Source organism: Trichosurus vulpecula, chromosome 6 (assembly GCF_011100635.1).
Source record: "Trichosurus vulpecula isolate mTriVul1 chromosome 6, mTriVul1.pri, whole genome shotgun sequence".
NCBI lineage: Eukaryota > Metazoa > Chordata > Mammalia > Diprotodontia > Phalangeridae > Trichosurus > Trichosurus vulpecula.
In genome coordinates, this window is record NC_050578.1 from 1,374,653 (window position 1) to 1,518,831 (window position 144,179).

Consider the following 144,179-nt stretch of genomic DNA (forward strand, 5'->3'; position numbering starts at 1 on the left):
ACTGGAGAGTGTGATTTTATCAAAGAAGAGAGACAGGAACTGGATAGGGCAAATTCAGGGAAGAGAGAACATTTCTATATGGGGCATTCATGGAAAGGTTCTTGACTTTGCAACTGAACTTTCACCAAAGGAAAGGGTGTGTGTGTGTGTGTGTGTCTGTGTCTGTGTGTCTGTGTGTCTGTGTGTGTGTTTGTGTGTGTGTGTGTGTGTGTATGTGTGTGTGTATGTGTGTGTATGTATGTGTAGGGGAATACTCCAGGCATGGTGGTAGAAGAAGGAAGGAAGAGAACAAGGAACACAGATGAGTCTAGCTTAAGTGGAAAGTGGTGTACCAGAGGAGAATAAAAGAAGCCCACACAGGTAGGATGGAGTCAAACTGTGGATGGCCTTTGATGAAAGAATCAAGAGTTTAATACTATGTTCCTTAGGCAGTGTGTAGACATGGCAGGTTTTTGAAGACACGCTCAGGAGGAAGTACAAGGAACATACACCTTGATGTGAACCCCAAACAAGATCCTATACAATTTTTTGAGAGCTTGGGGACAGGAGAGGCCAAAGGAGTGAAGCTAAAGGTAGAATTTAAAACATTTGGGCAGATAGGAACTGAGAATTTCTAATGCCCTTTCAATCACAGCCCAAGGGAGTCCCTTTCCTTGACTTAGGAGATCAGTCCTGACCAAGTCCTTTGACCATGAAGGGAAGCAGAAAGATCCCTGGTCTTGGAAATGGATTGGTTCTGCCAACATGGTGGGTGGATTGTTAGCTAGGGGACCTTGAGCAAGGCACAGAGCTTCACTGGTATCAGCTTCTTCACTGGCATAGCTGTGAATGAGGCAGATTTGTCAGGATGCTTGGAGCTCTCTGCTTCATGGTCCTAGGAGCTTGGGTGCTAGTGCTTTTGGGCTCCAAGATCTCCTGACACCCCACCCCAGCACCAGAGCTTGCCATGTTTCTTGTTTTTGTTTTTTTAAGTCAGTGTCTGCTTCAAAAAGTTATTTGTTGTGAAGGAAATGCTTGCTAAGTTGCAGGACGTGAGTAACCAACTCACCAGCAGGGTCCCCCCATCAGCCCAGGTGCCTCCTCCACCAGCCTTCAGTCTGTTGGTGACTCTGAAGACGAGTCCCAGGGAGTCATCTGTGTCTCAGAAAGTTTACATTGATTGCCCAGGGCCACCCAGCTAGCAAATGTCAAAGGTTGGATTTGAGACCAAGACTTCTTGTGGCCAAGGCCAGCACTTTAGCCCCTGGGCATGCTGCCTTTTGTAAACTTTAAATCTCTATAGAAAAGTGAGTTGGGAAGGAAAATCCTCCATAGATGCAATGTCCTGCTCAGGTGAGTCCCAATGATGTGGGGTGAGATAGGGGTCTTCCAAATGACGTCTGTGAGAGGAAAGCTCTGTCAGGCCCAACCTAATTGGAAGGTTTTTGTGTACAAAGGCTGGCCAGTAAAGGTGTGAATTGGAGGGAACAAAGAACGTCACAAAATACTGACATCTGTAAAGAGTTCTAGATTTCAATGTGTATGATATATATGATCTCATTTGACCCTCTCAGTAACCTTGGGAGGTAAATGCTACAAGTATTGTTATCACTATCTTACAGATCGAGAAACTGAGGCTGAGGGTAGGGGTGAAGTGACTTGTTTAAGGTCACACAGTCACTAATTAATGAATATTTGGTTTCCAGGGGTGGGGAACCTGCAGCCTCGAGACCACATGTGGCCCTCCAGGTCCTCAAGTGTGGCCCTTTGACTGAATCCAAACTTCATAGAACAAATCCCTTTAACAAAAAGGATTTGTTCTGTAAAACTTGGACTCAGTCAAAGGTCTGCACTTGAGGGCTTAGAGGGCCACATGTGGCCTGGAGGTTGCAGGTTCTTCACCCCTGGTTTAGGCTTTTCTGTCACATCCCTGTCTATTCAAGCTTGGAGGCAGTGCCTTTCTATCAGCAGCAGGAGACACCCCCCTGCCCCCAACAAACACACCAACCAAATCGTGATTCTCAAAAGACTGAAATGTTGCAACCAGTATGAGCAAAAACGTGGAAAGTGAGTCAGGGCCTTGACTTGGGCATGGCCCAGATTATGGGCAGATAATGGCTAAAGCATGCCAAAGGCCAGCACCACATATTCCCCCTTCACGCACGAAAAGGTCTTCGGATGCCCAGGCTCAATTCTGGATCGACACAGCCTGAGGGAGGAGAAGGACAAGGTTTGTTTGTCATCTTCCTGTCCCTTCTTTTTGGGGCCACAGGCACATCTCTGCCATGCTCTCTAGTTGATGTGGCCCACATTACACATTTCCAGTTCAGCCAGCAGGGGGCAGGCTCCATCTTCAATGACGAATCATCTCCAGCCTTTGTCAATTAGTCAGGCAATCAACAGGCATTATTAAGCACCTACAGTGTAAGCTAGGCACTGGGGATACAAAGATAAACACTGAGCAGTTCCTGTCCTCAAGGGTTTGACATCTTTGGGGAAGACAGATAAAGAGAAAAGAAATACGGGGTGATTTGGGGAGAAAGCACTCATTGGGGAAGGATGGTTAGTGTTTGGAGTGAGATGTGAAGGAAACAGGAGTCCTAAGGGGCCGAGGTGAGGGGGAGGGGCATTCCAAGAAGGAGGGTAGAGAGCCTGTGTAAAGACACAGAGCTGGGAGATGGGAGCACCCCAATGACAAGGAGACCCATTTGTAGAATGAGAGAGCACTCAATGGGGAGGAATGGATACTACTGCAGCAAAGCTAGGCTGGAGCCAGAGTACAAAGGTATCTAAGTCCCAAACTTAGGGACTGCATTTTATCCTGCTGGGAATAGAGAGATAACTGAGTTCTCTGAGCCAAGAAGTGCCATGGAATCCCTCCGGAACATGGCCTTAGAAGGCTATTGCAATGGTCTAAGTAAGACTCTAGAATCACAAGGACATAGAAATTCCAGAGGAAAGTGGGCTCATGCTTAGAAAGAACACGGGGCAAGGGGGTAACCCACAGCTTATTGTTGGACAGGGATAACCAAGGAATAACCTTTTATGGTGTCCTCATGGTCTTCCCCTTTCTGCTGGGCTCCTTGTAGGTGCTTATAGATGCCTTCCCTCAACGTATCTAGTTTGTATTCAGCTCCTGATGCACAAACTGTCATCACTTGTTCTAGAAACATCTCCAAGATGCTCATGGGAAGTCCAAACTCTTTGGATCTTTCAAAGCTGATGATGTCATTCAGTGCATGAGCTTGGAGGGGGAGAGAGGCTTCTTCTTCCCCCAGCAGATTCACTTCCAGGGAGGTGGCTCATCTGCTCTCTCCTCTCTGGCCAGCCCCTTGGATGCCTGAGATCTGACATGTCCCTATTTACTACAGGTCCAACACAGTAAGACTGTCTCTTCAGCCAATCCCAATCTAGTTACCCTATAGCATCACTTCATCTCTCTCTTTCCCAGTTGATTTAGGTCTTTTTGTGAATAGTTTGATGGATTTGATTGATTCATTCATTCAATAGATTTCTCACCTGATCAAGGTGTTGAAGAGTAAGGTCTCGTTGAGTTTCTTTATGGTGAGGTGTGTGTGGGGAGGGGGAGGGGTGATGGACCAATTCAGTTGAGTTTGACCCTTGCAGTGCAATTGTTCTGTTCTATTTAATGTTCTGTGGACCATTTTCCAAGGGGAAAAATGAGTGAAGAAAATGAGTGAAGGCAGGTAGGGGTTGTCACAGTGGGTAGAATGCTGGCCTGGAGTCAGAAAGAACTGAGTTCAAATCTATCCTCAGACTCTAGCATGGGACCCTGGGCAAGTCACTCAACCTCTGTTTGCCTCAGTCTCCCCATCTGTAAATTGAAGATAATAATAGCACCCACTTCCCAGGGTTGTTGTGAGGATCAGATAAGATGACATTTGGAAAGTGCTTAGTGTCGTGTCTGGCATATAGTAAGCCCTATGTACATGTACATATCATCATCATCATCATCACCATCATTTAATTATTCCTCTTTGCAATTGAGTAAAAGCATTTAGATACAAGTTCATCTCAATGAGAGCATCTTCGGGACGATCTAGGGGCAGACAGCCTCACACGGCTCTGATATGATTCTTCCTCTTCTGACAATTCTGATTTTTCACACTGGATCTCTTTTCGAAAAGCCTTTAGTTCCACGTATTTGCGGTGTTATAAGTATTTGTCATTCCAAGATCTAGTCAAAATGTTCCTACATTCTGATCAGTCGATGTTAAATCCAGGGGTTGGTGGGTGATGGTTTTCTCTGGGCCAGTTTACTTGTGGATTTCTCAAGGACATCTTGGGTTTTGTATTTGCAGTGTGGGGATGTGCCATCTGTCTACTTATGAATGCTATTGAGTTTCTGGTGTATTGTCCTGGCCACCAGCTCACATCTCTCTCATGTTTGGTAAGTGCTAAATTTTGCTGAATGTTTCTAGGGAAATATTGCACGGTTTCTAGAGTTTCCCTGCACAAACCAGTAAACTGGGTTCTTTAAGGATGACTTTTCCATAGTTTCTGGTGGCAATGACCTGGTGGCTTTCTCATTATCATCAAACACTTCATTTTCATAAAGAAAGCCTCACAATAGCCTGTAGCACAATGCTTGTTACATGATAGTTATTAATGGAGATTGGGGATTAACGGACAAAGGGATTAATGACTTGAGTGAGGACTTTGGCAGGAATGATGCAGCAAAGGCCAACTTTGAGTCACTCAGTCCTGATCTCTTTCTGAGTCAGAATGAGAGTGTGATAAAGAGGGAAAACGGAGAGGAACAGAGACACAGAAAGAAAACCAGAGGCATCAAAGCTGAAAGGACAAATGGAGCCTGAGGCAATATTGCTCCATTTTCAGAATGTTTCATCCCATCCCATCCCACCCCACACCACATCATCCCATTCCATCCCATCCTACTCCACCTCATCCCACCCCAATCCTGTTTCAGTAGACAGAACTGTGCTGGTGCTAAGGGAGGTATAAATTTAGGTAAGACAGAAGCCTCTCCCTCATGAAGTCTTGCAAATGACAGGACACATACACAAAAAATCATGATGCAAAATCAAATATGGGAAATGAATGAGAGGTGCGAGAAAAGTGGTTCAATTGAAATCATGCATGTGAAGAGCTTTTTGCTACTGTAGTTAATGGATTAGTCTGAGGTCCAAATATGTGCTCTTCAATAGGATTTATTTATTAATTAGCATAAGTTTTCTTGATGCCATTTGTCTTTGCCTCAGTTGTCTCCTGGTGGTAGGGGGTGAAAGACCCTTACTCTGCCTTACAAAATGAATCCGCCCGCCGTTATAAACAAGTAACTGTATCTGAGAGTGCATACACCACTCTGCCCCAGGAGGTGCCGTGTCTCTCCAGTGAGGAAGAAGCTGGGTATATTTCAATACATTTTCTTTGAGACCATCATCACTTTTTAATTTCCTCAGAATCCAACTTTCCTTCAGTAATCTTTTCTCTTACATTGCTGCAGCAAGCATACGTTTTTCTTTGGGGTAATAAAGATGGTAACAATAACCAACATTTCTACAGTGCCAACTGTGTGCCTGGTGCTATGCTAAGCCCTTTACAGACATTCTCTCACTTTGTCTTCACAACAACCCTGGGAGGGAGGTGCTGCTGTTACTATCCCTATTTTATTGGCAGACATAGGTGAAGTGACTTGTCCAGGGTCTCACAGCTAGTGAGTGTCTGTGGTAGGATTTGAACTCTGGTCTTCCTGACTCCAAGCCCAATGATCTCCCCACTGTGGTGCTGCCTAGCCTCCCCAGCAATTGTACAGCACTTCAAGGTTTGAAGAGAGCTTTACTTGTGTCTGTGCCTTTGATCTTCAATGCTTCTGCCTATTTTACTCTGCCTCGAGTCAGGCCACTGTAGAATCCCCCAAGGTTCTCTCTGACACCGATTATTTAACTCCCCCTCCCCCACATTATTGCTACAGCATTTCTATAACTGTTCAAAATGAACGTGACAATGCACAGGATATTTGCTTTTTCTTTATTCTAACTGGGAAATATTTGTTTGTTCCTTATTAAAAGTCATGCTAGTAGGCTTCTTCTCAGCTGCCTACAAACACGTGTATATCTCCATCATCTTTAAAAACAAAACCCCCTCATTTGATCTGACCATTGCTTCTAGATGTTCTCCTCCCTTCCGAGGCTAAACTCCATGAGTTGCACCCCCACACACACGAGTACTTCCTTGCTTCTTCTACTTCTCTCACTTTCTTCCAAACTCTCTGCTGTCTGGCTTCTGACCTAGCCATTCAACTCAATCTACTCTCTCCAAGGTCACCAATGGGCCCTTAATGGACAAATCAGCTGACTTTGGGTCAGTAGTAATCCTTTGTGACCTCTGGGCAGTCTTTGATATTAATGACCACCCTCTTCTCCTGGATACTCTTCCCTCTCTAGGTTTTCATGACACTACCTTCTCCTGGTTTTCCTCCTACTAGTCCCACTGGCTCCTTCTCTGTCTCCTTTGGTATACATTCACCAGGGTCATGCCCATTAACAGTGGCTATCTCCCTCTTCTCCATCTCCACTGTCTTGTTTGGTGATCTCCTCAGCTCCCATGGGTTCTCTTGTCATCTCTATGCTGATGGCTCTTCCTTCTATCTATCCAACCCTGACTCTTTTCCTGAACTCCAGCCTCACATTGCCAACTAACTATTGGACATCTTGATGCCCTAGCACCACTTCAAACTCAGTGTGAGCAGGACAGAATTTATTATTTGCTCCTTTCCCTAATCTTCCATTCTTCCCAACCTCCCAATTACTAATGAGGGCACCACCATTCTTAACTCCTCATTTATATTCGTGCCACACATCAAATCCATTTCAACTTAAACAATATCTCTCATCTTTGTCCCATTCCAAGCCCTCACACCATCTGTGCCCTGGTGTGCAGAGTATTCTCTCAGGCCTGGACTATAGAAATAGCTGCTAGTGGGTCTGCCTGCTTCAGATCTCTCTTCACTCCAGTCTATCCACCCCTCAGCCACCAAAGTGATTTTCCTAAAGGGCAGGCCAGGCCATAAAACTCCAGCTACCCACAGCCCATTCAGTCGACTCCAGTGGCTCCCTGTTGACTTTGGGATCAAATAGGACGTTCCTTTTGGTCTTTTGAGCCTTTCATGATCTACCTTTCTTGACTCTTTCCTACCTTTCCAGTCTTCTTACACCTTACTCCCCTCCCTATATTCTTTGATCCAGTGACACTGGGTTCTTTGCTGTTCCTCAAGTCAAACGCTTCATGTTTTAGCTCTGGGCATTTCCTGTGGCTGGCCCCCATGCCTGGAATGTGTTCCCTCTTCAGAATTCCCTGGCTTTCTTCAAGTCCTAGACTAAATCCCACCTGCACAAAGCCTTTCCTGGTCTCCTTCAATCTCAGTGCTTTCCCTCCAAGATTTTCTCCAATTTATCCTGCATATAGCTCATATGTCCCCAGCTGTGTGCATGTTGTCTCTCCTGTCTGACAGCAACCAACCCAAGAGGGCCAGGGATTGTCTTTGCCTTTCTTTGTATCTCCAGGGCTCAGCACAGGAGCCAACCCCATGGTAAGTACAAAATGACTGCACGGTAACTGGCTGGCTCTTCAGCTTCACTTTTTAACCAATTAAGGAGAAAAAAATTTTTGCATGTAACTGTGTGTATAACCTAAATATCTGGGGGAACTTTTTAATAGAGGCTTTCATGCATTTCCTGGTATTGTCATGTGATTTGTCTGGTTTAGATGATCTATTCTGCTACGAATTTTCCTAAGGTCAGGCATGCTTGCACATCAGCTACAGATCCAAATTGGCAAAAATGTTCTACTTCTTATTATATATTCTATTGGCCAGCATCTTAGTAAATATTCGTTGTTAATACTAGCCCAGCGTCATTTTTCCCTGTTGCTCTCTCCTCTCCCAGAGGGACAAAGACAGACAGCATTTGGCCATAGAAAGAGGGACAATCTGATAGCCTTCTCAATTTCTGAAAATAATTTTTATAATAGGAAAGAGGATTTTTAAAAATTATTTGATAGAATTTGCTTGTAAACCTAGTTGACCGTGATGACTTTTTTCTTGATGCATTATTTATGAAGCATTCAATTTCTCTTTCTCAAGTGAGTTCATCGATATTATCTCTTTCCTGTTTTGAGTATTTGTAGTTTTGTAGCTATTCACCTGATTGCATTTAGATTTTCAGCTTTTCTGGTCTACAGTTCTATGCAATAATAGTTCTTGATCATTTTCTGTTCCTTCTGAAGTCACTGTGATTTTCCCTTTTCTAGTTTTAAAACTGATTTATTATAAACTTAATATTAAACATTAATACAGTATAACCATTAAACATTTAATATTAAATAGCAATTTGATATGAATATTAATGGTGATATAATTTTAATATTAAACACTTAATTTTAAATATTAACATAGCCAATTAAATTGCTTTGCATCTACTTATAAACTTTTAATTTTCATGTGATAAAACCCATTAATCACCTCCCTCCTCCCCAAGTCTTCACTAGGATTCCTTGTGTTCCTTTTCATTCCTAAACATTTTTTCTTGGCAAGGAATAATTGCGAAAAGGTTTTGCAAAATTTTGTGTGTGTGTGTTTGTGTGTGTGTGTGTGTGTGTAGCTTCACGTGACCCTCACAAGTCTGGGAGGTAGGTACTATTATTATCTCTGTTTTATAGATGAAGAAAATGAAGCTGAGAAAGATTCAGTGACAGCCCAGGTCAGGTACCTTGTAAAATTCAGAGGCAGAATTTGAATTCATCTTTCTGCCCCCAAGACAAGCATCTTCCCCTACTTTAGCACCTGGTTTTCTAGAGGTTCTGGCAATCATTTGTGAATATTTTATATTTCTGCTTCTACTTTTTATGTCTGATTATTTCCTAAAGACCCTATCGTTTTTCTTTCTATTCATTTTATTTGTCAGTCTAAATTGCACTGCAGGATTCCATTAAATAAATGGACCACAATTTATTTAACTATTCCCTTATTGTTGCACATTTAGGGGACGACAGATTTTTTGTAATTACAAACAAATACTGCTCGGGAAAACACATTTTTTATTTTGTTAATTTGGATTTCTCATCTCCGATTTCAATTATCCAATGGTTCATCAACTTTATTGTCCTTTTCTTTGTTTATTGAAATGTTTTAATTTGACACAAGATACCACCCAACAAACACCCAAAAGAATGTTCCCCTAAATACATCCCCTGAAAAGCATGAAAACAAACAGCCTAATGGTGCGATTGTGGTAGTTGGCCATTCCTCATGACAAGGAAGGATGCAGAATATAACTGCCATTGCTGAGTACCAGCATCATCTCAGGTTTCATCAGACCTCAGTGTTGCTCTATTCCCACAGTGACTTTATTAACTTGGCTGTAGTCAGTTTGTGCTTGCCCTATTAACTCCACTTTCTTCACTTGGTATCACTTCATACATCTCTTCCCTTGTGTCTCTGAATTCCTTATGGTACAACAACATTCCATTATGTTTGCACATTACAATTTGTTTATCTCTTCCTCACTCATCAGGTATGTGTTTGGTTTCCACTTTTCTGTTATTGACACATTCTGTTATTATAAAATTACAAATAATAGTAATGTATTTTATATGATTCTTTTTTGCTTTAATTAACTTCCTTAGAGTATAATCCTATTAGTGGATCAAAGGGCATGAACAATTCAGCATTCTCTCCTTTGTAATTATAAATGTTTTCTAGAAACTTCAGACCAATTTATAACTACATGAAACAAATTAGCCTGTCTGACTTCCCACAGCCTTGCAGCCATTTCATTTTTCCATATTGTACTAACTATGCCAATCTGATTGATATGAGACAACATCGGAGTAGTTTTACTTTGCATCTCTCTGATTATTCAGGAACTTGGCCACATTTTGGTTATTGGGTTTGCATCACACCCTGTGTTCATGTTCTTGGACTACTTTCTATTTGGAAATGATTTTTAATCTTGCAGATTTTTTCCTTTTTCCTTATGCTTTTATGATATCAAACTTTTACAGGCAAAGTTTTCCTCAATTTATTTCTCTTATTCCAATTTCTAGATGTATTGATTTTACTTCTGTAAAAAAACAATCTATATAATTTAAGGTTGCTTTATCATTTTTAACGTCTTCGATTCTGTGCCTGGCTAGAAATACTTCCTAGAAGAAAGTCTAGTTAGAAAGTAACAGCTTTCCATTCTTTTCTGTTTCTTAATAATCAGTTTTATGCTTAGATTATTTTACCATTATTTTATTGCAATTTATTGGAATATCATTATTTATTTATGACACATGATACATGGCTGAGCACATTTTTTATTCCAGATTTCTCAGCATTTCTTTTTGGTTTTGCTTTTAAAAGAAAAAATTCCTTTTCATTTCATTCAGAATTATCTCCACATTCCCTTTGGTTCCTCATTCTAATTCTTACCTCTGGATCCAATGTGGCTTTTGTCCAGAAGACTACTGTAATATACAGACCAGACTCAGGTTTGTCCCCGGTTAATTTTAGGTTCAGTGTAGATGCCCACCAGTAATTCAGTAGGTACCAGAAGCAATTTTACTCAGTCATAGTATAGAAAAATGAGTCAGCTCCCTGGATCAATTGAGTTTCATGGACAGCTTTGTTTTCTTTTAAACAAAACAAAAGAAAAACTAGCCTAACCTACAGGGCAGAGGGAGAGGAAACCCTGGTGCCCTGGAAGATAGTGATGCTAATCTTTGTGACCAGGACACATCACATTATTAACAGGCAATTTATCAGGCAAATCCATTGTCATATACTTTGGCCACTTAGAATAGTAGTGATAATAATGATAGCACTTGTATACCACTTTAAGATTTGCGAATCACTGTGTGTGTGTGTGTGTGTGTGTGTGTGTGTGTGTGTGTGTGTGCGCGTGCATCCTTAACCTCTGGTCCACAGACCCCCAAAGGCTTTTAGTTAAATTTCAGAGGATCCACATTTATAAACTTTGATAGGAATATTTCCTTCAACCTAAAGGCTATAGCCCCATAATTACACCCAAAATCTAGGTAAAGAGAAGAATGGGCATGAAGTTAGAGTGCCATAGAAAGGAGGCACAGAGCTAGTGAATACACGTAACTGAGGTGAGACAACTCGGGATGTGCAGGTTCGCTGAGTCTTTTCTCTCTCTAAGCATCCTTTTCTTCTCTTGGGAGAGTCTTCATGGAATTCTTTTTTTTGCTTCTTAATGTAGTAAGAGAAGGTAAAAACTCCATTCTTTAGTTTTTTTTTTCTTTATCTCCCATGATATTCTTGACTTTTTATTCCTCCATATGATTTTTTTTTAAATTTTGTCCAATTGTAAAAAAAAATCTTCATTATATTGTAATTTAGATATTATCATAATTTTGTTTTACACTATTGGCACAGTCTAGCCATGAACATTGACTACTGCTCCAATTTTTAAGTTTTCCTTTGCTTCCATAAAATAAATTTTTGATATATTTATATGAGTCATATTTAGTTCAAATCCCTGATATTTAATGCATTTTGCTGTTATATCAAATGAAAACTTTTTTATGTCTTCTGCTGAAGGGCATGCACTGAGAAAATCAGATAGCCAGGACTTGAACTCAGGTCATCTGACTCCACATCCAGTACTTTGATTTTTGGGGAAAATTTTCCAAAATGCTGATGATTTTGTAGATTTATTTTGAATCCTGTTACTTTGCTAAGCTATTGTTTGTCTGTATTACTCTTTTATTGATTGTCTAGGATTCTTTAAATCATCCAATCATCTTCAAATGCAGGTAATTTCACCTTCTCTTTGCCTGTGCTCATTCTCCTAAGTTATTTTTCCTGCCTTTTTTACTATAGTTGGTCCTTAGAGTACTAAATAAAATAACAGTAGAGGCACTGGTTATGCTTTTATTACCCTTGATCTCTCTGGGACAGCTTCCAATATTTCTCCATTGCACATAATGCTAACTCTAGCTTTCTAAGAAGCCTTTGATTATATCCATCACATGCTGCCATGGAACATACATAGTAGAGCAATCCCTTCTTTACTCTTCCATCTCAACAGGGAAAATAGTGGAAGAGGAGCTGAACTGTCCCAGACTAATCTATTGGGATGCTTTGGGTTCGTTTGTGAGGGCACCTTTCTTTTGGTCACTGCTTCTTCCCTTCTTCCCTTCCTTTCCCTTCCCACTGTCCCTTCCTCTTCAGGCCAGAGGCTGGAGGTGCCTGCTCTGACAATCCACACACAGCTGACTAAAATGACAATCTTGTGTCTAGGCTAAGCACAAAATATATCTTGTTTGATGTGGATTACTTCCTCTGCTATTGCAGAGACAAAAAAAATAATAAAGCAATAGCACTTGAGAGGCCTCAGTTAGGAAAAGTTCCTAATGATTGGTCAGAGTTTCGGATAGGCTCCATTTAATTCAGTGTGTTTCCAGCCAGCCATTCTCTTCCTCCATTTCTGTTTTGCAGAGGATGGACTCATTATATGGATATGCAATGCACATCATTCATAATAGATTATGGATGTTGTGTAATGGGAAAGTTCTTTGAAATATGCTCAATCAAAAGTTGTAAAAGGCTTGAAGAATGGGGTGGGGGGGGGACCTTAGCATTAAAATTCCTACAACTTGCTTGTGGAGATAAAACATAGGGAAAGGGTAACTATAGGCATGTTACCAGTTCCAATAACCTCCTCTATAAGATTCCTTTTACAGGCAGAATGGCAAGCAGGGGAAATTCCAGCCACATCAATATCCATCATCCATTCCAATGCAAAGGCTTTAAAGTGTTGCTTTCTGCGTAGTCACCACTCTTTAAGTCTCTTGCAGGTACTGCCACCTCTCTTCTCTGACTTCTCTCCCACCTCCAGATAGGGCCCCACCCCTTCCCCTCAGTGTGACATGATTCAAAAAGCTCCCATTTCCTTGGGAACATCCCTTCTCCTTCTGCATCCTTACCTCACTCAAAGATGGTGATAGCCTCAGGCTGTCCTAAGGCTGTGAAGATCATAATTCTCGTGATTTATCTGGATGGTTCAATCCCTAATACCCACGAAGGCTGATCCAAGCCTACTTCTACATGATCATATTAAAGGAATATTGTTTTCATTATTAAGTTTTTTTTAAGTATCTGTAATATTTTAAAAAAACCCACTGTATTTTGTTCAAGGCTTTCCCCCTTAATCTAGAATACAATCAAGTGGGTTTTATTGTGTGGTTGTTGTTGGGTTTTTTTCTTATTTTTTGTTATTTATCTAAGTTATATTAAAATTGTCCTAATGTTGAAAAGACCTTGTGGACAGAGACACAGATTTAGATGTCAGAAGACCCTATATAAATTGCTTTTCTTTTTATTTTTTAAACAATAAATTTATTTTTTGTTGTTCACATTCTTTTAAATTTTAAGTTTCAAATTCTCTCCCTCCTTTCCCGCTCCTCTCTTCCCACTGAGAAGGCAAGCAAAAGTATATCATATACATGTTAAATCATGTGGAACATATTTCCGTGTTAGCCATATCACAAAAAAGCAATAAAAAAAATAAAGCAAGAAAGTTATACTTAAATTTGCATTTAGAATTCATCAGTTCTCTCTTTGGAGGTGGACAACCTTTGGAATTATCTTGGATCATTGTATTTATCGGAGTAGCCAAGTCTTTCACAGTTGATTGTTATTACAACATTATTACAATAACCACATAATTACAACACTAGGACACAGCTGATCATTATTACAGTATTGCGACCTTTGCTCAATGATGTCCTGATCCTTCTCACTTCACTTTGAATCAGTTCATATAAATCTTCCCATGTTTTTCTGAAACCACTTCCCTCATCATTTCTTATGGCACAATAGTACTCCATCACAATGTAATGCCATAACTTGTTCAGCCATTTCCCAACTGATAAGCATCCCCCTCAATTTCCAATTCTTTATCACCACAAAAAAGAGCTGCTATAAATATTTTTGAATATAGATCCTTTTTCTTTTTCTGTAATCTCTTTGGGTTACAGACCCAGTAGTGGTATGCACAGTGTTATAGCCCTTTGGGAATAGTTCCAAATTGTTCTCTAGAATTATTGGACTAGCTCATAACTCTATCAACAATTTATTAGTGTGCCTATTTTCCCTCAACTCCTCTGGGATCTGTCATTTTTGATAGTTGTGATGTGGTACCCTAGAGTTGATTTAATTTGTATTTCCCTAATCCATAGTAATTTAGAGCATTTTATATGACTAATTAGATAGCTTTGATTTCTTTTGAAAACTGCCTATTCATATCCTTTGACTACATATATATACATATATATATACATATATACATATATCAATTAGGGAATGGCTCTTATATTTATAAATTTAACTCAGCAGCCTATATATTTGAGAAATGAGGCCTTCATAAGAGAAACTTGTAAAAAAAAATACCTTTCAGCAGAACGTAGTTTTCCCGATTATCTCTTTTAATTAGGTCAATTTTTGCTTTTGCTTTGTATGAGATCATGATTAGTACACCTGCCTTTTTCCATTTCAGCTAAAACATAATGGATTCTGTTCTAGCCCTTTAACTCCATGTGTATCTTTCTGTTTCAAGTATGTCTCTTGTAAGCAGCATATTGTTAGATTCTGGTTTCTAATACATTCTGCTATACCCTTCCATTTTACGGGTGAGTTCATAACATTCACAGTTATGATTCTTTGTATTTCCCTCCATTGTATTTTCTTCTGTTTATCCTCTCTCTTTTTGTCCTGTCCCTCTTCAAAAGTTTGTTTTGCCTCTGACCACTGTCTCTTTTAATCTGTCCTCTCCTTTATTATCCCCTTCATATTTCTTAATCCCTTCCCCTCTTATTCCTCTATCAAATCAGATTTCTATGCCCAACTGAGTGTATATTCCTCTCTCTTAGAACCAATTCCAATGAGAGTGTGGTTCAAATATTGTCAACCTACCCCCATCTTCTTAAGCATTTCCTTGCATGCCTCTTTTACATAAGAAAAAATTTCCTCATTCTATCTCTCTATTCCCCCTCTTCCCAGAGTATACCTCTTTTTCACCCCTTAATTTTTTTAGATCATCCCAACATAATGAACTCACACCTTAAGATATTGGGGCAGTTTTCCTTGATAATTTCTTGATCATGACTGTCATGTGATTCAAAAATTTTAAATTATCTCTTCAATCTATTTTCTAGGTAAGTTATTTTTTATGAAATATTTCACATTTTCTCCTATTTTTCATTTTTATTTCATTTTATTTTATCATCCCTTAATGTTTCATGGAATCATTAGTTTTCACTTGCCTTTTTCTAATTTTTAAGGAATTATTTTTTTCAGCGAGTTTTTGTACCTCCTTTTCCATTTCACTTATTCTGCTTTTTAAGAAGTTCTCTTCTTCAGTGAATTTTTGTGGCTCTTTTGCCATTAGGTCAGTTTTGTGGGGGGTTTTTTAAGGTGTTATTTTCTTCTTCTTTTTGTGCCTCTTTTACCAAGCCATTAATTCTCTTTTCATAATTTTCTTACATCACTCTCATTTCTTTCCCCTATTCTATCCACTCCACTCTTATCTCTTTAATTTCTCCAGGAATTCTTGCTAGGCTTCAATCCAATTAGCATTTTTCTTTGAGACTTTGGTTGTAGTTGTTTTCAGTTTGTTGTCATCTTCTGAGTTTGTGTCTTGGTCTTCCTTGCTTCCTTAAGTGGCTCTTTATAGTCAAATTCTTTTTCCCCCTGTTTGTTCATTTCCCCAGTCTATTTCTTGACTTTGAATTATATGTTAAAATTGGGCTCTGATCATTGCAGTGTGCCAAACTTTAGACTTTTCCATGATCCTGTTTTCAGAACTACTTCTAAGGGTCTGCAAGTTTTTGGTGCTTCCAAGGTGGTGTGATGTGGGGAGAGGTGTGGTCACCATTATCCTGGTCTATGCTCTTGACTTTATCCAATAAGGGCTACTAGTCTCCTGTAGCCACAAGCACTAACATTCCTTTGGGCCTCGAACTGTGACTAGGTCTCCTACTCTCCTGCAGTTGCAGATACTAGTGATTCTCTCTGTGTTGGAACTGTGACCAGGGGTCCTACTCCCTTGTGACTGACCACAAGCAATCCTCTTTGCCCTGAAACTGTGAACCAGAACCGCTTATGGAAAATAGAATTTGCTGTCAGTGCTAGCTGTACCCAGGCAAAAAACAATCCCTCTCCTAAGGAATTTCTATTGGACTTACACATTTACTGAATGACTATCTGCAGGGTCCCATCTTTGGTATGAGGGATAGAAAGGCAAAACCAGATCAGACCCCACATTTAAGGAAATTTCATTTACTATTCAACTAGAAGAGTCAAATTGACATGCCCTTCAAAATCTAGGGGATTCTCTTTAAATAATTGGGTCATAGAGCAGTGCCAGAGATGTTAAGAGAACCAGTGGCAAATGACAAAACTGTCTACCAGGACTTTCCAGGGAAAATTTCTGTCAGTCTCTTATACCTCTATGGAGTGTGACATTGGCGAGAGGTGCTCATACCCAATTGGAAAAAAGGAGTGCCTTTGAAGGAGGTCCTTGTGCTTGATTTAGGAGGAAGAAGATGGTGTCACACCTTGCAGGTGACCCCAGCATCTTCATTGTGGTTGCAGTTGGTCACACCCCAGCCTTTGAACAAGCACTGATCTAGAGACAGTTCTTTTCCAAAGCAGAGAACTTCATTCATCCATATGATACCAGTACCTGCAATGGCCAAAAAACTGAATCAGCAAAACCTAAGTCAGCAGGTCATCCTGGAAAGAAACAAAAGCAGTCAGAGGTGTGTGTTTATGCCAGGTGCCACCAACTCATGCTGTGTGTGTGTGTGTGTGTGAGAGAGAGAGAGAGAGAGAGAGAGAGACAGACAGACAGACAGATAGACAGACAGACAAACAGAAATAGAAACTGAGAGACAGAGAAATCCTATGATCTTCCATCTCCACTTTGTTCTTTTCTTCCTAAAGACTTGATCATTTGAGGACATATTTACCTGAACTCAGGAGACCTAGGAAATACAATTCATTGAACATCAATTCCAAAATTTAAAATAAAATTCTGACAACATATAGATGTGTTGTTTGTTGTCAAAGGTCTTTTCTGTTTAAATTGATTTATTCATTCAATTTGGGGTATTGTTCTCCATTTTGATTAAGTGTGGTAGAAGAAGTGTGGTAGTTGTTTCCTTAACACTAAAATATCCTTGCATTTTTGGTAGATACTCAACTTAATTACAGTGAATAATTAGGTGTACTAATGTAGTTTGGGGGGAGGTGGTCAGGATTGTATTTTAAATTTTGGAATCTATATTTGTTAGCAATATTGAGTTATCTTCTCTTTGCCTTATCTTTCCCTGGTTAAGAAGGAAGAAAGGAAAGAAGTATTTATTAAGTACGTATTATGTGTCATCTACTGTGCTAATGTGCTGGAGATACAAATACAGGCAAAAACAAACAAACAAACAAAAAACAGTCCTAGTCTTCCATAAGGTTACAAAGTAATGAGGAACTCAACATACAAAGGGGAGCTGAAAGATGGAGTGGGGTTGTGGATAAATACATATGGCATGGGGCCATGGTTTTGAAGTCTAGAAGCCTGGAGAGAGAGAATGAAAGCATGCCAGACTGGACCCCCTTCACAACATGGAGGCCCCAGGAGAAATTCACAAAGGAGAGTCAGGGAAAGGGGGATAGGCAAGTCAAGAAGGTGATTGGGGTGTTCCTGGATGTGGAGGAGCCAGGTACAGAGGTATTAGAACTACAGTTATGCCTTCACATCTCAACTTTCTCCATCACACTTTTGATACATTTCTGGTTGGCATAAGAAATTAAATGGAAATTTTGGGGGACTTTTGTAGAAGGTGCAGACCAGAGACAAAGGCCAGCAGATGACACAGAAAAAGTGTAGAAAGTTAGAAATGCATAAAATATAGAGTACTCCTTCGCCAGTATGAAGGGAAGGCGAAATTATTTTCCAGATCGTGAGGGAGCTGGGCCCCAAACCCTCATGATGTAGAAGGAATAACTGTATATTTATCTCACAAAACAAATTTTGTAATTTTTTTTCCTAATTTTGAGCATAATTTGTGTAGTATAGCCACTAACTATTTTCTAAAAGTTTGATGTAATTACCATGTAAACCCTTCTAGACCAGGCTGTTTCCTGTCCCCATTATAATGCCTTTAATAGGATTTCTTTTTATGCAATTCAACAGTTCTAAAATTTCATATTTCATGTTCTGTTAGCTTGGGCATTTTCTATTTTATGCATATTCCTTTGTTTCTTTTCAAATCTCTTTTTTTAGTGAATATTAGGTTCTGATAATTATTTTTGTTTCATTTCTATTGTGATTTTCTTTGTCCATTAAATGTTTTTTGTGGTAATTTGATTTTTTTCCCTTTTAATTAGATTATTTAATAGCTTTATCAACTTTCTTAGTCTTTTCAAATAATAAGCTTTTAATTTTTATTAATTCTATGGTCTTTTGTTTTCATTTTATTCTCTAGTTTTCAACATATCCTTTTCTGTGATTATTTTAAGCTTATTCATTTGTCAATTTCAGAATTATAAAATTGTGTATATACTGCTTAATCCTATTTTTATTTTTTAAATTTTATTCATTTTATTCTGAAACAAGTATTTCCATGACATAGTAGAATAGAAAAATAAGGGAAAAAAGATGATTACACATGAAACCGCAAATCTATTATGTATAATTGCTGTTCCTTTTAAATATATAATAAAGTTTATCTTGTAACTTTGCTTTTTTCCTCTCCCCTCACCCTAGAGATAGTCACTATTACACACAAGTAGATACACACACATACAGACACACACACACACGTATACATATATCTGTATGTATGTAGGTAAAATTATTCTATACACACTTCTGGTTATCAGTTCTTTCTCTAGATGTAGATAGCATCTTTCTTCATACGTACTTCATAGTTAATTTGGGTATTTATAATAGTCAAAATAACATTCACTCAAAGTTCTTTTTTGGTTGTTGTTTTGTTTTTGGTTTTGGTTTTCTTTTTGTTTTTGTTTTTTTTCTTTTTTGGTGAGGCAATGGGGGCTAAGAGATCTGCCTAGGGTCATACAGCTAGTAAGCGTCAAGTGGCTGAGGCCAGATTTGAACTCAGGTCCTCCTGACTCCAGGTCAGGTGCTCTATCCACCTAGCTGCCCCATCAAAATCATTCTTAAAACAGTATTGTTGTTACTGTATACAGTCTTCTCTTGGTTCTGCTCATTTCACTCTTCATTACTTCATGCAGGTCTCTCCATGCTTTTCTACGATCATTGAGCTCATTACTTCTTACAGCACAGGAGTATCCATCACAATCATATGCCACAACTTGGCCAGCCCTTCTTTTACAACCTCACCTATCACATTGCTGCCCTGAAATAACTCCTGCTCAGGGTCTGGCTGTCCTAATCACCTCTCCATACCAATGTTTCAGGAAAGCCCCAACCATCACAGCTGCCTCCTCTTTGTCTATATTTTCCAGCTTTGCCAATCTCATTTCATGGATACCCTTCCAAACCCTTTGCTGTTCTAGGTTTTCATGATCTTGATCTCACTTGGTTCTCCTCCATCTCAGTCTCCTTTACCGGTATCTTTGTCATGTACCCTCGAAGACTGCATTCTGGGACCTCTCTCTATTCCATCTCCTTTGACAATCTCATCAGTTCCCATGAGCTCTGTTATCATTTCCTTGAAGGAGATTTCCAGATCTGTATGGCCAGCTCTAGTTTGCCTTTTGAGATCCAATCCTGTATCCCCAACTGCTCATTGGATATTTAAAATTAGATGTCTCCACAGGCATCTCAAACTCCATTTGTCCAAAACTCCATGCTTGATCTTTCCCCCCAAACTCTCTGCTCTCCAAACTTCTCTATGGCTGTTGAGGGCAACCCCATCCTCTCAGAACCCTAAACCAGGGCTTCTTAAACATTTTCCACTCACTTAAACATTTCCCTTCAGCATTTCTTAAACTGTGGTTTAAGAAGTACTGCCTAGACTGATGACCTCAATATTCTTTTGGACTCTTCACCCTCCTCCTCCATCTATCCTAAATCTCACCATTTCTACTTTCCTAACTTCTCTCCCAGATACAAACTTTTCTCCCCTTGCATGTTCAAATTATCATCTCCTCTACGGAGTAGCTGCACTAGTCTTATACTCCATCTCCCTGGACTCAAGCCTTGCCCCACCTACCCCTCCCTCCACTTCAATCCGTTCTTCACACAACTGCCAAAACACTTCGTGTAAAATGTGGGCTTAACCACATCACTCTTGCTGAATAACCTTCAATGGCTGCCCATTACTTCTAGGATCAAATACAAAGTCCACTGGTTGACATTTAAGATTATTCCCAACCTGGCCCCCTCCTACCTTTCTAGTCTTTTTATACTTCAAACTTTTTCACGCAATCTATGGAAGGAAGGAAACAAGCACTTATTGAACACCTACTGTGTGCCAGGAACATTACAAATACTATCTCATTTAATCCTTACAACAACTCTTGGAAGTAGGTGCTGTTATCATCCTCATTTTACAGATGAAGAAACTGAGTCAGACAGAGGTTAGGTGACTTGCCCAGGGTCACATAGTGAGTAAGTGTCTCAGGCCAAATTTGAACTCAGGTCATCCTGACTTCAAGCCCAGCTCTCTATCCACTGAGCTACCTAGCTATTCTCTGGTGTTACTAGCATATTTGCTGTTGCTCTCACTTAACAATCCATTTCCCCTCTCTCATGCATTGTGTTGGTGCCAGGGATACAAAGACAAAAATGCTCACAAGGAGTGTTGTAATGTCCTGGGGACTACAAGGTGTATACACATAAATATAACACAGTGATAAAGGGGCACTTCACCTGCAGAGATCAGGAATGGCTTTGAACAGGAGGTTCACTCAATCTGAGACTGGAAAGAAGCTAGTCATTCTAAGTCAGAAGTGGGGATATGGAGCAAGTCAGGCAAAAACATGGCAGCAGGAGCTGGATTTCCAAGTTTGGCAAAGAATAAGTAAGTCACATGGCATAGAGGGAGTAATGGGGAAAATTCCAGCAAAGCTCACCTGGAACCAAGTCACAAAAAGCTTATGCTGAACATAAAGGTTTATATTGGATCCTAGAGGCAACAGGGAATCACAGTAGCCTCTTAGCAGAGTTACATGAGCCCTGAGAAGACCTGTTTGGCAGCTACATGAAAGATCTTTGAAGAAGGAAGAGCCTGGAATCAAGATGACCAATTGAGAGGCTATTCTACTATTTCATGGGAAAGGTGACCATGACATAAATCAGAGTGGCAATGTGTGAATCAAGAGAAAGGGCCAAACCCAAGAGATGGAATGGAGGTACAATTAAGGATACTTGGCAGTTCATTGACATGGAGGTCATGGGAAAATTCCAAATGGAAAAAGCACAGAATGAGGTTGGAAAGCTCAGGTCAGGATCAAACTGATCCACCAACATATCCAGCTGATTCACTGCCCTCATCTCGGTCATCTTTACGTATGAGAATGTGCCAGAACCTCCTGCCAGAAGCTACAATTTGTTGGAGATGGCGTATATTCCATCCAGAAGGAGTCTTATGGTGTCATCTTTATCATTGCTCCTGTACGGCCAGTAAATTGGGGTCAGTTTTGGACTCGTTAGAATCTTCATCTTGTCCATAGGCCAGTGTCAATAGGGGGAGCAGGAGGAGTGTGTGGTCTGGTACCCAAACCTCCACATGCCATTTTGTTCTCTCTCCACTGTAACAGCTTTCCTGGCCTTACAAAAACCCCTTGAGGTTCAGAAAACCAAGAAGCAAAATTCTGTCTTTGCCTAAAGATGTATCTGAATCAATTCTTACCATTTGGAGAAACAAGAGGATGAGGATCTTGTATTTCCATGATCTTGGCTGCTGGGGAACCAGGCTGAGGTAGATGTAACCAGGCCGGTGTCTATTTAGAAACCAAAAGTAATCCTGGTGTTGAGGTTTAGGGTTGCTGGGACCACAAAATTGTGACACGTGGGTCCTGCCCAAATGAATTTGACCTGAGCCTTCTTTCAGGCAAAGAAAAACAAGGTTTATTAGAACACTGATAAAAAGGTGGACATGATTCTAAAAATGGGCCATATTGGCTAGACTCTTAAGTAAGCTCAGCATTGGTGACACTTGCATTAACCAATGAGCTAGGTTGAATCTGAACACTTTAATGGCAACAAGATAGATCTTATATTCAGAAAGACTGTGGGAGGGATCTAGGAGAGGCCAAGTAGACCAGGGTGACTGGAGAAGAGGTCTGGGGGGTTGGGGGGAAGTATCTTGATGGGAGTGGCCAGTAGGTTAGGGTGGGCCTGGACAAAGAGAATTGATAGGATCAAGGGTGGGAAGTGGGGGAGGGTGATAGGGAGATAACTGAGGATGAAGGACTGGTCTAGGTTAAGGGTAACAGAGAATTGAGCTTAGATAATAAAAGATCTGTTGAGTAGATTACTGGGATGCCTCAAACAAACCCAGAGACTATGAAAGGCCAGTTGAGAGGATTATAGCCTCAAGTGAAAGCCAGAGACTTCATCAAGGGGCAAAGGTCTTGGATTGGGCCCCTATCCTGTCACTGGGACCTCCCACTTCTTCCTTGAAGTCCCACCTAAAATCCACCTTCTATAGAAAGCCTTTCCCAGCTCCCCCTGAATGCAAATGCTTTCCCTTTACTGATGAGCTCCAGTTTACTCTGTGTAGGTCTCATCTGGTACGAGGTTATTGGCATGTTATTTCTAGGATTAGACTGTGAGGTCCTTAAGGTCAGGGACTGTCTTTGGTCTCTTTTTTTTTGTTCCTAGTAGCTAGCACAGTGCCTGACACAGAATAAATACTTGTTGATTGACTGACTGAGATTTTAGGGCAAAGTTTAATATTCCTAAGGAAAATGTCTATCCCAGAGTGAAATGTCATTCCTCCACCTTGAACACCATCTACTGCAACCCAGAAGCAATCAGGAGCAGGAGCCAGGGTGATAGATAATCCCTAAAGTAGATACACAGGCCTGGCAAATCCCTGAGTTGGCCTCTGGCTTATTTATTCAATTCAATCAACTAGTATTTATTCTGTGTCAGTATACAAATTTCATTGATGTGGGTATTTCTTCCAGTGTTGCAGACAGAGCTCAACCCAGGCATGAGCTTACCACAGAGAAGTCACCCAACATACTGAGGTCTTCCTTGATTTCCCATGACATAGTGGGGAGATGGTTACCAATAGTGTTATACACTGGTTACCCCTGGCAATCGCTATGTGATTAAGCCTTCTTCCTTTTCACTCTTATATTTCTTTGCTGGCATTCATTATACAACTTTTTCAAATGTTCTTGTTTGAAATGTGTTTTAGACTCTTCATGCCCACCATGTACTTCTCCATTGTCCTTGGGGTGAAAATCATTTTTAATTCTTTGGAGTCTGTGCTGTTCTCTGACTCAAAGCCGTACAATAACACTGGAAGGATCTTTGTATTAAAAAGATAAGATGTTTCAAGAAGTTCAGGGTCATAATAATAACAACCATGATAATAAAAATTGCTACCACTTGTATAAAGGGCAGCTAGGTGTCACAGTGGATAGAGCACAGGACCTGGAGTCAGAAAGACTCATCTTCCTGAGTTCAAATGTGGCCTCAGACACTAGCTTTGTGACACTGGGCAAATAAGTAATTTAATTGTGTTTGCCTCAGTTTCCTCATCTGTAAAATGAGCAGGAAAAGGAAATGACAAACCACTCCAGTATCTTTGCCAGGAAAACCCCAATGGGTCATGGAGAGTTGGACACAACGGAGATGACTGCACAGCAGCGTTTATATGATGCTTTAATATATTACTTATCTCATTTGGTCCTCTCAACAACTTGTGAAGTGGGTGTTTTACTTTTCCCATTTTACAGGTGAGGAAACAAAGAAGAATGATGTTTAAGTGACTATTTTATGAATTTTCACCCTTAAATTTCTTCGGGATGACTTTGCTTGGTGAAGCCTCTTTCCAAAGATTCCACAAACAAGTGCATATACCAAGACACATGGATGCCTTGGCTGCTACATCCCTTTGTTAGGGTTGTGCTTTGGCAAACAGTCCAGGGCTCTCCCAGCCTGCGCTATGCCATCCCCTCCAAGTTCCTTTTCTGGCCACCCACAGCTTCTTAGGGCTTACCTTACCCCACTCCTCATTCTGTCTCTTGCCTCCCTCTCCCTTAACCTCCATATTGAATCAATTGTCAATTCATGTGTTGCAACAATTCAACCAGCAGCTGCTGTAAGGGTGTGAAATCCAACAAGACCTGTCAACACAGGTTCTTTTGATCTGCTTTATTAAGGAAAGCAATGTTAAGGGGTTAACAATCTTAGTTTAATCCAATGTACAAATATAACTCACTCAGTTCAGGAGGAAAAGCCAGCAACTTGAACTTCAGAGCAAATACAAACAAATTACAAACATACACAATATAAACAGACCAAATCACAATTCATAATTAGCAGGAAAGCATCAACATCTGGGTTCACAAACTGGGGAGCTCTTAATAACGGCTGGCCCAGAGTCACGCGCCACTCCTTTGATGCAACAATTTGCTAGCGGCTGCTGAAGGGGTGTAAGACCCACCAACAACCAGTACACAGGAAGCTGCCAACACAGGTTCTTTTGATCTGCTTTACTAAGGAAAGTAACTTTAAGGGGTTAACAATCTTACTTTAATCCAGCATACAAATATTCACTTAGTTCAAGGGAAAAAGCCAGCACCCTGAACTTCAGAGCAAATACAAATAATTTACAAACATCAACAGACAGACCTTGTCTGATTCAAATCTCAATGCATAGTTACCAGAGTTTAACAAAGTCCCAACATCCAGGTTTACAAGCTGGAGGGCTCTTAACTATAGCTTCCCAGAGTCTCCACATCAGTACACCACCAAGAGTGAGAGCCCCCACAGATAGCTCTGTTCTCTCTTTTTATACACTCTTTAGTCATCATCAAACATCATCTGAGTGACCATAACTTAGGCTCCTACTATTGGCTCTGGTCTTAGCAACTCCCCTTAGGACCCTGAGGGCTTCACTCCCACATATGCTTAGCACCTACTAGGTAGGGGTTTGGGCCTGGGGTTTAGCACCTGGTAAGACTCAATCAAAGACACTTAATTAATCATTTTAAGACAGTAAGAAAGTCCCACCTTAATTAATATTACAGTGCCTGGAGGTGGCAGCCCAGGGCAGGGTGACCCAGGCCTCTAGGACAGTCGACATTGGCCAAAGCCAACATTCAGACCAGAGTTAAATGATGTGAGTGTCCCTTCCCAAATTCCTCCCCCCTCCCCTCAGTCTCTCCCCGTCCCTCCCCCCACCTCTAACATTACCCACTACAGAGACAAGGCCTCAGTTGTTCTGGAGGGGATGGGGTCAACAGGCTGTAGAACTTGAGGCTCCTGTCCATGCCCGTTAAAGCAATGAACTTGGCATGGTGCCCAAAGGCCACCCCTGTGGTTACACCACTGTGTTCTGTGAAGTGGAGGATTTCTGTCCACTGTTTACAGATGTAGATCTGAACATTGGTGCCTCCCAGGGCCAGGTACATGCTGCTCTGGTTGAAGATCAATGACTTCACCTCAAAGTTGTTATCCAGCTGCAATGTCTTGAAATTCTTGAGTTTGTGAAGATCCCAGAGTTTGACAGATGAATCATTGGCCGCAGTAGCCAAATAATAACCATTCTCTGAAAAGGTGATGCTGGTGATGGCGCCAGAGTGTCCAGGGAAATTGGCCACATTGGTGCATTCCTTCAGGTCCCAGATCTTGATTTGAGAGTCCATGGTCCCTGTCCCAAAAATAAAGCTCATCAGGATGGAACTGAGCACAAATGAAAGCACAGCCCCAAGTTTCATCAGCGACCTTGGTGAGCACTCGTCCAGTCTGGATGTCTGAGAAGGCCCAGCACTGATCATCAGAAGAGCCCAGAAGATAATCGCCCATGGCATGAAGACTGAGGCCTGTCACAGCACTCTCATGTGCCAGGACAACTTGCACACAAGAAGCTTGGGGGACTGACCAAATATGGATGGTGGCATCTGGGGAGGCAGAAAACACCAGATCTGGGGATGGGTGGAACACCATGCTGGTGACCTTCTTGATGTGGCCTTTGAGTGTGGCCAGGATGTGCTCTGAACTCTTGTCAAAGACAACAATGTTTTTATCCACCCTTCCGGTGAGGATCTTGTTGGTGTCCAAGGGACAGAGGTCCAAGGCAAGGATTCCTGGGGTGCTGGCACTGTGCAGCCCCACGTGGGATACCACCTGACAATATTTGCTGAGCTCTTCTGGCTTTACCAGCTCCTCTGGCAGTGTCTTCCTCCTCTTTTTACAACAGTGGTGAGCACCGTCGCTTTGTCTGGAAGCTTCTGGATAGTCTCAGGGGTCATTCCAACCAGCTCTCCCAAATCCATTGGCTCACCAGCACCCACAACACTAGGCTGGGAGCTTGGCACAGCCTGGGGGACAATGAGAACAGCCTGGGGCTTCAGTGTGGCCAGAGCTTCTCGGGCAGCAGTGATCTTCTTCATGAGACAGGCAATGACACGGCAGGCAGGCAGCGTCATGCTGGTAGAGCATGTATGACAGTTCCTGGCCCCTGGTCTGCAGCTGCTGGCACAGGGTGAAGTTGTGGAGCATGACCGTATGTGTTGGCAAGCAAAATGGCCTTTGTTTTCTTTGAGTGCCTCAATGTATTTCATTGAGCCTTGCTGGGTGCTTGGCCCTAGGCCCAGAGCCCTATTAGGTGTGGAACCTATGTGGGTGCGGACTGGTGACTAGGGTGGGCCCAGGATGGGGCTGGCTAGGGGGAGGTGTTGACTCCAGAGCCATGCCCTATTGGGTGTTGACCTAATCTATGTGGATGTGAGCCTCCCAGGGTCCTGGGGGAAGGGGCCAACTCAAGAACCAATCACCAGAGGTCATTCAGATGACGCTTGATGATGTCAAAAGCTCTATAAGAGGAGAGAAGACAGCCTGAAGATCCCTTTACGGTTGGAGCTCTTTGCGGCAGCAGTGGTGGCATGGGACTGGACCAGCCCTTGTTCTGAGCTCCCGGGCTGAACTTAGATGTTGGCAACTATGAATTGTATTGCGTCTGTCTGTTGATATTTGTAATTTGTTTGTATTTTGTTCTGAAGTTCAGGGTGCTGGATTTTTCCCCTGAACTAGCTGAATGCTGTCTGTATGCTGGATTACAGTAAGCTTGTCAACCCCTTCACCTTGCTTTCCTTGGTTAAGCAGATCAAGAGAACCTGTGCTTTCCCAGCATGCCAGCAGCTTTCTGGGTGCTGGCTGTGGGTGGATCTTATACCCCCACAGAAGCTGCTAGCCGAATTGTTAAAACACCATATCCCATTGATCTTGCAAGGCTTTCAGATTGGCCGGAATGCTCGTGGCTGAGCATGACTTGGGCCGGATGGGGTGGGCAACTTTGATGTCGATGAGCTGCTCCTCAGACAGAAGCTGGTTGTTGATGGGGTCGGTGCCATTCTCTGCCATGTACTTCTCTATGAGCCTCCACTCGTACATGTAGTTGGACACAGAGGGCATTCAGAGGTGCTCCGGCACCTTGTTGGAGATGGAGCAGATGAGGGACATGGTGCTGCTGCCACTGCTCATTTAGGGTTAGTGGCTGAGAGCCCCAGACAGAATTCTAATCTTTGAGCTTTTTTACTCTGTTCAGGGCCCAAAGGATTCACACCTAATCAACAAAAGGGTGTGAGCTTGGGGTTTAGCACCTAGTTACATTAGTAAGGCTTAACCAAAGACACTTAATTAATTTAGCATTCTAAAACAGTAGAAAAAAAAAGGGTTCCACCTTAATTAGCAATACATCATGGTATCTTTACCTTCATAATTTTTCTCATATATACTCCCTTCTCTCCTCTGGTGCTCTGGTACAGGCCATGATCAATCACCTCATACCTAAACTATTGCAATAGCTGCTGGTGGGTTGGTCTGCCTCAAGTCTTTCCCCACTTCCAGTTCAACCTCCACTCAGCTGTCAAAGTGACCCTCCTAAAGCATAATTCTGACCCTTTCACACACCTCACCCTCACTCAATAGACTCCAGTGACTATCACTTCCAGGATTGTCTATCATACATTCCTCTGTTTCTTTTTTAAGCCCTTCATAACTTGGCCTCTTCTCATCTTTTTCAGTCTTCTGACACCTCGTTCCCTCTGAGGATTCTTTGATCTAGTGAGATTGACCCTTTGTTTTTCCCAGAACACAGCTTTCCATCATCCAATTCTCCACCTTTTAAGGGGCCATCTCCCATGCCTGGAATGTTCTCCTTCCTGGTGTCCATTCCCTGGCTTCCTCCAAGTCCCAGCTAAAGTCCTAGCTGCTGTAACAAGCTTTCCCTTCCTTCCTTCATCTCACTGCTTTTTTTTTTTCTGAGACAATCCTCAGCTTATTCTGTCCATATATTGTTTGTAGATAATTGTGTACATGTTGTCTTGCCATTAGACTGTGAGCTCCCAGGGCAGCCGCTGTCTTTTGCCTTTTCTTTGTATCCCCAGCACTTTGCATAGTTATCAGCCAATAGTAAGCCCTCGATAAATGCTGTTTGGCTGATCGACTCATTGAGGAGGATCTGCCATGTTTCAGGGCTCAATGCCGTAAAAGACAACCAAGCTTTTGTTTCCACAAAAAGTGTCCTATACCAGAAAATCTTGTGTTTGTTGGGGAAGGCAAGAAAGTGAATGGATTAGGAAGTCTTGGAAATGTTGATTAAATTCTCCAAGCCACAGGGATGTACCCACATCTGCTTATTTGAATATCTATAGAGAAACAATCCCTGCTTTGTGCTCTAGATAAAATCCACTACTTCATAGGCCAGAGGAGAATCTCATTACTCTTCTTAGGTTAATGGTGAAGGAAGTTTGAAACCTCCTGGACTGGCCCCATATAGACTGGGAGATTCCTCTGAGGAAATCTAAATGTAAACAGGAGTGGAAACCCACATGGGTGGGGCAGAAAGGGGGGTGTCTAGGAATTTTTCAGGGTGAACTCTGAAGTGCACCTAACCAATAAGAGGCAGGAAGGAAATTTGAATAATATAAAAAGACTGGCACTTGTCTGAACAAATTGTAGTCTCCATACAGGACATGCCTATTTATTCAGAGAGAATAAATGTAAAATATAATGAAAACCTTCCTGGCTTTCTAACGAGTATTGTTTATCCCTAGACTAAGTATGTGTCTAACAATGCCATCAGTATAATACCGTCCACAAATCAGGAGCACCTAAGGAACCTCACCCTCTATGGACAATCCCTCTTTGACTTGCACCGCATTGGCTTTCCTCCTTAGCTGTGGCAACATGTCGGGCAAACTTTATTCCGCTAGTTGTATGCCTTGTCTGATGTCAAACATTGGAGGGGAGAAGAGCATCGAACAAGATTATTTCTATCATTTTACCTTTCAAAGAACCTTGTTGGATGTTCTCTCTGGATGGGAAACACCTTGTTAAGCAAAGAGTCTTTACACCAATGGTTTTTTCTACTGAATGATTTTTTATACTCAGTGGTCCAAAAGCCCAATGTAATCTTGTTTTCTCCATCTTTCAGCTACTTGTGTGACAGGAAAGATGTAGCTTTCTGTGGAATGTGACTTTGGAAAGCCAGCCACTTCTTTTGAAGACTCTAAATTAAGTCAATATTTAATCTGATACCCAGTGACTTCAACTCAAAGGCAGAAGGTGAGAATGGTGAACAAAACATGTTAGAAAATAGTGAATCAGGAAGTAAGGAATGAGAGAGGCTAGAACATGCAGAGTATGGAGAAGTCTCATGCCTAAACATGGTGCATACTTTCCTCGAGAATGTAAGTAGGAGATGCAGGACACATTAAGCACCAAATATTTATTATATAACCACAAACATACACACCCAGACACAGAAATTAATTATACTTTAACTCTCAAGAAATGACACATTATTGAAATGGCAGTCATCCCTAAATCAGCCATCAGTCCCTGGTAATCAGTAGCCAGATCCCTTAGTTATTAGAGAACAGATTAAAAAACAATACAAAGCTAGAAGAAGAAAAAACAAAAATGAGAAAAAAAGATATGTATGAAACTAGAGTGATTCCAGCCCAAACTCTTTTAATCCAAGGACACAGTGAGAGCAGATGGCAATGGAAGTGGCCATAGAAACAAAGATGCGGGCCACATAATCTCCTCTGCTGACCCTGTTATGAATGCCAGGACTCAATGTTTTCTGAATGCTGTTTGTGCATTTGTCAGGAGGAGAGCTCACCTTGGTGGAAAATCTTTCATTAAATAGAATTAAATGGACTCACCGCTCAGATATGTTGAGGCAGAGAAGCCAGGCAGGAAATACCCAATAGTTTTGTTTTTTGTCCCCCCCCCCCCCGCCCCCGCCAAGGGATTAAGCATCAGAAAAAGACTCCTCCATCTTCCCTCTCTGGCTTCTGTCAGTCATTAAGAACTATTCTCCTTTAAGATGGAGCTGGTTGGAATCAGGGATGTGCTGAAGTCAGAGAGTGAGTAGATTGTTTGGTTTTCATTGTGAGCATTTATACCTTGGAAATAGGCCAGCACCACAATTTAGGGCTTGTTTTATTGTTTTCTTGATTGGCACTCTAGACTTAAGAGAATGATGGAGAAAAAAATAACAGATTCAACTGAAAAATGTCCTACTTAATTTCCCCACCGCCCCCACCCCGGAGAATCAATCATGACACTCATTCATTTGTATCTATCTATGTACCTACTGTCTGTCATCCATCTATCAATAAGTCTGTCTTTGTCTGTCCATCCACCCATTCATCCATCTATCCATCTATCTTTCTATTTTAGTTGTAACAAATCTCCTGTAAATGGCTTACCGCTTCCGAAGTAGGCATTCTTATGCACCTTTTCAACCCCAGAGAAGCCCAAACTCTTACAGACGACCAGTCCATTTCGCAACTCCCAACGATCATCACAGATGGTGCCCCAGTGACCATTATGGAAAATCTCTACTCGGCCCTCATTGGGCTGGCTGCCACCCACAAGCCTGACAGTCTTGATTGGAGCTGGAGCTATGAGAAAGAAAATCCCCGTTAGACATCTACAGCTTACTGGGTACCAAGAGCAAACATTTTAGCCAAATTCATTGGTTTCTTATTTGGAAATGTTTCTTATTTGCAAATGTCCTCATTCTGGTCAAATTTTGAACTGCCAACTGTGATTGATTAGAGAATATGCAATCACACAATTAATTTCCTTCTGTTTAACAGTTTAAAGAATCATGAACAAAACAAGTCTCCATCACAACAGGATGAGAATGAAATTAATAAAAAAAAATTGAGGGCTTTCCATGAAGAGGTTGCTGCAACAATCTGCTAGCAGCTGCCGTAGGGGTGTAAGACCCACCAACAACCAGCACACAGAAAGCTGCCAACACAGGTTCTTTGATCTGCTTTACTAAGGAAAGTAATGTTAAGGGATTAAACAGTCTTATTTCAATCTAACATACAAATATCATTCATTAGTTCAGGGGAAAAAGCCAGCACCCTGAACTTCAGAGCAAATACAACCAAATTACAAACATCAACAGACAGACCTTGTCTGATTCAAATCTCAATGCATAGTTACCAGAGTTTAACAAAGTCCGAACATCTGGGTTTACGAGCTGGGGGGCTCTTGACTACAGCTGCCCAGAGTCTCCACATCAACACACCTCTAAGAGTGAGAGCCCTCCAGCAAATAGCTCTGTTCTCTCTTTTTATACACTCTTCATGAGTGACCAGAACTTAGGCTCTTACTATTGGTTCTGGTCTTAGCAACTTCCCTTAGGACCCTGAGGGCTTCATGCCCACATAGGTTTAGAACTTAGTAGATAGGGATTTGGGTCTGGGACTTTGCACCTAGTAAGACTCAATCAAAGACACCCAACTTAATTGATATTACAGAGATGGATTGAGTTAATTTTCAAAGAATCTCTCTCTCTCTCTCTCTCTCTCTCTCTCTCTCTCTTTTTGCCTCCCCCCTTCTCTCTCTATCATTAAAGATGTGGCTGTGTTTGTTCTTCATTTTTGAAGAGGACCATGACATCAGGGAAATGATGACATGACTTGCAGTTGACTTTGATTTGAGTGAGGGAGGACTATGCAAGGTCACGAGCCTCACTTTCTCCTCCAGAGCCATCTGGGTCCAGTGGCCAGGTGTTCATCAGGATGACAGGAGATGGTCCAGGCTGCATTGGGAGACCCTGGCCCTTTTAGGCTAAGGCCTTTTCAGGTTCTCACTTTGGGTGAGGTAACATCATAAGAACCATGCTTTCTGCTGGGCGGAGGATAAAGGGCAGCAGTAGAATTCTCAAAGTGGATTTTCAAAGCCCAACTAATGGAGAGTCATGAAAATTAAAGCTGTCCTTTATACCTGGGCTGGGCTAGCTTTTGGCACAGACTTGGCCAGTCAAATATCTCTGTAGCAATGGAAGTTCACCCAGTGGGCACTCCTTGACGTTAGAAGTCCTTCACACCTGAAAAGCAGGAAGAAACCTCTGCAGACTTCTGGATCTGTCATCCATAGAGGCTCAGCTTGGGGTGGGGGTGGAGGCCACTCAGCTTCAAAAGGGGCTTCCCATGGCCTGGCTCTTGAACCTGGTTACTGATACCTCCCAGTTCTAGGAACCAAGGCCAGGTCAGATGATGCCAGGCTGGGTTGGGGTGGTGGGGCAGAAGGAATTTCTCCCCTCACCTCCATATTCACCAAGAGGGGGAAATCTGCTGGGAGAGCCAGGGAGTCACACTCAGGGTCAGAAAATGGGGAAGGGGGAGGCAGGAGAGCAGCCAGGGCTGACTCCTCCTTCCAGCGGAGGAAGCTATTGGGAGGGGGGAGGGGCAACAGCTCTTTGTTCCTTCTCTCCCTTCGAAGACTGGCCTCTCCTATAGATGGAGCTGATGAGTAGTATGTACTGAGAGACCCTGGGGAAGTTGCCTGGCCCCAGATAACTTCCCCACATGGCCTGGAATAGAATCAGTGGTGGTTAATTTGGTTTAACAAGAGCCTCTCCCTCTTCCTCCTACCCATCTTTCCCAGGCTGATTGCACAAGGAACTTCATTCAATATGACCTTGTTTACGGAGGTTAGAAATACTCCCCACCCTGCCCCACCCCAACCCCATGCCAAAATGCTCTCCTTCCCAATTCAGTGCTGCTGAAGGTCTTTCCAGCTTCCCTCAGGTGCCAGCCCCTCCCCTCAGTGCTGTGTATATGTATATATATATATATATATATATATATATATATATATATATATATATATTATATGCGTGTTGTCTAATAACATGTTGAATTCTCCCAGTAAGCTCCTAGAGGTGGGGAGGCCATTGTTTGTGTCCTCAGTGCCAAGCACAATCAATGTCTGGCACACGGGAGGCAGGTGATAAATAGTGATCGAATGTTTATAATCCTATGACCCAAAAGACAGGGATATTAACCATTCATACTTCAAACTGAATTAGTTCAATCTCTAACTTTTCTTGATGACTATAGTCAGCTGCTCAGAGGGAATACATTTTTTTTTCAATTTTGCTATTTGGAGAGAGAGAGAAGGGTAGCAGAGTTTGGGAGCCTGGAGCACCTGAGGGAAGGATACTCGGACAAGTTTGGAATAGCCAGAGGGCTGGAAGAAGCTCGGGTGGGAGAGGGGAGAGAGAGCACCTGGAGAAAGAAGAGTCCAAAAGGGAAGTGGGAGGGCACTGGGAGAGGTCTTCCCCTACTCGAAGCCTTCCCCCCTCCAGAGGGGAGAAGCCCGGACCCACCCCCCGTCAAGATGCCAAGATGCCATTTAACTCTGATCAGTTTGCCCACCTCTTTTCTCTCTCTTCCCCCAACCCCCACCTCCCCCCACCCCCGCCCCGCCCCACTCCATCATCCTTTCTCTTCTGTCTAAAAATATAAGCCCCAGGGAGAAAGGCAGCTTGGAAGAGGGGGAAATTAAGGTACAGAGCCAGAGGACCAAGGCTGAAATCCCTCTTTTGTGACTTCATGACCAATGTGACTTTGGACAAGTCCCTGGGTTTGATTTTTCACCAGGGTGTGATGAGGGGTTGGACTAATGAGTTCCAAAATCCAGGCGAGCACCAGGCACAAGATGAAGAAACAACCCCATAGCCCAAAAACAGAATCAGTGAGCTCCTGGCAGAGAACTGAGAGGCTCTCCTGGAGCCTTCCTGAAAAGGGGTGAACACGCACTCACAAAACATGGGATTGTCTCACTTGGCCATTCTCTAAGACTGCAGAGCGAGGGCTGGTCCACACAGGGCAATGGGAGAGTGAGGGCATTTCCTCACTGGGAGTTTCTTAAGTGAACACACACACACATACATATACATACGTGTGTGTGTGTGTGTGTGTGTGTGTGTATTTAAAAGATCACTAGGCACAGGATTTGGGGCACCCTAAGCTTTTCTGAGGGAATTGGAGGTGGGATAACTCAGTTCAAATCCCACATCTGCCCCTATTTTTTTTAACCTTATACAAGCAACTTCTCATCTCTTGGCCTTGCTTTCCTCATCTGTAACAATGGGGTTGTTTGGAAAGGATGACTTCTACAATCCTGGCCACCTCTATTCCCCACAAACCCTTGTGGTTTTCCTCTCTTGCTGACTCAGGGTCAACATATTTGTGGTATCCTGAAATGGAGAACTGAGGGAACTCAGAGACAATGTTTGTTTGTGTCAAATTCCCCTATGTCTGAAAAAAGTGCATATGTCTGATAGTTGGGAGTTTTAGTTTTCTAAGGTAAAGAATTTGTCCCCAGCTCTTACCCCTGTCCCTTTTAAATGAACATATTTCAATGTTTTATTTAATTCAATAAACATTAAGTGCATGGTATGTATCCTCTGGGATCCCTATTCCTTGGCTAAGAAGCTTCTTCTCCTGTCTCTATACCCGATGCTCCTTCCCTCTCCTGGCACTCACAGAACCCTGTCTCCCCCCAGAAGATTGCACCTCCCCACCTGACCTTCCTTGCCTAGTCTGAGGGGCACTTTCTCTCCTGTCCCCTGAGCCACTGGTCCTGGAGGCCAACTTGGCACGTTCCTGCCTTCCCTGATGATGTCCATACCCTCCTTCTGTTGACCCTTCCTCCTTTGAGGTTCATTCCATCTAGCTCTCCCTCCCAGTCCAGATCCTGGTGACAGCTACATCTGCCCCCAGGTCATTCCTCCTCCTTTCCCAAGGAATTCTGGGCTTGCTCACAGGCTTCCTCTCTGTCTCAACACCTTTCTCTATTCCATCAGGCTTTAATGTACATGTTGATGATTCCCAATTTCTCACCCTCCCCAACTCTTATGATATAACTATCAGCCATAACAGGGATGGTCACAGCCTTGATCACTTGCAAATGTTCCTCTTCAGGAATTCTGAAATTCCTTTATCTTTTTGTATATCCATTTATCCAACCCCCTCTCATTCCGTTTCTCCCTGTTTCTTATTCCTCCTATCTCAATTCTTTAGCCTCACCATTACCTCCAGACCTTCAATCCATCAGTAATCTCCTGTGTCATCACCAATGTGCTGCAGTGCATAGAGTGCCAGGCTTAGAGTCAGGAAGACTTGAGTTCAAATCTTGACTCAGATGCTTACTAGGTGTGTAACCCTGGGTGAGTCACTGAACCCTGTTTGCCTCAGTTACTTCATCTGTAAAATGAGCTGGAGAAAGAAATGGCAAACCACTCCAGTATCTTTGCCAAGAAAACCCCAAATGGAGTCACAGAGAGTCAGACATGACTGAAGTGACTGAACAACAAGCCCCAAACTTGAAACTATACTTAACCAGTTCAAGCTTTACTGTCTTCAAGCCTCAAATCTGTAACCCTCTTGCCCTGTAGTCACTCAGAAGTTGCCAAATGCCATCCCCGGATCATTCCTGCCATCTGCCTTCTCTGCTGCTAGACACATACTGCTCAACAGTCCTGGGGAGACCACACAGTGGAACTGTACAGGGCCAGGACAAAGTGCTCTGATCTCAACTGGGCCTCCACTGCAATCAGGAATTCTTTTCCTCTTTCCTAGTTGACTCTCCATCTCACAGTGGTCATATCGATCTTTTCTTCTTTCCTCAATGTCCTCACACCATCCCTCCTTCTACTAACTCAACAAAGAACTTTTCCTGTCTTCTCCCCAGCTCTTCATTTTTTTTTTTACTGGAAAACTTTTTATTGTAGGTGGAGTGAGATAGCTGGACACAGTTTAAATGATACAATTTTGTTGACCACATCTAAAGCATCACAGTCTGGAGCAAGTCAGACATACCCTCCATCAGACTGGATCAGTGCGTTGACTTTGGCCACATCCGTGTTATACAGCTTCTTTACCACCTGCTCCATCTGATATTTGTTGGCCTTGACGTCCACAATGAACACTTGGGTGTTGCTGTCCTCACTCTTCTTCATAGCAAACTTGGTGGTCAAGGAAAACGTGATCAAGCATGTTTCTCCAAGAGGCACTTTTCTGAGGATATTCGGGTTGTCTTTGAAGTCTTCGGGTCTTGGGTCACCAGAAGATGTGGGATGTTTGGATTTTCTTTTTGTGGCTATGGACACCCATCAACACTGCCTTCTTGGTGTCTTCAAAGCCTTGAATTTGTCTTCTGTCTCATGGTGGGGGGTGGGGGTGGACAACAGCTTCCTTCTGCACCTTCAGTGCCAAATTGGTGAGAAAAAAGCCCCCAACTCTTTAGTGTTTAATGCATAGACACCACCTCTCCCTCTCATTCTCTTCTCTCTCACTCTAGTATCTGATGCTTAATAGATGTTTGTTGATTGACTGGCTGATGCAGAGGTTATCCTCTATACAAACTGCCCATCTCTGACTCTTTCTCAATCTCTTTTCCTGGATCATAGTCCATATCTTGCCCCTCAAAACTGTGGGTATGCTTCAGGGTTTGGGGAACTCATCCTCCTTTTTCCTCTATCTCTAAATGGTTTCAATCAGAGTCTCTTGGAACTCATTGACTCACCTGTGACTTAAAGCTAACAGCTCATCTTATTCCCCATATAAAATTAATAGTCTTTATTTGAATATCTATCCCTCTGTCTCCAAAGAGTTGCATGATTTTTTTTTCTACTTTGTGAGTTTTACTATCCTGTCTTAAAACAGTTACATGCAAATGAGACAAGGGACCATTCTGCCCTGTAGCTCTATGTTCTCAATATGGTCCATAATTTCATTCTGGGCCTTTGAAACTGCTTCCTCATGCTCACATTTTCCCACTTTTTAATAACAGTTCATTCTCTGCCTCTTTAAACCATAACATTTTCACATACATATGAATGATCACCCTACATCTTACATAAGGTGATTTATGTCTCTGCATTTATGCTACAGTTTATCTTCTGTCTCAAACTGCTTATGTCCCAACTGACAACTATGTTTCTTCATACAAATATTTTAGAAATTTTTGGTAAACTAAAGTTATTTTCCTACTCCTTTCAGACATCAAAATGTTCAACTATGACAAAGCAATATCTTATTTTCTTTACCAGTCTGTGTAGCTCTTTAATGTTTTAATGTTCAGGATATGATATATACATAAAGAATGAATAAAAAGTAATGTTGTGGGTGGAGAACATTTACAACTGGAGAGATGAAGAAGTGCTGCTTGTAGGAGATTTCACTTGAGTCCTTTAAAAAAAGCCAGAGAACTCTACAAGGCAGAAGCAAGCAGGGAGATTGTTGTAGGTCCTGGAAATAACAAGGCAAGGGCACACATGTGGGATATAGAATGTCATATATGGGAAACAGGAAACAGTTTAGTTGGAAATGGAGGAGAGAAATGTGATAGGTGTGCAGAAAGATAGGTTGGATCTATAAGGTTGAACAGAGGAGATTGTATTTTGTCTTAAAGGAAGTAGGGAATGATAGAAGATTCTTGAGTAAGAGAGTGATGTGGTCAGACCTGTGTTTCAGGAATATCCCTTTTGCGGTTGTGTGGAGGTAGCTTGCAGAAGAGGGAAGCCGAAGGGAGATCAGTTAGGGGCTTTTTGCAGTATTCCAGGGTGTTGGCATTTGAAATGGCAAGAAGGAGACAGATCAAAGAGCTGTTATGGAGGGGCAGCTGATTAGAGAGAGGAGATGAGTGAGAGTGAAAAGTCAAGATGGATTAATGTTCATTACGATTATCCAAGTTGATGTTTTATCTCTATGGCTCTTTATGGAAAACGGGAACATGACAGACCATTGCTTATGCCTGAAATCCTTTCCCTCTTTTCATTTTCCTTTCAGAATCTCCAACTCCCTTCAGGGCTCAGTTCGCATTCCTCCTCTGATTGGTTCTCTTCCATTGAAATTACACATTTGCTATGTTTGTATTTTATAAAGTCTTATCTGGGTGATGTTGTTTTCCACCAAGAGACTCTAAGTCCTTCAAAGGGAAGGGCTGTTGCTTTTCATCTTTGTATCTCCAGAATCTAGGACAGTGCTGGCCCAGAATGGGAGATTAATAAATGCTTGTGGAATTTAACTGAAGCACAAAAAAGAACAAATAATTCTTGTGTGGTTTTAATGGGAGGAAGTAGCTTGGATTGGTATGTCTTGCCACTGATGAGCCCCCTCATTCCAAAGGAGTTTTAATAGAGCCACCTTGGAGAATTAGCCACAATAACAAACGCTAGGTCAGCAAGGAACAGTACTCAGGGTGCATTTCTGGAAGGATATTGACTACATGGACCAGGTCCAGAAGAGGATGAAAGCCACAGGGACAATCCCATATCAGTGGAAAGAATTGGGACTGTTGAACCTCAAGAAGAGAAGACATGGGGCTAGGCATGTGCTTGGGGACAACTTCTTCATGTGTTTGAAGGGCTGTTGTGTGGAATTAATTCAGTTTAGGAAATCCCTATTTAGCTTTTTCTATATGGAAGGCAGATCAAGCTAGGGATACAAAAACCCAAGAGAACTACTTAGATGGACATTGTTGCAAAAGTCTTTCATTATGAGCAGCACTCTGGCCTAATGAAATATTACAAACAAGCCTAGTTGGACAGATTGACCATCTAATAAGAGGGATAAGGCATGGGCAGGGGCTAAGGCCAAGGACCTTAGACCAAGGACAAGGTAAATGGCATTCTTAATTTCTGTTTTATTACTTCTGTTATTTACTTTTTTCCTTCCATTCTTGGGCTTGTCTTGCCTAGGTTTGCAACTCCTAAACTTCTTCGTGTGCATAGATAAGTGACCCATATGCAAGGACATCCATGAATTCTCTGTCATCTAGTTAGCCCAGATTTTGCCTTATTTTCTTTGCCATCTCATCAGGTAGAATGCCCAAAGATCCCAATACTTCTATTTTAGAGTGGAGACAGCGATAGAAAATCCTTCATGTCCCCAACAGTTAAATTTGGAAAATGATAAACATGGAAAGTAGCTTCTAAGTCCCCAAATCTGACATCCTAAGTTGTAAAGACCCAGAAGCATTGTCATCTCATGTGCTTACTTTCCTGTACATGGATTCACCACAGACTTGGGAGAAAAATTGAAGGCAGGCACCTTGCAAGGCTCTCCCTCATTATCATTAACCAACAGTAGACTGTGCTACATACCTCCATAAACCTCTTAAATGTGTAAGTCCTGAGTGCTGTGTTGACCTCTCACACCCTGGTAAGAATGTGGGCTACTGATCACCTCTGATTTACAAAGTATTTGTTATTAAAATATTGGAGGATTGTGCATGGGAGAATGATCAAATAACTCTCTAGCCTTTCTCATTCTTCCCTTTGAATGCATCCAGGTCAGGTAGCAACAGACAGTGTCTTCTCTAAGCTTGGCGTCTTTCTCCATCTGGGCTCCAGCTGGAACTTTCACCTGAGGTGCTGTCCTTTGCTTCTAGAAAGAATAGGGGCTCTTCCATTCCTGTTTTAGCTTAAAGCACAGAAGCTTAAGACTCAGTTTTATCAGTGAGGGTGGGAGGTCCTTTACAATCTCAGATCACAGAGTAGGGAAAAAAGAAACCTTTAATTGCTTCCTTCTGCCTCCCTTGTCCTTAATGGGAGTTCCCAGTGTCCTGGCTGTGTGCAGCTTTTCTCTCCAGAAGAGGAGTCTTAGTCTCCAGGAAACAAGGTCTTTTGGAACAGACCAACCAACTAAGTACACCTGTAGACATAACCTTTTCCACCTTTATATCAAGGGCAGCTTCTCTGACCCAAGATCCTTTCTGTCTTGGAGTTAGAAAGTTCGATTCCTGATGGCCAAACTGTGACCCTTCAAAGGATTACTTTCAAGAAATCACACATTTCCTCACCTCCATGTGCCCCTTAAGATTCTTTGAGTCTCCCATACAATTAAAGGAGGGTGGGGTTAGGAAGCCTATGTGAGGCGTTCCATCTAATCCTTTGCTCCAAATGCTCCCCTTGGTAATGTCTACATGGTTCATACAAGCCAGCCTCGCTGCCTTAGAGCTTGCTTCTGTATATAGTCAGTATGCAGAGACCAGCTTTGAGACCTGGAAGGAGACAAGCCCCAGTCCTCATCCTCCACATAAACTCCAGAGTTTACACTCTAGCAGAATAGACAACAGAGATGATGACAATACGCAGTAATACTTGTTAAGTATTACATAGATACAAAAATCAGCTCTGTGAGGTTACATACAGGGAGAACAATTGAGAAAAAAGACAACCACTTCTTTGTCCATACCTAAATGGATATAAAAAGGAGATACAGGATTTGCTGCCCCCCCCCCCAAAATAAAACTGAGGGAGATGAGGCTAAAATGACAAAAAAAAAAAACAATACTAAATTTTCCTGTCAGCTGCTTCCAACTTGGTGACTAACCCAGATGGGGAAACACAAAAAGCATTTGTTGAGAGAGTTTGTGAGAATGTGTGGTTTGATTTCTGTGGCATGAGACAAAGCACTGCCCCAAATGTGATGTCCTTTGATTCTTGCCAAGTACCAAGAGAGGAACTCAACCTAGGGGTCACTATCCCTGTTAGGGAAAGCCAAGTTCATAGCCTGAGAAATGAAATGAATTGTCCAAGGTCCCACACTTAGTTCATGGCACAGCTTGGGGGGCGGGGCGGGGCAGGGTGCAGCATGCTCTTGCTCGTGCCCATTATGATTTTGTACTGTTTTTGTTTTTAGATCTCTGTTTTACCCTGTACCAGACTGGAGCCCTGTTCGGGAAAGCCAGGTTCATAGCCTGAGGAATGAAATGAATTGTCCAAGGTCCCACACTTAGTTCGTGGCACAGCTTTGGTGGGGGGGGGGGCGGGGCGGGGTGCAGCATGCTCTTGCTCATGCCCATTAGGATTTTGTACTGTTTTTGTTTTCAGATCTCTGTTTTACCCTGTACTAGACTGGAGTCCTGTGAGGGCAGTTTGTGCAGTTTCTAAAGTTCTTGTCCTTCTTCCCATGTCCTGTCCCACCCTGAGTCTCTCATCTTTGCTTATTCCACTTCTGTCTGGTCCAACAATTTCATTATCTTTGGGTGGGTGTACTTTGCCAATAGGCACAGAGTTCTCAATCAGGGGCCAGAGCATTTACCTGATTAAATTAAAAAAAAATGAAGAACCGACTATGCAACAGTCAAGTTAGCTTACAGACAGAGTAATGCTGCCTACTTTTGAAAGGCATTCACGCATGTTCTTTAGATAACCGGAGCCTTAGGTTCATTTAAAATATGAATTTTGATGTAATAGGGGTGATGAAGGAAGACCTGAGGCACCTCCCATGGAACTGGAAATAAGTGCCTTGAATCCAAGTGATGGGAATTAGAGCCCATTGAAGAGTTTTCCCCAGAACTCTGGCATGGGGAAAATGAATCAGAAAGATCAAGGAAAGCCTGACTCTGCTCTCTTTTGGGTTGGACTCCCTGAGGACTAAGCACAATTGATATGAGTCCAGGTCAAGAGTCCCTTTGTAGGAAAAGTGGGTGTTGACTTTTGAAAATTCATTTATACATTAATTTCCAGGTATCTCTAAATGAAGCAGAGAGTGAAAAGAAACCCAAGTCTGAATGTTGAGGACCAAGGTTCAAATCCTGGCTCTGCTACTTTCTACCTATATGCCCTTGGCCAAGTCCCTTCCCTTCACTAGGCTTTGATTTCCTCATCTGTAAAACAAAGGGGGTGGGTATGATCACAGACAAAGGCTGAGGACCTTGGAGACAATCCAGTCTAACTCCACCATTTTACAGATAAGGAAGTGGGGGTCAGAAATGTTTAATGGATTGCCCATGGTTACATAGCTAGAAGCAGAATTCAAACCCAGGTCTTGACTTTCCTTCCAGCTACCCCAGGGTGCTTCCTCTCTGACCCAAGATCTTTGTTGAAGTATGGCTTTCTTACTTGCCTAGATTCACTAGAAGTAAAGAAATATAGTGTACTGGAAGGAACACTGTAATTGGGGTGGGAGAACCTGAGTAGAACAATGCCCTGGCACCTAGTACTACCTAGTGTGTGATGCTGGACAAATCCCTAGTCCTTCTGAGGTAAAAAAAAGGTCTGATGGTATCCTGGCTGGAATAGTGGACCTGAAGCCAGGCCAGGCTCCAGTCCAGCTTTGCCAGATCTGACAGTCAATCAGTCAGTCATCATTTACTAAGCACTCATTAGGTGCCAGGTCCTTGCTGAGCTGGGCACTGCAGATTCATTGACAAGAGGCAACAGTTCATGCCTGTCCTCAAGAAGCCTTTATTCTATGGGGGCAGGGGAGGCAACACCCTCACATGGTAATAAACACCCTCATGTAAGAAATGGGAGGAGGAGTTTTGTTTCCACAGAACTAAAGGTGTGCTTCCCTGCCCTCCCCCACCCCAGCTTTAGCAGAGACCAGGCCTCAAGGTCGGTCAGGTGAGAGGTCAGAGGCTTGTACGCATGTGCATACTTTTTGAGAAGGTAGTCTGGGGAATTAGAGAGGCCAAACCCACTTGAACCTGTTCAAGCTTATCTAGGGTCTGGTCTTGGTCAAGAATTCAGGCTTACTGATTTGCATCATTTGCATATGTTGAAGAGGGAAAGTAGGGGAAGTAAAAGAATATAGTTTAATCCTAAACTAAGACAAGGAAAATCTAATTAACTTCACTTTTGCTTCTGTATCTTATTATCCTATTTATATAAACTGTATAACCTAGGAAAACTATGTAAAAAAAACAAAGATTGTAAACTAACCATGACTCTAGCAGGAGTGGGGGGAATGGTTACCCCTGCTCCTGCAGCTGTATCAGTGTGAGTGTTCCCGTGAGCACTACACCTGCTCTCCCAGGGAGTGTAATAAAATGCCTTCCTCTGCCCACTCTGGTCCTGAGTTCTTTGGGTGTGAATGGGCAAATCACATGGATTTTCCTAGGGTCAAGCGAAGGGAAGCAACAGGCAGCGGAAGCTCGCCAGGCTTACTCCTAGATCTTGTCTTGGGGTGTCCTGTGATCCCCACTGCGGTATTAAGAGGGCTACCACTCTGGATTCCCTTGGGGATCCCTGTGGTCTGCACAGCCTTCTTAAGGGGACATCACTTGGGACTTCCGGCCCTGTCTCGGGAGCCTTGTGATCTTATCGCTGTCCTAAGGGGCCATCACTTGGGTATTCCTTAGGGTCTGACTCCTAGGAGGCCCTGTGATTCCCACAGATTAAGGGATGGCTACCACTTGGTCTTCCTCTGGGAGTCCTGTGGTCTGTACAGCCTTCCCTAGGGATTATCACAAGGTTCTTCCTCAGGACTTTGGCCCTGCCTAGGAATTCCAGTGATCCCCAAAACCACATTTCTCACACTCACATGGTAATAAATACAAGGTGTGTGCAGGGTGAATTCCAAGCAAGTGAAGAAAAGTCACCAGCAGTTGGGAGATCAAGATGGATCATTTGAAGATGGCATTTGAGTTGGGAGCTTAGGAGGGACCTAGGGGTTCCAAAGGGCAAAAGTGGAGGGGATGTGGGTTCCAGGCATGCAGATGGGGCAGCCTGTGCAAAGCGGGGGGGGGGGGCAGGGAGAGGGTCACATACAATGATCCTGGAAAGCTGGATCAGCCGGGTTGTGGAGGGCTTTAAATAACAAACAGAGGAGTCTGCAATTTAATCCTAGAATCAATATAGAATCACTGAGTTTATTGAAAGAAGATTTGGCTTCAGCAAGCCTGAGTTTTAGGAAAATCACTGACAGCTGGAGTGGGGAGAGACTTGGGGCAGGGATGAGTGCAAGCATGAGATGATGAGGGCCTGCACCTGGGGGTGCCTGTGGGACTGGGGAGAAGGGGACACATAGAGAGAGGTCAGGGAGGGAGAAGCAAGAGTTGGCCACAGACTAGATTAGGGGTGGTGCATGAGAAAGAGAAGTGAAAGTGATTTTGAGATTGTGAACATGGGTGACCTGAAGGATGGTCATGCTCTCTATAGTATTAAGGATGTTAGGAGGATGGCAGGGCTTGGGGTAAGAGATGAATTCCGTTTTGAAGATACTGAGTTTGAGATACCAACGGGACCAAAAGCTCAGAGAGAAGAGAGTATCCAGGAAGGAGGCGGCCAGCACCGACAAATGCTACAGAGGTCAAGAAGGATGAGATCATCTGTGGGACCCTGAGCAAATCCCTTCCCCTAGCTGTGGGCCTCAGTTTCCCCTTCTATAAACAGAGGGGCTTGGACTAAGTCACCCGTGAGGTGCTTTTGAGCTCGAGGCCCCATAAGCTTACACAATGATATGTTAGCCAGCCAAGAGAAGGGGAGAGACAGAAAAACAATGAGACTGGAGAAGAGAAGATAGATCTCATAGATTATAAAATCACATGTGAAACACAGCCCTAACACACCCACAACCAAAGCACTTCTGTTCTCCTCATTTCATTTCCGAAGATTCACAAGCACAGAAGTGATGTCCTCAGGCCATCATGGAATCTGCCCGTTTGAATGACTTTCTGGGGAATGTACTTGAAGAAGCCTGTCATCAAACAAATACAAATTCAAAGGGAAAGTGACACAACAGGCCTTGTTGGATTCTGCCCTGAGTGAGGGTACCCTTCAGGGGCACCTCGTGATTGGCCCTGGGATGATCAGGGCTCTGGGCTTGGAGTCACAAAGGCCCGCTTTCAAGTTCTGCCTCAGTTTCCTCATCTGTGCAGTGAAGAGAGGGGTCTCGATGGCCTCCAAGGCCCCATCCAACTTTAAATCTTTGGGACTCTGAATGACAGATTTCGGAATGCAGAAACAGTAGCAAGAGCTGGCTTGTGATGGAGCGCATCTCCTGGGAAAGGCCTTTACCAAGGTTGGTCCTGAAGTGCAGAATGAAGGCAGAACTCAAACAGAAGGAAAAGTCATGGAGTTCAAAGGTCAGCCCCTTAGTGACATGTGTCAGGGGCCCAAGATGGCGCCTTTTGGAGACCCATGGCTCCTGCACGCTTATCCCCCCAGGTCAGAGCCCCATTGCTGAGGGTCCTCTGAGCTAGGACAGTTCACACCAGGCCAATTTTGTGGCTGCAATTGCTTGTCTTGGATAAAACACAGACCCCTGCCAAGCCAGAGAGAATGCAACAGATCACCAGCATTGCCCTGTGGAAGGAAGAGGTGCTGATGCGTTGACCTAGCCCAGAGTAAATACTGGACCACTGCTTGTGGAATGGAAGAATAATGCTGGTAAAGTTTTAACTCACTACATTAGAATGGAAGTTCCTTGAGGGCAGGGATGATTTATTTTTTGTCCTTTTATCCCTACTGCCTAGGAGGTATCTGGTCACAAAGTAGGTAATTAGATCTGTTTACTGAATGCCAGAGGGCGGACCTTTCCTGTGAGTTTGTCTAGAATAAGGGACCATGGGGACTCAAGTGTTACCAGGAGGAGGCTCCTTCCCTTCCATTGACTTCCATCTCCCTAGAAAATGAGGGGGCTGGACACTATTATCATTCAGGTCCCTTCCTAAGTCATCTTCTAAGCTTCCTCCCCTCTTGTCTTTATAAAATGTCACCTCCAACACACAGAGGGTTCAGATTTCTGAAAGTCACTCTGGACCAAGGACATTTGGAGAGCTTCACTTGCCAAGGTGTCTGGGATTGGGGCTGGACTGTCCTGGTCTGGCTGCCAGTGATGTTGACAGTCAATATGTATTCACCATGCAGAGGTCAAAACTGAACACAGGACCTTGGGTATTCATATTCTGTTTTCTGGGATATGTGGGGTATTCAAAAGGACTAACATCTCTGGTGTGAGGGCGCATCTTTTCAGGGCCGCTCCTCCACCTTTGGTATCCACCTGATTCATCCAATTCTCACCCATGGCTCCAAAAAGCTGTAGTACACACAGCAGTCACACCCCAGTAAAACCATCTCAGCAGACAGGTTAAGTCAGGTTGAGGGTAACCAATGGACCTCAAACCCATTGGTGAGTTAGGGGGATGTCTACCCTAAGCATGCGAAGACTTCCCCCAGCAGAATGGGTGGATGAGAACAATTTATTCCAATGGCCATGAAGGTGGCTGAATGAAGCAGGCATTGTGAAGTGCTCAGAGCTTGGTCAGACATTGAAGATACCAAGGTCACCCACTGCATCCCAGGTCATTGCCAGCCATCCTGACTTTTGCCTTGCAAATGAACTTCAACAACTATGGAAGAGAGTGAAGCTGAGGACTTTGCACAGCTCTGCCTCATTTCAATCTAATCCACATGCAAGTCAAGGCATCACCCATAGTGCCATTGGTCCTCTTCAGAAATGAAGGGCAAACAACACATGCTCTCTGGGGTTCTTTCATGTGTCCAGATGTGGAAACCTCTCTGGACAGTTGTTTGCTCCCTCCCTTTTCCTCCAGATGATGACGGTGATGGTGATGATGATAACAATCCCAACTCACATTCCTATGGAGCTTTAACATTTACAAATGGTTTAATTAGCTGGTAGGGAAAGGAATTCAAGTTTTATTATCTCCACTTTGCAGAAGAGGAAACTGAGGTTCATAGTAACATGATTACTAGGTAGTGAGGTTGGTATTAAAGCTCAGCTCTCTTGATTCCTGACCAGGATGATTTTGGCTGCTTTGCAGCCTAAGCACCATCCTTGCCAGCCAGATAATCCTACTTTTCCTTCAACTTTCTCCCCAGCAACCTCTTGGGCATGTGTTTTTGTCCTTTGGCTCCCCGACACCCATTTTATGTGTCTGTCATTTTGTGCTGACCTCTGTTGGTGGCTCCTGCCCTCTGAGAGCACCTTGTTTAGGCTCTCCCTTGATTTATGATCATACTCAACAGCTGTACTCAAACTAACTGTGTGATCTGTGATCTAGCCGCATTTGCATTGCCTTACCTACTGCAAAATCTTGGCTTATTCTCCTGAATCTCTCTTTTTCCTTCCATGCCTTTTGTTTTGTTTCCACTAGAGTAATTTATTTCTCTTTCATTTTCACTGTGACATAATAATTAAAGTAGTGGCATAATTTAATACCAAAATATTCTAATGATGAAATGCGGGCCTGAGTTCCAACAGATTAAAAGGCTTCTCATTGAAGCTTCCACCTAACGCCCAAATGAAGGATTTGGGGGCTTTGCTGATGAGGGTATTGGGAAAGCAATAGTCTACCAATTATTGAGTAAGTCTGGTCAGTTTGGGTGCGTAGTCAGGATAATATTAGTCCCATAGCCTATGTTTGAAAAAAAAATCAAGGCATTCCTTATCTTTATTCCATTTGTAGAACTTAGAGCATCCTCTTTTATACTTCCCTCACCCATCAAAAACTACCCAAGGCTCAAGATACTGCATAGATTTGCATCCACCCAAAACCATAGCTGATTAGCCCCTACCAGTATGTTCATTTTTATTAGTCAGACAAAGGATGCAATTAATTCAAAGTAAAGGCATTTAGTGAAATAGCATGGTAATAAATGTCATAATAGAATATTCTGACCAAAAGTGTGGCACACACTCTCCTACAAATATGTACACCACTAGTGGGAAGAGTAGAAATGAATAGTGATTCAGGGTAGATGAAACCTATGTGGTTAGCATATACACATAGAGCAACAAACGTGAGGATTGCCTGTGGTTAGCACATGCACATATACACATATACACAGAAGGGTATCTGTTACCTCTGACACTACTGACCCATCATTGTCTTCTGGTTGTCATCACATGGCATCAGATGTCATCACATCTTTGTTATGATGTGGAATGTCACTTCAACTGCTCCCTGATGGGTGTGGCATTGTGATTTTTAGCTGTTCCATGTTGTTCCTCCTTTCTCCTGGATTCTTTGTGATGCCGCTTATAGTTTTTAGCTAAAGTCTTCCCATAAGGGAGGGAATTGTCTCTGTGCCAAGCACAGAAGCTAAGCATCAGCTCTTATAGTGAGAAGAAAGGTCCTTATGCACCCATTCACTAGACTATAGAAAGAGACTTTCTGTAAGAGAAAAGTCTATCCATTCTCAGAGGCTTAGTACCATCCCCAATCTCTCTCTGAATACAAACCAGCTGGCCAACTTAGGTCCCTCAAACATTTTAGACATCCTCCTTTTCTAGCAAGATCAACATCCTCAAGTCAAGCCTGTGTTTGACTTAGAGTTATCAAGTCCCCTTTAATGCTAGTCCATCTAGGATTGTTAATTTGAATCCTTCCCTCCTCAAACAGGAATAGGAAGAAGAACTGCACCCTGGGAACTACGGGGTGTCCCTGAAGTCTGGACATATAGGAAATCTCATTAACATCTCATTAACCATTTCACCTAAGACTCTGTGTTGTTCAGTAACTTCTTTTTCTGGAGTTTGCTAAAGGAGAAGGTGTACTCAATGAAAATCACAGATGCAACACATTTGACTGAACACGTAAAGAGTGAATGTGCTAAAATTGATGGCAACGTGGAGTTACTGCATCAAGTTCACATGAATCTTGCAAAGTGCATCGACATTCGCATCACAAATGATGGAAATCATATCGAAGATGCTATTTGTTAATATTCCAATTAAATAAAATGTTGTGGAAAATTTTATTCATTTCATTTCTTGAAAATAAGCATTTTTGCCCACATATCCAGACTTTAGGAACCCTGTAGAATTAGCATTGTGTGGTTCTTCATCATCCCATCTCCTCTCAATACCCTATCCCTCCCAAATCCTCCAAGGCTACCTACCATACAGTGAACCAGAAGGGTAAAGAAAGAACCAAATAGCTAGGAGGTACCACTATAAGGTTATTCCCCTCCTCCCCCCTTTTTTTTTGCTAAATGTCTGCTTTTAATTTGGAAATCTGTCTGATAACAAATCTCTTAGGCTTTTAGCAAATTTTCAGTTCCTATTTCTTTCTCTCCCCTTCCCTTTCCCCTTCCCTTCCTTCCTTCCTTCCTTCCACATCTGCATTTTCCTCTTTGACACTCTCTGCTTCTTCCTGAGCAATATAAATTAAGGTGGAAACATTTTACTGTTTTATAATGCTAAACTAATTGTCTTTGATTAAGCCTTACTAGGTTGAAAGTTCCTGGCCCGAACCCCTATTTACTAGGTGTTAAGCCCATGTGGGTGTGAAGCCCCCAGAGCCCTAAGAGGAGTTGCTAAGACCAGAGCCAATAGTATGTGCCTAAGTTCTGGTGGCTCAGATGATATTTGATGACATCTAAAGGTTATAAAAAAGAGAGAACAGATTTGTTTGCTTGAGGCTCTTACTCCTGGAGGAAGGTTGGTGTGGGACTCTGGGCAGTTGCTCTAAGAGCCTCCTGGCTTGTCAACCCAGATGTTGATGATTTCTTGGTAACTATGAATTGTGATCTGGTCTGTTTATATTGTTTGTAACTTGTTTGTATTTGCTCTGAAGTTCAGGTTGCTGGTTTTTCCTCCTGAACTAAATGAGTTTATATGTATATGTTGGATTAAAGTGAGATTGTTAACCCCTTAACATTGCTTTCCTTAGTAAAGCCGATCAAAAGAACCTGTGCTGGCAGCATTCTTGTTGTTGGGCTCGTGTGGGTCTTTTACCCCCACAACAGTGGCTAGCTGAATTGTTGCTACACCCTGTGCCTCTCTTCCTCCCTCTCTCTTATTCTCCAATTGGAATCTTACTTTCTCATCTAGCTCTGATCTTGGCTAAAGAAAATATCATAAGGAGAATGCTCACCATAATTTTGGTCATTATATAGATTTGCTTGAAGTATTTGGACAATCTAAGAAAATATTTTTGTTCTTTTCAAATGATCTGTTTAGCTGTCTTAAGACATTGCCTTTGTTAGTACAGAACTTGCTCCTGCAGCCAGTAATACCAGTCTTGAGGAAAATGCTAGCTAAGGTTGCCAATTTCTTGCCCAAGACTGTTATATTCCCAAAGGAGTCTACAGTTGTTTCTGGTCATGTTACTTGTGCCTATATGAATCATCAGACTTGTATTTACTGTTTTCCCATTATTGGGAGGGTCTATGCCATGTCATAGACACATGTAGTAGAAAGACAGTAAGCCCCTCCCTCTGCTTTTGTTGTCAAGTCAACCAAAAGGACCTTAACGCCTTTCTGCAGGGATTCGTCCTCCCTCCCTCCCTCTAATACACACAAACCCCCTTGTCTCTTTGTTCCCAGAAGATCAATGAGTAATTATATAACAAAGCTACCCAAAGTGTACAGCATCTCTAATGAAGGACATTTCAGGATCTCTTGTGTACATTGCCAGTACATTTCAGAAAACAGATGCCAGTATCTACCTTGCAAAATCATATATGGCTGTGTTAATGTCTATTCAGAACTTCGAAACAGAACCCAATTTGGGGTCAAATATGCCTTTTTCCTCCAGGATAATCATTTTCAAGCTCTTCTTTTCTGTACCATTAAAAACCAAAATCTACTAAATTGAGATGATTTTACAGTATGATACTACTTCAGTGACATGGGACTTTTATTGTTTACAAAAGGTGTTGACACAAAACCAGCCTCGGGTGGCACTGGAGAAGTGGAGGGAGGGAGTTCCCAGGAGTATATGTAAAACTGAATCAGAAGGCCAATGGTTAGAGCTGGCAAGGCAGAGGCAGGAGAGGGGAAACACTGGGAATCAGGCATTAACAAGGCCAGGGCCCTACCTTGCAACAAGGAGAGGGGTTAGTCGAGATGGAGGGTGAGAGGCAGAGGCAGAGGCAGAGGCATGGCCCAGTACCAAGCATCATGTAAGGCGGAGCTGAGCTCTCTGGAAACCCTGAGTGCACAAACCAGAGTGGGACCCTGGTCTGGCCCACTGACTGATGGGCTCAGCAGGGGAATAGGAAGAGGCATCTTGGATTCAGAGCCATAGGTATCTGGCATATCCCCGGATCAGAGAAGTGTCTGTTGGTTGTCAGGGCCCAGTCTCCTGATGTTGGGAAAAAATATACCTTGTAGAATGTGTCATACACCCTCGGGCTCCCAAGTAAAATGGAAAAGTTCATTCTGCAGCAGTAAATATGGTCAACACAATCCCCTCCTCTACGGTGGGTGCCATTTAGGGCATCCAGCAAGGCTGATGTGGAGATGTGTGCAGAGGAGAAGGGCCGAGCTTGGAATTCCAGCCATTGGCTTGGCTCCAATGATGAGCTCTCCAGCTGGGCCTCCTTCTCCTTAGCTGGAAACTAAGTGGTCTAAGTTAGATGTCATTCCTGAAGTGGGGGTGGTATGACCCGAGGTTCCACTGTTTTCCCATTCTACAGGGAGCTAGGGAGCACAGTGGAGAGAGTGCTGGGCCTGGAGTCAGGAGGACCTGAATTCAGATCTGGTCTCAGACACTTACTAGCTGTGTGACCCTGGGCAAGTTATATAACCCTGCCTGCCTCAGTTTCCTCATCTGTGAAATAGGCCCTACCTCCCAGGGTTGTTGTGAGGTAGTATTTGTGGAGCACTTAGCATGGTGTCTGGCACATAATAGGCACTATATAAATGTTAACTTTATTATTATTATTATTGTTATGATGATGATGGCTGGAGATCAGTCATTGCTTCCTTCTTCTCCAACCTCTCCTCACATCCACAGGAGATCCTAGGGCAGAAGGCCCCAGTCAGTCAGCCAACAACCCTTTCATGAGTGCCTATTGTGTGCAAGGCACTATGACACAATCTGCCAGGAGGCATTCCAAAGGCCACACCTGAAGAGTGTCTTCTGGGCCTGACTGAGATCCCCTTCCTGTGGACCAGGACTCCTGGCCTGGGAGAGGGGAAAAGCTTTCTCTTTCCCCTTTTGGTTTGGGAAAGTCCTACTTTGTTGGTCAGTATTCACCTGGAAGCTGAAGGCTGGGAGGGCTGAGGCTGCAGAAGCCATTGGGGAGCTCACACTCCCCTCCATGACCAGGAAAGAATCGATCATGTGTTCCCATCCTTCTCTAAGGAGCTTCGAGGGAACATTTCTAGGAAGTGAATTTGAAAATACAGTGCAAATGGACAATTTCCATTCGAGCTGGGTCAAGCTGCCTTGGGTCCTATTGGATTGCTTCCAGTCACCCTGTTTTCATTTAGAGAACATGGGCTGACATGGTGGACCTGGATGGAGCCACCCTGAGGTTCAATGACAGAAGTGGGGGAGAATTTGTCTAAAGTCACCATCACGGCTCAGCCAAGGCCAGAGGTGACCACAGTGAAGAAACCCAAGCCAGGGACGAACCCTGCAGGTACTTACAGTAATATCTCCGGTCCCCCTTTTCGCCTTTTTGCCCTTTCGGGCCAGGAAAACCTTTAAAAGAAATTCATATTTGCTTTAGAGGAATGGGGTGGTAGAGTTAGGGTGGGGGGGGTGGACAGATTACAAGTGGACAGATTACAAGATTACACGCAGGAAGGAACCTAATCAAGGGCAGACCATCAGAGCCCCCGAGGGCATGGGGGAGAACTGAGGGGCCAGACAAAGTGGGTTTCCCCTCTGCCCCACAGTGCCATCCTTCCCTCCTCCTGTGATTTCCCTCCTTCTTGCAGATGGGACCCCTAGGCAGGCTACTTAACCCCTCGGGCCTCAGGTTCTCTGTCTATAAAATGGGCTAATAGCCATGATACTGATCTCATGCCAGGTTGTTGTGAGGACCAAAGGAGGTAGTGTACAGAAAGCACTTCATTGTTTTCATGTTAACTCTGGTAACTGTGGACTCAAGACCGGGACAGAGAGCTGACTGATGTTCCTAGTTCGAGTCCAAAAAGGATCTTAACAGAGAAAAAGACAGAAGTGGCAGGGATAAAGGGAAAGGGCCTTGGTTACTGTTGGTACTGTCGTTTTTATGATCAGTTTCATAAATCCAACAGGGCTAGGGAGCCAGTCATCTGTGGCTTAGTGGGCTGCCAGCTCCACATGTTTCAATGGCAGTGAGACTGACCCCAATGTCAAGGGGATTTTGTTGTGCAGGCACATCCAACTCTTCATGATTCCATAGACCATACTGTCTATGGGGTTTTCTTGGCAAAGATACTAGGGTGCTTTGCCATTTCCTTCTCCAGTAGATTAAGGCAAATAGGGTTAAATGACTTGCCCAGGGTCACACAGCTAGTGAGTGTCTAAGGTCTTCCTGACTCCAGGCCCAGCGCTCCATATACTGAGCTGCCTAGCTGCCTCCTTAGGTGATCTTAGGCTTCATGGAGTTAGGCTCTGTGACCCCAGGTGAGTCATTTTGTCATTAGCAGCCTCAGTATCCTCAACGAGAAGATGGGGATAATAATCCTCACCACTTCCGCCCTCCAAACCTCTCAGAGGAATAAGGCAAAGAAAGCCCTTAGAAACTGGTAAGTGCTCTAGGGCACAACCGTTACCAGCTTCACTGACCACTTCTCTACCCCGATTTGTGCCCAGACCAACACTCCAGTTGTTTTTTCTCTCCTTCTTTCTCCTCCCTTTATTCCTCCTCTTGGCTCCCACGTTGTGTTCCATGTGTTTATATGTGGTGGCTGCACAATCATGGTACCTTGTCTTCCGACGATCCCTGGGGCTCCAGGATTGCCTTTATTCCCTTGGGGGCCTGTTAATCCCCTGTCACCTTTTAGACCAGGAAGACCTGAGGAACCCAAGGAAGAAAAAGAAAGTGACCCAAGGTCAGTCATTTGTCCTACAGAGGTCAAAGCAAGCCACGGCAACTCTGGGGGACCAAGGTGGGAAGGGCATATATTTCTAAAGGCTAACATGTCACACAGATATAGGATGTGATGGGCACATGGTAAGTACGAGTACAAGTGGAAAGAAATAAGGCATAAGCCTGGCTCCAACTGTCTTGGCAGACTCCTCGGACATTACTCCTGGGTTCACAGTGTGTCACTGAGTAAAGTGAGCCTTGTTCTGCTTGGACTCAGATGTTTCAGAAAGGAAGATTTCAGCCCAAGATAAGGTCGAGCTACCTATCCATTAAGAGATGTCCAGAAATGGAGGGGGATGCTTGAGGATCTGTGGGATGCACTGGAGGACATTTTTCAGTTGCCAATGTAGCTAAGACCTCCCACCCCCCCCATCCCTGATGAGATTTCTAGACATTATAACCCCATTTATTGGCTTTTTAAGATGAATGCTAGGAAGGTCAGACAGGTGCCAAACTCATGCTTTTTACTTTAAAAAAGTGTTTTTCTGTTGAAACTTGGACTGGTCAATACATTGATCAAGGGAGAGCCTTAAAAAAAGAGAGCAAACAAAAGATAGAATCCCAGGAGATTAAACAGACAATTTTGGTTACATAAAGTTGAAAAATTTTGCACAAACAAAATCAATGCAGTTAAAATTAGAAGGGAAGGTTAACTGGGAAAAAATCTTTTAGCATTTATTTTTTATAAAGGCCTAATATCCAAGACATATAAGGAATTAATACAAATATGTAAGAACCATCCTCAATAGAAAAAACCATCAAAGAATATGAACAGACTTATTAAAATAAGAAAGGCAAGCTCTCAACCACAATATTAAACAATTTTCCAAGTCACTAATTATTAGAGAAATTCAAATTAAAACAATTCTGTAGTTCCAACTCATAGCCCTTTCCCACCCAGGTATATTCTCTGGATTTCATCATGCCCTGCAGCACATCCAATGTCCCCTTCCACCCATCTCCCTTTGCAGCTTCCTTATATATGCTGTTTTCTCCTATCAGTTTATCAGTTTCTCTAGGGCAAGGATTGGTTTTTGCTCTTCTTTATATTCCTAGTGCCTGATAGAGTAGGTGATTAATAAATGTTAGCTATTAAAAATAATAATAATAAATATTCATTAGTTGACAGATTGACAAAAATGACAAAAAAAACCCCAATTGTTGGAGGGCATGTGGGAAAGCAGATATACTAATAGAGTACATTGTCGGTGGAGCTAAGACGTGGTCCAATCATTCTTGGAAAGCAGTTTGGAACTATATCCAAAAATCTGCTAACTATGTATCCCCTTTGACCCGTCATTCCCACTATTAGAGTGATACTCCAAAGAAATCAAGGCTAGAAGGAAAAGACCTACATATCAAAAATACATATAGCCATTTTGTTATAGAAAAGAACTAGAAACTAAAGGGGGTGTCCCTGAATTAGGGAAGAGCTGAACAAATAATGGAAATGATTATTGTAGGGAGTTAGTGCTGACCCTGGGGCTGCTCGGACCCTAGCTCTTGGCCTGTTTCCTGGGTAAAGCCAGACGGGCTTAGTAGGAGTTGGAACACTAGGCGCCCGGAGGAAAGACCTCCGTCCCTAACAGCCCCCCTTAATGGCACCCCCCTCTTGCTCTGATAGCCATCCTTTCTCATGCAGGCAGAGTCCATCCACCAAGAACTCATAAGCCCAGTAGGAGGAACCCAGCTGGCCATTACCGAATGCTCTTGAACCAGTGCCTAACACAACCATGCTTTAATTAATGGGAACTTCTTGGATACTTTACAAGGGCATCCTGCCCCGTGCCTCACATAGCTCATACAGTTCTGATAATCAGTTTGTATCCTGCCCGAGCCTTCCCATGCCTCTTTAGATACCGTAGAAACAGCACTCCCCTCCTGTTCCCAGCCTTCCCCATCACTGTAGAATAGCACTCCCCTCCTTTTCCCATACTCCTACGGAAACCACCTTACCACAGCCCTAGTTTTTCCCATACGCTTGTAGGAAACATAGTTTACAACAATCCAGATTCTTCCCACCAGATATCGATCTTCCCATGCTCTCATCCCCTTACCACCTGCTTCCGCTTATGTAGTGCAAAACCCTATAAAACTGGATAATGTCTGCCAATAAAGCAGAGTTATAACCATCATTGCTCCCACGTCATCATTGTGTACTGAGATAGGGCAACTTGCTGGTCAAGACCCTAGCAATTATAATGGGATTTTCTTGAACCATAAGAAATGACAAAAGGGATGGATTCAGAAGGACCTTGGAAGACTCATGACCAGAGTGAAATGAGCAGAAATGGGAGAATTTGTAATGACTATGAATCTGACCTTGAACTCTTTGGGGAAGGAAGAAGAATGTCCTGAGGGTTTGTAGATAACCCACCAAGATCTGGATTGGGTGAGAGTATGAGTCTTTAAAAGGAAGAGAGGCATAGTGAATATGGCAGAGGGAGAATTTAGAAGCATCATGGAGGGCAAGGTGGCATTCTGACTACTCTATAATGACCATGAGTCAGGGGTTATGAGAGAAGGTACATCCAGTAATGGAAAGGGTGGCAAGAGATGCCATGTCATCATGAGGGAACCATATCTCAATGAGGGTGAGAAGTTGAAATAAGTCTGAAAGAAAGAGTTTCAAAATGAAAGGAATTTTTTTCATTATGTAGCAGGCATTCCAAAGAGCAGAGTGCAAAGGAAGACCTCAGTGGGACATTGACAGGGATCGGAAGTGGGTGTAAGGTTGGGATGAATAGGAGTAAGTGAGTGGGCATCTGGGGATGGGAAATGGGGCTTGTACTTTCATATCTGAGTCTTCAGAATCACTGGGATGGGGTGAATATAGAGTGATGGGAGTATGCTAACCATTAAGGAATAAGTCCTGGCGGAGTATGAGTGGGATAGAGAGGTTCAGCGAGGGAGGGAGGTGATTGTACTTCCCTCCCTTAATGAGGTGGGAGACCTAAGGAGGCCCACAGCACAGAAAGCAGGAGCAAGCACATCTCTGCACAGGAGCCTGTTTAGGAGGTGAGGGTATCTTGTCTGCCCTGAAGAAGGCCCCAGAGATGAGGATTTTGGCCTCTCTTCAGTGCAGCCTGGTGCTGGAGATGTCTCTGGAGCAGGGCTTGATAGAAACCAGTGGGTGCCTAAAGAAGCCACTTTGGCTGGAATATAGAGTGCATAAAGGAGAATAGTTTGTAATTAGCCTGGGAAGATATGTTGGAACCAGATTTTGATGGGGTTTAGATGCCAAACACAGAACCATTTGTGGTCACACCTCTGCTTTAGAAATTTTAATTTGCCAGGGATTTAGAAGGTGCAGTGGAGGAGGGCGATATTAAAGGCAGGGGAACAGTTAAGAGACTATTGTAACAGCCCAGGTGAAAGGAACTTGGTGACCTGACCCAGGTGGAGCCTCTGTGAGTGGAGAAAAGGAAAGGGATGCAAGAGGTGTGGAGGAGGAAGAATTGATAACGCTTGGCAACTAACTGGATGTGAAAGGTGAAAGAGCAAAGAGTTGAAGATGACTCCAAAGGCATGAACTCAGGAAACTAGGATAATGGTGGACCCCTTAACAGAAACAAGAAAGAGAGGGTGGTTTTAGGGGGGAAAACAGTGAGTTTGGGGTGAGTGCTGAGTGTGAGGTACCTAAGAGACCTCCAGGGGGAGCTGTCCAGCAGTCAGTCAGCAACGTGAGACTGGAGCTACTGTAAGCCAGGGAGGCTTCAATTAACCTTCCACACTCTCCCCACCCCAGCTGCGACCAGTGACAGAGCAGACCTAGGGCAACCAGAATGACCTTTTCCCCCAAGGGGACTAATCTGAGACCCATCACTGGACCCTTTGGGAAAAGAGCATGTAGAATCAGCTCTAAAACTGGTCGAGAGTTTTGAAGACTCCAGAGAACTTCTGTGCCCATTGCTCCAATAATCCCATTTGAACATAAGTTCCTTGAGGGTGGGATCTGGGTTACTGTTATCTTTGTATCTCCCAGTAGTATCTCCAACCCTAAATGCTTTCCTTGCATTCAGTAGGCACTGGAAAAAATGTGTATCAAATTGATTCCTGAGTCATTCTAATAGGTGTTGATACGAGCTCCTTGATACTCATCCAGAGTGGCTTGGATTATCCCAAAGCATATATTCCCCTATATATAAACATATATACATATAAATGTGCTGTAAACATATGTACATATATGTACATTTATATACATGCTCACAAGCTTTGCCAACTCTCCTCCAAACCCACACCAGCTTAGGACTATTGAAATAACAATAAATCTGGAGTTAAAAGACTTGCATTTGAATCTCTGTTCTGTTCTTAGAAAATCATTTCAGCTTTCTGGGTCTCAATTTCCTCATTTATAAAATTCAAGGGATTGATTTACCTAAGTATCTCAGTATATTTTGAACTTTGCTAACCTGCCCATTCCTTAAAATAGAGCACTATTTGGTATAAATTGAATTGTATGTAGATGTACCTAAGGCTCCTTTCAGCTCCAGATCCTGTCACCTCAAGACCTTGGAGAGATGTTGGGGCTGTCCATAAACTATTCCTCCCCTGGTCCAGTCTGCCAATGATTGCCCAGCCAGTGGGACCAGAACCAAACTGGATACCAAGGTGTGGAGTGTGGGAAAGAACCATGAAGCCATTGCCCAGTGTTCCTCCCATCTATTAGGCACCTACTTTCAGCACGAAGCAGACCCATATGTCCCCACTGCTTTCCAGGGTCCTGAGGATCTTCCCATCTGAAATAATGCTTGTAAAGCACTTAGCACAGTGCCTGGCACCCAGCAGGTGCTTAATAAATGCTTATTTTATTTCCTTCCCCAACCATAACCCACATACCACCAGGCCTCTCCAAACTGAACTATTCTTCAAGTACTCTGTCCCTCAGATTAGAGGGTGAGCTCCCTGGAGGCAGGAGCTGTCTCCTTTTCCTGTTTAAATCCCCAGGGCAGAAATCCCTTAAGCTGGGCTTGCCCTCAGACATCTTCATCCTTCTTGGAGGATGCAGGTGTAACTGTGGTCACTGGACACTCTTCTCAACAAGGTCCCCCATTCTCTGCTTCACTGAGTGGAGCATCCAGTCAGTGTCCAGTCACACTCAGTTTCCATTCACATACCTCTTGGGCCGGTGATGCCAGGAGCCCCTACTTCTCCTTGGGGGCCTCTGTCCCCTTGTTCACCTTTTGGTCCAGCAGGGCCTTGAAAGAAATGGATGGCAATTGCTGATCATGACTGTGATACGGCAAAGACATCTAAATTACTGAGGAGAGAAGAGTGTGTGCTTGTCTGCTGGTCAACTTTCTCCTCTCATGTGTCTTATCCTGAAGATGCTTCATGATTTTCTACTCATTGTAGCTATGTGGGATGAGGGGTACTGTTGACCAACAGCACTCTTCCCTTTTTACAGATGAGGAGAGGAAGGGGATTTTGAACCCAGGTCTTCCATTATACCCAGATCTCTCTCCGCTACACACAGCTCCATGTAGAACCTTGGCTAGATTTCCTTATCTGTAAAATGAGGGCTCTGAACTAGGTGGACTCAGGTCCTTTCTAGCCCTGCAGCTTCTGCCTCACTTTTTCTTCCATAAAATACAAAAGCATACCAAATTTCTATCTCATCTTTACTTCATCAGTAAGGAAATTAGAAGGCCTCAATCTGTAAATATTCTTGGGGGGGTTTGAATGCCAGTGTAGCCCATTATAAATTTATTTCACCATGGATTCAGATGTATCATAGTCCAGATGGGCCCGATCATGCAAGAAACAAGACTTGGCATTACTGACGTATATTTATGGAATTAAGATTGATAACTTATTAACACTAATACATTTTACACCTACTTTTAAAAATTATGTGTATGTATTGTCATTACCTCCCTACAACTACTCAGGAAATAATGGAATTTAGTTCAAGCTGGTTTAGTTTTTTAAGCTACCTAAGCTCAAAACTGCACCAAGACTTTTGGGACACTGTATTATGCCTTCAGGAAATGATGTTGAACTAGGATACAAAATGTTCTTTGTCAAGATGGTTGATGTTTATTGAATTATTCATTTCTCTTTCTTTTTTTTTTATACATTTTTATCTCAGTATATTTTGAACTTTGCTAACCTGCCCATTCCTTAAAATAGAGCACTATTTGGTATAAATTGAATTGTATGTAGATGTAAAATGAATTCAATAAACCTTTATTGAACTAAAAAAAAGAAGAAATAAGCCTTGGCATAATGGAGGAGTTAGGGGGTCATAATAATCCTCTGAAAGGATGCTGCACCCCTCCAGGGAGAGGGCATGCCTCTTGAAACACTAGACTACATTGTAGTGAGAAGGCTGACTGTCCTTCTCTCAGCCCAAGTCCTTCTACTCAGTCCAGTAGAGTAGCGATGGCCTCAGAGCCAGTGGCTCTCTCCTTTTGATATTGGCCCTCTCACTCATGGCCAGTCAGCCCACTCCTGCCCAACTCTTACCCTTACTCACCTTTCCCAATGCCACTGCCACTTGCACTTCCCACCTACTGCTGAGAATCATTTGGAGAATCTCCAAGTTGAAAGGAGCCTGAGACACCATTAAGTTCTATCGGTGCTGGTCAAGTGTCCCTTCCCATTATCCCTCCTGCTTATGCCCTCTGGGACCAAGCAAAACAAGGCCGTTTCCCTTGATAACCCATCAAATAGCTTAGAGATAGGGATCATGGGATCTCTGACTGTTATCTGAGTCAAACCTCCCTGGTTCTATTATCTCATCCAGGTGTGCCATAGCCTCTAACCTCTTCCCTTTGCTAGCCATCCCTCTCTGAATTTGGGGTATCTTTCTTCATGTGACACTTCCAGAACTGAACTCAGCATTCTCTCAAGTACGGTTGCAATATAGGCAAATACCACTTCCTCCTTTGTGGACACTGCCACTCTTAGAGCAGGCTACGGTCCTGTCAGTTTTTGGACCATCTCATTAGCCCTCTCTTCTAACCCCTGCCCAGAACTTTTTCAGAGAAGTTGTTATCTAACCACAACATCCTGCTAACTTGATTGCGAAGTTGACTTTTTGAACCCATGTCAGACATTCCATTTATCTCTATTAAATTCCATTGTCTAAGATTTCATCCTTCCTTTTAGCCTGCTGGGATCTCTTGGCTCTCTCTTTATTATCCAATATGATAGCAGAGACTGTGTTTATCTTTGGATTGTGTCCGATCTCTGCCCTACTGGGATTTCAACTTTGGTAAGTACTGACCAGACCTACTCAAAGATCCAGTTTCCCTTTAGGGGATTGCTTCTTATATCAAGTAACCCCCCAGAGACTTTGATGACTCCATTCCAGCCCACTGGCAAAGGGTCCCTTTTGAAGCGGGCAACCCTTTCCTGGGCTATGTGACTCCAAACTCAACTGTCTCTAGACTTCCAAGCTGGGGTCTGTTGGGGGAGTAAAACAACTTCATATCACCTTGAATTAATGTTATGTTTCTCAGTGTCATGGAATGCTCCCAGTCCTTTAGTCTGAGGTCATTTGTGATGTTAGCCAAAAGTTTCATTTCTCCTTGGATTTCCTGATTCAGATGGATCTGCTGCTTTTTCAAGGTCACAATTTCTGCTGACACATTGTACACATGCTCCTCCAGCCTCTCAGTCTCCTGGAAAGTATCACAGAGGATCAGCAAAATGATTTCATTAGATGAAGAAATGAACATGTTGCTTATTGGAGGTTTTTTCTTTAAATACCATCCTATGTAGAGATTAATATCTTTATGCAGCTTATACTTTCTCTTGTTATTCTGTATGCTACCAGTCAGTCAATAAGCATTTGTCAAGCACCTACTATGTGCTGGTACTCTACTGAGTGACAGTTATAGCACGTTCCTTACACATACAAAGAAAGGTTTAAAAATATGATTTTATCAATGGAAATGTCACTAGAGAAAATCAAAAGCAGATGCTTTGTGCCCTAAAAGCTGCTAGGCCTTTCTGACTCCATGTTCAGCAGCAGCAGCAACAGCAACATTTACATATGTTAATGTATGCAAAGTGCTTTTTCTGTATGTATCTCACTTGATCCTCAAGATATCCCTGGGAGGTAGGTGCTATTAATATCTCATTTTGCACATGAGGAAACTGAGGCTGAAGGTATAAAGCAATCATCCAACTAGTAAGTGTTGGAGGTTGCATTTGGAAGCAGGGCTTCCTGAGAAGGCCATTACTCTATTTACTGCCCTCCCCCTTGCCCCCATATTGGTCCTGACTTGTAGAAATTTCTTCTTTTTGTCATCTCCCCCTATTATAATGTGAGCTCCCTGAAGCCCTGTCTTAAGAAGACAACGATGTAAAAATGGTTATGAGCAAAGCCTTAAAAAATGAAAATTGGACATAAGCCCAACAAGAATTCCTGCAAGAGCCCAAGAAAGCTATAAGAATTGTAGAGGAAAGATTTGGAAAAGAAATGAGAGTGATGTAAGAAAATTATGAAAAGAGAATTGAATTACGCTTGGTAAAAAGAGGCACAAAAATATTACTGAAGAAAATACATTAAAAAATAAAAATGGTCAAATAGTGAAAGAGGCACAAAAATTCACTGAAGAAAAGAACTCCTTAAAAAGTAGAATTAGTCAATTGGAAAAAGAGGTACGAAAGCTAATGAAATAATTCATTAAAAATTAAAAATTGGTGAGTGGAAGCTAAAGATTCCATGAGACATCAAGAAACAATAAAATGAAATCAAAAGAATAAAAAAAGGAAGTAAATGTGAAATATCTCATCGTAAAAACAACTGACATAGAAAATAGATCAAAAGATAATTTAAAAATTATTGGACTATCTTAAAGTCATGATCAAAAAAAGAGCCTAGACGTCATATTTTAAGAATTATAAAGTAAAACTGCCTTAATGTCTCAGAATCAGAGGATAAAATAGAAATTGAAAGAATCTACTGATCATCTCCCCAAAGAGATGCCAAAAATAGCAGTCCCAGGAATATTATAGCTGAATTCCAGAGCCTCCCACATCAAGGAGAAAATATCACAAGAAGCCAGAAAGAAGCAATTCAGATATCATGAAGACACAGTTAGTATGACACCAGATTTAGTAGTTTCTGCTTTAAAGAAGCAGAGGGCTTAGGACATGATATTCCAGAAGGAAAAGATTATAGGATTACAACCAAGAACAACCCACCCAAGAAAACCGAATATAATCCTTCAGGGGAAAGAGTGGACATTTAATAAAATAGCAGACTTCCAAGCATTCCTGATGAAAAGACCAGAGCTGAACAGAAAATTTGACTTTCAAATACGACTCAAAAAAAGCATAAAAAGGTAAACAGGAAGGAGAACTCATAAAGGATTCAATAAAGTTAAACTGTTTACATTCCTATATGAAAAGAAGGCACTTGCAACTCCTAAGAACGTTGTCATTATTAGGGCAGTTAGAAGCAGTATACAAAGACAAAGGGCACAGCTGTGAGTTGATTATATTGGTCCATCTCAAAAAAATCAAAGAATGAGAAAGAAGGATACACTGGGAGAATGAGGGAAAGAGAGGAAGAAAAGGGGAAAATTATCTCACAGAAAAGAGAGGGCAAGGAAGAGCTTTTACAGAAGAGGGGAAATGGGAGCTTGGGCAAGGCTTAAACCTCACTCACAGAAATTGGTTCAAAGAGGAAAAAGTATACTCACACATATAGACACACATATAAACTTACACACAGTTGGGTATAGAAATCTCTCTTATACTACCCGGAAGTAGGAGGGGAAGGGGATAAAAGGTGATAAAAGGGAAGGGCAGATTAATGGAATCAGTGGTCAGAAGCAAGACAGACTTTGGAGGAGGGATGGGATAAAAACAAAAAAGAATGAAGGATAAACAGAAGAAAACAGGATGGAGGGAAATATACAGTTAGTAATCAAAACTTTGAATGTGAATGAGATGAACTCATACATAAAACGAAAGTGGAGTGCAGAATGAATTAAAAACCAGAATCCAACAATATGTCGTTTACAAGAAACACACTTGAAACAGAAAGACATACACATGGAAAGTTGTGAAAAGGAGTTGTAACAGAATCTATTACGCTTCACCTGAAGTAAACAAGGCAGAGATAGCAATCATGATCTCAGACAAAACAAAAATAGACCTAATTAAAAGAAATAATCAGGGCAAGGTATCATAGACAATGAAATGATATCGATCCTAAACATGTTTGTACCAAATGGCAGAGTATCCCAATTCTTAAAGTGGAAGCTAAATGAGTTACATGAGGAAATAGCAAAACTATGCCATTTGGGGACATCAATTTCCCCCCTCTCAGAACTAGATAAATCTAACCAGAAAATAAGAAAGAAGTTAAGGAGATTAATCAAATTTTATAAAAGTTAAGTATCATAGCCTCTTGGAGAAAACTGAATGGGAACAGAAAAGAGTACTGTATACCCTTTGTTCAGCTGTACATGGCACCTTCACAAAAATTGGCCATGTATCAGGGCATGAAAACCTCAAGAACAAATGCAGAAAAGCAGAAATATTAAATGCATCCTTTTCAAACCATAACACAATAAAAATTACATTCAATAATGAATAGTAGATGCATTGATTAAAAATTAACTGGAAATTAATCTAATCCTAGAGAATGAGCGAGTCAAAGAATAAATCATAGAAACAATAATTTTGTTAAAGAGAATGAGCCATCGTACCAAAATTTGTAGAATGCGGCCAAAGGAGTAGTTAAAGAAAAATTTATACCTCTAGAGGTATAAATAAAGGTATAAATACATCAATAAATAAAGAGAAAGAGCAGATCAATTAATTGGGTATACAATTTTTAAAAACTAGAAAAAAGAACAAACTTAACATTCCCCATTAAACACCAAAGGAAAATCAAAAGAGAGATCAGTAAAATTTCAAATTAAAAAAAAAACCCAAAACATTGAACTAATAATTAAAACTAAGAACTGGTTTTATGAAAAAATAAAGTAGATAAACCATTGGTTAATTTGATTTTAAAAAGAAAGAAGAAAACCAAATTTCCATTATCAAAAATAATAAGTCTCGGGGCAGCTAGGTGGTGCAGTGAGTAGAGCACCGGCCCTGGAGTCAGGAGGACCTGAGTTCAAATCCGGCCTCAGACACTTGACACACTTACTAGCCGTGTGACCTTGGGTGAGTCACTTAACCCCAATTGCCCTGCCTTGCCCCCTCAAAAAATGTAAAAAATAAAATAAAATAAAAAGTCTGGAATGCAACACCAAGGATGAGGAAATTGAAACAATTATTAAGAGTTGTTTTGCCCAATTACATGCCAATAAAACTGATGATCTAGGTGAAATGGATGAATATTTACAAAAATGTTGATTACTTAGATTAACAGAAGAGGAAATAGAATACATAAGTAACCCAGAATTCTTAAGAATTGACTGAAATGACTGAAAACCAACAAAAGACAGTAGTATAACATTTGTTGTTGTTTAGTCATTTTCCAGTGATGTCTGACTCTTCATGACCCCATTTGTGATCTCTTGACAGAGATACTGGAGAGATTTGCCATTTCTTTCTCCAACTCATTTTACAGATGAGGAAACTGAGGAAAATAGTCTAAATGACTTTCCCAGGGTCACTCAGCTAGGAGTGTCTGAGGTCAGATTTGAACTCAGAAAGTTGGGGCTCCCTCCCTCTACTCCTGGCACTCTGTTCACTGCAGTACCACCTAGCTACCCTTAGTATAACATAATATACTTCTAACACACACACATCTATTCAACAAAGTGTTGCCCATATGTGTATTTTTCTGTCCTTCTACATGTGATTTCTCAATACTAGCACTCCTTCCACTGCTGAATCAGACCATAACTCCTCTAATTCAGCTGATAATTGTAGAGCATAATTGAAACTGAAGACATCCAATCCTCCTCCTTTTACCCAGCTGGGGGTGAGCTCCTTACCCTGAGCTCCGAGTCAGATATATCTGATCCGTTACCAGGCATGTACCCAAAGCCTTTCCAGTTTGGCAGGATATCACAGAACTTCCACAGTGTCAGCACATTATTGAAGAACGCAGGGTCACTTCTAAGTCATGATGAGACATTATTTGTGAGACTCCAGTGAAGGAATCACTTGCAATGTAATTCCTTAAAGACGTAGAAAGAGACTGACCTATATAATCTTCCTCTGAAATGCTATGAGATTCTAGTCAATTTGGTGGTGTTTGTATGATTATCTTTTCCCCCTGGTCTTATTTGGGCAGTGTGAGCAAGCCCTCTGAGCATCCAAATAGCTGACTGAGTGAGCAGACCTGATGTGGAGGAAGGCAACTTTTGAGCCATTGATTTGTAGGGCTTTTTGTAGCTAACCTGACCTGACTCTGGAGACCCAGTTCCCATCCAGAAGTAGACCGTCCTTCTTCAATGTGACCTTTAGTGTACAAACACTTACCTCCTGCTGTTTGCGGATGTTCCCTTGACAGGTGCTTTTCCAGCTCTCTATGTCGAGCTGAATTTCAAATAATGTGGTGTTCAGGTTTGCTAAAGAGTTAGTGACAGCATCTATCACTCCTCTTTGAGTGTAGACAGCAGACATGATGGAGTTGACCTGAAGGAGGAGGTCCTCAAATTTCTGCTCAGTCTTCATGCTGAGGTTCTGGAAAAGATGAGACTGCAGATTTGCTTCTAAATCAGAGTTCTGTTGAATCTCCTTCTCCAAAGTCTCATTGTAGCCAGGCACCATTTTCCTCAATCTCACCTCATCTTCCTGCTGCTTTTCTTTCCATGGGAATTCTGACCCAGAATTTGTATTCTGCTCTCTGCATCTCAGGACCTGCCCTGTGGAGTCCAGGAAAATGACAATGGGCACTCCTCATATCATTAGGTACATAGGTAGAAGAAGTCAATTAAGGTCACTTAATTGTAGATGTTTGGAATCAGTCAGTCAATGTTTTTTTTAGCACTCCTGATGTGCCAGGATTTGGACTCAATGTTTGAGACACAAATACAAAAATAGAACAGTTCTTGACCTGAAGGAGCTCACATGCTAAAGGGAGGGTGCAGCATGTTAATAGATAAGAATGGAACCTTTGGTCACTCCTGAAGGGGGCAGAGAGACTGACCCACTGGATGAACAGCACCCAGACTCCCTGAGCCTGGCTCCCTCTTCAGCTTCTGTTTGTGGGGAGCAGACAAGGAAACAGGCAAGTAGGCAGAAGGAAGAAGCCATTGTACACAGGGAAAATGAATTCAGAGCTGACACAGATTCTTATATACACATACCTCTTTCTGTCTCTCTGTCTCTTCCTCCCTCTCTCTGTCTCTCCCTTTGCCCCCACCTTTCTGTTTCAGTCTCTCTCTCCCCTTTTCCTCTCTTCCTCTCTGTCTCTGTCTTTCCCTTTCTCCCTCCTGCCTACTCTGTTTCTCTTTGTCTCTGTCCTTCTCTGTGTCTCTGTCCTCTGTCTCACTTTGTTTCTACCTCCCCCCTTCACATCTTTACTCTATCCATCTCCATCTCCTGCTCCCTGTCTGTCTTTGTCTTTCTCTTAGTCTCTCTGTCTCTATGTCTCTCTGTCTGTCTCTCTGTCTCTGTGTCTCTCTCTCTCCTCCTCCTCCTCTTCCTCCCTCTATGTCTGTCTCTCCCTTCTCTGTTGCTCACCTCCCTCCTCTCTCTCCTTCTCTTTGCTGCTGTCTCTCTTTCCTTATGCCTCTGTCTCTCTCCTCTTGTCTTCCACTTCTTTCTTTCTCTCCTCTTTCTCTTCCTCCCTCAGTGCCCCCCTCCCTTTCTCTACAGCCTTTCTCTCTATATATCTCTGTCTCTTCCTCTCTGTTTTTAATATGTTTCTTCTTTCTTCCCTGCCTCTCTCAGTCTCTGTCTCTTTGTCTCTGTGTGTGTCTCTTTCCATCTTTCTTTCTCCCTCTCTGCCTTTCTGTCTCTGTCTCCCCACCCCTTTCTATATCTCTCTGTGTCTCTTTGTCTGTCTCTCCCTATGTCTCTGTCTCTCCCATGCTTCCTCCCTCCCTCCCTCCCCCTTCCCTCTACCCCCTTGCTATCTGTCTCTGTCCCTTCTCTCTCTTCTTTCTTTCTCTGTCTCCCCACCCACTCCATGTGTGTGTATATCTTTGTTGCTCTCCTCTTGTCTGCCACCTCTTTTTCTCTCTCCCCTTCTCCTCCCTTCCTTGGTGCCTCTTCTCCTTCCTCTCTCTCCCTCCCTTCTTTCCTCTCTTTCTGTCCCTCCTTCTCTTTATCTTTCCTTCCCCTCCTGTCTCTTCTTGCCTCTCCTTTCCTTCTTGTCTCTCTAGGGAAGAAATTGAATGTCTCCAGTTATCATACACTTTAGACTCACTGCTCCCCCTGGCTCAGGTGGTGTCAGCCTTTGTTCTAAATGCAGATTTTTGTTTTGAAGGTTTTAACAAATGACACAAATGTTGGCTAGCATAAACTCAATCTGTTTGTCATATTTGATGCATGGCTCATGAAGGGGAGAAAAAGCATTCTCTATTTATAAAATGAAATATTTGGTTCAGTTGAAAAGTTCTGGACCTAAGATCTGAAGCCATTATGGAAATGTAGGCACAGTGATATTGGACTTTTGCAAACTGAATAAAATAGTCTGAGACCCAGATATTCATAATGAAAAAATTTCCAACCAAAATAACGTAAGCTGCAAAAGCACAAGACTGATAAAATGTGCAGGGACACTGAGGGGCAGTCATTTGGGGGGCAGCAAATAGAGTTTGGAAAGGAAGCCACTCATATGGGAAGGGAAGGGAACTGAGTTACCAGTTAGGTTTCACCCACATAAAACCCGGATCATGGTAAGTATTTGTAAAATATTTGTGGGTGGATGTATGGGTGGGTGGGTGGGTGGATGTGTAGATGGGTAGATGGGTAGATTTGTGGGTGGATGGATGGATAGATGGATGGATGGTTGGGTGGATGGATGGATGGATGGATGGATGGATGGATGGATGGATGGAAGATTCAGTTCTTTGGGCACTTTCAGACAAGTCCTTTGACTTGGGGAGGTTTAACCACTCATTTTACCTTGCTTACCATTACTGTCAAGTAGTTTTAAGTACATATAGTATATATACAAAATAAATGCACTGTGATTAACACCCTGACCCAATAACTTCCAGACAGATTCCTGTCTCACCAGTCTTCCTACATATTGGATTTGTAAAGGTGACAAGAAAACCAAAGAAACAAACTTTGAAGCTGAGTCTTTACATTCATCATGATTAAATTCTATCTTACTTAATCTCACTCAAAGTTCTAGGCTATGGAAACCTTTGGGGCCCATGGTCTTCATAGTTATTGAGGTTTGCCATTTTGGGGTAGTTCTGGACTCTTTCCCAAACCTTGACAGATCTTGTGATTTGACATCCACAAAATCTCTTCGCCATCTCCACTTCTCTCCACTCTAGTGGTCCCCACCCTAGTTCCAGCCCTGAGCAGCTCTCACCAAGACTCTCCCTCCGATAACTTCCCAAATTGATTTCCTAACTCAAATTTCTCTCCACACCCACATGAGGGCCAACAAGGAGCCCAGATAAGTGGATTGGAGCTAGAGTAGAAGGAGCTGAAATACCAGAGAGAAGCTTTTATTTGATTTCCTACAGACAACAGGCGGCCACTTGGTGGCTTTTGGTTTGCTCATTTGCTTTGTTTTGCTTTTAGCAGATAGTGATATGGGCAGTTCTGTAAGACTCAGATGCCAATGTGAGCTTCTGAGAGAGGAAGGGGGAGGGAGGGAGGAGGACAGAGACGAGAGAGAGAGAGAGAGAGAGAGAGAGAGAGAGAGAGAGAGAGAGAGAGACAGAGACAGACAGAGACAGAGAGACAGAGACAGAGAGGTGGAGACACAAGAGACATAGACAGAGAAGAGATAGAGGCAGAACAGAGACAGAAGGGGGGATGGAGACAGACAGACACAGAGAGACAGAAACAAAGACAAAGACATAGAAATAATCATACTGAGACACACAGAGCTAAAAGAGAAGCACAGAGATTGAGGAGAGGGAGAGAGACAAAGATGGAGGGAGACAGGAACAAAGAAACAGCGAGTCAGACAGAGAGACAGAGACAACCAGCCAAGTTGTTCCCTTCACCAGGGATCCAGTGAAGTCTGGTTTGTTTTCCTCCACCAATGAGGCAGAAGTCATATGTTTGGATAAAGGGATGCTATCTATACTCCTTCTTTTCTTTCCTCTGACCTTCCTATTTGTACTTCTGAGAGGGTGGAAGGAGCACACAACCAGACACTGAAGACACTTTGTCTAGATGTGGCCAGAAACAACTGAAGTGGCATAGCTACCATGACTCCCATGGACTGAGAGTTTCACATAAACACACACACACATGCACACATAAAACACATGTCCACACATACACATGAAATGACAAATGAGACCTGTCCAAGCATAGAGAGACAGTGGCAGGAAAACTAACAAAGCCAACTTGGCTTGGTTTCCTGGAGTCTGTGTTACTAAATCGTTGCTCTCATGAATACTTTACCTGAAACAAATGCAGTGATTGGGATCAGAACCCCAAACACAAGGAGATAAAGCACAACCAGTGCAATTTTGTGTGACTTCAGCTTTTCTTGCAAACCAAAGACAACAGGAAGATCTATTTAAAAAGATGCACAATACAGAAAATTGGTTATGTGGCCCAGAAAGATCACACACAATATTTAAAACGATTTCATGTTATCATTTTCTCCAAATACATTCCTTAAATAAAAGGCAACTCTAGAACCAAAGAAAGTCAGCATGGAAGCAAGCTCAGCCATTGTTCACATAGGGCTGAAAGTTTCATTCAAAGCAGGGGTGGTGAGCTTCTTGTGGAAGGGGCAGGGATGATGGGGCCAAGGCTCAGGCCATGGAAATCTCAGAAGCTGGGCATGCTCAAGGCTCCATTTCGTTAAACTTGACTCACTTTCTGGAAGCTTTGCCGTCATGGTCCTAGCATCAAATTGCACTGAATCAAAACAATCCTCCAAAGGATGATTCTCTTCCTGTTCTTTGGGAAGTCTAGCCCACTTTTCCATGACTGCCAAAAAAAAAAGGTGAAAAGTGTATTTCCATATGCAACATGAACAAAATATTTACAGAGCAAGCCACCTCAGAGTTATTTTGGTATAAAATGTTAAATTATGATTTATAATTATGATTCAGTTTTAATGGGTTGTAAAATCTAAAAATTAATGTGCTGGAATTAAGCATATTCATTCTCCTAGCCAACTGTTATATTTATGGTAAAAGGCAGTTTTATTTTCTACATTAAAGAAAATATAATAAAATTTTGTCCTTATGGACTTATAACCCCCTTAGTGGGGGTGGAGGAGGTATAATTGTCCCACACTTGTAAGAAGACAGAATATTCACCCATTTCTTGGGGGATGGGCAGATAGACACCCCTAGGTTCTCAGACATGTTTGCTATCTCCATTTGTTGCTTGATTATATTTATTTGCTACAAGGAAAGGATTTTTGGTAATTGTTAACATTAATAACAAAAAAATAATAAAACAGAGCATTTAAACCAGAGGTGTCAAACATGTATCCCAAATAAAATATGGCTAATAACACTGTCCAATATGACCTGAATAAGATGAAAATGTAATTGGGAAATACTGAACTAAAAATTCAAAATAAAACACAGATGATGTTAATTTATGACTTTCTAGGTCAATCTGTGACCTCCTTATGTATGGCTTAGTGGCTCCCATTTCTATTTGAGTTTAAAAGCACTGATTTAAACCAACAATGGAACGGAAAATAACCTTTTGGATTAAGAACCAAATGTGCTCCATTCATTCATTCATCCATTCATTCATTGATTCAACATGCATTCATTAAGTGCCTGATGTATGGGAGGTCCTAGGCTTTCCAAGGAAGGAAGGAAGAACAATGATGCTCTTGTGATGTTGGCAATTGGTTGGTGGGGAGTAAGAAGGACAAAAATGACTGATAGATGCATGTCTGTCCTAAAGACAAAGGAGGAGTCCAAAGAAAATGCTACCAGATGTTTGAAGGAGAGAACACCTCCACCTATGGAGTTCAGTGGGTGGTCAATCTTTCAGGTAAGAGGGATAGTGTGCTCAAAGGTACAGTGAAGGTAGAGAGAAGGACAAGAATGGGAGATCACAGAATTTGAGAGTTGGGGGAGAGCTCAAGCAGGTCCCCACTTCTACTTTGCCATCTTGGACACACCACTCCAGTCTCTTCAACTGTGGAACCCAGCCCTTAACACAATGCTCCACATCATATTGAGAGTGGAATACATGGATACTCTCACCTCCCAGTCTCTAGAAGCTATGCCTTTCTTAAGGTAACCCAAGATCAGATTTGCTTGAGGGCTGTAATGTCCCAGGCTGATAAATCGCCAGGTCTCTTCCAAACTAACCAGGCCTTCTCCATCTTATATTGAGGGTCATCCCTTGGGCTTGGAATGTGAATGACTTAATGTGGAATTTTATGTTATAAGACTGCTGCATGAGTAGGTTGGTGTCAGATGTCAGAGGGCCCTGAATGTCAGCATCAGGGATATATACTCTTTGGCCTAGGCAGTGAGAAGTCCCTAAGGTTTCAAAAAGAAGAATGGTTACATCCCCTTTCCTCATGCAGATCAAGCTGATAATAATTCACATTATAATAATCTTCATAGATAATTCATACTAACAATAAACTAGAATCTCTGTGTCTTTCAATGTTGCTTGACTTTGCAATGCTATCCTTCTGTAAACTGTTCTCTTGGTTCTGCTCACTTTATTCTGCAACCATTCCCAGGTTTCTACAAAGCTGTCCCTTTTATGATTCCTTCTTTCTATTCCATTACATCCAGACACCATCATTTATTCCATCCCCCATCTTATGGGCTCCCTCTTTGTTTCTAGTTCCTTGCTACTGAAAACAGCAACAAAACCAAACAAAAACCTGTTATAAATACTGTGTGCACTTGGGTTCTTTTCTTTTTTCCTAGAATTCTCTAGACACCTAGGCCTAGTAGTGTCATTGCTGATCAAAGAGTAAGGACAGTTTTGGGACATTTGGATGCAGATCCACATTGCTTCCCAGAATGGTTGGACCCATTCCCAGCCCCACCAACAAGGAGTGCATCAATGTGTCCATTTCCCCACCACCGCTCCAGCTTGGCCATTTTTTGTTTTTGTCATCTTTGCCAATCCAATGGGTGTGAGATGGAACTTTGGAGTTATTTTAGTGTTAATTTCTCTTGTTAGTAGTGATCTGAAGCATTGTCTACATGTCTATTAATAGCTTACATTTCTTTCTCTGAAAACCACCCATTCAAATTCTTTGACCCACTTATCAATTGGGGAATGGCTCTTAGTTTTATCTATTTGAATCAGTTCCTTATATGTCTTAGAAATGAGGCCTTTATCAGAACAACTTATTGAAAAGGGTTTATGTTTTCCCCAGCAAAATGTTTCCCTCATAATCTGAGTTGCACAGATGTTGTCTACAACTTCTAACAGCTGGTAGATTCTAGGGCAGCATTTGGGGTATCTACTTCTCCATCCCCACTCCCCCTCCCCCACCTCCTTCTCCAGCTCTCCCTCCCCTGATGCTGCTCTTCTTGCCCCTAAGTCACTGTGAACAATATGTCGTAACTTTTTTTTTAAAACACATCATATATTGCTCCATTGCCTTCGAAGTAACCAAATAATATTTTTTAAAAATTCCAAATCCTCAGATGTTGGGACTGGGCAGAAACCTTAGAGATCATTGTGTCTGGAGCTCTCTCTCTCTCTCTCTCTCTCTCTCTCTCTCTCTCTCTCTCTCTCTCTCTCTCTCTCTCTCTCTCTCTCTCTCTCTTCACAAATGACAAAACTAGGCCCTTAGAGGTTCAGTACCAACAGAATTCCATCCCAGATGTTCTGACTCCAAGTGAGCCTTCAAGTGGATCACACGTTGAATGGAAAATGGTTAAACCTTGCGATGGCTAAATTTCAAGTAACCCTGGGATCTTCTGACTATTTCTCATGTTCTCTCATTGAAATAAGGAAACGAGCACTTTTGAAAGATTTAACAGTGTGGGTAGTCAGCTCTGGGAACTGAAACCCAAGTCAAAATATCAGTCCTTTATCTGCCACACTCCAGCCCCTTCAACTCTGATTTGGATGAAAAATAGTCAGCTTGACTTTGCCAATTTCCTGTCATTCCTTATTTTCATAAGTGGTTGTGAAGTTCCCACTTGTTCAACTTTTGTGAGTTATTTTCACTTCCTATAATCATTTGTTGATGAAATCAAAAGAAGACTTGTTATTTCTCACAGAAACATTGCTTTCAGATCTCTTTTCTGACAAAGAGAAAGATCTCTGGTGAGATTGAGGGGCAGAAATAGCCAATATAAATCTTCTGGCCAGGCATCTCCTTTTCCTAGATAACCCCTCATTCACCAATTTTTAAACCTAAAAATACTCATCTGGAAGGGAGACTGTTTTCAGAGATGGCAGGTCTGGGATCATAGGAATGAGAACTTGAAAGGAAAACTCCAATACTTCCATCACTAAGACATGAAAACCAAGACCCAATCTGAGGGAGAGCCTTGTATAAGGCCATGCAAGTTGTCAGTAGCAGAGTAGGGACCCAAGCCCCAGTTTTCAAAGCTTTACATCCAGAAATCTCTCCTTGCCCCCAGCTACTGGCTCAGACAAAACCGAAACCCTGCTTTCTATGGGCTTCTCCCCTTTCCTCCTTCATGACCAAACATCCAGGCACTCCATGAGCAGTGTGCTGACATCCAAGCTTTCTCAATGTGACTGACACATTTCTTTGCCTCCTTGCTTCCTGTCAAGTCTTCACTGATCTGAAAATAAACTTGGTTGTGCCTGGGAAGCTAGTTCTGACTCAGGCCAATCTGGTGATTGAGGTTTCTGATTGAAATGAAATGAGACACTCATAGATCATCCTACTATGATCAACCCTACTATGTGCCAAGCACTGTGCTAAGTACTGAGGATACAAAGAAGAGTAAAAATGATCCCCATCCTCAAGGAGCTCTCAATGGGATCTACTACCATTTCTAATTAGTCAATCCCAACCCCTTGACAGGAGAAATGATGCAAAGGTTGCCATCAGAGGAAAAGATGGCCCAATCACATGTGAATGAATGAATGGAAAAGCATTTGTTATTAGACACCCACTATGTGCCAGGTACCGTACTACATGCTGGTGCATACATAGGTGTTGGATAACGTACTTACTGACTATTGGACTAGCTAACCCCTGAGGCCCCTTCAAGCACTGAGGCTATGATGCTATGAGTGGGGCTGACTGTTCTCTTCCATGTTAAGTGTGCCTAATGTCCTGCACCTCTGACACCTGCCCTCCCCTTTAAAAATGGTGCTCAAGGCCAAGGAAGCTCCCTAGGTGCCACATGGCAAATGCATTTCTAGATGGTTGGGGAGTCTCTATGGAACTGGCTGGTCAAAGCAACTTACAAATACAATCAAAACAGGCCTTGACCATGAGGAGCTTATATTCTAATAAAGGACATTCTCTAAAGAGCAAGAGATAACCAATGGATAGCCTAACCCTCCCTGCAAGCCCACCAGAGACTCTGTCTGGGTGAGGGAAGATGTAAGTAAAATAGGAGAGAGGGAAGATGATGAGAGCCACAGGCTAGAAGAGAAAGAATGTCCATGATGGATGGAAAGAAGACTGGAAATCCAACTGGGGCCAGCTTTCTGCCCCAGGGTTTTCTCTGGACAGAAACTCATTGCTAGACAGACCACCTATCCTGCAATTGAAGAAGCTGAGGATAAATCGCAGCCCAGCCCCAAATGTATGTGCTGCAACAGAAGTAAGATACGTGTGTTTTGATCCTACAGCATCTGTGGATCAAAGAACAAATCATTGAAACTACAGATAAATCATCCAAGAAAACAACAAAAATAAGGCAATGTAATGAAGCTTTTGGGGGACAGGCAAGGGAATTCATTCTTTAGGGAATAGTTATATATCTAAACATTTTTAAGAATAGACCAATGAATTGGGTATGCAACTAAAAGCATAGAAGCTCAACAAACACAAATAACCTAATTAAACACAAAATTAGAAATTCTGTGCATCAGAGAAGATATAAACATAATGGAAACTCACACAAACACACAACATAAAACATTGAGTTAAAAAATAAAACTAAGAGCTGGATTTTTAGAAAAAGAGTAGATAAGTCAAAAAGAAAAACCAAATTATCACCATCAAAAATGAAAAAAAAGAGGATTCACAAAAATAAAGAAGAAATTGTTTTGCCAAATTATATGCCAATAAACTGATAAAAATAAATGGAATGAGTGAATATTCACAAAAATATAAAATGCTTAGATAAATAGACTGAGGAGTAGGTTGCTTGAATAACCCAAAGGAAAATAAATTGAACAAACCATAAAGGAACTCCAAAGGGTTCCTCCAAAGTAGAAAAGAGGGTATAATTACAGATGGACTTATCGGTGAATTCTGTCAAACCTTTGGCCACATTAATACCAATATCACATAAATCATTTGCTTTCCCTACACAAAGGAAAGAAGGAATCCTCCAAATTCATTCATTGAGAAAACTATGATCTAAATCATGGAGATATTAAAGGAAAGAAGAAAAAACTGTAGCTCAAGATCTATAATGGCACCTTATGGAAAAATATCGAATTAAATGCAGGAATTCAGGGTGGCTCAATATTAGGAAAACTGTAAATATTATAGACCACATGTATACGAAATTAATAAAATCACTGTGATGCCAATAGACGCAGAAGAAGAAAAATTATTTTGACAAAATCCAGTACCTATTTCTTCTTTGTTTTGTTTTATTTTTGTTTTTTATTGAAAACCATAAAAGAATAAATAGACCATTCCTCAATATGGTAAATAGCACCTATTTAAAACCAAGATCTCACTTTCTCTGTAATGGTGAAAAGCTCGAAGCTTTTCCAATAACTCTTTTGAGGATAAAGCAGAAATGCCATTGCTACCACTATTCTCTGATATAGTTCTAGACATGTTAGCTATAGCAACGAGAGAAGAAGAAATCAAGGGAATAGGAAAGGCAAAGAGGAAACAAAACATCACCTTTTACAGATAATGTGATGGTTTCCTGGAAAAACTAGAGAGTTAACTAAAATTAATTGAAACTTTTAGTAAGTTTGATAAAATAGGCTATAAAACAAACCTACACAAATTACTAATCTTTCTATAAATCCTTCCTCTCCCTCAATAAAAGAGTAGAGGGAGGAAGAGAGAAAATACAATCATGATAACTACACAATGTATAAAATATTGGAAAGTCCAGCCAACTAGGTAAGTGTTTACTGGGTGCTAAGTGCTGTTCAAAGTACTGATGATACGATGAGCGATTTCTATTCCAATGGGAGAGGATAATACATAAAGGAAAGCTGGGAAGATGTGGGGTTGGGGGCAGCATAGCTGCAAGTGTCCAAGAAGCTCAGTAGAGGCCTTAGCAAGATAAGACCAAAACTGCACTATCGAAGCCTAGAGTGATTAGCTGAGGGTTATTAATCATAGTCATTGTGTCAGCAGATTTTTGAGTCACTAAAACTCTATCAGGTTTTTCTAGGAAAAAGGCATTCTACCTGGCACCTCAGCAGCAGTTTTCCTGAGAAATTGAACATCTCTCGTCTTGGTGAACAGTATTCTAGAAATTAAGGAAGCAGTGAGCAACAAGCAGTAGTGATAATGAGCCATGGGCATGTATATGCAATCATATAAAATATATTTTCATATTAAACCTGTCATGAAAGAAAAAATAGACAAAAAATATTTGCCCAAAAAAGCGAAACAAAAATAGTATGCTTTGATCTGCATTTGGTCTCCATCAGTTCTGTCTCTGGATGTGAATAACAATTTTCATCCTGAGCCTTTGGACTTGTCTTGGATCATTGTATTGCTGAGAATAGCTAAGTTGCTCGCAGTTGATCATTGTACAGTATCACTGTTTTTGTACACGATGTTCTCTTGGTTCTATTCACTTCACTTTGCATCAGTTCTTGTAAGTCTTTCCAGGTTTTTCTACCATCATCCTGTTCATCATTTTTTAATAGCTCAATAGTATTCCATTATAATCATAGGCTACAACTTGTTCAGCTATTCCCCAACTGATGGGCTTCCTCTCCATTTTCAATTCTTAGCCACCACAAAAAGAGCTGCTATAAATGCCCTTATACAATTAGCATCTTTTCTTTTTCTTTTTCTTTTTTAAATCTCTTTTGGGATACAGACCTAGTAGAGTTATTTCTGGGTCAAAGGGTACACACAGTTTTATAGGCCTTTGGGCATAGTTCCAAACTGTTCTCCAGAATGGATGGATCAGTTCACAACTCCACGAACAGTGCACTAGTGTCCTAATTTTCCCACACCCACTCCCATATTTATCATTTTCCTTTTCTAACAGGTGTGAGGTGGTACCTCAGAGGTGTTTTAATTGGCATTTCTCTAATCAATAGTTATTTAGAACCTTTTTTAACATGACTCTAGGTAGCTTTGATTTCTTCATCTGAAAACTGCCTGTTCGTATCCTCTGATCAATTATCAATTGGTGAATGACTTGTGTTCTTATAAATTTGACTCAATTCTCTCTATATAATATGCTTTTTCCTAACATCTACAAATATATCTTACAACCAATAATAACCCCATTGATATATAATGTATCTATGCCAGTAATATGGATGAGGTGGTCCTAACAATATTAACAATATACAACTAACAAGTTTGATCTTACTCTACTTAATTCACTAATATAGTCACTGATACCAATCAAATCATAATAAGCTGAGTAAATACCGATTAACTTGAATAGAAGACATCACATTATCATCACACAAGGGAAGAGGGAAAAGAATCATAAGCCCAAAAAGAAGATTGACACTAGCACAGTGTCAATTGAAGCAAAGTGGATGACTGTCAGCTGGAAAATGGTTGAAAGAAGTAGGTTTTATTATAATGGAATATTTTTATGTCATACAAATTGGGAAAGGAAAAAAGATTCAGAGCAATCCAGAAGGATTTGTTCAAAATAATATGGAATGGAGTGAGAAAAAATGTGAGAATAATTGATACGGTTACAACATTTGGAGACTTCAGAAATGTGATCCATGGGGTTACTCATTGTGACTTCAGAAGACTGATAACGAAGCGCATTATTAACCTCTTCACAGAGAGATAGGGCACTAGGGGTGTAGGATAAGCCATGCACTTTCAGATGGGGTCGATGTGTGGATTTGTTTTGTGTGACTACATTTATTTCTTACAAGGAAGGGACCTTTTTGTGGTTTGGGGGTTTAGGGATAGTGATAATGATACTAAGAAAAAGGAAGAGGAAGCAAAAGACTTGGCAGTGGCTCATTTAAAAAACCCAAAGGAGAGCAGAAGGAAATTCTAAAAGCACCAAGGCTGAGCAGGGAAGTGTTAGCACCGATGTGTTCGATTTGAAATTCAAAGGCAGTGTTGCTTGTTGAAAGTTCCCAGATTCTTGTCCGTGTTCTTTGGATAGGGAAATGGTCATGTTTGTCCAGTTCATAATAAAGAAAAGAGATGTTGGCATAGGCCGAGTTTCTGCCAGAATACTTTCTTGTTTTCTCAGCATTTTTCTCAAATCATAAGTTCTTGCTGCTGTAGCTGGGATCTTTGGGTTTATCAAACTCAGTATTACTGTGCTTGGCTTCTTATCCCATACCCAAATGGTTGGATGATTCCTGCTTTGTTGGATATTTTGAGATCTAGTATTGCTAGCTCCCTAGCCTTCGTATTTTTTCATTGCTTCCCTTGATATTTTTGATATTTTGTTCCAGAAAAATTCTTTAAATATAAAAGAAATAGATAATTTTAAAAATCAATTCATCAGGCAGCAAGCATTCATTGAGCAGCGAAAGTATATTGGGAACTGGGGAAAATCGTCAGGACACAAAGAGAAAAGTGGCATTGGCCCTGATCATAAGTAGCTCATAGTCCAGTCAGGAGACATGTGCATATATTTAGTTACATGCAAATTATATAAGAAATTGACAGGAAATAACAGGGGGAGAGAAAAACTAGCAACAGGAGGGTAAACTAGAAATGACTTCATATAGAAAATGAGCCTTGAAGGAAACTGATAATTCTAAGGGCTGGAGAGAAAGGAAGAGTGCATTCTAGGTCTGGGGCACAGCCAAGGTACAGAGATTGGGCACTGAGTGTCACAGATGGAGATCAGCAAGTAAGTAAGATCGTAGAGCCTGAAAAGGACAATAATGTGGAATAAGGACTGATAGGTAGAATGGGATCAGATTGTAAAGGTCCTTGAAACCAAACCAAGGAGGTGACATTTTATCCCAGAGGAAATAGGGAGCCATTGAAATTTATTGAGTAGGGAATGAAATGGCCTAGATCAGTGCTTAAGGAATATTCTTTTAGCGGTAGTATTGAAGATTGAATTGGAATGGTGAGACACTTGAGTTTGGATGGGAAATTTGGAAGCCATCACAAGAGATTAAATAAGAGGTGATGGGGTCTGAGCAAGAGGGGTGCCTGGGTGAGCAGAGAAGAGACAGATGTAAGAGTTGTGGAGAAAAAATGACTAGGGTTGATACTGAATATGTCAGGTGGGAGCCTGAGGAACCAAGGGCAATACGGAAGTGATGGGGTCACTCAAAGAAAAAGCTGAGATGGAAGGCTCAGAAGAGGGCCTGAGACAGATCTTTGGTGTATACCCATGATGAGTGGTTGTGGCATTGGTGACAGTCCAGAAAAGGAGACCGAGAAGGAGGAGCCATGCGACTAAGAAGAGAACAGCAGAAGGCATTTCCATGAAAACCTAGAGAAGAGAGAATGCCTACAATGAGAGGCTGGATTGCAATTTCTGATATTACAGAAGGATGAGGACTGAGAATAGGCCATAAGACTCAGCAATCAGGAGTTCAGATGAAATACCCAAATTCCCGGAACATGAAATAGAGATCTTAAATAACCCAGTCTCCAAAAATGAAATTACAATAGATATAAAGGAAATAGTCTGTGGGAATAGAGACAAGCAACATTGGTTTGAGATGCATTTGCAAGCGAACAGTAGCAAGCTTTTTATCACGAATGGATATTATTCTGGAAAAAAATGAAAATGCAAATGGCCTCCCTGACTCCATTTATAAGACAAATATAACCCTAATACCTAAAGCAGTGAAGGCTAGAGCAAGGAAAGGGAGCAATCTCACTAATGGACATTAATCCAAACATGTTAAATAAAACTCTGTTCAAAAGGCAGCAAGCACCTAGGCCACACATTATTCACTAAGATCAAGTAGCATTTAGACCAAGGATAAGAAAATAATTCAACGTTGGGAAAGCAATTAATATAATCAATTCCATTCAAAACACAAAGCAGCAACACTGGAAAAACAATTAACAGAATTAATCATATTCAATACCAACCAAAAAAACCCACTGTCTGATCATATCAAGAGAAGCAGAAAAGCCTCTGAATAGGCGTAACTCCTATTTATGCTTTAAAAAGCCAAGTGCAATCAGAGACGGACAGTCTTGTAATGGGTGGGGGAAGGTGCCCAGTTCAATTTCAGCCAAAGCTGAAGATATGAAGGGATGGAAGAGACTCTGAAAAGTAAAACTGAGGCCGAAATATGCAAGACTTGAGGCTCGAATGCCTCAACTGCATGTGATGAAGCCAGTAAGACAAATGGACTTGTCTCTAGCCACTCGCCTCCATCAGATTCCCGTAGGAGGAGCTGAGTAGAAATCATCATCATCATCATCATCACAGTAACAACAACAGCTAAGACTCATATAGCACTTAGTATGTGGCAGAGCACTATCATGTTCCCCTTTTGCAGATGAAGAAACCGAGGCAAATGGGGATTAAGTGACTTGCCCAGGGTCACACAGCTAGTAAAGATCTGAGGCTGGATTTGAACTCCTGACTCCTTGGAACGCTCTATGCATCAATGGCACCGCCTAGCTGCCACTACTTCCATTCAAGGTAAGGTGGGGCAGATGATTGAAAAAAGAGGGTTTGGGGCCAGAAAAGATGTATAAAATTGGGAATTATGCCCTATCCCATCTCCTGCCCTGAGGTGAGAAACAGCCCCAGATCTGAGGCTTCTGCTGATCCTTCCCGCCATCTGGCAGCCCTCGTCTAGTAGCAGTGCTACTGACCTGCCAGACCCTGTCCAGCAGCTACTGCGTAGAAACAGAGCAGATTGCCTGGTCCTGCCCAGTACACGCTGCCCAAAAGCTCATCTGTCTGCAGCCACTGAGCTAGAGGCCCAGTCTGGCAGCACAGCCTGTGGAGGAGCCATCACAGACAGCCATGAAGAGGCCAGTAAGCCGATGGTCTTACCCAGCTAAGGTACCACTGTAGAAGGATATAACCAGCTGAGTAGACAGTCTGTCAGAGATAGAATTTCTTGCGAAAAACCCAGTCCAACCAAACAGTCAGTAATTTATCCATCGCCCACTGCTCCTTCAAGCGAATGTCATGAGGACCGTCCACAGAAAGCAAAGACTTCAAGATGCTGAAGTTCTATTGCTTTGACTTGCCTTGGCTATATGTCTTCCCTACACCACCTTTGTACTTTAAATTTATGGCCATTCTTCCTCCCTCCTAGACTCTGGTTGTTTTTATGGGAGAGTGTGTCCCATTTTTAGAGGAAATTCTGTGTAACTACTGCTCTTGAGATGAGTATCTTTACTAGAGAATATATTAGGTTTCCTGGCTGGTTGTTATGAGGAAGCACACTGGGGGTTGGTTGGGGTTTGTGAGCTATGGTTGATAAGAATGGCCACCCACAGGGTTACCCCTAGAACCTCAAAAATTGTAGCAGCAGCCCCCCTTCTTCTGGGGATATAACCTGCCAGTGGCAGCAAGTTGAACAAATGAGCCTGTAGGGGTTATCACATTAATAATTTTTTTAAGTATCTAAAACTAAAAGGTAGCATTATGTCCAATGAAAAATGCTAGAAGCTTTCCCCAACTAATCTAGGAGCAAAGCACAGATGATCCCACTATTCTTTGACATAGTTTTAGAAAAGCAAATGGTAGCCACGAGAGAAGCAAAAGAAATCACAGGTAATGACATCGTCTAAGAGAAGAAACAATTATCCCTGTTTGCTGATGACATGAAGATTTATGGAGGAAACTGCAAAGAATCACCAAAGAAACTAATTGAGATCATTAGTACACAAAAGAAGTCCACAGAATTGCTAGCATTTCTACATATCCCAATATTCCAATGGATTTACGATCTCATTGCTACAGAGGTTCCCTTCAGTGATGCCCAGTGAAATCCATCCAGCCCTGCCCAGCCTGTGTGACTCTTCCATCACACCCTCTACCCAATAAGTTCACCATTGGGAGTCCACCCAAAGTACTAGAGGTACTTCTCCCTTTCTTCCACTGCTAAGTGGGTACCACTCATACACTCTGGTTATCTATCTGTCACTCTTCATTATCGCCACATGACCAACTCATCTTCTCCTCTCATAATAGGTGACTGATGGAATCTCAGACTCCCCCTCTCCAAAATTCCTCAACAGCTATACGGCAGAGCCTGCTCATGCCCACCACCTGCCCTTCTTTGCCGGGTGTGATTATTTGGAGGCAGTTGTATTACACGTCACACCGCCGTACAGAAATACTTGTAGGCTCTTCCTATGAAATCAAAGAATATTTGCTTTCATATGAAGCTCATGGTAGGTAGAGGAGCTTTGCCATTCCTAGGGACAGTCCAGTCAGCTCCCCTCTTGGCCAACTCCAGGCTTCATCTCTTATCCATCTGCACTACCTGCCCAAGATAGATGGATGGTCACACTTTATAGAGTTTCCTTCCACGTACATGTTGAAATCCAGGCAATAAGCATTCAATACATTTCTACAGAGATATAGCAAAATTCAGGAGAAAACTGAAAGGGAAATCTCATTTGAAATAACTATAAATGCATAAATATCTGGAAATGAATTTACCAAGTATATAATTATAAACGAATATATATATATATTATATACGAAGTATATATATAATTATATACGAAGTATATAATTATAAAACATTATTTTTTAATAGAAGGATCAATTTGCTAATGGTTGTAATATACTAATATAAGAAATATGATGATACCATGTAAATTAGTTGACCGATTTCATGCTATACCAAACTATTGAGGGTTTAAGGTTAGGCCTAAAAAATTAATAACAAGATTCATCTAGAGGGAATGTATATCTAGAATCTCATGACAAATTATGAAAAACCATAGGAAGAAAGGAAGGTAACATTTCCAGTTCTCAGGTTATATTATAAAGCAACAATCACCAAAGCTATTTGTTACTGGTTTAAAAATAGACAACAAATCACTGAAACAGACCAAATAAGGAAGAATCATTGAATTTAGTAAACCATGTTGGTTAAACTCAAAATCATAAATCACCAAGGTAGAAATTCCTTATTCAACAAGGCCTGCTGAAAACACTGGGAAGCAGTTGGACAAAAATTAGATATAGACAAACATCTTACACCACACATGCTCAAAATGGATAGTCGATGCAAATATTAAGGGTCATACTATCAACAAAAGAAAATTAGAACAAACTCAAATCAGGAACCTTTCACAGGTGTGGCTTGGGGTAGAGTTGCTTAGCAAACAAGAGAAGAGAACATATAAAAATTAAATTCTAGAATTTCAATGATGAACTGGAAAAGATGCAGAGGAAAGACCAGTGCATCTGGGTGAAGAGGGCAAGCTGTCAAATGAGGAAAAAATTCATCAAGTATCATTTCCATATCCTGGTTTCTCTAGCTTCCTTCCAGCATCAGCTAAAATTCTCCCCTCAAGAAGAAGCCTCTCCCAGCCCTCTTCACTACTCTTGCCTGCCTTCTGTAAAGGTCTCCAATTTGGACCCTCTGTAGTTTGTATTGGGGAAACTACAAACATGAGCTTGGACAGACTTTGAGAGATAGTGGAGGATAGAAGGGCCTGGTGTGTTGTGGTCCATGGGGTCACCAAGAGTCAGCCATGACTGAATGATGGAACAGCACAATCGTTTGTTTGGACTTACTTGTTTGGATGTCCTCTCCTCCATTAGATTGAGAGTTCCTTGAAGGCAGAGATTGTTTTTGTCTTTCTTTGCATCCCCAGTTCTTAGCACAGTGCCTGGCACACATTAGGTGCTTAACATATGCTTCTTGACTTGTCTTAATAAAGTTTTGACATGCAAGATATGTACGGAATTAGCACAAACATGTGAGACCAAGAGACACTCTCCAATGGATAAGAGGTCAAAAGAAAGTTTTCAGGGAAACTACAAACTATTAACAGCCATAAAAAGATTACTCTAAATCAGTAATAAGAAGAGAAACACACAACAAAACAAAATTACAATTGTAGCTTATGTCCAGCAGATTGGCAAAGATGATTCAAGAAGGAAAGAATATGGCAGGGCAAAGACACAAATACATTATTGGTAGAGTCGTGAATTAGTCTAGCCATTCTGGAAAGCAATTTGGAATTATGAATTTTAAAAATGATTTAATTGATAGCACAATGGATAGTGTACTGGGTCTGGCTGGAATCAGGAAGACTTGAATTCAAATCCAGCCTCAAACCCATCCTAACTGTATGATTTTGGCAAGTCACTTCATAGCTGCTTGCCTCAGTTTCTTCAATTGTAAGTGGGGTTGTTGGGAAGGTCAGATGAGATAGAGAGAGAGCGAGCACTTAGCTCAGCACACAGCAGGCATCATATAAGTGTTTATTCCTTTTGTTCCCTTACTCTCTTTGATCCAGAGATCCCAATGCTTGGCACATACCCCATAACAAAAACGAAAAATGGAAACGAGGTAGATGCACATCAACTGGGGAGTGACCAAACAAATGAAGGTACAGGGATACAATGTAACATTATTGGGTCCTTAGAAACAATGTATCTCAGGAGTTCACAAATAATGTTAGAAGACTTGTACGAACAGATGGAAAGTGAGGCGAGCAGGACCATGAAAGAATCTACCAAATGACTACACCAATATGAAGAAAAAGCACAAAATAATTAGGATGAGCACTGTTTAATTAAGACAAAGTTGGTCCTCATCTCAGAGAGTGGCCGGTTGGTGTTATAAATCAAGTCGTGGATGTGACAGTGGAAAGATCTGGGTTCATATCCCACCTCAGGTACTTACTAGCTCTACGGTCCTGTTAGTCACATCCTCTTGGCCTCAATTTCTTTATCTGTAAAATGGAGACAGTATCAGGCCCTATGATCACAGGGTCTTATGAGGATCAAATGATATTATCTAAGGAAATGGTTTTACCAATATTAACAGCTACTACTACTCTTATAACTATCATTACTATCACTGTTGCTGTTGTTATCCCTAGAAAATAGATGTGATTCTTACTTTTCATTGAAGAAGTGGAGGACTATAGGTGTGAAACACTATATACTGTCAGACTTAGCTAATATATTGGTTAATTTTGTGAAACTGTTTTTTTCTCTTTCATTATTATAATCTCTGTTACATGAGATGGCTCACTGGCTAGGAGAGGTTCTATAAACTTGTTTGAAAATGAAGATAATGGTTAAAATATGTATCAATAACAACAAGCAGAAAAGTAATAAAACGTGACAAGAAATGGGATGGCCATTCATTGATCACACTAATCTAATAAAAGTGATTATAACTTGGAGATTTCATGCCATACCAAAGTACCAAGAAGATACAGAGCTTTATAAACCAAAACCAAATATTGAAGGAATAAAAATGTCTGGCATTTCAGGGAAAATGATGGGAAGAAGGAAAGGAGGAAGGAAGGGAGATTTAAACAGCGTTCACATTATATAATAAGGCAGAAATCATGACAGCTTTTTGCTACTGATTAAGAGTCAGGAAAGATTAAAAACAGATGTTCAAAAACAACAAAAAAAAGCTTTTGCATGCAACTAGAAAATAAGATACACAGGCAATGGGGCATAGAAATTTATCTTGCCCTACAAGAAAGGAAGGGAAAGGGGATGGGGGGGGAGGGGGGTGACAGAGGGGAGGGCTGACTGGGGAACAGGGCAACCAGAATATAGGCCATCTTGGAGTGGGGGGAGGGTAGAAACGGGGAGAAAATTTGTAATTCAAACTGTTGTGAAAACCAATGCTGAAAACTAAATATGTTAAATAAATAAATTAAAAAATAAAGAATCAGGAAAGATCAATGAAACAGACCAGGCAATGAAGAATCAGGAAAAATTAAAGTCAATAGCCCAGTGTTCAATAATTCTAAAAGCATAAAGTGTTTGGCAAGAAGTTATGGGAGAAATGGAAAGCCATTTGGTAGAACTCTTCATTTAACTAGTATCTTATATCATATAATACCATAACCTCACAATGGATATACAACTCGACTAAATTTCCGAGAGAATGAGATCAGACGCCTTTCATAACTCTGGTTGGGGAAGAATTCTTAACCAAGCAAACGTTAGAGGAGACCACAAAAGAGGAAATAGATTATTTTAGTGGAATAGAATTGTAAAGCTTCATATGAACAAAACCACTGCAGCTCAGATGAAACAGCATGGTGCCAGGGGCAGCCTGGGGTATTAGAGGGAATGCTAGGTCTGGATTTGGAGGCTCTGAATTCCTAAGGCCTACACACTAATAATATGGGAAGTTGGGTGAGGCCCAGGGCAGGAGACCCTACCAGGGCTGGGCTTGAAGGCCAGGGACTCTGGGAGATAGGTAATTAGTCTAATTTTGGTTATGCCCATTTAACAAATGTAGGGAGAGAGACTAGGGGAGGGTACAGGGCTGACTTCAGGCTAGGAAGATGGGGAATTTAACACCAGCTTCCTGACTCCCGATCCAGAGTTTATTCCACAGTGCCACATGTCACTGAGACAGCCTATCTTAAGCCCCTTAGTTATGAACTATTGGAGTCTCTTTAGTGGAGACTTTCCTATTTGCAGGGATCTCCCTAGGCAAATGCCTCCCTCTCTGGCAAGTCCTACCTACCAGGATAAAAAAGCCTGGAAAGGAAGAACTGCTGTGCTAAGTGACTATTGGCCAACCCAGGACCAGTTCAGTTATGTTCGGAGATGCTCAGCCCCAGATGATGAAGGCTCGTGGAGAAGGGAGTCAGAGCCATTAAAGGAAGGAGATATTGAGCAATTCATTCAATTTGACAGTCCCGTGGGCTTTGTGTCAGAGGTGAAAAACAGGAGAGTTCCTGCCTTCAAGGAGTGCCCACTCTACTGGGGAGCTGTGACATGGAAGCAAGTCAGGGACCCAGGAAATGGCAGAGTTTGTATCCAAGTTCAGTCCTTCATCTCTGAATTGAGACCCTCATCCCCAAACTCATTCCTCCATCTCCAAGCTCAGTCCTTCCCTTTCTCATTTCAATCCATCATTCCGCAAGGTCAGTTCCTCATCCTCAAGCTCATTCCTCCATCTCCAAGCTCAGTCCTTCCCTTTCTCATTTCAACCCATCATTCCGCAAGGTCAGTCCCTCATCCCTGAGCTCAATTCTTCATCTCTGAGTCCAATCTTCCTCTTCAACTGCACTATGTTTCCCAGGCTATGTGCCCAAAATATATTATACCTGTCTTCAATCATATCACAAATCTCCCTACTACCACTTTATGTAGTTTACCTGGGCATATACATTTTTAAATTTTCATGGTTCAATATTTAAGCAAAGTTTCAGAAAATAGGAACAATAAAGCTCAAGCAAGAAGACACAGTCCTTCCTCAACCACAAAATATTGTTTCCCTTTTTAATGGTTTAACAACAGCAGAAAAAACCTGCTTGAGGAAATGAGTAATAATCTAAGCAAAGAGTAACACAGAATTTCTACGAAAGCTCTATAAAGAAAATTGAATGTAAAGATCAAAAGGCTGCCTGAGAAGAAAGAAAATTGGAGAAATCACAGTTCGGACGGACAATGTGATACAAGTCTGGCCTCAGTTTTCTCATCTGTAAAATGAGATTGGAAGAGACCTCCTCTGATCTGTGTAAAGCAGAAAATTCCAAGTAAGCCAGAGAATCCTCCATGCCCTCCCCTATCTCCCTAGACCCATAGCCACCCAACAAATTCCAATTGTGCCGATCCTGTTATCATTGAAGGGATGAGGAAGTCTGAACTTGGGGAAGTGCAAGATTCGGTCAACAAGTGCCCATTGGTCAAGTGCCCATCCTCTGCCCACAAGCAGGAGAGATACCAAGAAGCATAGAAGACAATGTACAGGCTGGCCCATTGCCCAGTTAGGTAGATAAGAGAATTGCTCCATCTGGAGGGTTTTCACCAAAGCCTTCCTTTAACAGAGGAAGTAAGCATTTCATTGAGAGGAGTCAACCACGTGAAGAGGATGAGGATGGAGAAACCAAAGGGATCTTTGGGTTGGGCAAGATTGCTGGGATCTTCAAGAGAACGGTTTTTCAGTTTGTTTAATTTTAACATTGCCAGGTCTTATTGCTTTGTTTAAGGAAGAATGTCCAGACTGGTGAATGATGGTAAAGCCTGCATTTGCATATTAGTTATTTAAAACACCTCTCATCCACTAAGTGTGAAATATATCATTAAACTCGTAGCTTCTTAAGAAATAAAAGGGAACAGATAAGCATCGCATAACACCTACTATGTTCAGGCACTGTGCTAAGCACTTTTTACCTATATTATCTCATTTGATCTCACAATAACCAGGAGACATAGGTGCTATTGTTGTAAAACCCATTTCACAGTTGAAGAAACTGAGACCCAGAGAGGTTAAGGGACTTTCCCAGGATCACACAGCTACTATGTGCCTGAGGGTGTATTTGAACTCATCTTCCTGATTCCTGGCCCAGTACTCTATCTACTATGTTACCAGCTGCCTCTAACGGAGTGAGAATAATGAAAAAGAAGAAATGAAAATAAAAACTTACAGAATCTCAGAGCCAGAAGATCCCTCCCTCAGACACCAGCCCTCTCATTTTGCACATGAGGGAACTGAAGCCCAGCAAACTAAGGGTTATAGGAGCACAGATTTCAAGCTGGAAGGGGGCTCAGAGGCCATGGAGTCCAAGCCTGTCATTTGATAAAGGAGTAAACTGAAGCCCATGAAGACTGTGACTTGCTAAGGTCACGTAGGTGTCAGAGCCATCAGAGATGGTACTTAAAATCTGCTCCTTTGGCTTCAAAGTTGTGGCTTCCTCTGAGTGGCCAGCCAGCCTTGGCTTGAAGGTCTGCCTCCCTTGAGAAGCCATGGCCAAAGTGAAAGCCAGAGACCTCAGGACTCTGTGACTCACTATCTCTGTGCTTTAGGAATTGTCTCATGGATGCCTGCCTTTTCTTGTGACTGTCTTCTTAGCCATCCTCTCTTCAGTTAAAAGAAAAGAACCTGCTTTTACAACTACAGAGTTTACTCTTTTGGTAACAATGGCCATTAAGGTGGCCCCATAGGCTCACCTGGGCAGAAGAAATGTGTCTAGGCCACAAAAGGCATGTGCAGAATGCTCATAAAAATTGAAGGTATAGCTCCCTTCACCCCTAAGTCCCTGGCCTGCTTTGGGCGGCAGAGTCCCTGCTCACAAGATGGTGCATGAATTTGGAGAAAAGCAATTACTGTTACTGGTATTATTGTTATCATTATTCCTAAGGTTCATTTTTAGTGTTTGATTTCATTCCATTGCTAAGTGTGTTCCTTGCTGCCCTGTAATTATATCAATGGCACCATTGTGAGAGAGATACATTTGAAGGAACTTAAAAGCAAAGAAAACCACTGAATTGGGACCAGAATTAAAATGAGCCACCCATAGTCCCCAAATGACAGAGACAGAAATTCAGAGCTCAAAGGGATACCCGGAGACCATCTACACTAATCCCCACTGGACCAAGGATCCCGACAAGCTTGCAGATCTCCCATGATGACTCAGTACCTTCTAAAGCATTTACATCTTTTTAAAATATTGAAAACAAGGAAAAGATTACACTGTCCTTTAGCTCTATTTAGGGAATTTGCTGTACTTTGTAGTTGTTAAAGCCCCATTGAGAAACAAAAGCTACAAATAATATAGACTGAGTCAATGGGAAAGTCATTGGCCATTGGTCTTTATTCCCAAAGTAACTAATGGGGCTATCTTGAACAAATATGACAATGCTGGGGCATCAGCCTTTGGAAAACAGTTACAAGGGAAGAAAACAAAGCCAGTTGACAACTGCTCTTTGGCTAGAGAGCTGTAAACAGATTGTTCTGGCAAATGTTTAACAACAGATTCTCTGAAAAAAAATGACCAAATTATACACTTTTAAGTTGATTCTGCATCATTAACATTTTCTCTGTCATTTTCCTAAGTCTAGACAATCAACAGAACAATTAATCAAGCCCCGATTTGTAATATTTGCTGATTTCCAAGGTATAAATGCTCACACTAAAAATTTAACAATCAGCTCTAGAGCTGATAAGAGCTGGCTCCAGCATGCCCCTGCCCTGACAGGACCTTATGGATGCCAACATAGATAGGTTCCCAAGTTCAGGAAGAACCTCAAAGTTTGCTGAATTGAATTAAATATATTCCTCACTGGTACACTTTCTATCTTGCAAAAATATCTTTTGTCTATCTTGATAAAAACAGGAGAGGCAGCATGCTATCATGGATAGGACCCTGGACTTGGAGGTATAGAGTCCTGAGTTCAAATCCTGCCTCAGACTGACCAGCTGAGCCAATCACATCAGTTTCTCTGTGCTTCAGTTTCATCATCATAAAAAGAAGGCGTTGGATTTAACACCACTGATTTTTTCTTCAGTTGTAAATCTTTGATCCTAAGAGTCTAAAACACAAAGTACAAAACACGGAGTGAGTGGCGACTTGTTTCATGCAATTCAGCACTTATGGAGCACCTACTATATGCCAGGCATTGGCAAGGCACTGAGAACACCAAATAAAAATGTCCCTCCATTCTGCTGGACCTGCTATGTGTAAGCCATCTGTGCACATGCCAGCCCTACCTAAATGTGGAGAGAAGTAAAGGAAAGCTTACCCGTTTGGAAGCCTGTCCTAAAGGTCCCTCCTCACATGGGTCCTCTCTTCTCTCCTTAATAATGAAACTCAGCATCTCGGCGTCATACATTTCAGTTGGAGATGTGTGAAGAACGGAAGCACCAAGTATAGCCTGATCAGCAGAAGTCTGCTGACACACAGGGAAACTGTCAGAAGAGGATTTCTCAATCATGCACATACTCAAGGGACAAAGGAGACAATCTTGCCAAAGTTGGACACTCTGACTCTTCCCTCTTTCTGTCCTGGGCACGGGCTGTTTCATTGTGGCAGGAGGTGACCTCTGAAGCCCAGCTCTCTCCTTGAATTTGTCAGAATGATGGATGCCCACCTTACCCCACTGATTGCTTCCAAGGCAGACAAAGGCTAGAAAGAGAAGAGGATGGAAGGTTTTATCTGAGTGGCACTTAAGATCACTCGTATTTTTATACTTACCCATACTCACACATATCCATTGATCTGCCCACTCACCTCCCCACCCTTCTACCCATCCACTCACCCATCCACTTGCCTATCCATCCATTCAATAAACATTTTTAAACTGTGCTTTTTGTGCAAATTACTGTGTTTGGAGTGGGCAGAGATTTGGTGTTTAGAGAAAATAGTCCTTTGTGAAGCTTAGAGTTTCTCAGAGCAAGGTTCTTAATGCTTCTTGTGTCGTGAACCCCTTTGGTAATTGAGTGAAGCCTTTGTATCCCTTTCTAGCCTCATGTTTTTAAATACGTAAAATAAAATACGTGGGATCACAGAGAGAAATAATTACATTGAAATAGTTATCAAAATATATTTTTAAAATTCCCCGACAGTTTAAAAGCTCTGCCATAGAAGGCTTGCATATACACATGCATATACAAACATGTATATGTAGCTAACATGACTAGAGCATGCCATTGGAAGGAGGCAGAAGATGGACTCTGTGGAATGAGAGGGGGCGGGTTGCTACCAAGAAGGCTTCCTGGAGAAGGCTGGGGTCTAAATGATGGAGAGGATAAGGAGGAGGAGGAGGTAGAAAGGCATCTCTGATGAAGGGAGCAGTGTGAGCCAATCCCCCATCAGCATTGCCATCACCATCATCCTCACTGGAACAACCATCATCATTGGGATCAGCATTGCCAACATGCACTGAACACCTGCCAGGGCTAACCTTCCCCCAGGAGGGCAGGATCCCACCCATCCTTAGGCTGTGGCAGAAGCCAGGAAACTCCTGTGTTCCCTCTCCCCTGCCAGAGTCAGGTTGGACCATGCATGGACTCTGGGTGTATCTGGGCCAGTTCCACAGCACCAAAGCTGTGAAAAGATTGCCGACTTTCTGCAAGGGCTGCCCTGGGCACTGGGAGCCGAAAACATCACTGTTGTCCTCATGGAGCTGATGCTCAAATCTCAGAACCAGGAGTCCTCAGCTGTTCACGGATTATGATTATTCATAGTAGTAACTCACAGAGCTGTAAGGTTTGCAAAGCTTTCTATGGATGGGCTCTCATTTGATCCTCACAATTGGGGGAGGTAGGCACTATCATTATCCCAATTTTACAGGTGAGGAGGCAGACAGAAGTGACTTTGGTCTGAGGCTGGATCTGACTACAAGCCCAGCGCTCTCCCACTGTCCCACCAGAGCTGCCCAAGTTACTCATTGGTGAGTTAACATGCAGGATGTTACTAAGCTTCTCTAGAAGCCCATGGGCTTCTTCCTTACAGGTTCATGGACAGAATGAATGAATGAATGAATGAATGAATGAATGAATGAGTGAATGAATGAGTGAGTGAGTGAATGAATGAATGAGCATGTAGTAAGTGCTTGTTATGTACAAAGCCCTTTGCAAGCACCACAGAAAATTAAGCCAGTCCAGGCTCTCTAGGACCTGATATTCTAATGGGGGACAGCACCCTGAAAGGTTTCAGCTGCAGGCTGAACAAAAGATGCTCTGGTCTGTAGGGTACAGTAACAAGGCAGACAGTGATGGCTCGTGTTTCATATCATTCCCACTGATAAAATTTTATCAGTTTCTAATATTTAGCCATCTGACCAGGTCAAGGCCTATATTAGGAAAGCAGAATTTATGAGTTCAAAGAGAATCTCATATGTGCCTAAAGGTCCGGAACCACAGGATATAAGGAATTCTCTAGGCAGAAGGCAGGAGAACTAAAGCATGTATTTACACTCCACAATAACAAGCCCACAAACCAGCGTCCCCATTTTGATATTTTCATCAAAAGCTTCCAGGCCCAATAAGTCCGCCTTATAAGGGTAACCAGGAGGCCACAGAGAAGTGGGATGGTATAAGGCAAAATCGTATACATGCTTCCCCTCTACGGTAAGAAGATTACCCACTAGCCTCCAGTCAGCTCTGCTACCGGCAGCTCAGCTTCGGCTGTCGGTGTCTCTGGCTCCAACTGGAAAAGGAAAGGAGGATCTTCAAGCCGTCCTCTCCCCTCTTATAGAGGCCGATTGGTTCTTGACTTGGCCCCTCCCCCAGCGTAGACCACGTTAACACACCTCCCCTCAGCCAGCGCCACGACTCATCACACAGGAAGCTCTGGTCCTGCCCCAGAAGAGCAAGCCCCAGTGTCCAGGGAAGCTCAACGAGGCAAGCTGAGTCATTCAAAGAAAACAAAGTCCATTCTGGCTACAAGGCCTGGTGAACAAAACTTTCCTTTATGGTCTCCAATAGTAGAGGCTGTGGGCCCCTTGGGATTTTGGGGTGGTACTCGCAGGGGTCCTGTGCCCATCTGGAGCTGGTTGCAGCTGGTCAGTAGTTGCTACTAGTCATGATGATAAAAGGCAGGACCCAGTTTTTAGACAAAGAAATCAAAGCTATCTCTAGTCCTATGAAAAAATGTTCTATATCATTATTAATTAGAGAAATGTAAATTAAAACAAATGAGGTACCACCTCACACCTATTGAATTGGCTAATAAGACAGAAAAGGAAAATGACAAATGTTGGAGGGGATGTGGAAAAATTGGGACACTAATGTACTATTGGTGGAGTTGTGAATTGATCCAAACCTTCCAGAGAGTAATTTGGAACTGCCCAAAAGGCTATGAAACTGTACATACCCTTTGGCCTAGCAATACCACTACTACGTCTTTATCGCATAGAGATAAAAAAGGAAAAGGACTTATTTGTACAAAAATATTTATAGCAGTTTTTTTGTTGTGTTAAAGAATGGGCAATGGAGGTGATGCCCATCAATTGCGGAATGGCTGAACAAGTTGTGGTATATGATTGGGATAGAATACTCTTGTGAGATGAGAAATGATGAGCAGGCAGATTTCAGAAAAACCTGGAAAGACTTGTATGAACTGATACTGAGTGCAGTGAGCAGAACCAGGAGAACATGTACACAGTAACAGCCACAGTGTGCAGTGGTCAGCTGCGAATGACTTTGCTATTCTCAGCAATAAAATGATCCAAGATGATTCCAAAGGACTCATGATGGAAAATGCTCTCCACCTCCGGAGAAAGAGATGATGGGGTCTGAATGCAGATTGAAGCAGACTATTTTTTGGCATTTTTTTCCTTTGGATCTGCATCTTCTTTCACAACATGACTAACATGGTAATATGTTTTGCACTATTGAACTTGTATAACCTAAATCGAATTGTTACTGTCTAAGGGAGGGAGGGAACTCAAATTTAAAAAAATGTTAAAAATTCTTTTTACACACAATTGGGAAAAAACATATATTTTTTTTAAATAGAGAGAAAGATGGGCCCCCTCTCCGCAATGATTTCTCCCCTCAGTGATGGCTGTGAGACTGGGCTAGAAGCAGGCAGGTCGGACCCTGTTACTCTCCTTCCCCAACCTCATTCAGTAAACTCCAGCAGCTTCCATTCCCCTCCAGGATCAAATACAAAGCGCTCTGCTTGGTGTTCAGAGCCCTTCATAACCTGTCCCCTCCTCCCTTCTTACACTGCCCTTACATTCAGATATGCGCCCTGGGATCTGGACATAACCTCCTAGCTAGTCCTCACAGAAGATGCTCCATCTCCCCATCCTAGTGTCTGTCTGTTCCACATACCTGCAGTTCTCTTTCCTCCCCTGCACTTCCTGGCTTCCTCTGCTTCCTTCAAGACTTCTCTCAAACCGCACCTTCTGTAAGAAGTCTTTCCTTATCCACCGTCCCCCAGCTTCTCCCTTGTGCCCACTGTCGCTTCCGAAATTATCTTGTTTACATATGTTTTTATTTGTTTTTTGCTTTTTGGCAGGGCAATTGGGGTTAAGTGACTCGCCCAAGGTCACACAGCTAGTACATGTGTCAAGTGTCTGAGGCCACATTTGAACTCAGGTCCTCTTGACTCCAGGGCCGGTGCTTTATTCACTGCACTACCTAGATGCCCCTTATTTACATGTTTACATATCTTGTTTACATATGTTACGCACTCACACACACACACACACACACACACACTCAGTTATTTACATGTAGTCTCCTCCACCAGAATGCAAATTCCTTGAAGGAAGAGACTACGAAGGAGCTGGGTGGCAAAGTGGATAGAGCACTGGGTTTGGTGACGGCAAGACCTGAGTTCAAATCCAACCTCCAATACTTCCTATCTGGGTGACTCTGAATTTAGGTACTTAGCTTCTGCTGGCTTCAGTTTCTCCATCTGTCAAATGCGAGTGATAATAGCCCCTTTAAGGGTTGTGAGTCTTAAATGAGAGAGCAGATATAATGTGCTTGGGGCAGCTAGTGTTCAGCATGGCCCAATCTGCAGGTCTCACACCAAAATGGCACTCCTCTATTGTGTGTGTTTGGCATCTCAATGGATTCATAGCCCGGCTTCCTCTGCTATTGCCACCACCCTACAAAAAAGAATGTAAAAATGGTGGAACAATGTGTATATACATATACATATACATATACATATACATATACATATACATATACATATACATATATATATAGCTAGTAAATATATATAATAAAGCTAGTAAATGTCTGAGGCTAGACTTGAACTCAGGTCCATTCTCTTGACTTCAGGTCAACATTCAGTCAAACAGACTTGGACATTTAACCACATATTTGATGACCTCCTGATGCTCAAGTAGACTGACTGTACCAGGCACTTGGGTCTTGTGATCTCTGACTCTCAGGGTCCTGCAACCTCTGGCCCAGGCAGGCCCAAGAAAACCCCAGGTCTCAGAGGGTGTGACTGTCCATCCCGCAGCCCAGTCCTTGAGGGTTCTCTATGGCTTAAGTAGCTTCAACAGCTTGTAATCCACCCCAAGGGGAAGAGAAGGGTAAACACTGACAGACAACCTTCCAGCTAGCTAGGCTTTCCTGAACAGTGTGGCCCTGCTACGACGGGTCCCCTGATGGGTTACACAACCCATCATCAGAGGGATGGGAGGAAATCCCTGGATGTGGTGGGGGCTCATTCATTTTAGAATCATGGCTCATTTTGGCATACTCTTGTGAAGCCAGGCACAGGACGACATCAGCTCAGACCAGGAGCTGATTGTTAAATTTTCAGTGAGAGTATTTACACGTTAGAAATCAGCAAACACTAAAAAACAGAACTTGATTTGTTACTTTGTTAATTGTCTCAAGTCTGGACTTAAGAAAGTGATGCAGAAAGTGGCAATGATGCAGATTAAAATGTGTCATGTATACAGTTTTGGTTTTTTCATAGAGCCCTTTATTAAACATTTACCAGCATGCCTCCAAAGCCTGTGGGCTGTTTCTCAGAATAATGTTTTAAATGAATAAATAAAATACAGAGAATTACAAAGGAAACCAATTATTCTGAAATATTGTTAATAATATTTTTTAAAAGAAAAGTCTCACAACCTGGGGGTGAAGTGGGAGGGAGAGAGACAGAAATGTGAGAAGAGACTGGATAGAGATAGAGAGGGAAAGAGGCAGACAAAAAGACAGAGACAGATAGAGGGGGGAAGGAGAGACAGAGATAAAGAGAGACAGAGACTGACAGATACACAGAGAGAGGGCCAAGAGACAGACAGAGAGAGAGAAAGGAGGGGAGGGGAGACAAACACACAGAACCCCAGAGAGAAACAGAGAGAAAGAAAGAGAGACAGAGACACAGACACAGACACAGAGAGACAGAGACAGAGACACAGAGAGGAAGGAGGGAAGGGACGCAGGCACACAGAACCAGGGAGACAAAGAGTGAAGGAGAGAGAGGCAAAGAGAGAAACAGAGACACAGAGAGAAGGGATAGAGAGGGGGGACAGAAAGAGGAGGGGAAGGGAGGGAAGGAAGGGGGGAGAGAGAGAGAAAAGGGATGAGAAAGAGAGAGAGAGAGAGAGGAGAGAGAGAAGGAAGAGGAGGAAGAGGAGGAGGAGGATGAGAGAAGAAGTGAGCAAAGGAGAGAGAGACAGAGAGAGAGAGACAGAGAGAGACAGAGAGAGAGAGAGAGAGGATGGAGACAGAAGGAAAGGTAGAGGGAGAGAAGAGGAAAAGAGAGGAGACAGGGAAGGACAGAGCCTCTGGGGCCCTCATTAGGGTGACATGCAGTAGTAGCTCAGCAGCAGCTGCTTCCTTCCACCTCCACAGAAAATTGCTTTTTCATCAGGGTTATTGAGCCACTAATAGCCAGATGGGCATTTATTGGGAAGGATTACTGATTTTTACATAAGAGTGACTGGTTACTGGCAGGGTTTAATGGAGAATGATCTGTTTCCTCAGACCCCCCCCCCATGTCCTGGATGTGAGGGGGCTGACACTCACAGAGCAACCGCTGAAGGTCATTAGCAGCTCAGCTATTCACTACAAAAAGAAACTCACAAGTTAAAAAAGAGGACATTAATATGAACATTTTGTCCTCACAACCTCTGATCACCAAAAGGAAAGCTGAGGAAAGATTAGCTAGACTAGGGGTTACTGAGCCTTAAGTCCTTGGACCCCTAAGGTGTCTTGGGACAGATTTCAGGGAAGTAATGAATTTGGGTGAAAAAATGACCCTTTTATTTCCACTAAGCTCTAGCTGAAATTTAGCTTTCCTCCAGTTAGCTAAAAATGGCAGCCTGAGAAGGGGGCCCCAGACTTCCCCAGACTGACTGGAAGAGGGGGCTGGGACTGCTAGAAGGCTGAGTAACTTGAAAGGCATGAGAAGCCCCTGCCAGTGCTTAGACCCCTCTTTAAGTGACATCTTTAAAATATGAACCAAGACTAGATAGAAATGATAGGGGGGAGGGATGGGGGATGGAGCCAAGATGGTGGCTGGAAAGCAGGGAGTCACATAAGCTCTCTCCCAAATTCCTCCAAATACCTGTAAAAATGTCTCTAAACAAATTCTAGAGCTGTGGAACCCATAAAATAGCAGAGGAGAGCAGGTCCCCAGATGAGGACAGCCTGGATGGTTGCTGGGAGGGATCTGTTGCACAGGGCTGGGAGCAGAGCACATTTGGGCCAGCTTGGGCCAACAGGGCAGAGCAGGTCTGAGGGCCACAAATCATTGAGCTGTGTCAGTTACCAGATTTTCAACCTGCATACACCAAAGACAACAGAGCAGGTGAGGGGGAAAACTGCTGGATCTGGGTGAGAGAAGTGCATGGTCTGGCCCCAGCCCCTGGGATGGCTGAGGTGGCATGCCAGCATCAGCTGCTTCTGGAGTCCCTGGCTCACACAGTTGGGAGGAATCAAATGGTGGATCAGAGCAGGAGGGCAAAGAGCACTTTGCTGGTGCATAGGCAGTTTCTCTTGCTTTGCCCTGCTTGGATCTGGGTTGTGATCCTGTTTGGCGGCTCTTGGGGGAAGAGGAGCACTGCTGTGGCAGATCCTGGGGTGACAGTAGCATAGAAGTAGCTCTGAAAACAGCAGCACAGCCTCTAAAGCTTGGGACAAAGTGCTTTCTACTCTACAAGCAGGCACATCCTGACAAAAAGCTCAAGGGTCAAGTAGTTGGCTAGGAACATGAACAGGCAATGAAAAAGGGAATAGACCATTGAATCTTTTTTTGGTGACAAAGAAGATCAAAACATAAAGCCAGAAGAAGTCAACAAAGTCAAAGAGCCTACCTCAAAAGGCTCCAAGAAAAACATGAACTCGTGTCAGGCCATGGAAGAGTTCAAAAAGGATTTGGAAAGGCAAATAAGAGAAGTAGAGTAAAAATTTGGAAGAGAAATGAGAGAGATGCAAAAAAAAACCCATGAAAAACAAGTCAATGACTTGCTAAAGGAGATCCAAAAAATACTGAAGAAAATAACACCTTAAAAAATAGACTAACCCAAATGGCAAAAGAGCTTCAAAAAGCCAATGAGGAGAAGAATGCCTTGAAAGGCAGAATTAGCCAAATGGAAAAGGAGGTCCAAAAGACCACTGAGGAAAATACTACCTTAAAAATTAGATTGGAGCAAGTGGAAGCTAGTGACTTTATGAGAAATCAAGGTATTATAAAACAGAACCAAAGGAATGAAAAAATGGAAGGCAATGTGAAGTATCTCATTGGAAAAATCACTGACCTGGAAAATAGATACAGGAGAGATAACTTAAATGTTATTGGGCAACCTGAAAGCCATGATCAAAAAAAGAGCCTAGACATCATCTTTCAAGAAATTATCAAGGAAAACTGCCCTGATATATAGCTAGTAAATATATATAATATAGCTAGTAAATGTCACCTCTTGAAAAAGATCCCAAAAAGAAAACTCTTAGGAATATTGTTGCCAAATTCCAGAGTGCCCAGGTCAAGGAGAAAATATTACAAACAGCCAGAAAGAAACAATTTGAGTATTGTGGAAACACAGTCAGGATAACACAAGATCTAGCAGCTTCTACATTAAGGGATCGAAGGGCTTGGGATATGATATTCTGGAGATCAAAGGAGCTAGGATTAAAACCAAGAATCACCTGGAGTATAATGCTCCAAGGCAAAATATGGATTTTTCAATAAAATAGAGGACTTTCAAGCTTTCTTGATGGAAAGACCAGAGCTGAATAGAAAATTTGACTTTCAAATACAAAAATCAAGAGAAGCATGAAAAGGTAAACAAGAAAGAGAAATCATAAGGGACTTACTAAGGGTGAACTGTTTTGTTTACATTCCTACATGGAAAGATGATGTGTGTAATTCATGAGACCTTTCTCAGTATTAGGGTAGTTGAAGGGAATATACATATATGTATAGACAGAGGGCACAAGGTGAGTTGAATATGAAGGGATGATATCTAAAAAATATCAAATTAAGGGATGAGAGAGGAATATATTGAGAGATGGAGAAAGGGAGAGATAGAATGGGGTAAATTATCTCACATAAAAGTGGCAAGTAAAAGCAGTTCTGTTGGAAGGGAAGAAGGGGCAGGAGAGGGGGAATGAGTGAATGTTGCTTTTACTGGATTTGACTTGAGGAGGGAATAACATACACACTCAGTTGGGTATCTTACTGTGTTGGTAACCAAAAATGGGCTCCTTAGCACTTAGTCAACAAGTGCCCTTGAATAGTTTGGCTTTTTCCCCTGAACTAACTGAATGCTGTTTGTATGTTGGATTGGAGTAAGCTTGTCAGTCCCTTCACCTTGCTTCCCTTGCTTAAGCAGATCGAAAGAACCTGTGCTTTCCCCAGCATACCTTACACCCCCGCAGAAGCCGGATGGCTAAAAACAGCTTCTGTTGGAGCCAGAGGCTGCTACAGCTACAGCTACAGCCACAGCCAAACCTGAAGCAGGAGCTGCCAGTAGCAGAGCTGACCTACGTGAGGATTGAGGAGTGCTGAACAAGGACTTGAGGCCAGTGGGTAATCTTTTTACCATAGAGGGGAAGCATGTATATGATTTTGCTTTATACCATCATGCTTCTCTGTAGCCTCCTGGTTACTCTTGTGAGGCAGACTTTTTGGGCCTGGAAGCTTGTGATCAATATATCAAAATGGGGATGCTGGTTTGTGGGTTGGTTACTGTGGAGCCTAAATATATGCTTTGATTCTTCTGCCTCCTACTTTGAAGATTCCTTATATCTTGCGGCTCCAATCCTTTCAGACATATATATGATCCTCTTTGAAATTATAAATTCTGCCCTCCTAATACACTTACCCCACAGAAAAGTAAGGGGAAGGGGATAAAAAAGGGGTGGGATGATAGAAGGGAGGGCAGATAGGGGGAGGAGGTAACCAAAAGCAAACGCTTTTGAAAAGGGACAGGGTCAAGTGAGAAAATTGAATAAAGGGGGACAGGATAGGATGGAGGGAAATGTAGTTAGTCTTTCACAACGTAAGTATTGTGGAAGTGTTTTGCATAATGATACATGTGAGGCCTATGTTGAATTGCTTGCCTTCTTACGGAGGGTGGGTGGGGAGGGAGGAGGAGAGGGAATTTGAAACTCAAAGTTTTGAAAGCAGATGCTCAAAAAAGAGTTGTTTTTGCATGCAACTGACAGATAAGATATATAGGGAATGGGGCATAGAAATCTATCCTGCCCTACAAGAAAGTAAGGGGAAAGTGGATGGGGATGGGAGTGGGTGACAGAAGGAAGTGTTGATTGGGCAACGGGGCAATCAGAATATATGACATCTTGGAGTGGGGCGAGGGTAGAAATAGGGAGAAAATTTGTAACTCAAAATCTTGTGGAAATCAATGTTGAAAACTAAAATATTAAATAATAAAATATGAGAATAACTACAAAAAGAGATATGAGAGGAGGAAGCTTAGTGATGGGTAGGGAGGGTGTAAACACAGAGGGTAATCCCCAATATATCCTTTTGGTGCAGAGTTGTTTGCATGTTGTCTCTTCCACTAGACTGAGAAATCCCTGAGAGCAGGGACTATCTGTCTTGTGCCTTTCTTCATCTCCCCAGTACTTAGCACAGCACCTGGCACATAGTAGGTGTTTACTAAATGTTACCAAAATGACTTAACTGATGTGACTTATGTAAGTCTGAATATAGTAGCTGTTAGTGGGAAACAACCTTGGTGACCAGAGCCTTCTAGGCTCTCACTGGACTATGCCACCAGTGGACACCAATATACAAGCCATGTGTTTTAGTGGTCACAGTTCACATTGGCAAAACAAGCTTTGTCACATACAGCACTTTCACACATCCCATATACTTTTATTTTCACAACAGGTCCTATGAGACAGGGAGATTTGTTCTCACCATTCTACCAATGAGATTAATCACCTGTCCATGTTTCCTAGTAAGATGGTGGGAAGGGATGGCCTGGAAACGCACCTCTCTAGTGTTTAGCTAGGTACTTTTTCCTTCCTTTCACTAAATTCCTTGTCTATTCTTGGTGGTGGAAGCACAGGGACCCCAGGTTTTGCCTCCAGAATGCCTTTGTAAGCCAAGAGGACTTTGGGTGTAGACCTGGCAACAGATGAGGTACCTCATCACCTTGAGATGGGAGAAGCCAACCTAAATATAAAGAAAACCAATGACAATGGGCTTTCCTCACCCCCAATATGGGAGCTAGGCTTCATTTTTACCAATGAAGAAACTGAATCACATTCATGAATGATAGATGTAGCTACAGATGGAAAATAGATTCATAGACAGATAGTATATAGAGATGATAAATAGATAGGTAAAGAGGTGAGGGGAGAAGGATTTCCCAGGCTCTAGGGATGTTTCTTTGCTGAGCCACGCCTAAAGTAGCCCCTTCTCCTGCTTCCTTCTTCCATTTCCCATTAATTTGCCCTCCCCCATCTCCCCCACACTCTGATATGGGAAGCAGAAGCAGTGTTTTGATCTCCCCTCCATGGGACAGGGTCCTCTCTCCACCTCCAACTTTCCTGTTCCAGTGGTGCTTTTCCCTTGGTCAAGCCCAGGTGTTATCAGAGCCAGACTGGTGGGCTGCCCTCCTCCTTCCTGTGCCCTGACCCCTGTCCAGGGACTCCAAGCAACTGCAGCCAGGGCATAGGGAAATCCACTAGACATCCTCCCCACCCACTCCCTTTTTAATTCTGCTGGTTTCTTTGCCTTCTATGGATCAGTCCATATGACCCTGGGTCTCTTGTTGGTATCACAAAGAAGGCAAAAGAAGCTGAAATGCTAAATATTAAAAGGTTGCACTTCACATTGCCAGACCATCATGTCCTTTCTAGCCCTTGACAGCAAAGTGTAGGGTGAGGGGACCAGGGGCTAGTTGAAAAGATGCCTTAGGGGGTAAGAAGATGACGCTGAAAAGGTTCTCTCTCTGTTAGGGGAAGGGGAAGGGTTCAAGTAAAAGAAGCCCTGGGCAAAGGTTGGATTTTTTAAGTAAAGTTTAGTTGCTAATTTTTTAGAAAAGTTAATTAGTTCGAGTCTTTTTAATCTTTTGTGTGTTATGGGTCCTTGGGCTGTTTGGTAAAGCCTTCTCAGTTTTTTAATGCACAAAATAAAATGCAGAAGATTACAAAGGAAACTATATTGAAATAGTTATCCAAATGTATGTGTGTATGTGTATATATATATATATATGTATAATTTGTATAACTGTGTATATATGCATGTGTGTATATGCGTGTATATTTATCTATTTAGTTATTTAAACAAATTTATGGATCCCAGATCAAGAACCTTGCAATCTGATGAATGAAAAATAATGTCCTTTATAAGTGAATATTCAATAAATGTTCACCTTTAAAAAGCAACAACTAGACTGAGTTTCCTGATTGCACAATCCAATGAAATGGGCCGCTCACCCCAATCCTTAAACAGCATCTCTTCTGGGATATGACCTAAGCTTGCACTTAGTGCATTTGAGGACTAGGTCCCTGGGGATGGCTGCTACTCCCAGGCTCTATGGGCCCAAGTATGAATGACCCTGAGTTCCCACTGAGATACCACAAAAGCCCCCATCGGTGTGCATCCCATTAAAACTCAGAGGGTACAAGGAAAGAGCAGCAAGAATTGTAATGACAAAGTCCTCATCACCAGCGGACCAGTCAGACTCTCCCACAAGTACCACAGCATCCAAAGGGAGAAGGGAACAAACTTCAAATACAAGGCTGGCGAGGCAAGGCCTCCTGGAGCCTGTGGGCTGAGGTAACTGGAGATTCCTGAAATGCAAGGCCTGGGAATGCTTTGTCTGCTCGGGCTCCCCCTTCTATGACCCGTATCTCCATTGAGTCCAGGGTTCACCCTCCTTGGAGCTGCCTCTTCCCTCTGGTAACTGACAATAGCAATGACAACTAACATTTATTTAGTGTGTCTATGTGCCAAGCGCTGTGCTGACTGCTTTACAAATACTAGCTCTTTGGATGCTCACAGCCACCTGCAGAGGTAGGTGCTAGTTTCACCCCCATTTTACAGATGACGGAAATGAGGCAACAGAGGTTAAGTGACTTGCCCAAGGTGACATGGTGTCTTAGGCTGGGTTTGAATTCAGGTCTTCCTGACCCAGACCCAACACTAGCTCCCTCCACCCTGCCTTTAGCTCCCTCGAAGTGAATCTCTACCTTGTGGGTATGTGCTTCTGGAAAAATAAATATGCTGTTGGACCTCATGACTGGGGAGTGAAGTGAGAGAGTTCATTCTTCCCTAACCCCTCTCCACAGGGATCTCTCATTAGCACTGCTGATAGCACTCCCTCTCAGAATCCTGAGTGGCTGTGGCTGGTGACTGATTCTGCCAGTGACTCCCAAGATGCACCTGTGTGGTCCAGTGTCTTCCTCCAAAGGCCAAGGCACAGTAAGCCAGGTTGCCCTGGGCTTACAGGCTCAGTTCATGGAATACGGAGGTGCCTGGAGGAGCCTATGGAGCATGGCCAGATTGCCTACCAGGGCAGCTTCCTTGGATTTGTGGCTGGCATCTTTAAAGCTGGGGACACTGAACCGGCCTCTGTTTTCTCTTTTTTCCACTACTCTCTCTCCATTTTACACTTTTTGTGTCTAGATGATAAAGGTCTCAGTTTACCCACAGCAAGGATTCCATGAACTAAACTGGGGAGAGAGGAAGGACTTTCCTTCCCCTGCTCTCTTTTACTCCAGCTCCAAGAAATGGGCTAGGGAGCATGTGTTTCTATTCAGCGATTTTGTCCTTCTCTATTTCAGGTGACAGCAGTGATCCTCACCGGACCTGGGAGGGGCCCCAGAGTCTGAGTTACAGATATGATATGTCCTGAAGGTCATGGTACTCCACCACCTGAAGGTCAGGCAGGTTAGGTTTCACCACTCTCCAGGCTTCCCCAATACCCTTAATGGTGTATCTGGGCACCAGCCCTGACTGATGCTGTTCCCTCAAGTGTAGGGGGACTTCTCTGTACCCCAGTTCCATTTAACCACTAATAATTGCATTAGCTTTGAAAAAGAAAAACTGATTTCAGAAGGTATAATCACAAATATGCAAACTTAGTCCCTCAATACATGGGAAGCATAATTCTCTTCCTCCTCCTACCCTGCACTATCCCAACGGATGGGGAGATGAAAGGAATTAGGTTCATAACTTTGATCATTTCCTGTAGAGCACAGATGCAGCTCCAAGTCCAAAACCCATGTTGGACTCAAGAGCCCAGTGGCTTGCCAGGGCATTGGTGCCAGCTGCCTGGCTGCACTATCCCTCCAGGAATCTGGACATCAAGGTTCCAATGGTTCCAGCTCCCAGTGAGGATCCTTTTTGGCACTTGGAACTGGAAAGGACAGAAGACACTGAATAGAAACAAATACCCCCAAGCCCATTTCTGGATAGTTGGGGTAAAAGAAGGAGCAGGGGTAGGAAAATCCTTCCCCTCTTGGCAGTACAATTCGGGACATCTTTGCTTTAAGTAAACTGGGATCTTCACCTTCTGGAAAAAGAAAAGAGTGAGGTCTGGGGTGGTGGAAAAAGAGAAAAGGGAGGCTGGTTCAACTTCACCAGTTTTAAAGACACAGGCAGTTCAAGACACAGGAGGAATCTATCCCCACCTACATGGTAGGGAATGCAAAGGGTATCATGGTAAGCAATTCAGACATACCCCATAGCCCCTCAGGGCACCTCCATGTCAGGTGAACTGGACATGGCCAAACATGCCCAGGTTACAACCAGGATCCTCTCGAGTCAAATATTCTTCAAATCTTGTTTTGGGATGGCAGAAAAATTCCATTATGCCTCCTTTTTACTCCAACAACAGAATTTAAAGGAAATGGAAGGTTATTTTTAAAAATTTAGAATATCCTCTATATAGCTTAAACCAAAAAGTGTTTTTGTTAAACCAAAAAATATCAGAGGATGAAATTAAATAAGTCCTAAAGGAAGTATCAAAGCCTTTTTTGTTTGTTCGTTTGTTTAGTTTTTTTAAAGAACCTTTCATATAGATGGATTTGCAGGTGAATTCTAGCAAACTTTTAAGCACCAATTAACACATCTGCTACCCAAATTACTTTATGACTTCATAGATAAACAGTCTACCAAACAACTTATGAAATAAATATATTCCCCTATATCTAAGTCAGAGAAAGGTAAAGCAAAGGAACAAAAGCATTGGCCAGTCTCACTAATGAATATTGGTGCATTTTGGGGGGAAAAATTCTGGCATAACTATTATAACAATATATCCAAAGAAATATTCATTATTACCAAATTGAACTTGGTAAATAGATGTGCACAAATCATTGAGCATCAGAAAAAGAAACACCATAATTAATAACACTGAACATAGGTGGCACAGTGGAGAAGAGTGCTGAGGCCTGGAGTCAGGAGGACTCATTCTCATGAGTTCAAACCTGGTCTCAGACACCTGCTAGCTGTGTGACCCTGGGCAACCACTTAACTCTGTTTGCCTCAGCTTCCTCATCTGTAGAAGAGAAGGAAATGGCAAACCAGTCCAGTATCTCTGCAAAGAACATCCCAAATGGGGTGATGAAGAGGTAGAAATGACTGAAAAATGACTGAATAGAAGAAAAAAAATTATTTGATAAAATATAATGTGGTAACATGCTATCTTGCCAGTCACGTGATCCTTATCAGAACATAATAGATTTTATTTCACTTTCACTGTTTATTATTTTATTCTTGAGGCCTTCCAATCCCTGTAGGACTGAATTAGAGATGAAACTCAAAGCTAGGTCCTCTGCTTCCTAAGCCAATGCTCTTGACATAACAATGCATTGACTCTGATGATGCAGAGATAATGCCCCCCTTGGATCTGAAGGAAGATCCCCTAACCCTTTAAGGTAGGCTGTCCTGGGGTCCACATTCCCTTCATAGGACCTGGGCCTGAGACCTGGTAACTGTGTGCTGGTTTCTATCTCCAAGGCATTTAGGGTTAGGGTTTATAGCACAGAAAGGCACTTCTACCATGGTAACAGAGAACAGTGACCCATCTCCTCTAGTTCCCCCATCTAGTTCCCTCCTCATGTCTAATCTATATCAAACTACTGGCCTTCTCAATGAGGGGGGAGGGAAGGAAAGGAGGGAGGGAATTTGGAACCCAGGATTTTAGAAAATAAATGTTAAATTTTTTACATGTAATTAGAAAAATAGACTATTTTAATAAAAAACAAAAAGGCTACTTGTTTTAAATGGAATAAAAGTATACTGATTTTCTCATAGATCATTTACATGTCCAGACTCTTGAGAGGTTACATGTATTGCTATGTCATTCAATGCCTCTGCTCCCATTAGACAGATGCCCACTTCAGAACATCCACTTGGTTCACCGCCTATCTTTCCAAGGCTTGCACAATGGATTTATTCAGATTCCAACATAAGATGATAAAAATGATGACTATTCAAAAAAGACTAGAACCATCTAGAGCCACATTCCATGAGGGCAAAGCTAATTGACAATCCATTTCACTTTCTCTGCAGAATGCAGCAAGTGATATACCAGCCACCACATGGGAAATGCTGTTAGCTTCACAGTCAGCTCAGTTCCCCTCAGCTCACCCATGCATCCTTCTGGACAGAGGAGTAGAAAAATCCTCCTTTCATATGCATAGGCCCCCATAGAAGTTCTGACACCCCTGACCAGGTGTGTATGTGGCCAAAGGAAAGGTCTGGGTTTCAATTTTCCCTGGCTTTTCTGACCAAGCATGAGTAAGCACTCATACAAGGTAGGCTTTGATTTGCAAGGAGCATCCCTCTATCAATATTCTCAACAAATGGTCATCCAGCCACTGGTTGAAGACTGCCCCATGGAGGAATTACTGCCTGGCACAACAGACTAGAGCGGGGAGAGTCAGGCTAAAAATTCCTTGACATTTCACTTCCTCCTGGATCCAGTCATTCTCTCCATGGATGAAGATCACAACCTTTCAGCACAGCGGCAGCAGCCCCAGGTGTTTCTGAGGCCAAGAGACCATCCCCTATTGGCTATCACTATGGGGGTGAGAGTTTTTTTTTATTTAGCTGGACTCATCACTGGGGCTCAAACACATAGTCAGTTCCCATGGTCCTACTCAAAGCCTTTCCCTCCAGGAGGAAGGCCCTGCCAGAGTATGTGTAGCTTGATACAACAATGCAACTACCCCTCAACAGAACACAAGTGTTATTCGTAAAGAAGAAACCCAAAATCGGAAACAGGTTTAGAAAGAAATCTGTTAGGTCATTTGGTACACAGAAAGTCAGAAAGAAGGGGTGACTCCTGCTCCCCCCGGGTTCTGGAAGGTTTACAGTACATAGGATTTTGATAAAGATTTCTGCACACAAGTCACATACAAATCACATGAAGGAAACCCAAAACACAAACTTGGGTGGACCCAAAACAAGACCTGGGTGTGGGGACTCTTAACCGAGAATGTTTTAGGTCGATTCAAGACCTGGGGAATCCCAAATTCCTGGTAGCTATTTCTAGCAGTTACTGGGGTTAGAACAACATTCCGGGTGCAAACACTCTCTAGTGGATTTAAACAGTATAATAATTCGTAAGTTTTCCTAACAATATAATGAAACATCCTTTCCATATAAACTTTTTGAAGGCAAGAAATGTTGCATTATAGTATGTGTGTCCCTACTGCCTGATGATTCTTGTCACGTAAGTGTTTAATGAATGCTTGGTGAATTAATGGCTTCCAATGAAGATGGTGATATTAAAGGTTGCAGAAAAGCCCAGACATCCCCCCCAACAAGCCCCAGAAGATAACTGAAAAGGATCCTAGATAGGGCAACGTTTTCAAAAACAGAACTGAGTTCTTCCATCCAATCCAGATCTGAAGAAAAAGATGGTTAAGAAGAATGCCCTGGGGGAAGGGGAGAATGGAAAAGAAGGTTAGGGGAAACTATGTCACATAATTAGGGTGCACAAATAGATGAGCACAGATTAAGAAGTTGGGGTAGGGGAGGGACTGACACTTGCTCCTCGCTCTCACCTGAACTGGTGAACAAGGAAGAATATACACATAGAGAGGGGAACAGAAAGACATTTCACCCAACAGGGAAATAGGAGGGAAAAAGAAGGGAAGAGGGGGGACTTGATTAACGAAGGATTAGTCTTAAGGAAAACAAAGTCTAAGGATGTAAAAAAATCACAAATTTTTGAGGAGGCAAAGAATGTGCTTTTGAGAAGGTGTTCATGAATTGGGGAATGACCAAATAAGTTATGGGATATAAATGTGAAGGAATCCTAGTGTGCCAAACTTTTATCAACGTAATGACCAACCAGGATTGCCACAGGATTGATGATGAAACATGTTGCCCACATCTGGACAGGGTGGTCAAGGACTGGGAGACATTATGAGACTTTTTTTGACATAGTCAATGTGGACATTTGTCTTGATCTACTCTACATGTGTGTAATGGGTTTCATTTTTCTCCTGATTTCAGAGAGTCAATTTTAACTGATAAAAACTTTTTTTTAAAGAGAAAGGGCAGAGTCAAGGAGGAAAGAAAAGCAAAACCAGCCTCAGTTTCAGAGGAAAGATTGTAAAGAAGCAGGGGTTAAAAAATAAAGACTAGAGATTGAGATGTGGCCTTAGGGAAGAGAGGAGGGCCTGTGGAATAGGAACAGAAGACAAACTGTATGCCACTTGGATTGATCAGACACCTTTTCTTTACCAACCTACTTTCTCTTTGTTAAAGGAAGTGATTGGAGAAGAGCATTTATTAAGTGCCTGTTGTGGGCTTAGCACTGTGCTAAGGACTGAGGATGCAAAGAAAAGTTAATAATAATGATAATTAATAAAAATTACAACTAATCTTTATATGGGACCTACTATGTGCCTGGCACTATGCTAAGGACTGAGGATGCAAAGTTAATAATAATGACAATTAATAAAAGTATGGTACCTACTATGTGCCTGGCACTGTACTAAGGACTGAGGATGCAAAGTTAATAATAATGATAATTAATAAAAGTATGGTACCTACTATGTGCCTGGCACTGTACTAAGGACTGAGGATGCAAAGAAAAGTTAATAATAATGATAATTAATAAAAATTACAACTAATCTTTATATGGGACCTACTATGTGCCTGGCACTATGCTAAGGACTGAGGATGCAAAGTTAATAATAATGATAATTAATAAAAGTATGGGACCTACTATGTGCCTGGCACTGTGCATAGTACTTTATAAATAATAGTTCATTTAATCCTCATAACAATGTATCCTCAACAACAATTATCCTCATTTTGAAGGTGAGGAAACCAAGGCAGACAAAGATTAAGTGGCTTTCCCAGGGTCACACAGCTAGTGTATGAGCCTGAATTCAAACTCAGGGCTTCCTGACTCCAGGTCTGCACTGCCTCACTGTAAAAGACAGTCCCTCTTCTCAAGGGCCTCACAGTCTAATGGGGGAAACCATATGTACACAACTATATACAAACAAGTTATATCCGGTGTAAATTCTTGCTCCAATGAATGAATGGATTTCCATTCCTTGCCTGAACACTGGGTTTTGTGGAGAAAAAACAAAACTAGGGAACATTTCCCCACTCTCTTTCTTGAATGCAGTAGAGTCAGCATGCGGTTTTCTCAGGACCCTCTGCAAGCCCCAGAGACCTTCTTTCTCCCTATTCCACTTTAGAATGTATAATTACTTGGATGTTGGCAGATTGAAGAGCTCTCCAAAGAGCCAACAATATTACTTTGCGTACATCCCTGCTGACTTTCCGATGCTTCCCATCTCTTACCCTGGTGGGAACCCAACACTGAGGACCCTTGTCTCCATGACTCCAGAGGCCCCAGGCTTCCCACACAGACTAACTTTTACACCTTAGGCTTTGTCGAGCAAGGTTAGGCTTCTATTATGGGACAAGGGATACAAACCATCAACTCTTATTTAGACTCAGAATGTGGTTCAGAATTTGTTGTCCAATTTCTCCTTATAGGCTTCCTCCCAACCTTATTTTTATTTTTATTATCTAACTTCCTGCTTTTGCATTGATGACTTCCATATTTACATTTTAACCAATTGCCTTAGCACTTTTTAGCATCTCTGAAACCTGATTGGCTTGCCTCTTAGGCAAAGACCTCTGTCAAAATGTGGAAACCCAATTGAACCTTGACTAGTCTGTAGGTAATAATGCTTGGTTCTTTGAGATGATATAGTTCAGAATGACCCATAGCTTCTCTGAAGATCCTTGGGGGATTTGAGGCCTTCCAAGTGGGACATCTGGAAGGTTGGGAAGTGTGAATAGAGGAGAGAGATGGAAACTGGTGTGTACACTGACGCCTGGAGCCCTGAGACTGAATATGCTTTTTTCCCATTGAGTGAGATCAGAATTTGGGGCCAGAAGACAGGCAAGCCCTGGTCTCCACGATATCTTAATTGTTAATCAATGGGTTTTTATTCACTCATTTTATCATTTATGTCTGATTGACACAATGTCGACAGTCTTCTGAGCTAGAAAAAAGAGAACATGGGAGGTGATGTGAGCATTCTCAGAGGATGGATGAATCAGAGGATGTTGGGCTCTGGGTGGGGAGGTGGGATGGGGGAGAGAAGGGGGCATCTGCACTACTGGTTGATTTGAGCATAGCATTTGGTGGTTTAAAAATACAGTAATGCATCTTCTTCTTTGAAGCTCAGACTACCCTTTGTAGTCAGTGATGGTAGTATTATCATCACCACTTCCAATCTACAGACAAGGGGACTTTGTCCTACTTGGAAACCGGGAATATGGAGAACTCCTCCAACTCCTCTTCTCTTCCCTCCCATCCCCCTCTCTGGTCTGCTTCACTTCCACCCCACCCTGGCTTGCCTTGTCCTGCAACGTCTATTCAACAGTTATGGAGTCCATGCCTTAAGCTATCACAGCATGAGAAGTTCCAGCCACACTGTTGCCTTCTGTCATGGCTCTGCTCTGCTCCACCCGCTAATCTGATATCTTGCCCCACAATGTTCTTCAGATGCCCTCTTCATCCCTTCGCCTATCAAAGTATGACACTGTTCTCCTTTATATCTTGTCTTCCCCCATTAGAATGTAAGCTCTTTGAGAGTAGAAGCCATCTTATTCTTGTATCATCATTGCTTAGCACAGTGCCTGGCATACACTAAGCACTTATTAATTGCTCTCTCTCTCTCTCTCTCTCTCTCTCTCCCCCTCCCTTTCTCTCTCTCTCTCTTCCTTCCATCATCACTCCACCTGCCCCCAACATAATTGGTCCAGGGGACTAAGGTTCAACCTTCTGATTTGATTTCTCAGTTGTCTAAAGACAAAAGCCAGTCCAGGAAATGTCAGGGAATCTCCACCTTCAGGCTTGACAGATGCATCAGACTGGTGCAAAAGTAAACTCCACTCTTCACATTTGATAAACAAGGAAAATGCAGCTAGGACCATCCCTGATCTACGGATGAGGAAACTAAACTCTGGGAGTTGGGAGTAACTGGTCTATAGCTCCTTGGCTAAGAAGAGCCGGAATCAAGTGTTCAGTCTTTTGAATCCAAGTGCAAAGCTCTCTCCTCTACTCCATACTGTTTCAATGAATAGTATCTTTCTTTAAAAAAAAAATAATCTGCCAGAGGTTTTTAAATTAGAAAGGAGCTATCCTCCGAGTTTCTCTCTGTTGCACATCATTGCCCTGTATCTGTTCTTGTGGTTAGCTTGTCTTTTTAAATCTAGTTTTCTTCCTTTCTACTTGAATTATGAAAGTTCATTTGCTCACTGAATTTCACATTGTATTCTATTGTTTTTTAATCAGAGAGGCACTGACTGTATTTGATGCACTGACATGAAAGTCCATTTAGTGTAGGTTTGCAGAATGTGTTGGTCAGAAATTGGTCAATTTCTTTAGTTCCTTAGCACTGCCTGAGCTGTTTTAGAGCTGCTCCCAAATGGCCTCTTCTTCCTCCTGAATCTGAGGGGGACAAGAGAACTCAGGAACCCATCAGCCCAGCCTGTCCTCAAACTGTTATTGTCACTGTAGCATCCTCAACAACTTGCCACCCAGTCTGTTTGGGGATGCCCGGTGATGAGAAACGCAGCCACTCCCCGCAGTTCATTCTGCCTTTAGGCTCCCCTCCCCACCCCCACCTCAATATTTTCACATGCCAGCCCTTCTCACAGCTGAAAAGGCCTTGAGCACATTCCCCCAGAGTCTCTCTTCTTCAGGCTAAACATCCTCGTTGCCTTTAGCTGATCTTCATTCACTACAATTACTTTGCCCTTTATTTTTGCTTGTGAATGCATTCTCTCCCCTCTCTTTCTCCATCCCCCTTCCCCTCCCTCTCCTCTCAGCTTTTCTTTCTATGTTCTCTCTCCCCTCTCTCCTTCTCCCTCTCCCCTCCCCTTCCTCCTCCTCCTCATCCTCCTTCTCTCCCTCCCTCCCGCTCTGTCTCTCTCTCTCTCTCTGTCTCTCTCCTCTCTGTGTTTTTCTCTCTGTCTCTGTTTGTCTGTGTTTGTGTCTGTCTCTCAATCTCTCTCCTCTTGCTCCTCTTGCTCCTCCTCCTTCCCACCCTTCTCCCCTGTCTCTCTGCTGGGAGTCGATCTGGAGTCAGAAACATCCTGCTTCAGACACTTATTAGCTATGTGACTCCAGCATCACACCTTTGTCTGCCTCAGCTTTCTTACTCATAAAAAGGGGATAGCACTAGCACCTAGCTCCCTGGGTTGTTACGGAATGGTGTTTGCAAAACCATGCAAACCTTCAAGCATGATAGAAATGCATGCTATCTCTATCCTTATGAACCCTAGTACTTAGGTCTATAATAGTTGTTTTCATAGTACCATATTTAGAGCTATTTAGTCTAATCTCATATTGCAGAGGAGTAAACTGATGACCAGAGAGGGTGAGTGACAGAGCCCAGGCCACGCTATAGAAGAGCCAGAACTCTGACTGAGGTCTTTTGACTCCAAATCCAGTTTTCTTTTCACCCCACCAGGACAGAGAACAACACAGAAGAAGTGGGTGCCTGCCAGTGGCTCCGGGTATTTAAAAAAATGTCGCCTCTTTCTGCAAGGTGCTTATTTCCATTTTGAGCCTAGTGCTCTCCAACTTGAGGGTCAGTTACTTACTTCGTCTAATTTTGTAGGTGGAAATTGGAAGCCAAACTAAAGCAAGGCAAAGTAAATGTCAGCCTAGGGCACAACCCCCACTTTTGATCTGTCCCATGCTTTGCGATCTCAAGGATGCTATCTCTGTCTCAGCTGGGGCAGACTGTAGTGCATCACTGCCTCCCCCTTGGGGTGTGGAGTGGGTGCCTTCTTCAATGGCTTAGGAGGAGTGAGGGGTCCCTGGGGAAGTAGAGGCATAGGAAGGGCCTCAGGCAATCTGCCGCTGCAGGGCTCACAGTCCCTGGCCATGCCTAAGAGAGAGAACCAAGGAGTGCAACAGTGTAGCCTGCTGCTTGGCCTCCCTCCTAACACTGGGCTCCCATAATGCCCGGGGTTTTACTAGTATATGGTACACTAAGTCACTCTCACTGGTTTTCTTCTCCCCTCTCTACCTTGCAGCAACCCAGCCCCCATGGCTGGCCGAATATTCTCCCAGCCTGGATAGCCCTGCGGCTGGGTCCTGAGTCCTGGGCTGAGACATTCATTTCTCAAGCCTCTCTGCCTCAGACACTTGGCACAGTTGGCTCACAAAGAACAATGTGGTTATCGCGCTAAACCAATTTTGTATGTGCATATAGAGAGAACTACCAATAGCTCCTGAGAGGAGAAGGACTTATTGGAACAGACACAGAAGCCCTTGGGTGAGGGGCTTTCTGACTTCAGGAGGGAACAGGGAAGCCTCCAGACAGGGCAGACAATTGTGACTGCCCCCTTTGTGTGGCCATGGGAAAAAGGAGGAGGGAGGGGATGCTAGGTCTGGGAGGGGCTTCCACATCCAAATCCAAGATACCCTGTCCACCCCCCAGCAGTATCTCGGCAGTCCTTGGTTCTCACAAGCCACCTAGATGCAGGGATACAGATACAACCCCCTGTCCCCTTCTCAGTATAAACCTCTGTCCTCTCCTGCATCATCTTTCTTCCCCCCAAGCTCTTTGTTCATTGATCACAGGTCCGTTGACACTTACATAGCCTCTCGAGTTTTCTCCAAAGCAACTGATGTTGTGCATTCTGGGAATTGGAGCATCTCAAAGCAGGGTTGCGGGTGGAACGGGGAGAAGGGAGAGCTAGATGGCCTTCCTGTCCTGTGGTTGTGCAGAATTTACACTTGCCTGCTCCTCTGTGGAGGTGATGAGGGGATGGGAAGCACACAGTCATAGCCTGACTCCCAGGGCTGTGAGGCTACTTTGGTTCCCTATAGAGTAGGGGTGCGGGGGTAAGGGGGACTCGATAGGGCACCTGCTAACTATGCCATTGTTTTTTCCACTGTGTGTCATGTTTGTCTTTTCTGGAAGCTTCTGCTTTAGTTACTCTATATCTGGTACATCATTCATTTTTTTCCTGAGTTCTGGGTAGCCAAGTCTTGGGGAGAACAATTTCAACAGTACCTTGGCAGTCCTGTGATATTTCATTGGGTTGCTGTTTCACTGGGTCTTGTTTAAGCATTATTGATAATGAGTTTAGCCATCTCCCAGCATGCCACTGCTCTTGGGCCCAAGTCATCTCCATTAGAGTCAATACCTGCCAGCTACTATGAAACTCCATGGTCATCCACATGCTGGATGAGAGCTCTTGCTATGGTCTCTTTGCAGGTGATCCACGTTCATGAATATTCTGGAGTAATTCCAGCTAGGTGAACATCGTAGCCAAAGAATCTCCCTCTCTGTAGGTGGTAGAAGGTAGTTTCTAGCCAGGCTAACCAATGATGCTGTCATGGCTTTCTGAAAGGAAAAAGATGAAGTTTCAGACCCAGTTGATTTAATTACAGACTTATTAAAAAACACACACACACACAACACATGGACATTCTCATACAAGATGATGTGGGGAGAGTTGGGTTCTATCTACCTCATGGACACCTCTGATTGGAGCCTTATCACACAGACACCACTTAAGAAATCAGGGACGCTGTTTCCTTTTCTAATCTCTTTATCCAATCTGCTCCCGCCTCCATTTCCTTTGCCCAGTGGGGTTTGGCTTCTGATTCAAACAAATAACCCCTTGCTCCCAGCCCATGTCCATCAGGGCCTTACATCATCCTCACAAATGTTTCTCCATCAGTACAGAAGCTGTACCGGCTACAAATAGCACCCCTGATTTCCTTAGCAATTTAATTTGAATTACCTGTAACCCACATTTCCTGCTCGAGAATGAGACAGGAACACACAGGATGAAATCTTGATACATTCAGCCTGAGATTACCCAAGTACAAAAAGGCCAAGGTCTCCAAATAAAAGGCCAAGGTCTCCCACCGCATCCAGGCCATCTCCAGCCATCCTGATGAATATCTGACCACTGGACCTAGATGGCTCTGGAGGAGAAAGGGAGGCTGGTGACTTTGCACAACCCTCCCTCACTTAAGTGTGATTCACATGTATGTCATGGCATCACCCCTTCAAGAATGAAGGAAAAACCACAACTCAAATAATGTCTTCCCCCTTTCCAGCAGGATTAGTCATGTGGCAAACAGTCAAAAAGCTATCTAAGCAACAACCATATTGCACAAAATGATGTATATTGCACACACACACACACACACACACATACTAAAATGATGCCTCTTTGGACAGTTCTAGAATACCATCAGTTGAAGGGGAAAAATGGGATGGGGTAAGAGCTAGGTGGCTCTGTGGGGAGACTGCAGAGCCTGGAGTCAGGAGTCTTACTGAATTCAAATCCAACCTCAGACACTTACTAATCAGGGCAAGTCACTTAATCTAGTTTTCCTCAGTTTCTTCATTTGTAAAATGAGTTGGAGAGGGAAATGGCAAACTACTGCAGTATCTTTGCCAAGAAAACCCCAAATGGGGTCAGAAAGAGTCAGACACAACTGAAAAGTGACTGAACAACAAGTTGTCTACAAAGAGTAATGTGGAGTCACAGGAAACTTAATAACTAACCTGGATGTTTGAAAAAGTGAAGTTGAGAAGATGGAAGGAAGGACAGGATAAACCAAAGCATGGGTTTCACCTGTAAGAGCCAGCTCAGGAGCGTTAGTACAGCATGAGCAGAGGCTGATAAGAAGAAGCTTCTTTGGGGAAGAGAGGAAAATACAAGAGACAGACCCGCTCTTCAGGGTGGAGAGACAACAGCCAACTTCAGAAAGAAGGGACAGCTGTTCACTGCATATTTGCATTCTCTTTCAAATGTTGGGGAGAATGGTTTTGGCCCTGGAAAAGATGGGATAAAAGTGATTAATAGGAGTTGATACCCAAAGGACCTAGTACTAGCACCTTGCTGCTGGGGTAAGTCAAGTCACCGGGCTTAAATGAATCCGTTTTGAAACCAAAAAGACAGACAAGACACGGCAGCTGGAGGCTCCCAGAGAGGGGAGAATTACCAAAAGAAAGAAGGGCGAAAGAGGCCTCAAGATTAAAAAAGAAAGAAGAGAATGGAGTGTGCCAGCCATATGCTAATGATGTCAATTTGGCTGAAATGACCTTTTAAAAGTTATTGAACATCCAGAGAGGAAAAGAGGCAATGCCTGATAGACAGAACGGCTTCATCAAGAAAGCATCCTCCAGGGGCAGCTAGGTGGTGGCAGGAGTGAGGAGGACCTGAGGTCAAATCTAGCCTCACACACTCGACACCTACTAGTTGTGTTACTCAGCACCTACTGCCTCAAAAGAAAGAAAGCATCCCGCCATTTTAACCTGATTTCACTTTATTATACTGTGACTAAACAAGTATATGGGGGGGGGGTTGTAAACAGAGCATGCAAAAGGTTTTAGCACAGCATTTGAGAACTTCTCTCATGCTATTCTGGTAGGAACGAGGAAGAAATAAGGGCACAGGGCAGTGAGATTGCTTTGGAGCTGGCTAAATGCCCAAACCCAATCCTCGGCATTTCTGGAAGGCCATGGTCTCTGGGACCTGGCTTCGAATCTCGCCTGACCCTCACTTCACATGTGAGCACAGGCAAACCCCTTAAGTTCTCTGAGTTACATAGGAAGGTCTATGCAGAGGGGACTGGGGTTTTGTTTTGGGGGGGGGTTTGTATGGGTTGAAGTGGATGGCCAGTGAGGTCCTGCTCACCTGTGAAATTCTCCAAATTAAAAGGATATCGAACAGCTGTGGAGCAAAGGTGAGGGCAGCAGACAGAGTCAGCAGGTGTTGGGCAGTTGGAATGTTAGGGCCCTGTGAATACTGGCCCCCAGCGCCCAAGGCCTATGACACAGCCACATCGAAGAGACTGGAAAGAGCCGACTCTGGTGCTGGGTGAGCTGAGCTCCTCTCCCTAGTGCTGCTGCCTAGTGCCTTGGCCGTCTTGGGCCAGTCTCTCTAGGCCTCAGTTCTTCATCTGGAAAACCAAGGGTTTGAACTTCCTGGCCCCTAGCATCTCTTCTGGACGTAAATCTGAATCTACAAAGATGTGAACGATTTGGCAACTGCCCCCACTTTTTGACACATTGTATCCCTCCCACAGCCCTTTGGGACACTCTGGATCTAACACTTCACACAGGCCACAATGCAGTCTGATAGAGAAATCTAACAAGGGCAGACAGACACAACACACTGGAAGAGACATCAAATGAAAGCTAGCCAGGTGACTCCCCAGAGCCATGCTGCTCAGCCCTGTTGGGTCTCATGGGACTCCCCGAATCTCTCTTCAGACAAAGATGTAGCTCACGCCTTAGCCACTACCACAAGGTCCACACTTCCTAACCAGGGCTCTGTGCCATCCCTGCTTGCATTAGCTGATGGTTGTTTCCTTCAGTAGGGTTGTTGGCAGCAGCTGTAACATTTTGGCTCCTTCTGCTCATCTACCCTTCCTTTCTGACTACGCTAGCATAGAATGGAAGCCAGGAAAGAAAAAAAAAAAGGAAGACTGCCCTCAATGTAGAAACCACTGGGACTAGGCACAGATTAGCAGTTAGCTTCCATGTGCATGAAGTCATGTGTCTCTCAGGTGGCTACCCCTCTACAGGCTGACAACACCATTACCTACAGCTTTATAGCATAGCATGAAGGAAACCCTTTATTCCTACCTTTGTCCGAACCATGCTAAGCCAATACCCAAGGGCGGGGGGGGGGGGGGACCTGAAGACTGGAGGCCACCTGTAGCCTTCTAGGTCCTTGAGTGTGATGTTTCAACTGCATCCAAGTTTTACAGAACAGATCCTTTTATTAAGGGGATTGTTTTGTGAAGTTTGGATTCAGTCAAAGAGCCACATTTGAGGACCTAGAGAGCCACATGTGGCCTCGAGGCAGCAGGTTCCCCAGCCCTGCCCAAGGACAAAGAAGTAAAGCCTCTGGAGCCCATTAACCTGAGGCATATCCAGAAAGAAGACCTGCTAGCTACGGATGGAAATAAGCCAATGTTGAGGTCATAGGTGGTTTCCAAAGCCAAGGTCAAGGTTCCAGATGTTGAGTGCAGAATGTAAATTTAATTGGGATGGGGGATGGATCCATCCATGAGGAGGGGATGTCACTGGGTATTTTCCTTGACATATGGATGTATACGTATTTAGTATAAGCTTATTTTCATGGAAATATAAAATCATATTCTGACAAAGATCGGTTCTCTGTGAACTGGCAAATAACATTCTCTCTCCTTCTAAGGGATCCTAAGTAAGCAGAAATGACAGAATTGCAAATGATGATAAGCAAGGAGAGGAGACGGAATGTGCTTCCATTTTCGAGGCTGGCAGGAAATCCAATCCAATCCGATACCTGACAGATAGCTAATACCATCTGCTGGATCAAAGCCCTGACAGCTGATACTGTTTGCTGGAGCAGAATGCCTGAATCATGGGCACCAAGAAGCAGAACCACAAATACACCCCACAGTGGTGGTTTGTTCTGGGACAAAGTTGTTTTCAAAAAGAAGGAAAGCCTAGGATATAGCTTGAGTCATGGGACATTGGCATCCATCTCCGTTCCCTTTAATGGAGCATCTTCATTTCATTGGAGAGACTTTGGCCCATTCTCTGCAGGAATGCCATTAACCCCTGATTAATCGGCAAATGGGCAAGAGGACAGTTTCACTGACATCCACTTAGTCACTTTCTGGAGAACAGTTTTATGAGCAAATTGCTGCCTCCAAGCATTTGAAGCAGAACCACATGGAGTAGAGATGGCCCTCCCTTTCATTATCCTGGGGTGGCAGAAGCAGCAGCAGGCTCCAGAAATGGTAAAGAGACAAAGGGGGCTTGAGTCTGGGATGAGAAGGACAATTCTTCCCAACGATGAGTACTCTTCCACCGGGGCAGGGCACCTCAGTAGGGGATGGGCTCTCTGTGCCCCAGGAAAGGCTGGGGCACCAACCACTCACTGTGGAGATACCCAGTACTGTCCTCAGGAAGCTGTCTAAACCATTCTCCTCCCGCATCTCCACTTTCTCTACTCTGCCACAGACACCTTTCACCCTGAAAGCTCACCCCCCCACACACACAGCCTGAGCCAGGACTTCTCACGTTGGAAGTCCCCCACCATCCCCAAGGCCTTGTCTTCTGCTTGGCTGCTCCCTCCCCAGCCTCTAACAGAAGGCCCACTCTACAGATGTCTTCCTTCATTCCTCTTCAGGCAGCACTGCAGACTCCAGTGAGGAGTCAGGACTCTTTTTTAGCAGGCTGGGCTCCCTCCCACCCCTCCATGCTTTTCAGCTCCCTTTTAGGTCTTCTCTCCCCCAATTAGAATGTAAACCCCCCGAGGGCAGGAACTCTTTATCTTTCTGCTCACATTTCTATTCGCAGCTGTCAGCGCAGTGGCTGCCACATAGTAAGCACTTAATAAATTCATGTTGACTGAAGGTCAAACCTTGGAGAATGCACCTAGCTGCCTTTTAAAGGGAGTAGTTGGGAACAATGGCTTCTAAGGTCCCTCCCTGCTCCCAATTTTTGATCCTCTAAGAGGCTGAAACCAAAAGAACAATGCACAGAATGACTCCAAAGAGGCTCATGAAGACAACTTCATCTGGCATCAAAATCCAAGGTAAAGACCTGTTACATTGGGCTAGCAAACACTCATCAAGTCAAGGAGCCTTTGGACACTGAATGCCTTATCAGCCACTTCTTTCTGGGATTTTTTTTTAAATTAACTGTACTTCTTAGTGGGGAGGGGTTCCATATTTATGGTGATTGGGTCCACTGTGAAAAATCAGGAGGTAAGTCTCGTTGTTTCTTAAGGAGATTCAGGTGCTCCATCCTCACTCCAGTCCTGCATGTTCTCACATTGAGGCATTTTTTTCTTTCCGCTTTATTTGGTTTTATTCTCTGTATGCTGTGTTTGCATCTAATCTTATATAGTCCAACAGAGTACTCTTTAAATCAGATGGCATCATTGATTTGGTGCGTACTATTGCTGGTCTCACCCCATTTGATGTCCTACATGGCCCAGAATCATTTTCACTAATGTCCGAGCTGTCTTCGATATTGGTACAAATATAAGCTGCGTGATCCTCTTCTCCACCTCCACCTCCACCTCCTCCAGAATGATTGTCAATATGTTTGTGCAGAATGAAGTGAGAGCATTGGTAGTCTTTGATTTGTGGAGCGATGGACTGCAATGCAGCAAGCAGCCAATTCTCCATTCCAAGGAAAGTGTCTATCATTTCTGCACATTTCCGATAAGTCTAAGGATATGGCAGAAAGACTCAAGCCAACAAATGAGATCCTAGTCATGTTAGCATCAACAAGGTACAGAATAAACTTGGAGAGAACCAAGGTAAGATGGTCCTGAGATAATAGTCTGCTACTGGATAGGGAATTCATACCTCGGGGGTGTTGGACACTAAGAATCTGATGGTAGATAGGAAAATCAGCTTCCTTTCCCCCTCCAGGCTCCTAGACTGATTCTTAAGACAAAACTGTCTGCATAAAATAAGGCATGATGGATAAAGTGCTGGACTTGGATTCAGGAGGGTGTGAGTTCAAATCCTCCTTTGGACCCTCCCTGGTTGTGCGACTGTAGCCGAGTGATTTCATCTTTTGGGACCTTAGTACACACTCACACACACTCATAATCACACACGCTCTCACACTCACAATCACACAGACACACACACACACTAACACACACACATACACACACACACATAAACACACACACACACACACACACACACACACACACACACAAACGCGCATACCTGCACGCATATGCTTCTTGAAGGCAGAGACTGTTTTATTGGTTACGTGTACAAAACTCCATATATGTATATGTATACATGCATATATATGTATGCATAGGGATATATACATATCTGTATAATGACATTTAACAGGCCATAAGAAAAAAATCAAGTGAGACGGTATCAACATAGCTCTGCCTGTTAAACCTCAATGCAGGCGATGATGCAGAGCTGGAAGAAGCTGAGGCTTCCAAGGGGCAGACATAGGGCAGGGGGACCACATTCCAGTCACATGGCTTGACCTAGAAAAAGACACAGAATCAGGCCATGAATTACTGTGTCCAGAGGCAGTGGAACTTCAGAACAAAGAGCATGTGGAGGGAATTAATATGGAGTGAGACTTGAAAGGCAGAGGATAGCTACTTTGTGGAAGGCCTTGAATGCCAACTAAAATCCTACATTTTACTCTCTTCCAATGAGGAACCATCGGACGGTTTTTTGTTTGCTTGTTTTTTGACCAGGGGATGGTAGCATGGCCAGTTCTTCCTTTTGGGAAAACAATTTGTTGATTATAAGGAGAGTGGGTTACAGAGGGGAGAGACTGGAAGGAGGGAGCCCAATTAGGAGGCTATTAGCAGAGTCCCTGTGCTGAAGACCTGACTTAGGCCAGAAACTGTGCAAGATACAAGAGACTGTGAGGTGTGATCAATGAATTATTAACTTATCAGCTACAGGGAGTAAAGGAGAGGAAAAAGACAAAGGTAACCTAAGGTTACAAATGTGGGTGACTGGAAGAACCATGGCACCTTCAACCAAAATAAGAAAATTAGGAAAAAAGCTTGGAAAGGAAGATAATAAGCTCTATTAAGTTTATTTTGTTCAAGTCTGGCCTCAGACCCCTACTAGCTGTGTGACCCTGAGCAAGTCACTTCACCCTGTTTGCCTCAGTTTCCTCATCTGTAAAATGAGCTGGAGAAGGAAATGGCAAACAACTCCAGAATCTTTGCCAAGAAAACACCAAATGGGGTCATGAAGAGTCAGACGTGACTGAAACAAATGAACAACAAAAATTATTGTTAAGAAGTAAATGCTTGTTAATCAGAAAAAATAATAAAATTTAATTTATTTTAAAAATTAAATGAACCAGTGTAAAAAAAATGAAATTGTTGGATGAGAGGTTTTGTAAAGCTCTAACTAAACTGATGAGGGATGACATTGCTAATTTGGCTAGAAATGCCTTTTCGTCTTTCTGCCTTTGAAGATCTGTATGGTTGTGTCCATGTTCGAAGATTTTTATATTTCCCCACACTGTTTATAACAAGTGTCCCAAAAGGCTTAGTGCAGGTTTAAGCTTTAATCACTATTAAAGAGAGACTGAGACAAGTAAGCATCTTCCTTTTATAGATTAGGAACTGAGGCTTAAGGAAATGAGGTGTAACATTTCTTAGGTTTATATCTCTCCTAGCACTTTTTCTTTTGTCAGTAAGTGCTTAATACATATCTGTTATATTATAAAAAAATTAAAGTAAAGTAAAAAAAAGAAAACCCCAAATGGGGTCACAAAGAGTCAGACACAATGGAAAAACAACACCAAAGTTTATTCTGAGTTTAGAATGTCTTTTGGACATCCAGATGGAAACCTGAAGCTGATGTTTGGTAGTAAGGCACTGGAACTCAGGGCAGAGGTGAAGCTTCCCGATATAGATTGAAGAATCACCTGCAGGGAGAAAATAATAGAACCCATGGAAGCTGATGAGGTCGCCAAGAGAGAGTGGGGGGAAGAAAAAGGCACCTGGGAAAGGTCTGCACATAGGAGGCAGCAAAGGAGTTTGGGAAGGAACAGCCAGACAGGGAAGAAGAGAACCAAGAGGAATCAGGCACAGACAGTAAGAGAAGAGAGTTTCCCAGATAGATGGTCAACTGTGTGAAAAGCTATAAGGAGATGGAGTAGAATGAGAACTCAGCAAAAGCCATGGAAATTAGCACTGAAGTCATTCCTGGGGATGGGGCAGTAACAGTCTTTGAGCTGTGAGGAGGGAAGCCAAATTCCAGAGGGTGAAGAAGAGAAGAAACAAACGGGAGAAGCGAGTGTCAATGATTCCTCTCAAAAGTTTGGGTGTGAAAAGGAGAAGGGCTACCAGATCACGGCTTGAAGGAATGTCAGGGTCATGCAAGGTTCCTTAAGGATGAAGGAGATGTGGGCATGTTTGTGGGTGATAGATCACAATCCCTTCATGTCCATACAGAAAATTTTCCATGGGTCATATGAAAAAGAAATTAGTGACAGTTTTTGAAATTTTTGAAATAATTTATTTTAGTTTTACCCAGGAAGACAAGAGGAGGACAAACATGCACCATTTTATGATTTATCAGAGTTGACTACCTCCACTGTAGTCTACCAGCAGGTAAACTACCTTGTCTTTGCATAGGAGTGACCTGAAAGGCTATGCAAATGGACCCCACATTCTAGAAGACATATCATGGTGGAAAGACTAGGAATACCAGCCTAGGGATTGAGAGATTGTGAGACACCAAAAGACCAGCCCAGCTAAATGCAGAGAATTCCACCACCAGAATGATGGCCACTACTGTACATACAAGTCAGGAGAAAATGGAGCACAGTCATTCCCTTTGGCTACATCCACCTCAGTCCAAGGAGAGAATTTAGAAGGCTTAGATGTGTGTGTGTGTGTGTGTGTGTGTGTGTGTGTGTGTGTGTGTTGGGGGGGTGGACAGTGCTTTTCAATTCCTTTGCCCAGGAGGGTGTGGAGAGCGCCCTCATGGATGTAGCAAGGAGAGTTGACAGTAGGGCTAACGGTGACGCTAACAGCCTCCTCCATATGGTGGCTCATATATCATTCACTGCATTCTGCATATAAAGTGAGACGGATTGTGAATTAGCTTTGTTCTTATGAAACAAGGCTCTAGATGGTTGTTTATGGGGTTTTGTTTTGAACAGTCATCATTTTTATCATCTTATGTTGGAATTTGAATGAATACCTTCTGTCAGCTTAGGAGAAATGTGGGTTTAACCAAGTGGATGTGGGCACATACTCCTCTGGGAGCAGAGGAGTCAGTCTGGCAGCATGGTGATGTGTGCTGCTGCGCCCCCCACCCCGAGAATGGCCTTGTAGGTGACCAAGGAGACACTAAGGTGTGTCTCTAAGGAGTGATACATTGAGGTTGTGAGACGAGATGCCAATCCACGAATGCATTGTTCTCTATGACCCTGGCAGAGGTGCCTCTGTATTCCATAGCCCTGGAGACAAAGTCTGGAATGAGGAACTCCCCGGTGGCATGCCTGTGCCCTATGAAGGGGGCATGGACCTGGGACTGTTTGCCCTAGGAAGGAGATGATTTTCCTTCACACTCCAAGGGACTTCTATTTGTGTATCATGAGAATCAATGCGGTATTGTGGCAAGAGGGGTGACTTTGAAGGCAGAGGATCTGGGTTTGAATCTGAGTTTTGTTACATCTGTGACCTCCATGTTTACCTCACCTCTACTGGTCCTTTGTTTCCCCGTGTGTAAGAGGAGGAGGATATGTACTAAATCATGTTTATTCTAGCTCTGAACAGGCTTAAAGCATATTTTTGTCATCATTCCAACCAGTTTGGGATCTCCTTTCTATGATGAAGAATCTTAGATTTTACAGCTACAAGGGGCCATACAGGTCATATAACTTAATCTCATCATTTTATAAATAAGGAACAATGGCCCAGAGAGGAAAGCAGCTTGCCCAACACTAGATAGGCAGTTGGTTGTCAAACCTGAATCAGTTAGTCGCTCAATAAACACTTATTACATGCCAGGCATTATGGAAAGCTCTGGAGACACAAATAGACCAAAAAGCCCTTAAGGAGCTTGACTTCTAATGGAGGAAGACAACAAATGAAGGAGCTGAAGAGGAGGGGAGGAGGAGGATGGTTCCCATGGGGGCAAAGCCCAGAGAATCAAGCTTGGCTTACCTGGGCCTTCCTCAACATGAAGGCTATGTAGGAACTTATTGATGGGAGTAGGGGCCCCAGCCCAAGTATGGGGGCAAAGTCTGAGTTTCCTGCTTCTGACTTCCAGAATTCTTTCTTTTTAGATAGCTCTTCAGTCATGGCTTTTGGAGTAAACATTCTTCCAGATTACATTGTCTTTCAAATATATTTTGGGTATGTGTTTCAATAAATTTGTCATGTTGTAGGGTATACACTTTTGGAGTCTAATCTAATACACTTAAGACTTTGGAATATTTTTGTCTGGCTTTCACCTTTTCTCTTTCGGTTTGAAGTATCCAATTCAACTCTAATTGCTTTCCAAAACATAATTTCTTTTTTTTCTTTCTTGATGCTTGGAGATTTTTTTCACTTCTTTATTATAATTCTATAGTTTTCTAGTTATATGCCCAGTTACCTAACTATGTGAATTGTATTCAGAGTCTCTCAATGATAATGTCCTGTGCATTCTCTATGCTTGAAGAATATTGCTTAATCTTTTCCTCTCTGCCCCCAAAACTTTCCCTCCCTCTGTTTGGTCCTTAAATAGGCTATATGTAATTTCATTTCTTTTTGTTGTGAAGACCTTGGCAGTTTATTGTTCCATGGCCTTAACAGGAAGGGAGATAGGAAGTGGTGGATGGACCAACACAAGATCCCTGGGGAATTAAGCACCTGGGCTGCAACTGAGCAGGATCAGGACAGAATCTGAAATTCAGTGCAGCAGGACAGGTAACTCCAAGTTCTGTAGTTGCAGAAACAATATCTCCCCTCCTCCAGGTGATTCTGAAGTTTGTTTTGTTTTTCCTTTTCTCTCTCTGTCTGTATCTCTGTATTGCTCTCTGCCTTTGTCTTTAAAGGTCTTTACATGTGTCTTTCTGTCTCTGTCTTATTCTGTCTCTGTCCTTCATTTCTGTCTCTCTATGGGGATCTCTCTGTCTCTTTCTTTGATGGAAGGAGTTAGGGGCTGGATAATATTTTTATTTCATTTAAGGATTACCTGCTATGGGCTAGGCAATCTGCCAAGTCCTGGAGATTCAAAGACAAAAGTGAGATAATACCTGCCCTAAGGAGCTTACATTACAATGGAGGAGACAATATATAAATATACAATAAATGCAGCACCCTCTAGGGATGACTACCCCACTTGTACTCTCAGTTTGGGCCATGAGGAAACAACTATCTCAGGTTCAAGCTACCCTGTGGGTCCACACTCCTAACATTATAGCTCACAAGCCCCCCCCCCAGGTATATTTAACTTTAATAGAGAATACAATTAGCTCAAAGTAAAGATTGAGTCAGACGGCATTTTCAGAGACCCCTATAAACCTGGAATGGATCACTTTCACAATTACACACAGATCAGTAAGAAGAAAGGGCCCATACAGAGAATATATTGACTAAAAAGCACATACTCAGAGAACATGTGTGGCCCTGGTGACTTATGTCACTGATACTATAGGACCAAATGTTCTTTCTCTCCTTGTGGTGTCCTCTGGCAGCAGTATCTGGGTGTCTATAAAACACATACAAAATGAATACGGGGCTATTTGGGGTGGGAGGCTGTAGCAGCTGGGGCAGGCTGGGGATCAGGAAAGACTGCATAGAAGGTAGCACTTAAGGCAAATTTTGAAGGAAACCATGGTTCTAAGAGGTACGAGTGAGGAGGGAGAATATTCCAGGGATGTAAAACATCCATTTCAAAGGCATGGAGATGGGAGTTGGAGTCCTATGGGTAAGGAAGAGCAGGCATGCCATTATGACTATACCAGAGTATAATGTGGATGGAAATAATGGCCAAGACTAGAAAGAAAGTAGTCAAGTTATAAAGAACTGTAAATATAAGGTAGAGGCATTTATCTTTGATCCTAGAGGTCATAGGGAGTGACTGCTCTTGCAGAATAGGTTGATGAGGTAGTGAGACCTGTACTGTAGGAAAAATCAAAGAACTTCAGCTTCTATGTGACTGATGGATTGGAGTAAAAAGTGAGATTGAAGCAGGGAGATGAAGAAAAGGTGACTGTGATGGTTAAAACCAGAAGTGATAAGAAATATAACTATGGTGATGGCTGTATGAGTACAGAGGAGAGGAATGGCATCGAGGGGTAGTTTGGAGATAGAAATGACAGATTGGGCAACTAACTGGATATTCAGCAGGAAGCAAAATGAGGAGTCAAGGATAGAACCTAGGTTTTAAGCCTGGGTAGCTGGAGGATGGTGGTCCTCTTAACAGTAATGGGAAAATTAGGGAAAGGGAAGGGCTTACAGAGAAAGATACTGAGTTCTGTTTCAGACACATTGAGTTTAAAATGCTTATAGGATGTTTCATTTGTCTAATAGGCTATTTGTAATGAGAGAAGGAAGCTCAAGAGAGACCATAGATTGGGAAGTCATCTGCATACTGAATTAATGCATTGGAACTGGTGAGATCACCAAGTGAGAGGGTGTGGAGAAAAAAGAGAAGAGAGTCCAGGATGATACTTTGGGGGACACCTACAGGTAGTGGGCATGATCTGCATTGTAAACCGGCAAAGGAGACAGAAGAGTATTTAGACAGCTAGGAAGAAACTAAGAATGTCATACAAACTCAGAGAAAAGAGAAAGTAGCCAACACTGTCAAAGTGTGCAGAGCAGTGAAGGATGGAGAAGAAACCAGCCATAAGTTCGGATGAGTGAAAAGTGGGTGGTAACATTAGAGAGAAAAGTTGCTGTTGAGGGAGATCCCAAAAGTCCAACTCTGGAGAGTTTAGAAGAGCATGAGAGGGAAGGAAAGAGAATAGATCACCTTGGGAGGTGGGAAGCTCCCCAGACAGGAAAACATTTCAAGTAGAAGCTAAATCTCTTGCCCCACCCCACCCCATCTATAACATTGGTGACCTCACACAGCATCACTTTAATACCTCCATCATGTAATATTGTTTATTGTAGTTATCTGCATTTATCTCTTATCCTTTTAAACTACGAGTTGCAGGAAGAGGACTGTTTGTTATTCAAACCATTTTCCCCTTCAAGGACACTGCAAGCTAGTTGAGATTTATGGATTAAACACACACACACAAACACACACACACACACACACACACACAAGTGCGCACACGTGTGCACACATGCATGCATTTATTTATTTGTTTGCTTATTTATCTTTTTATGAGACAAGAGACAAGAACTGTTGGTGTTTCTGAGAGAAGGAATACTAGCTTACCATCTGTCTGACTAGAAAAGGCAACATGGAGACAGTGGGTAATGACCTGTCTTTGCATATGGAAGGGATATAATTAGAGAGAGAGAGTGGGAGCTCAGTCAACTCAAGGAAGAGAAGAATAAGCTGCAAGGTCGTGAAAGGGCAGAGACAGTGGGAAATGACTAATTGCCTCATTTGGAAGGGAAGTGAACCAGACAGTAACCAAAGATGAAGAAGAGAGGTCCCTGGTGAGGAACTTGTACCTGCAAGAGAAGAGAGTACAGAACTATTAGGAGATTCTAGGAAGTCAAGTGACCCAGTCAAGGTGGCATTGAGCAAGCAAAGACTGTGATAGCAATATGTAGGACCAATGGAAAGGGAAATAATTGGAATTATAGAGGTTTCCAGCTGACTCTAGTCTCTTTAGAAGTCTAATGGTTAAGTGCAAACCAATATCCCTCCACAAAAATAGCTAGGATCACTCAGTCAATAAGTGTGTATCAGAAGGGCTTACTATGCTCCAGAGAGACCAAAAAAGTGAAAAACAGTGTCCTCAAAGAACTTACAACCAATGGGGTCACTTAGATGTTGTTTTTCCTTCATTTTCAGAGGGCCAATGGCATCACAATATGGTGGGCGACATCTTTACTTGCATGAGAACTGGATTTCAATGAAGCAGAGCTGCACAAATTCATCAGCCTTACTCTGTCTTCCAGAGTCATTGAAGTCCATTGGCAAGACAAAAGTCAGGATGACAGAGAATAGCCTGGGATGCTATGGCATTTTCCATGGTATCTTCCATGTCTGACGAAGCTCTAAGTGCTCCATAGCACCTGCTTCAGCTGCCTTCATGGCCATTGGAACAAACTGTTTTCATTTATCCATTTTGCTAGGGAGGGGACGTCTTCTCATGCTTGGGGTAGACATTCCCTTATCTCACTGATCGGTTTGAGGCCTATCGATGACCCTCAATCTTGTTTAGCCCATCTACCCAGATGGTTGTACAGGGGTGTGGCCGCTGTACATGCTACAGCTTCTTGCAGCCACAGCTGAGAGTTGGAGGACAGGTGGATACCAAAGTAGATAAGCAGCCCTCCCACCAGAGGGACTAGTCCTCCCTGAACACCCCATATACCCTACTTACATGTTAATACTATTTAAAAGGACACAAACTTAGCTCTTCATTATCCTGAATGTCCCCATCAGAAAAGGTCAGATTTTTCTTGAGAATCTCCTTGTTTCTAGGATATTGGCCACCAAAGAAAACCCTTTCCTTACAAATGTTTAATTAGTTCTGAGATAACAAAAGCAATACTTCACTTGAGAGAAAGTATTCATTATCTTCCTTCTAGGTCAGAATTCTTTTTCCAAGAGGCTGAGTCATCTGTTACCCATGCATGAAATCTGTGGATAGGCTCATTGTTTGGAGGTATACCTTTAAGTTATTTTGAATGAGAAGTGCCCAGAAAGGTCAAAAACACATTTTAAAAGGGACTCTGAGATAAGGGTATAAATGAGAACTTTTGATTTATCACATCTCCGTAATATCTGACAACCTTTATTCTCCAGTGTTACAATTCTCTTCTAACAATTTACTCTCAGTCTATTAAAAGACAATTACAAATAATGCATATGGGCAACTGGTGAGAGCTGACCAGAGCACTGCTTGTAGAGAGCTTATCAAAACACAATTTGCACCCAAAAGGGAGTGTTTGCATTGATTGTTTAATCATTTCAAAAACAGACTCCTACAGATTTTCTTAAGGGTTGAACAGAACCTAAAGATGGAAATAGATTTCCCCTCTGCTGCTTCATTTGTCATAATAATAGATTTTTTACAGCAATGTAAAAAGGCATAAGTAGCAATTCCATGCCTGGTGTGTTGTGGTTAAAGGCTTCAAGCATTATTGATCCATTTTAAGAGTACATTTTAGGGCCCTTGATAAAATTTTGAGGAATTAGGGCTAATCTCTCATGTTGCTTTTGTGCTAAAAGTCATGTGACACCAAGAACTCTCTTTATGATATTCATTGTCTGGTGGTTACGTATGACCAAGAATGGCTTGTTTGCGTGGAGTGGTGTCAAAGTCATGCATAGCCAACTGGGAAAAAGTAGCAAGTCAGAACACTGCATGCGTGTCACCAGTTATGATGTCACACCATGCCTTTCTTCCCAGCTTTTCCATTGGCTTCAGATAGAAATGGTGCTGGGATCAGTAGCTGCCCTATTTTGATTCATCTTTTAAATGTTCTGCAAGCAATTGCACATATGGATAAAACAGCTGACTTTGTGGTTGAATAAAAATATTATGGTGAAAGCATCCTGAAGGCAAATCCAGATGCAGACAGGATGATGGGGATGACATGGTCCTCACGCTATTCCCGTATGATTTAGTCTCTCTCTATTTTGAAAACTTTTCATTCCATATGTCTTGGAGATCAGGAGGATTTGAAATGACAACAGCTATACAAACTGTCATTTTTTTAAATTTAATATATTTAGTTTTCAGCCCTGATTTTCACAAGAGCTTGAATTACAAATTTTCTCCCCATTTCTACCCTCCAACCCACTCCAAAATGGTGTATTTTCTAGTTGCCCCATTCCCCAGTCAACCCTCCCTTCTGTCACCCCACTCCCCTCCCATCCACTTTTCCCTTCCTTTCTTGTAGGGCAAGATAAATTTCTATGCCCCATTGCCTGTGTATCTTATTTTCTAGTTGCATGCAAAAACTTTTTTTTTTGTTTTTGAACATCTGTTTTTAAAACTTTGAGTTCCAAATTCTCTCCCCTCTTCCCTTCCCATCCACCCTCCCTAAGAAGACAAGCAATTCAACATAGACCACATGCATATCATTATGTAAAACCTTTTGACAATACTCATGTTGTGAAAGACTAACTATATTTTGCTCCTTCTTAACCTATCTTCCTTTATTGAATTTTCTCCCTTGACCCTGTCCCCTTTAGAAAGTGTTTGTTTTTAATTACCTCCTCCCCCATCTGCCCTTCTTTCTATCATCGCCCCCTTTTTATCTTCTTCCTCCTTCTTTCCTGTGGGGTAAGATACCCTATTGAGTGTTTATGGTATTCCCTCCTCAGGTCAAATCTGATGAGGGCAAGATTCGCTCATTCCTCCTCACCTGCCCCCTCCTCCCTTCCTACAGAACTGCTTTTTCTTGGCACTTTTGTGTGAGATAATTTACCCCATGCTATCTCTCCCTTTCTCCCTCTCTCAATATACTCCTCTCTCATCCCTTAATTTGATTTTATTTCTTTAGATATCATCCCTTCATATTCAACTAACCCTGTGCCCTCTGTCTATATATATATATATATATATATATATATATATATATATATATATATATGTGTGTGTGTGTGTGTGTGTGTGTGTGTGTGTGTGTGTGTGTGTATACATACGTACATATATACATATACACATATTTGTATATATAAATATGTATGTATGTATATGTGTATATATATATATATATATATATATATATATATATATATGCATATTCCCTTCAGCAACCTTAATACTGAGGTCTCATGAATCATACTCATCATCTTTCCATGTAGGAATGTAAACAAAACAGTTCAACTTTAGTTAAGTCCCTTGTGATTTCTCTTTCTTGTTTACCTTTTCATGCTTCTCTTGATTCTTGTGTTTGAAAGTCAAATTTTCTATTCAGCTCTGGTCTTTTCACTGAGAAAGCTTGAAAGTCCTCTATTTTATTGAAAATTCATATTTTTCCTTGGAGCATGATAGTCAGTTTTGCTGGGTAGGTGATTCTTGGTTTTAATCCTAGCTCCATTGACCTCCAGAATATCATATTCTAAGCCCTTTGATCCCTTAATGTAGAAGCTGCTAGATCTTGTATTATTCTGATTGTGTTTCCATAGTACTCAAATTGTTTCTTTCTGGCTGCTTGCAGTATTTTCTCCTTGATCTGGGAGCTCTGGAATTTGGCAACAATATTCCTAGGAGTTTTCTTTTGGGGATCTATTTGAGGAGGCAATCGATGGATTCTTTCAATTTCTATTTTGCCCTCTGGCTCTAGAATATCAGGGCAATTTTCCTTGATAATTTCTTGAAAGATGATATCTAGGCTCTTTTTGTGATCATGGCTTTTAGGTAGTCCAATAATTTTTAAATTTTCTCTCCTGGATCTATTTTCCTGGTCAGTGGTTTTTTCCAACGAGATATTTCACATTGTCTTCCACTTTTTCATTCCTTTGGTTCTGTTTTATAATATCTTGATTTCTCATCAAGTCACTAGCTTCCACTTGCTCCAATCTAATTTTTAAGGTAGTATTTTCTTCAGTGGTCTTTTGGACCTCCTTTTCCATTTGGCTAATTCTGCTTTTCAAGGCATTCTTCTCCTCATTGGCTTTTTGGAGCTCTTTTGCCATTTGAGTTAGTCTAGTTTTTAAGGTGTTGTTTTCTTCAGTATTTTTTTGTATCTCCTTTAGCAAGTCATTGATTTGTTTTTTCATGGTTTTCTCACATCATTCTCATTTCTCTTCCCAATTTTTCCTCTACTTCTCTAACTTGCTTTTCCAAATCCTTTTTGAGCTCTTCCATGGCCTGAGACCAGTTCATGTTTTTCTTGAAGGCTTTTGATGTAAGCTCTTTGACTTTGTTGACTTCTTCTGGCTGTATGTTTTAGTCTTCTTTGTCTCCAAAGAAAGATTCCAAAGTCTGAGACTGAATCTGAGTGAGTTTTTGCTGCCTGGCCATGTTCCCAGCCAACTTACTTGACCCTTGAGTTTTTCATAAGGGTATGACTGCTTGTAGAGTAAAGAGTACTTTGTTCCAAGCTTGAGGGGCTGCACTGTTGTTTTCAGAGCTATTTCTATACAGCCAGCTCTGCCACACCAGCACTCCTCCTTCCCCAAGAACCACCAACCAGGACCTGACACAAATCTTAAGCAGGCTCTGCACTCCTGCTCTGATCAGCCACTTAATTCCTCCCACCTAGTGGGCCTGAGGCCAGAAGCAACTGCAGCTATAGTTCTGTAGCTGCACCTCCTCCGCTGCCTCCAGGGAGGGGGTTGCCAAACTGCAAACTCCTTCTTTCACTCTGTCCCCTGCAGCTATTCCCACTAACCTTCTCTGTTGTCTTTGGTGTTTGTGGGTTGAGAAGTCTGGTAACTGCCACAGCACACTGATTCAGGGCTCTAGGGCCTGTTCTGCCTGGCCCCCAGTCTGGTTGGTCCTGCTGCTGCCCATGCTGGGCTCTACTCCTCTCCTCTCCACTCCCAGCTCCGTTCACCATAGACCTCACCCAGCGACCATCCCGTCTGTCCTGGGCTGGAGCCCTGCTTTGCTCTGCTACTTCGTGGGTTCTGCAGTTCTAGAATTTGTTCAGAGCCATTTTTTATAGGTTTTTGGAGGGACCTGGTGGGGAGCTCACACAAATTCCTGCTTTGGAGCCACCATCTTGGCTCTGCCCCAAACTGTTATTCTTAAGGATTTATGAATCACTGTTGTTCCCCACTGATTGTGGGCAACAACTCAGCCTCAGTGTAGGATGTTGGTCGAATTCTCCAGGATAGTTCAATATCTGTATTTATTCCATGGGGATTTGGTGTGTGAGATTTGGATAGGTCATTCTAGCCACAAGGTCATGTCTTGCCAGTTTAGTGCCAAGTTTTTACAGCCTGCTGTGATGTATTGCTTTGTTTCCACTACTTCCAATGATAATCTCCATTGATAACCCAGTAGGGTTCTTTGAGGATGACTGTTCTGCATTTTTGGTGGCAAAGACCTTGCCCTGAATCACTGTCACAAATCCTTTCAATTCCACAAAGAAATGGACATGACTTGATCTTTTGTGGAATTCTTTGTTGCTGACATACTGTTGGCTGAGCTCATGCAGATGTCTCCCATGGAGGATGTCTAGAATCTGCTCTTGTATCTTAACAATTGCATAGGCTCTTTCTCTAGGTCAAGCTACTTTCATCTAAATTCAATGTATCCAATGATACATTTGTTGGGATTCTTTTCCATTTGTTAAGGTCCATTTTACTAGGCCAAAAGTGTATGTTAAGATGGATGTTACAGGGATGTTAATTGGTTCGAATGTTTTTATTCCATTCAGCTTTGATTGCATAATGTCTCTAAGTCTCTAATGCCACTAAGTCTCCTAAAATATTCAGCCATAGACTTTGTCCTTGGTATCTTTATGCTTGCTGTGTCTGTGTACAGGAGACCAAAGTATTGGTAGGTATGGCCTCCATCTATTGATGCAATATGGCCTCTGGATTCCAGTTTGCTTGCTTTCATACATACACATTAAGAATTTTACCCTTAGTGAGTCCAAATGACATTTTGATATCTTTGCAGAAAGACGCAATGAGATGAAGGAGCTGTTTAATGTATTGTTCAATGGAGCCATGGTCATTGGCTGGCTCATAAGATGTTTTGATTTAACTCTCTTTAATTTGAAAGCTGTTCTTGGTTCTATCCAGAAGAAATGAGAAATTATTTATGGTTAGTCAGAACCATAATGAGCTTAAAGTGTCTTCTTTCTATCAAAAATGCCACATTTCATATCAATTGTACATGCCATTATTGTGTTATAGATGTGTTCTTACTGTATTTGGATCTATTTTATAAATTTAACAGTATATGAATATACCATTAGTAGATGGATCAAAAGCTCTCTCTTAATTCACAAGGGCAGCATAAATGTTGTGGTGTCTTATAGCAGCTTGTCAATAATTTTGGAACTAATGATTTTTTTTTGTTTACCTCCTCCCCTCTCTCCTCCCCAGGACTTAACCACCAAACCTCAGCTTCCCTCTCACCCTGAAACTTCCTCAGCACTGAGGGCTGGCTTCCCTTGGAATATCCCTCTGCCTCTCTGGCCTCATTCCCTTGCTGAGTTCCTTCTAGAGCTGCCATTTTGGTATGGGCTCAGGGTGGTCAGCCATGCTTCATGCCCTTCCTCCTTGGCTCTTGACTATCAGGACTTTGCCCCAATGCAGCCTTTCCCTCCCACTTTTAGTCCTCTTGTCTCACCCCCGCAACATGTAAGCTTTATGAGAGCAGGGACTAGCTTTTTGCTTCTATTGTATTTGCTTGTTGTCCAGCTAGGGGGCAGTCACCAAGCACAGGGTTTAGCACATAGTAAGCGCTTAATCGATGTTTGTTGTTTTCCCCTGGGATTTTTTGACTTTTTTTTTCCTTAATCAACATATTCTTTTCCTATAAGTGTTTGTAGATTTTTTTTTTGGTGATAGAAGCTGTGAATACTCTGTATAAAGTATATAAACACACAATTGACCTGTATTTAGAGGATTCCCTGGGGTTCTAATCCTTTGGAGGTATATGTGTATATGTATGTGTGTGTATGTACGTATATACATATATACATAAAATATATACACATGTATTGTGTATACATACATGTGTGTGTGTGTGTGTGTGTGTGTGTTTGTATGGAACACCTGCTGTTGGGGGGCAGGAGGAAACCAGTTCAGCATCTGAGCTGGTAAAGAGCCTGGCCAGTAATTTATGCATCTGGGTAAAACATCTGAGCCAATAATTATGGATATTCCTGGGCTCTGATGCTTTTAGTTGATAAAGAGGGTAGAGTCTTAGTCACTAACTTTCTGCATTGGTCCTTATATTGATGGTCCCCAAGCTTTCCATTTCTCATTGGATCCAATCATGTTTTTATTATGTCGGACATCCCTGACCACAGAGACGACCCGAAATTTTCTGCCTCATTCTTCTTGGAGGGGTTTTGTCTCACCCGATTTCTTCACTTCTTAAGCCTCTGCAATAAGGCTTTGATTTATGCAAAATTGTTTGTCCTTCTTTGACTCAATTTAGCACCTCAACCTTTCAACTTTCGCTTTCAAGTTACTGATTCAAGGCATCTAAGATTTTGGATAGAATTTTGAGTTTTCTTTTCTAGAGTCTTTTTAACAGATTTCTTTTTGGTTGCTTCTAATTGGGCGAAACAGTTTTCAAGTTTTCTCTTGGATATACCAGCTAGAGATAGATACAATCTTCTTTCTTTTTTTCAATTTTATTATGATTTTCACTTCCAAATTCTCTCCTTTCCCCCAGCCCCTCCCTCACACATTGAGAAGGGAAGAAATAAAATATCTACTGTATGTATGGAGTCATGCAAAACACATATCCACATTAGCCATGCCCTCACCCCCACTCACCCAAAGCAAGAAAAATAAAGAAAAAAAATGATTCAATCTGTACTTTAAGTCCATCAGTTCTCTATCTGGAGGTGAATAACACTGTATGTCATTATTCCTTTGAAATTATGGTGGATCATTGTGTTGACCAGAGTTACCAAGTATTTAACAGCTGATTATTGGAACAATATTGCTGTTACTGTATAAATTCTTCTCCTGGTTCTGCTCACTTCACTTTTCACCAGTTCACATAAGCCTTCCTTGGTTCCTCTGAAACCATCCTTTTCAGCATTTCTTACAGCACAATGGTATATCACATTCATTTACTGTAACTTGTTCAGCCAATCCCCAATTGATGGGGAGCCCCTCAGTTTCAAATTCTTTGCCACCACAAAAAGAACCACTATAAATATTTTTGTACATATGGGTCCTCTTCTTTTTTTTATAATTTTATTGGTGCATAGACCTGGTAGTATTGCTGAGTCAAAGAGTTTGTACAGGTTTATAGTTGTTCTGCAGAATAGTTGGACTTCACAGCTCCACAAATTGTGCATTAGTGTACCTATTTTCTGACATCTCCAGCATTCACCATTTTCCTTTTCTGTCATCTTAGCCAATCTGATAGGTGTGAGGTTAGTACCACAGACAAGTTTTAATTTGCATTTTTCTAGTAATTAGTGATGTAGAGCATTTTTATTTGACTACTGAGAGCTCCAATTTCTTCCTATGAAAACTGCCTCTTAATATCCTTTGATGTTTTGTGAATTGGGGAATGGCTTCTATTTTTATAAATTTGGATCAGTTCTTTGCATATTTGAGAAAGAAACCTTTATTAAAAGAACTTGCAAAAAATTCTACGCCATTTTGGTTTTGACCAAAAACTTTTTTAAATTAATGTAATCAAAATTATCCATTTTATCTCCCATGAGCCTCTCTATCTCTTGTTTAGTCATTAACTCTGCCCCATCCAGAGATATGACAGGTAATTTTTTTCCATGCTCCTCTAATTTGATTATTATATCACCTTTGCTGTCAAAATCATGTGCAAATTTTGAGCCTCTCTTAATATATAGTGTGAGATGTTGATCTGTGCCTACCTTCTACCAGACTATTTTTCAGTTTTCCCAGCAGTTTTTGACAAATAATAAATTATTGCCTCAATAGCTAGTATCTTGAGGTTTGTCAAGAACTAGAAAACTGTGCTCATTTGCTTCTGTATATTGTGTACCTAATCTATTTATTGATCAACTACTCTATTTCTTATTGCAGTACAAAATTATTTTGATGATTATTGGGTTCTTATCCCTTCTACTATCCTCTTTCATTTTATTAGTGAATTCATCCCATTCACGCTCACAGTTAGGATTGCTAATTGTGTATTTCCTTCTTTCCTATTGTCTTCTATTTATCCTTCTGTTTGTTTGTGGGGGTTTTTTTTTAACTTTGTCCCCTCATCAAAGGTCTTGTCTGCAAGATGCTCAAATACTCAGGTTCTCAAGTAGCCTTTTGTTTTTATACAAGCTTTGCAAGGTCTAACCCAGTCTCTCCAACCAAATCCCTATAGACTTCCTGTGGCACCAAGTTAAAATTGCTTTGATTGAGTGCTTAAGTGGAGCTTTGTCTCAGCATTATTCACACTCAGTTCATACCTCTGATTTATTGATTCATCTGAGAACCCAGAACGCTCTGTAATTATTGACATGAGGTGGGGGAATATCCCTTTTGCATTATGATTGCTGTGTATGGGAGTAGCTAGGTGGCACAGTGAGTAGAGCACCAGCCCTGGAATCAGGAGGACCTGAGCTCAAATCTGGCCTCAGACACTTGACACACTCAGCTGTGTGACCTTTGTCAGTTAATCCCAATTGCCCTGCCTTCCCCCCTCCAAAAAATGATTGTCGTGTACTTGCCGGCAGTATATTGTTGCGTAAGGTAGAGCTGAAGATCCAATTGGCAAAAAGCACAGATCTGTTTTCAATTTTGTTTTGACACATTATTGACACATAACTAAAACATTCGTGTCCATTCATGCAGATTTATGATTTATCCGCTGTAGTAGCCAGTGCCATCTTCACTGCAACATTTCCTGAAGGGAGGCTGTTGCCATTTCTGGTTCAGTCTGATATATCTTCCCTTCTTGTGATTTTGGAACACAAAGGAGCACCATTTCCTTCTTCATCCTCTCTGTCAATCTGATCATCATGACAAGTTCAGGTAAGGCTAACCTACAGACCTTTGTTGTCCCATCTATTTCCTAGGGGCATAAGAGCAGGTTCATCAGTGCCTTAGAGTACTAAGCCAGACAGTGATATTCCTCTGGGAACTCCCATTTGGTCAACATTCCAGGCTTCCTGCCAGATCTTCATACTAGCGTATTCATCTCATGCCACATAATATCCTCATGTTACATCATCCTCTCCGACATTCTCTTACACTGCCATTCTAAGAATCTCCTTCCCCCTTACACAAAGAAGAGGTTTAGCTTGAGGAAAGGATGATGATGATGATGACGATAATGATGATGACCATGATGACAATGATGATGACTACTCCCCCTTAGCAGGTCATTATACTGATTTGACAAAGCTACATATATTTATTACATGCCCACTACATGCTTGATATAGTGTAAGACACTGTGAGTGATATAAAAACTATTTTTTAAAAATAGTCCCAGCTCTCATGGACCTTTAAATCAATTTGAAAAGCCAAAGTGAACATAGAAAATGGAAAAACTAAGACCTAAACTGTGGGGGTCAATGGAAAATCACAATGGAGAGAAATCTGTTTGGGCTACACACTTCTCAGGAGAGCTGGATTTGAATGAAAGCTTACAGAAAGAAGAATGACATGGCAAAAGCCAAGGCAGGAAGGATCATGAGAGGTGGGAGGAGGATGGAGGGTTTGAAGGAAGATTGATGAGACTAGCTTTAATGGAGCCGAGCACATACATTAGGAAGAAATCATAGGAGACAAAGATGGATGCATCTTTGTTAATTGTTAATTGTTGTTATTGATGTTAATTATTCAAACTAATTGTTTTGTTAAAATTAATTATCATTTTAATCAAATTTGTAAAACTTTTCAATAATTCAAAAGTTGAATGGCCTTTGAAGGAAGTTTTTAAGCAGAGTCTACAAAACCACTTATTTAGAACTGCTGTGTATAGTTTTCTGTGGATAACAGATAGATAGCCCTGCTGTGGGGTTAGTAGCCACAAAATATTCAAAGAACCAAAGGAAGGCTACCAGCCTAGTGGGTGGTACTCTGGAGAAGATTTGTTGAAAGACATGGATGAGAATAACAAGAATCAAGAATTCCTAGAAGGTGCGGAGTCTGCATGAGCTGAGGAAGTGCCAGCACTGAATCCCTCCCTACCATAAAGAGTGGGAATTTTTTCATTCATTTCTTCAATTCAATAAATAGAATTCAACAGACATCCAATAACATCAGTTGCTGGGCTTGATGGGGAAGATAGAAAGATAGAACAAAAACATCATGCCTCCAGATAAATGTAATACTGGGTTACAAAAAAAAAAGAGAGTGAGGAAGGAGTTTGAAGGATATTAGAGAAGGAAGAGGAAATAGTTGGGAAGTGGGAGCGGGATCAAATCAATAAGCATTTTCTTAGCACCTACTACATGCCAGGCACTGTGCTGAGTACTAGTTACAAAAAGGAAGGGAAAAGAAAATCTCTGCCCTCCGGCAGCTCCCAGCCATATTAGGCAGACAGTATGCAAACACTTATGTATATGTGAGGTAGATGGAGGGTAATCTAAACAGGAAATCACTAACCTCAAAGGAAATTGGGAAAGGCTTCTTGCAAATGGTGGGATTTTAGCTTAGTCTTACAGGAAGCCAAAGAGCAGAGAGGGGAGGAGAACATTCCAGGCATGGGATAGTAAAGCATTTTTTAACAGGAGAAAGATCTATGCACAGGAATACTTATTGCAGGTTTTCGTTGGGGCTATAGCAAAGAACTGGAAACAAGCAGGCACCCATCAATCAGAGAACGGCTGAGCAAACAAGGCCATGTAAAAGTAATCAAAAGGCATTGCCCCTTAAGAAATGGCAGGTTGGAGAGTTTCCTTCAGAGGAAATTGAAAAGACTTGGATGAAGCTACACGGAAGGAAATAAGCAGAACCAGGAGGCCCATTTTTAAAGCCAGAGCAGCAATGGGAAAGAAAATCACCTGGAAAGACCTGAGAACGGTGCTCAGTATAGGTGCCCAGCAGGCCCTAAAGGCCTGATGATGACTCAGGTCCAGGGACCAAAGGGCATAACAACTGATGTTTCTGAGCACAGCCAAGGCAGGGATTCAGTTTACTCAAGTGTATTTATTTGTTAAAAAGGTAGTGTGCATGCTTGTGCGTGTGCATGTGTGTGTGTGTGTGAATTTGAGAGGACATGGGTGGGAAAGAGGAGCTAGGATTGCCAGGAAAAAATAACAAAAGAAATAAAAGCAAGTCAGTGAAGCATTTTTTTAAAATGGATCGAGAACAGAAGGAGATTCAGACAAAGGCAGACAAGCAGAGCACAGAGAGCAAGATATGAAATTTATCATGTACTTGTTTATGGAAAGACTACTGGAGCTTCTCCATAACCATGTAAGCACATGTACATATGCACATATATACACAGGCGAATGTGGGTGTGTTGTGTGTGTGTATCTATGAACATACACTGCATACATAAATAAGTACAAACACACGATGACACATGGGCCATATACATGCATGTGCACATGTGTATAATACATATATACACATACATGTGCTCACACACCGAGAGAGACCACCGACATACATACACGTGCACATGTGTATAATGCACATACATATATACACGTATACATGTGCATATATACACACATAGAGACCACAGATATACGTGCAGATGTACATGGGGTGGGCAGTACAGATGTCCAAATTAGGCATATAATGAAATGATGGAAGAGAAGACAGAAGACGAGATTGCCTTTAGGAAATCGCCAATCTCCTTAAATGATCTCAAATGTCTCCCAGAAACAAAGGATCATTTCTTCCTATGTGTTGGTAACCAAAAATGGGCTCCTTAGCGCTTAGTTCAACAAGTGCCCTTGAATAGTTTGGCTTTTGTTCCCTTTGAGTAATTCATTCATTGAGCTTTACTAGGGGCTGAGCCCCAGGCCCAAACCCCTATTAGGTGTAAAACCTTAGTGGGTGTGGATTGGCAACTAAGGTGGGGCCCAAGGTGGGGCTAGCTCCAGGGAGGGCCTAGTTTACATGTCTGGGAGAGCAGAGGCTTTTAGACCACGTGGGTTTAAGTCCACCTCTTTGTGATGATTCTAGGTCACGTGGGTGAGTCCTATGTGTGACTCACCCCTGACGCTGAAAAAGATATAAAAACCAGGGGTTGGCTGTCCGTTCCTTGGAGCTCTTTGCTGCAGCAGTGGTGGCACGTGACTCTGGGCTCCTGGG

General features: G+C 42.4%; 1 protein-coding gene and 1 pseudogene across 3 annotated transcripts; both read right to left on the reverse strand.

Annotated features, from left to right (window-relative positions):
- Positions 1–16,075: 16,075 nt before the first annotated feature.
- Positions 16,076–92,088, reverse strand: MSR1 (macrophage scavenger receptor 1). 3 transcript variants are annotated; one of them, XM_036764709.1, is made up of 10 exons: positions 92,016–92,088; positions 70,936–71,049; positions 70,513–70,626; positions 66,445–66,830; positions 61,478–61,664; positions 59,154–59,234; positions 53,869–53,958; positions 52,602–52,655; positions 30,920–31,114; positions 16,076–16,712 (listed from the first exon to the last, which is right to left on the reverse strand). In XM_036764709.1, exons 2-10 carry the CDS (start codon positions 71,045–71,047, stop codon positions 16,579–16,581), a joined length of 1,353 nt encoding a protein of 450 aa, XP_036620604.1. In that variant the 5' UTR covers positions 71,048–71,049; positions 92,016–92,088; the 3' UTR covers positions 16,076–16,578. The 3 variants fall into 3 exon arrangements, with proteins under 3 accessions (XP_036620604.1, XP_036620603.1, XP_036620602.1); XM_036764708.1 differs by lacking the exons at positions 16,076–16,712; positions 30,920–31,114 and adding exons at positions 44,136–44,950; positions 86,191–86,239 and having other exon boundaries at positions 92,016–92,061; XM_036764707.1 differs by lacking the exons at positions 16,076–16,712; positions 30,920–31,114 and adding an exon at positions 44,136–44,950.
- On the reverse strand, positions 25,388–27,659 carry LOC118852867 (annotated as a pseudogene).
- Positions 92,089–144,179: the final 52,091 nt, after the last annotated feature.

What these genes read in the sequence shown, in the direction of transcription:
- MSR1 (XM_036764709.1), bottom strand. Translation starts at nt 71,047, where the DNA reads ATGGAAAAGTGGGCTAGACTTCCCAAAGAACAGGAAGAGAATCATCCT. An exon ending in AATCACTGCATTTGTTTCAG is followed by an intron (nt 66,831 to 70,512) that starts GTAAAGTATTCA and finishes TGGACTCCACAG; the next exon opens with GGCAGGTCCTGAGATGCAGA. An exon ending in ACATCCGCAAACAGCAGGAG is followed by an intron (nt 61,665 to 66,444) that starts GTAAGTGTTTGT and finishes GATACTTTCCAG; the next exon opens with GAGACTGAGAGGCTGGAGGA.